General features: G+C 35.8%; 10 protein-coding genes and 1 pseudogene across 15 annotated transcripts; 5 read left to right on the top strand and 6 right to left on the bottom strand.

The window, feature by feature from the left end:
- Positions 1 to 27,084: 27,084 nt before the first annotated feature.
- LOC149391144 (protein NRT1/ PTR FAMILY 5.10-like) lies at positions 27,085 to 31,157 on the bottom strand (annotated as a pseudogene).
- Positions 31,158 to 35,036: 3,879 nt separating this feature from the next.
- Positions 35,037 to 35,831, top strand: LOC149391143 (uncharacterized). Its single transcript, XM_089619937.1, has one exon. It carries the CDS (start codon positions 35,037 to 35,039, stop codon positions 35,829 to 35,831), a length of 795 nt encoding a protein of 264 aa, XP_089476063.1.
- Positions 35,832 to 40,790: 4,959 nt separating this feature from the next.
- On the bottom strand, positions 40,791 to 42,189 carry LOC149391142 (Late embryogenesis abundant protein (LEA) family protein). Its single transcript, XM_089620796.1, has 2 exons — positions 41,320 to 42,189; positions 40,791 to 41,249 (listed from the first exon to the last, which is right to left on the bottom strand). Exons 1-2 carry the CDS (start codon positions 42,157 to 42,159, stop codon positions 41,004 to 41,006), a joined length of 1,086 nt encoding a protein of 361 aa, XP_089476922.1. The 5' UTR covers positions 42,160 to 42,189; the 3' UTR covers positions 40,791 to 41,003.
- A 2,699-nt stretch (positions 42,190 to 44,888) lies between these two features.
- Positions 44,889 to 49,817, bottom strand: LOC149391141 (filament-like plant protein). Of its 5 annotated transcripts, none has more exons than XM_089619489.1 (7): positions 49,662 to 49,817; positions 49,510 to 49,579; positions 48,684 to 48,844; positions 48,394 to 48,548; positions 47,493 to 47,718; positions 45,577 to 47,399; positions 44,889 to 45,484 (listed from the first exon to the last, which is right to left on the bottom strand). In XM_089619489.1, the coding sequence occupies exons 4-7, from the start codon at positions 48,502 to 48,504 to the stop codon at positions 45,077 to 45,079; spliced, it is 2,568 nt and encodes an 855-aa protein (XP_089475615.1). In that variant the 5' UTR covers positions 48,505 to 48,548; positions 48,684 to 48,844; positions 49,510 to 49,579; positions 49,662 to 49,817; the 3' UTR covers positions 44,889 to 45,076. The 5 variants fall into 5 exon arrangements, with proteins under 5 accessions (XP_089475615.1, XP_089475619.1, XP_089475617.1 ...); XM_089619493.1 differs by having other exon boundaries at positions 47,493 to 47,715; XM_089619491.1 differs by lacking the exon at positions 49,662 to 49,817 and having other exon boundaries at positions 49,510 to 49,614.
- Positions 49,818 to 58,313: 8,496 nt separating this feature from the next.
- On the top strand, positions 58,314 to 59,780 carry NPQ4 (Chlorophyll A-B binding family protein). Its single transcript, XM_089620642.1, has 4 exons — positions 58,314 to 58,689; positions 58,777 to 58,890; positions 58,975 to 59,209; positions 59,409 to 59,780. The coding sequence occupies exons 1-4, from the start codon at positions 58,471 to 58,473 to the stop codon at positions 59,651 to 59,653; spliced, it is 813 nt and encodes a 270-aa protein (XP_089476768.1). The 5' UTR covers positions 58,314 to 58,470; the 3' UTR covers positions 59,654 to 59,780.
- A 5,688-nt stretch (positions 59,781 to 65,468) lies between these two features.
- LOC149391139 (uncharacterized protein At4g08330, chloroplastic) lies at positions 65,469 to 67,642 on the top strand. The gene is made up of 2 exons (XM_089620444.1): positions 65,469 to 65,788; positions 66,960 to 67,642. The coding sequence occupies exons 1-2, from the start codon at positions 65,691 to 65,693 to the stop codon at positions 67,342 to 67,344; spliced, it is 483 nt and encodes a 160-aa protein (XP_089476570.1). The 5' UTR covers positions 65,469 to 65,690; the 3' UTR covers positions 67,345 to 67,642.
- Positions 67,643 to 68,021: 379 nt separating this feature from the next.
- LOC149391138 (esterase-like) lies at positions 68,022 to 69,935 on the top strand. Its single transcript, XM_089620443.1, has 5 exons — positions 68,022 to 68,374; positions 68,505 to 68,723; positions 68,808 to 68,947; positions 69,047 to 69,314; positions 69,395 to 69,935. Exons 1-5 carry the CDS (start codon positions 68,122 to 68,124, stop codon positions 69,655 to 69,657), a joined length of 1,143 nt encoding a protein of 380 aa, XP_089476569.1. The 5' UTR covers positions 68,022 to 68,121; the 3' UTR covers positions 69,658 to 69,935.
- Positions 69,936 to 85,539: 15,604 nt separating this feature from the next.
- On the bottom strand, positions 85,540 to 88,618 carry LOC149391137 (uncharacterized). Its single transcript, XM_089621467.1, has 2 exons — positions 88,179 to 88,618; positions 85,540 to 86,490 (listed from the first exon to the last, which is right to left on the bottom strand). Exons 1-2 carry the CDS (start codon positions 88,492 to 88,494, stop codon positions 86,144 to 86,146), a joined length of 663 nt encoding a protein of 220 aa, XP_089477593.1. The 5' UTR covers positions 88,495 to 88,618; the 3' UTR covers positions 85,540 to 86,143.
- A 4,213-nt stretch (positions 88,619 to 92,831) lies between these two features.
- On the bottom strand, positions 92,832 to 99,289 carry LACS9 (long chain acyl-CoA synthetase 9). Of its 2 annotated transcripts, none has more exons than XM_089619053.1 (12): positions 99,066 to 99,289; positions 97,613 to 98,117; positions 97,413 to 97,493; positions 96,897 to 97,154; positions 96,381 to 96,512; positions 96,075 to 96,248; positions 95,224 to 95,453; positions 94,812 to 94,929; positions 94,220 to 94,351; positions 93,988 to 94,122; positions 93,698 to 93,904; positions 92,832 to 93,525 (listed from the first exon to the last, which is right to left on the bottom strand). In XM_089619053.1, exons 2-12 carry the CDS (start codon positions 98,057 to 98,059, stop codon positions 93,364 to 93,366), a joined length of 2,076 nt encoding a protein of 691 aa, XP_089475179.1. In that variant the 5' UTR covers positions 98,060 to 98,117; positions 99,066 to 99,289; the 3' UTR covers positions 92,832 to 93,363. The 2 variants fall into 2 exon arrangements, with proteins under 2 accessions (XP_089475179.1, XP_089475178.1); XM_089619052.1 differs by having other exon boundaries at positions 99,176 to 99,289.
- An 18,425-nt stretch (positions 99,290 to 117,714) lies between these two features.
- TPR8 (Tetratricopeptide repeat (TPR)-like superfamily protein) lies at positions 117,715 to 122,187 on the bottom strand. Its single transcript, XM_089621277.1, has 10 exons — positions 121,954 to 122,187; positions 121,061 to 121,314; positions 120,347 to 120,380; positions 119,987 to 120,123; positions 119,620 to 119,686; positions 119,443 to 119,542; positions 118,857 to 119,020; positions 118,540 to 118,586; positions 118,397 to 118,447; positions 117,715 to 118,288 (listed from the first exon to the last, which is right to left on the bottom strand). The coding sequence occupies exons 1-10, from the start codon at positions 122,024 to 122,026 to the stop codon at positions 117,914 to 117,916; spliced, it is 1,302 nt and encodes a 433-aa protein (XP_089477403.1). The 5' UTR covers positions 122,027 to 122,187; the 3' UTR covers positions 117,715 to 117,913.
- Positions 122,188 to 132,224: 10,037 nt separating this feature from the next.
- LOC149391134 (uncharacterized) lies at positions 132,225 to 134,122 on the top strand. Its single transcript, XM_089620197.1, has one exon. The coding sequence runs from the start codon at positions 132,228 to 132,230 to the stop codon at positions 133,971 to 133,973; it is 1,746 nt and encodes a 581-aa protein (XP_089476323.1). The 5' UTR covers positions 132,225 to 132,227; the 3' UTR covers positions 133,974 to 134,122.
- The last annotated feature ends 1,274 nt before the right edge of the window (positions 134,123 to 135,396 follow it).

The following is a 135,396-nucleotide window of genomic DNA, read 5'->3' as shown; positions in this document are numbered from 1 at the left end:
CGATTTGGTCTCTGAGAGGTACAAGAGGGTCTAGGCAAAAACCCACCACTATTTCCATGACTACGACTAATATCAAAGCTATGATGCTCTTTCATCTTCCTTTGAAGAATTCAAAATTATGGCACAGAGCTTTAATGGTGGGTTTTAGGAAACATTGAATTCCCCTTGCAATGTCCAAATTGGACCGGGCCGCCTGTGGGTTAACTGGCCCGACCTTTTTCGGAAAAAGGTCGGGCCGAACCGGGCTTCATGAAGGGCTTTAGCTGGGCCTAGGGTATAGGCCCTCAAGCCCGGCCCGACTCAGGCCTTCATAAAAGCCTAACTCGTGTCCGGCCTGGATCCTAATTAGGCCAGGTTCGGGCTCAATCCTTTTTAAATAAAATAAATATTTTTTTTTCAAAATTATGTTTTTATGTACAAAAAGTAGTTTTGACACAATTTAATTTTATATTAATGATATAAATATTTATACTCACATTTTTGTTGTTTTGATTAAAATTGTATTTTTTAATTTAAAAACTATTTATGTATTATTCTTTATGATTATAGTTTGGACTTTTTGAGGCACATGCTTAGGCCCTTTTCAAGCCTGGGCACAAGCCCAAACCCTCGGCCTCGAGGGTCGAGGGTTTGGTCCTGGGTTGGGCCTAAGGTCCTATTCCTTAGGCCCGGCCCGGCCCGACCCTCCAATAAAAGGTTTTGGGTCGGGGTCGGAGTCGGGATCGGGTTCAGGCCTCTTTTGAGCTTGAAGAAAAAGGGCCGGCCCGGCCCTTTTGATAGCTTTAGGGCCAAATATGCCTTAATCTCCCTAATAATTCCACAGCTACCTCCTTCATCACCAATCTGGCGGATATCTGCTTATCCAGTCCAGCCACGGTCGCGCTCCACCATCATCTCCCCGCCGACCTCCGATCCTCCACCCTGATCAATTTTATTTTTTTACTTTTGATTTTTTTTTAGTTCTACTACTTTTTTAATGTTTTGATTTTTATTTAATGTTTTATTATTAGATATATCAATTAAATTCACAAGATTGCAAAACGTGAAATTCTGTCAAATATAACGGTTAAAGTAGTAACGGTAAATTAAAAATTAACATTAAGTATTTTATTTGTCGAAAATAAAAAGTAGTCAAGTGTATTTTATGTAACACTTTAAGTATTTTTGCCGTCATTTTCTCTATATGTACGTAACAAAAAAAAATTAAGTAAATGGAAACAACTACTACTTTTTTTATTCATGGGTATGAAATTATCAACTATAATATAAAAACTATGTTGGTTCCAATTGAATGGTTATTCGTAGAACAAAAATGAAGAAAGGAAAAGAATAAATCTGGAAACAATATTAAGTTGGGGAAATTTTCGTTGTATTACTTTCTAGAGGAAATACGATTCTATAATCAGCAGCCTATTTATAGTAAAACAAAAAAACAAAAATGTAACAACAATACATTAATATCTAAGAGAAAAACATAAGCAATAAAATTCCCGAATTGCAACTCTAAATCCTTGATTATATGTTCGAATTTGTGATTTTGATGACTATCAACTGTCGTTTTTTACCCATTTGCATCTTTTTGTGTTTTTCACGACTAAGAGTCTGTTGTTTATTTTTTAGTTTTTAAATAAATTACATATATGGCGTGAATGAATAAAGATAATTGGTGTTTATATATAAATATTATAGTCAACATTAATGAAAATTCAATAAAAAGAATATTCGTGGTGCTGTTGTCTATTTCAGGGTATAATTACGTCATTTTAGTTAAACAGATGGTATAATTTCGTCATTTTAGTTAAACAGAGGGTATGAACTCGACATTTTTGAAAACCAAAGGTTAAACTTGACATTTCACTAAAACACAGGGTATATTTGTGTCATTTTCCCTTTTAGTAATAAACTCGTTTTCGTTTCACATAAGTGTTTGATTTTCCAAATGGTTTCCAACTCATAGTTTTATTGGAACTACAAATTGTTCAAATGATGAGTTAAAGAAGAGAAATTTCTTTAAGTGGGCTTAAAAATTGATTAAATATCAAGATTAGACCCTAACCTTTTAAAATATCTAGAAATGGACTTTTGGACCCAAAACGGACAAATATACCCCTTAAACATTTTGAATAAGCTTTCCCTCCTCCTATCTCACTCGACATCTCTCTCTCTCTCTCTCTCTCTCTCTCTCTCTCTCTCTCTCTCTCTCAACAAAAAAAATCAAAAAAATTCCGGTACGATTCAGTACGACCGTGTACGACGTGATACCATCTGGTACGAGTGACTACGATGGCGTACGATGGACAAGGTTCGATCTCAGGCGGCGGTGGAGATCAGAATCCCGAGCTTCAAAACCAAGTAAAAAGGTAAGTTTTCATGTAATTTCTTATTAAACTTCATTGAAAATAGTTATAATAGGGTTTAGGACTTAGTTATTCTCTTATTTGAGTTGATTTGAGGTGATTTGGGTCGGATTTAGTATATTAGGGTTTGAAATTAGGGCCAGTGTACGATGAGGTTGATGCATCGTACGATGTCGTACGATGTTGTACGATGTTGTACGATGAAATTCATATAACTGTACGATGAAATTCATATAACTGTACGATGCGATACGATGCAATACGATGGTGTACGATGAGTTTAAGATTTTGCTTTAAAAAGTGTCGTACGATGCTGTACGATGTCGTACGATGCTGTACGATGCGATACGATGCTATACGATGGTTTTTAAAAAAAAAATTAATTTTTTGTTTTACGATGCGATACGATGTTGTACGATAGTTTGAAAAAAAATTGAAGTTTTGTTATACGATGTTATACGAGTCTGTACGATGCCATACGATGAATTGTGTTTCTGACCTAATTTTGTCGTTTTTTAGGACAATTTGAACTACATATACAACGTCTCATTCCCGGGGCGTATCACCTACGGTGGGACGGGGATCTTGAAGATGGTACGGAGGAGATTCGATGAGCTCGGGATAAAAGAACGAATCATCGGGACTCCGTTCGAGCAATTTTTTACGGAGAGCGAGCTTGGTTTCTCATCGGTGCTCGTACATACTCTCCTTCAGAAGAAGATCGAGGCGACGGTACGGGGGGAGATACATTTTGGTATCGGAGGCAAACGAGTAAGATTTGGACGCCTCGAGTACGCACTCGTCTCGGGGATGAGCTATGAAGAAATGCGAGCTTACCAAGAACAACTGCGAGCATCCCAAGAACAAATGTTGTAGTCACAAGCGATAGTCTTACGTGCTCTTAGCACGACCGGCCGTAGAGTTGAGCGCATCAGGGATAACCAGGTTAGATCTAATTCAAGTTATCTTTAAATCAATTTAACGTTTTAGAGTTGAGTTTAAATTTAATTTAACGTTTTAAAGTTGAGTTGAAATTTAATTTAACGTTTTAGAGTTGAGTTTAAATTTAATTTAACGTTTTAAAGTTGAGTTTAAATTTAATTTAACGTTTTAGAGTTGAGTTTAAATTTAATTTTACTTTACTTTAATTTAACGTTGTAAAGTTAAGCTTAAATTTAATTTAACGTTTTAGAGTTGAGTTTAAATTTTATTTTAACGTTTTAGAGTTAAATTTAAATTTTTGTGACAAGTTTAAATTTTGTGACATATTTTATTACTTTGACTTTCAGCTTTCTATGTGGAAGAGGCTGAACATTTTGTTCGAGGACACAACGGGCTTGCCTGGGGGTGATATTCCCACGACCCAAGCTGATGGTCGTCCTAAACGACGGACCCCTCCTCCTCCTCCTCCTCCTCCGGCGGCTAGTCAAAAGCCGGCGTCTTCATCGCACGAGCCGTCTTCTTCGCATCGCGAGTCATCGAAGAAGTCGAAGAAGCCGTCTTCTACGCATCGCGAGTCGTCGAAGCGATTGAAGGTCAGCCCGGTGACTTCGCCCAGGTTGTCGACGTCTTCGTCGAGTCCTCGTAGAGAAGACGTCATTCCGGATAAGCAACGCTCGCTCACAACTCCGCTTAAAAGAAAAAGCCACACGGCACAGCTTACTCCGGCACGTCCAGATCGGTAAGTGCGACTGAAGACGTCGCGTTGGGCCGAATTCACTGATCCGACGAGGCCCAAGTATTTGGAAAAGCCGATCCCCAAGTTCAAGCCGTTGAAGGACGCGAAGCAAAAAGAGTTTGATAATTTCGTTAAGTGAGTGCGGACAAAAAAGTGAGACGGCAAGTTCATGGAGTCTGCACGACTAAAGAAGTGCGACGGAGACACGAATTTTTTCGACACGATATTGACAGAAACCAGATGGCTACATGATTCGGTACGTTATTATATAATTTCACTTTCCCTATCAATTTAAAATAACGCTATATGTTTGTAATGTCTCAGCATATTGATGCTATGATTCACATGATTCGGGCTCGCCAACGAGCTCTCGACGGATATCGGCAAGACGTCCAAATCATGGATTGTCGGTGGGTCCAGCACGTGTACGGCCGATTCACAACGGAAGAAGCGAACATCAAGAAGGCCATCGAGCTGGGAGCAGAGCCCGAACCCGTGGACTTTGACATGAGGGCAACTATTAGCCCGATGACTGGGTATAGGGACACCGATATTTTGCCTTGGGATGGTGCTCGCGAGATCCTGTTCGTCGTGAACTTCCAGAACCTTCATTGGTTCACATTTCGGATCGACATCGAGGCCTGGACCATTACCGTCCTCGACTGCCAAAAGGATCTCATGCAGTCGTCGAACAATCAAAAGGACTTCACTGAGCTGATGGACGTACGTAAAATGTTATGTTATTCACAATTATTACCTTAGAGCAACAATTAATGAAATTATAAGGGTTACTTAACATTGTTAAAATGTTTATTATTCAGACTTGGAGTCGAGCATTTGCTAGGATTGTGGCCATAGGTGGTTTCTTCAAGAACCATCCCTACTCTTACCGGGAGAATGGGCAAGGTGAAATTAAGTTCGCTAACCTGATGTGGCTCGTCGAGGACAACGTCCCACAATGTGCATACAGGTAAAAGTTATTTTAAAAAAGTTTTTTTACTAGTTAATTGAACTTTTTTTTGACAAGTTTTAAACAATTATGTTTTTATTGACAAGTTATTTTAGAAGTTTGTTTTTTTTTACAAGTTTTTTGACAAGTTTATTGAACTTTTTTTTGACAATTATGTTTTTATTGACAAGTTTTAAACAATTATGTTTTTATTGACAATTTATGTTTTTAAACAATTAGTTAATTGAACTTTTTTTTTCAAGTTATGTTTCAACTTTTTTTGACAATTTCTTTTACTTATTCTTGTGTTGTAGCGGTGATTGCGGGATGTTCGCACTGAAGTATGTCGAGCACCTAGTACTGAACGAATCATTTGACACTCTTCAAAGTGTCAATATGAGAACGTTCAGGAAGAAATGGTGCGTGGACTTATTCTACAACCACCTTATCCCGTGATTTTGTATTTTCGGATGTTTATTTTTTATCTTTTTGGTTTTCTATGTAATAGTACCTTATAAACATATTATCGAGATGGTTTGTTGACTGTTGATTGAATATGTTTTTTATTGTACCTTATAAACATGTAATTCAATGAAAGAGATTCACCAAAAAAAACATCAAAAATTCACACATTCACAAAGGGTTTAGAACTCGAGACATTTGTGGACGAAAACGAGTCTTGGGACAAAAGCGAGATGAGATCTTCGTCGTTCTCACAGACAAAAGCGAGATGACACTCCATTAAACAAAATAAAAAGGTCACTCAAATAAACGTTAAAGTTTTAAACTTAAAAATAAAAATAACACAAAGTCTAAAGTTTTAATCCCTCCAAGTGCATGTTTTTCTGTTATGTCCCCTACCACCACATTTCCCGCATTTTCGCTGGACGACAATCTTTTCGCCTTGAGATGGGTATCGATTAATTCTTCTTCTTCGTTGTTTACTTTTCTTCGGTCGACCGGCTTGCTTCTTTTCAACGGGTTCCGAAACTTTCATGTTTTTTATCTCATCCGGGACATCCCATTGATCTTCATTGCCAACCGGATATATGGCTTCCTTGTACATCTTAATCCACGTCTCCTTCAAATAAAAGTCACTGCATAACGAGTACACGTCCACGCTTCGATGTTGGGCTGCTGCGATAGAATGCTCGCACGGGATATTCAATTGTTGTGGTAGTCCGCAAGTGCATGTCTTCGCCATAAGGTCTACATCGAAATCACCTCTTACGTCTTTGACGTGACATTCATATAGACCAAGCCCGTACGCATTGACGAACTGTGCCTTATTATTTAGCTGTGCGAGATCATTTTGCCACGTTGGTGTCAATTTTGTGTTCAACTTGTTCGCTATCTCTTCTCGTTCAAAAAACCAAGTTTGGAGTGTGAATCGAATAAACTCGAGCAACGTCGTAATGGGAAACGTCCTCGGATTCCTTGTTTTGTTGTTGAAGCTTTCTGCGTTGTTGCTCGTCATTAGGTCGTACCTATATAAAACATACTTGATTTATATAATCAACGACATAAAAAATTCAGTACAAAAGAAGTTCTAGACTCTTACCGTTTTCCAGGAAAGAAAGCTCTGGCCCACCGATTGACACCAACTTCTTCGAGATACTTTGCCATCTCGACATCCTTACGTCTCAACTGTCTAAAATTAGCTTCGAATGCTGTTTTACTGAAGGCGTAAGCCGCATCGTAAAGTTCAAAGCGACAATGGTCTGTCTTGAACTTGTGTTGGACATTCAGTTGTAAATGATGGTAACATGCTCCGTGAGGGATACCAGGAAACACAACCTCGACACCATGTATGATGCTAACGTGGCGATCGGATATGAACACCAAATTAGGTACGTCTTCACCGATAGCTTCTCGCAATCTTCTCAAAAACCAAATTCAAGAAGCATGACACTCGCTATCTACAACTCCGAATGCAAGTTGATATAATTGTGAATTCGCATCCATTGCAATTGCGCAAAGCAACTGTCCCCCGTATTTTGTCTTCAGAAATGCACCGTCCAATGCTATGACCGGCCGACATGCTTTGAAGCCTCTACGACACGCCCCAATGGAAAAGAAAGCATACTTGAATTTGTCACCATCTTGCACAAAGTCTGTTAACGTCCCAGGATTCTTTTGCTTCAACATGTACAGCCAAGACGGTAACTTCTGGTACGATTGTTTCGGCGTACCCCGCACGTACCCAATAGCTTTCTCCCTGGATCTCCAAGCTTTCAAATACGATATGTTCACACCCTATCTTGTCTTCACTTCTTCCCTGACGTTATGCGCCAAATACTCCGCCATAGAGTTAATTGAGTACTTGTCTTTAAATACGTGACCGATGACCCATGGTGCCGCTCCTCGATGGCCCTCTGTTCGAACAACACGCCCACATGAGTGTTTACCCTCGTACGACGTAATCTCCCACATCTCAGACCACTGCACGACACCCCTCAACCTCCATGTGCATCCCTCGTCTTTGCATAGAACATACCATCTCTTTTTCGAAGAAGATTTCACTCTAAATTCGAAATTATGTTTCAACGCGTACAAGTGGATATGTTTCTTCAGTTCATGCTTGTTTTCAAATTGCTGCCCAATATATATTTCTTCTGAGCTACCTGTTAGTTTCAAAGGTTAGTTAAACAATAGGTGGTTTCATATTATACTTGAATCTCATTTGAATCCACTTAAATTACCTGTAGAAGAATGACTTGGATAATGACTCGGGTTTTCCTTCACAACATCATCGGCGCTGAACTCGGGTGCTTTCCATGAATAAGGAACGATAGGTGATCCGATCATCGGAGGCTCACGCTGACATTGACCCGATGGTTCACAATGACCCGTTGGTACCGTAAACGTTTCCACAAATTCTTCATATTCTTCGGGAATTGCGAATTCTTCAAATTCTTCACCTCTACCATTGTTATCTCCGTCATATCCATCAATATTCTCTTCATCACCTTCGTCACCTTCGTTTTCATCACCTTCGCCACCTTCGTTTTCATCACCATTGTGTCCATCATATTTGTCACTGTTGTGATTACAATCTCTATCACGCCTGTATACTTCGTCACCGTTTCCGGCACCCTTGTACTCGTTAAACAAGTCATCGTCACAGCCACCGTCTTTGTTTTCAATTATATGATCATTTTGTCGATCCTCAATAACAAGAGTATTCCGTCTCTTCTTCGGTTCATTGCGAGACACCATTCCAACTTCCACATCATTCCCTTTACATACTCCTCGATACGCAATAGGTGCAATGACCTCGATCTGTTTCGGTACCAAACTTACACAGAGTGGAAATCTATTACGATATTTGTGCTTCATAAAATGCGAAACATCACCATTGTCCTTCAATACGGCAGGACCTACCGGAATTGTACCGACTGCGTATGGGACTTCGAGTTTTAAGTCGAACGCGAATCTGTCTAACTCGAACTTCTCGTATAACAAATCTACTAACTCCGTGTACGTTACCTCTTTCGGAACTACGAATGCACGAAATTCTGCATTAGTGAAAACCCATTGGTGTCCTTCCTTCCCCCAAGTGCCGTTAATCATGACAAAAACTGCAAAAAACAGTCAAACTATGCAAAATAAGCTTCTATATCGTACATCATCGTACAGGATCGTACAACATCATATACCATCGTACACCATCGTACAGCATCGTACAGCATCGTACGGAATCGTACAGAATCGTACAGCATCGTACAGAACGCAATTTTTTTTTCTTAATTTCATCGTACAAAATTTAAATTGCATCGTACATCATCGTATACCATCGTACAAACAAGTTAAACCCAGATTTTGGACTTTGTTTTCAGATCTGATCGATTTTTTCTGCTACATTCTATCATATACAATCACAAACTTTGTAAAAATGATTAAGTTAGTAATCTTACCCATGATTCTTTTGAAAGCCGCTGAAGTAGAGAGGATTTGAGTGTGATTGAAATGTTAAAAATGAAGTGTGAGAGATGTATAGGGTTCAGAGGGGTAGTTTTGTCCGTTTTGGGTCCAAAAGTCCATTTTTAGATATTTTAAAAAGTTAGGGTCTAATCTTGATATTTAATCCATTTTTAAGTCTAATTAATGAAATTTCTCTTAAAGAACCCGTCGACCCCAATACCCGGAAATTTCTCTTAAATCATTGGTTGTAATATTTACACATAAGATGTGTAAATAAGGGTGGAGTGTATTTTTTATTCGTTCAATTTTTGGTTTTTAGGAGTATTGTGTTTGTACTATCAATTTGATAAAAATGACAAAATCTACCGTAAAATACATAAATATGTCACATATACTCATTTTGTTGACTTTTTCTTGACTTTTTAACTTTGATTTTTTTGGGCTACAATTCTGAATGTGTGGATTCTGTACCAATCTCTCTCTCTCTCTCTCTCTCTCTCTCTCTCTCTCTGTCTCAAAATAGAGGAGATTGAGTCAAGTTTAGATATTTAAACTTTATCCTAATTTTAATTTTAGCCTGCTTGGTTGATTTGACTAATACAGTTTTGGTTTACTTGAGATAAAAGTTAGACTTAGAACAACATCAACATCAAATCCCAAAAGAAACGAGATACCAGCAATAAAATATTTTTAAAAACGACTTTTTATAATGTATATAATAATGAATAAATAAAAACTTTAATAAAAATTATAATTGAAAATTACAAGTCCCATAAGAGTAACTATTTTCCTTATTACTTAAGTACGCGAGTAGGTACAACCCAGATTGATCTCTGACTCTTCATCCTAGAGAGAATACTTGCATCAATACTAAAATGACTTTCAATGTTACCAGTTTCGATGTCATATATACCCATGTCTTGAGTCAGCGGTGCATAATCGACGACCCTATGGACATCACAAAAAAAATGCACTTGAGTAAAGTACACGCAATTCCGTCTAATACCCGTAACATTGGAAGCATTAACACACACCGGTGAATTGTCACCCAAAAATAAAGCCATATTCCCAATACTCTTTAACGGAATCCATGCTCTTTTTTCAAAATCCAACCTAAGGATTTTGAAACTTTTTGTCTTGCGAACAACGCGATTATCATTGTCTCGGCTATACTCGGCGAATCTTTCCACACTCCAAAGGTTTCCGCGATTTGACTCGACTAGATATGTTGTAGCGTAGAAATATTTAGAAAAATGTATGTTTGAAAGTCTGGGTGCCATCAACTCTTGAGTCGATCCGCTCGGGTCATCAAGATCGATAGAAACTAAAGCACGATGACGTGTCGAGACATAAAGTCGATTCTTATGAACAATGACGCTCTCTAGAATAGGATAACCACCTTCTAATTCCACACCAACCATTTGATTCCATGAAGAGTCTTTGGTGAGCCTATAAAACACTAGTCCCATATGTGCAGTGTTCAAGAAGATAGTGCATTCCTTGGGATTTTCAATGGGATCTGATGTGATCAAAACTTTATCCACAAAATTACTATACCTTGGTTCCCCGGAAATATTCTCGTAATCAGAATCGCCTGGCTCTTGAAAAACACTTTCTAGGCTTGGAAGATGAATAGTATAATTGGTATCACCTTGTTTTGTCATTGAGAAGGGCTTGTAAAGTGTTACCCGCAAATCCTGAGAAACGGTCACAAGCCATCCATTGGAAGAGCCGCCAAAACGTTGCTTACACGGCAGCGATGGTTTCCAAGATAAGAATTTGTTGTTGACGACATTGTAGATCGCCGTCTCATCTTCGTCGGAGAATAGCAGCAACATCGGGACTTGAGGTATTTTCTGTTGATTGTCCTTGAATACCCAAAGCCATGTAATGCAAACTGCTCCAAAGTGTAAACAATCCTTTTTTGACTCCAACTTCTCGATTACCAACTCTAGTAAATGTTGTGGAATTATTTTTTTCCAACCTACGATCACAATTAAATATACAAAATTTAATCACACGCTGAAACAGGAGAACACTGCTAGAAATATAATTAGTTCATAGAAAATATAAGAAGAAGAATAATATGAATTAAAATTAAGAAGAAGATTAGCAAGCATACCTTGGGATTCAATTTGGCTAGCTCGTTCCATGTTTAAGTATAACCCTATTTGGATCTTTTTTTTTTTTTTTTAAAATAAAATACCAACAGCAATAATAGAGAAACGTTTTCTATCGATTTTATGAGCTTCGGAAAGAAACGTAATGAATTTTAGCAAGAGAGAGATTACTCTGTTTATATTTATACCGGAGAATGTGGAAAACTAATCCGACTCCTAATTTAAATTAGTATTTCTAATTTTAACCGAAAATGTATATTACCTGTTTTTTTTTTCTTTTACGGCAAAAAAAAAAATTGTATATTACCTCTTACCTAAATATAGAAGAATATATTTGAGATTCCCACGATATATTCTACCTGACACGTGGCCGTCCATGTTAGTAATGAACTAACGATCATGTTTTTATATTGTTTGATAGGAACCCTGAAAAAGGCAAAGAGTAACGAGAAGTTGTGGCATGGATATTCTTTGATGAAATCTCAATGGTCTTTTTCACTCTTATAACAACTCCACTGGAAATTCCCCTCTTTTTGAACTTCTGGGGTACTAAAATGAAAGAAATAAGCATCTCTGTATGTTGAGAATTATTATGAGATGTTACTATTTTTGCTTCTATCAAAGAAAGGTTTTGTGGGTTCAGGTCAAATTTTATTGTGGAAGGAAGCTGGAGTATGAAACAAGGCAGTGCAAGAAACACAAGAACGAGCGAGATTTCATCCCCGCTGTCGAGTTCTCTACCGAAACTCCTTACAGCAAAGCAATTCTGCTTGTCAACCTGAAATCTGGACTTCTTTGTTTTATAAAAAAATTAGCAAAATAGCCAACCTAAACGTTTGTTATTGTTAAATAGTCAACGTTTTGTAAATATTAGGTAAATAGCCACTAGTACGATGTGGACCTATCAGAATTTTTTTGCACTTTCCAGTTTGTGTCATTTCCTGTTTGAATGCTGAAATATTTTAAATTTTGAATTTTTTCAAGACTGCCGAAATATTCAAATTGAACAAAATCTGTAGGTTTAATTCAGATAATTTTTTTAGCAACTGATTAAATGCGTGGGTTTGTTTTGTTTCCTTATTTCTTTTCCATATATATCGGACGCTATTAATTTCAAAATTCCACGAGAAGATATTAGTTGTATTTCATAGTTTTTTTCAAGCGCTCAATTTTTTCATTCAAACGTCTGGAAATTGCAGCGTTTCACACGATGGTTTGATTTTCTTTGATGGAATCAGGTGTGGTTCTTTAATTTTTTAATATGTTTGACATTCTCGCACTGGTTTACATAAAATTACCCTTTTATTTACATATATTTATTGTCGTTGTTATGTTGCAGTTAATCTTTTTGAAGGACAATGGCTGAAAAATCATAATTCATTGTCAACCGATGAAAATATAGAATGTAATCAAAATGGAGGAGGCGACATGTGTACACCACCTCCGCATAAGCCATTGGAGGAGGCGAAGGGAAAATTGTCTCCGTCGGGTTACTAGGGGATTTCGAGGGCGAAGATCACGTTTGAGGACGGGGCTGAATGGCCATGGAATTGCTTCATGGTTTTGATTTATTTCTACTGATATATTTGTTGTTATGAACTCCTCCACAATCAATTGATGGTAATCAATGGCTTTGTAACTGCTCCATCAAATCAGGCTTAGACTCACAATCAGGTTCGAGGTTCTTCACGCCGAGCCGCTCCCGCATCTCCGCAAATTTTACTCATGCTAAAGCCTTGGTGAGAATATCCGCACGTTGTTCTCCGGTGCTTACGAACTCCACGACGATCTGTCGATTCTCGACACACACGCGAATAAAGTGGAAGCGAGTGTTGATATAATTGATGCGTCCATGAAACACCAGGTTCTTTATCAATGCAATTGCAGACTTGTTAACGACGTAGAGAGTTGCCGGCTTTGGCTTGCTTCCGGTCACCACGCTCAACAAAGTTCTCAGCCACAGTGCTTGGCACGATACCGCAGTGGCTGCCATGTAGGATGATAGAGCAGCGGTTCGCTGCTTCTGGGATGTGAACTCGCCACCTCGATCAGTTCGCTAGCTTGTGCTCAAACTTGTTCTCCACGAGCTTCTTGAACTTCTTGAATGCTTCAAAGGCTTCTCCTTTTTCTCTGAGCATGTACACCCACATCCAACGACTATAATCATCAACAAGTAAAAGAAAATACTTGTTATCGGCGCGTGATGTCGGGGTGATCGGACCACACAGATCCATGTGCACAAGTTGTAAGGGATGCTTGGCACGGAAGTTGGCTTAGGCAGGAAATGGCAGCCTTGTTTGCTTTGCGATCATGCAACTCTCACACACTTGGTTGGAGTGTGTGATCTTGGGCAGCCCCATGTTCATCTCTTTCTCCCGCATCATCTTGAGCGCATAAAAGTTTACGTGCCCAAGTCTCGCATGCCATAACAAAGCCGGATCTGCTAGCGATGCTAATAGAGAAATGGGTTGACTCGTCTCGAGGGAAATCTTGTACAACCAACTTGGCGATTTCTCCACTTTCATCAACAAGACGCCATTTCGGTCGAACATCTTCAGGAACGACCCGGCTAAGATGACCGTACTGCCTTCTTCTGTCATTTGACCGAGACTTATGATATTACTTTTAATTTTGGAATGTAATATACCTCGGTTATTAGTCGTTGATCACCATTCTTGCATTGACACAAGATGGATCCTCGGCCCTTGATCTCGACGAGTGAGCCGTCTCCGAACTTCACATTGTTAGGAATAATATTGCCCACTTGAAGATAATGAATAAATGATTACTAAATTCGATAATAAGATTACTCTATTAGCTTTATATGATTAGTGGGTTGAGTTCTAAACAATTAGAATCAATAACAACTATCTTCCATAGCATCCGTATTAAACTGAGTCATGTGCTGGGCACCTGAGTTCGAGCGGTGAGCTAAAACGAGGTCGATGACTGATATACGCCTGGAAAGCTATATCTAAAGTCATATATGTGGAACACATAGGTGAAGGCTGATCACTATGTGAGAGCATTCTACACTTGTGGTAAGTGTACGACTTGGACATGTCTTGGTGTAGATGTGTCGTTTAAGGACCGTTACGACACACTAACCGAGGTCACTATGATGGTCACAGTGAGACTTGATCTAAATCCTGAAGTGATCATGGACACTGGGTTATGTTACTGAGCTCTTTGACTCATTCGCTAAAAGGCTATTCATGCTAATCACAACTTATGTCTTGGGAGTTTTCTCAGAGCATAATTCGAGTGGGAAATGATTTACAGATACGGAATCCAGCCTTCCTGAAAGAAGGTTAATGTTCTCTCACCTAAGGGTTGATTCCAGAACCGATAGATTGCTAGCACTTTCGAAGTAAGTAACGTTCGAAAGAATCTTTCGCTGGGGAAGCAACAATGCTTAGGGCTGATATGTATCAAGAGAAGTATAACAGAAAAATTGACTTCTCTTGACACGGGTTGAACCTGGAAGATCTTGATCACGAACTGACTATATCAGTGGACACTCGTCACAATGAGTAAATATAATTCTAGTATAAAGGAGAGTTCGGTCTTAGCTTACAAAGTGGAGTATTTGACCAAGATTAGACGAATCGATGGAAAAAGAGAAATGACTATTTCGTCTTTTCCATCGGATTTGTTAAGCTTCTATTACTAGGTCCATAGTCCCCGATTCGGCTCTGATAAAGGCGGATAAGAACTTTCGTATAATAATGTTTATCATTATTAATCTCACTTGCTGCAATTGTGATTGACAGCATTAATTCTGGAAAACGGGTATTCGCGGAATTAAATAAATATTTATGGTAGAATTGTTTATTTATTGTTTGATCAAGTAAATAAACAATTATTAATTATTTGTTTATTGTTGGACCAAGTAAATAAATGATTAATTGAGTTTTAAGCAATTGGGCCTTGCACAAAATATGAAAATCGAATTAGGTTTTTTGGCACTAGGGTTTGCGCGAATTCCCCTTGGCCGTGTGCCTAAAATTCGACTTTTATAATAATGGTATTTACCAATATTTTCTCTTTAGTTGTTTAAATAAAGGAGAGAGAATAATATAAGATATTGTCCTATATTTTCTCCTTATTTAAAGGAAAGTATTTAGCAGAATATATGAGAATATATTTAAACGGAAATAATATATTCTCCTTTATTCTCTCACTAAATAAAAGATTCTCTATTTAAATAGAGAATAATATCCCATAGATATTGATCTGATGGATGAGAGAAAAAGTAGGATTCACTTGTTGAGATCCAAGAGCCTAGATTAAATCATCTAGTGTGAACACAATAAAAGGAAATAATATATTCTGGAAGATTCCATGAATATCTCATTTTACTACTATAAATAGGGGTTCATGAGAAAGAAAAAATCAAGGATTTTGACCTAGTAATTTCGTGGCTTTCTCTTGGCCGTGCGAAATTTTCTCTCTCTCCCCTCGGAAATTCGTTTCCATTCTTAGTAAAATAAGAGCGAGATCTCGAAACACCTAGTTTCGTGATCTAGTGAGATAAAGACTGTGCCCACTCATCTTTCTTATTCGTCTCGGAGATTACGTCTCGAGTCCTTCATCAAGACGACGCAAGGAGTGCGCGATTGGTTTAGGAGCGTTCTGTAGCTGAACCGAAAATCAATGTAAGTATTCGTTTTTCGTTCAAATCGGTTGCTTGATAAATATGCTCTCGTGAATTAAATTAATTAAACATAACTAGATCTTGTTAATTATAACCATAATTTAATTAGCTTTTGATCAGCGTAATTAATTATTTTTCCGCATTAATATGGTTATATGGTAGAATCATTTCAAACGAGTCGCATCAGAGCGATTGTTCGTGTCTGATGCGAGCTTGATTCACCAACAAGTGGTATCAGAGCTAGATGTTATGATTAATTAATCGATTCGTTCTTGTACTTAATTTAAATATGGTTTGAATGAAATTATATGTGGATGTGAATTTCATGCAATTCAATATATGATATGTGGATTGTGATTCGTGGTTTGATCGTAGAATATTTGATTCTCGCTTTTCTAGATTTTTTGTAAACCCGAAATTCAAAGGGTATAGGTTTTATGTAATTATTATTATTATTGTTGTAATCCGATGGTGCGACGTTCTTGATCACGAAGATCGGCGAGAGACGGACACACAACGAATAAGCATGAGGGACGAAGAAACCCTCCACGACTACGCCATAAGAAAACTTGTCACAAAATTTTTTGACAAGTCTCGGACGTCCTCTTCGTGCCGGGCCGCGCCCTCGTGGCGGCGGGGGTCCGGTGCAGCCTCAAGTCTAATCTTGACCTAGGTCAAGATTAGAGGATTCGTCCGGGCCTCAGCCCGGAAACCCTAGTGGGCCCACTCATTAAAAAAAAAATTTACCGAAAAAAAAAATTAAGTTTTTAAATGTTTTATTTAATTAATTGTATGGGCTGAGCCCTAATGATTTTTATTTAAAACATTACAAAATAAATGATTATGATATTGATTTATTTTAAATGGGACATTAGAATGGGCCCTTACTTAATTAATTTTTTTTTCGATAAAAAATTGATAATTTGATATTGATTTATTTTTTCTAAGGGACATAAGAATGGGCCCAATTGAATCCATGAGCCAATATGATTGGGCTCATCTTGATTTACTTTATAGAATCAAATAGGAAACGATCAATCCGAATCAAACCATTCTTGCATGCTCTTGCTTGTTTATTTAATTACTATGCCATGCTTGTATGCTATAACTTAGATCATGTATCGTATGTTAATGGTTGTCATGGGCTTTCATTCATTAAAATTGTCTAATTGGATTATGATAGTTAATTAATGAATGAGTTGAACGGATCGGAGAGCTCTGTCACCAAGCCGATAAGAGGCTAAGCTGAGAGGTACTTAAGAAGACCTAGTGTCTCACCTTCTCTACTGGGAGCTTTTCCGTGATGGAATACTTTTAGGATAATCAAGACTAGATGTCACGAATTCCTAATCACTAAGCTATATCGAAACATCTGTTTTTTAGGGTAGCTTAGAAACACTCGAGTTTTTAATATGACTTAGTTAACTCGAGTGGATCACCTAGATTAAAGTTAATGCTAGGAAAATTAAAATACTGAAAGTATATTGAGTCGTAGGTCTCCAACATTGACACAACACTGTGAGGATGAAAGATCCCCTCGTGATCGGCGGTTTTCTAAACATGGTGGTCAGTTCCATTCGGAAGGGCTTTTCTGATTCTAATACCAAGGTTGTGTCTCTGACGATAGGTGGGAGGGTTGATCTCTGCGTGTACTAGTTACGCTAGTGCGTATGAGTTAGATTTCTTTCACTGAAATGTTGGGTTGCCTAATGCATGAACCAATCGGTGGTTTCTCATGTGGCCAAAGATTCCTATAAAATTGGTAGTTAGTGAGCATAGTTATGAAGGTGCATGTACTATGATTGCTCACTAATCTGAGATGGTTCTCATTTTCACTAGGTGCACTCCGTTAAGTCACCAGAGTGAAACGGACTGTGGCTATTAGTCGAATTACCTATGAATATAAATACTGGGTTCTTTTGATTAGTATTTTATCCCGTGCATGTTTGCATTATAGTTTTTATTTCCTAAATTATATTGATGGTTGTTTCTTTTAATATTGTTAATAAATGTACTTTTATGTTTTTAGTAATCATGTCGAACCCTATTATGGCCATGTTGTCGAAAGACGTCCTGACTGGAGATAACTTCCCTAAGTGGAAGTCGAATCTCAACATTGTGCTTGTGAGTGAAAGCATTCGCTTTATCCTCACTGAAGACAGACCTCATCTTCCTGCTCATGGTGCCTCCAAGAACTTGAGGGAGAACTATGACAAGTGGACTACTGCCAATAACAAGGCGGTGGCCTACATGCTCGCAAGCATATCTGATGCGTTGCGAACTAAGATGGAAGGGAAGGAGACAGCTGTGGAGATCCTTGACTCGTTGCAACAAATGTTTGGGATGCAAAGCGAGCAAGCCCGCATTGAGCTCACCCGTAAGTGCACTAGCACTAGGATGACTGCGGGAACTCCGGTGAGGGATCATGTCATGAAGATGACTAACTACTTCACCGAAGCTGAACTCCACGGGGCACAGATGGATGGGGGTACTCGGGTGGGAATAATCTTGAATTCCCTTTCGAGTGACTTCATACAGTTTACGTCCAACTACATCATGAACAAGTTGACGTATGGACTGTCTCAGCTGTTGAATGAACTACAGACTTTCGAGTCTATCACTCGACATGGGAAGAACAAAGGGTCAGCTCTCTATGCTGACAAGAGTTCTTCGCCTAAAACCAAGAAGAAGTTGACTTCTGGTGCTGAGTCATCTAAGGCACATCCGAATACTTCAAAGGGGAAAGGTCCCGCTAAGAAGGAAAGGAAGAACTTCAAGAGAAGTGGAAACGGAAAAGAAAAGAAGCGAGAAAGCATTGGTAAATGTCACCACTGCAACACTGAAGGCCATTGGAAGAGGCATTGTCCTTTGTACTTGGCTGAGCTTGAGAAAAAAAAAGAAGAATGCTGGTATGGTACCTTAAAATTCATGATTAAAGATATCCTAAAAATGTTTTGAGGATAATTATTCATGAGCATACTTCTTTCCTTGTTGCAGAGCAGATCTGATAGAGCAGACGTGTGTAGACGAGCTTGCTGAACAATGTCAGATTCAAGCCCGAATTGTAGAGAATCTCATGCTCCGTTTGAAGATCTAATTTCCCGCTAGTTTTATTACTTTCATTTTTAGATTTATTTTTGAACATGGGATGTGTCATTTAATAATCCGAGGTTTTCTGGACTGTAGTCTTTATGGTTATTCCAGAAATGATGAATATTTCTTTCTTTATGTTTTATTACATTATTTATGAACACATGGTTGTGTCTTTAAATATTTCCTTCTATAATTGAATGCCTTGATTGCTTTTATGATATTTGAATATGCATGAATGCTTATGTCCTTATGAAAAAGATATAGAATATGAAGGTCACGTTTTTCTGTTCGTATGCTATATAGAAGCACAATAAATAATATAATATTTTCTAAATTATTATCTCTGTTAGAATTTAATTAGCTTTTATTGCTTCATTAAATTCTTATGTTGAATATGTTTTATTGTTTAAGAACTATTTAGAGCTTTGAAAGCGTCTAAATAATTATTACCATTATTCGACAATGACTTGTGCGAATAATAAGTAATAAAGGAGACACAACTAAGAGTTAGTGTTGATGGTGAATTAAATTAGTGGGAGCTTCCTTAATTGGAACCTAGTCACTAATATTCATATTGATTGAGTGGGAGCATCCTTGAATGGAACCTAGCCACTCTAGATTTATTGATTGAGTGGGAGCATCCTTAATTGGAACCTAGCCAGTCTAAAATTCAATAATCGCGTAGGAGCATCCTTAGCTGGAACCTAGCTACTCTTATTCATTGACTTAGTGGGAGCATCCATAAATGGAACCTAGCCACTAAATAACCAATATTATTGAGTGAGAGTATCCTTAATTGGATTCTAGTCACTATTGTTCAATAAAAGAGTGGGAGCTTTCTTTAATGAAATCTAGCCACTTGTTGTTCAATAAATAGCAACATCCTTCATAGGATTAAACCCATCATTGAAGATGGCATCCTTAACCTGAATGTATATGCTATTATTCAATAATTAAAGTGGAAGAGTAATCAATGATTACCTTGCCACATAAATCAATGAATTGAAAGGAAGGATAATTTTGAATTATCTTGTCGTTAAAATCAATAACCTAGTGGGAGCATCCTAGAATGGATCATTGTCACTCTCATCAGCAATAAACTTTCCTTAAATAGAAAGACATGATCTTGAGATATCACTCTCGATCATACTAACTTGTGTGAAAGTTATTAGCCCATATTTAATAGATCTACCTGTTAAGCTATTAGCTTAAAGGAATAGAGAGATCTATAAAAGGATTAATGAAATGGTTTAAGCTTTAATAAGCTATAAGGTAAGGGATTGAGCCCTTAAGGAGAGACATTATCATCAATGATACTCTTCTTTCTGATACCACGAACCACTTCATTAGGGATCTTCAAAATTGAAGATGAACTGTCATTTGCAGATGAAGTTCCAATAACATAAAGACATGGATCGAAGTAGTTATACTACTAAACCTTTTGAAATATTAAAGGTAAATCCTAAGTACTTAACAAACTAACCATGATTGTACATGGATGTTTGTTATAATCAATATTTTGATAATGATCGATAAGTGTAGCTCCTAAACAAGTGTCATGAATAAAGTCATTACTATTATAGTTCTAGACCTCATTATGACACAAGTAAATTGACTGAGCTAACTGTTTCTAAAATTAAATTCAGAAACGACATGCTCGTTCCATTATGTCTCAAACATACTTATTGACATAAGGTATGAGCTCAATGTTGAGGCTATTGACATTGTCTTTAAAAGGACTAATAATTAGACCTTAGACAATGTCGTATTTCCGAGAATAACTACATGTGTTGTAAACACTGTAATTTATGGAAATAGTGAGATACTTAGTTATTTAAATATAGTAGATCCTTAAAGTCCTGTGTATATATTGAATATGAACACGACAAACAAGGATGAACTATAAATAACCAAGTAATGGAAATAGGTCATTAAATTTTTATTTAAACACGTTCAATAAATCACACTACAGTAAGTGGTGATGAGACCAAACCATGCAATGGTGCAACCTGTTTTGGCACCAACGGGATGTACACCTTGATAGTGAGACTTGTTATCTTTAGATATAAAGTCTGGTGTATAATCTAAAGGTATGCGAAGTGTTAATTTGTTCTAAAGTAAATTTATTTACTATGAACAATTTGACTTGACCTTAAATGGTAAGTCAAAGATCACTTGCAAAAATGCATGAACCAGAATAATATGAAAATGGGACATATGTCAGATCGACATAAATGATAAATATAGATAAAAGTGGGAATCCATATGATGAGAATCTCAATCCTGGGTCAAGGTCTAAACCGTCTATAATGATGGCAAAGAATCAAATTGGCTGAAGGAAACTTATCTTCTCTGGTCAAAGTGGGAGATTGTTAGGAATAATATTGCCCACTTGAAGATAATGAATAAATGATTACTAAATTCGATAATAAGATTACTCTATTAGCTTTATATGATTAGTGGGTTGAGTTCTAAACAATTAGAATCAATAACAACTATCTTCCATAGCATCCGTATTAAACTGAGTCATGTGCTGGGCACCTGAGTTCGGGCGGTGAGCTAAAACGAGGTCGATGACTGATATACGCCTGGAAAGCTATATCTAAAGTCATATATGTGGAACACATAGGTGAAGGCTGATCACTATGTGAGAGCATTCTACACTTGTGGTAAGTGTACGACTTGGACATGTCTTGGTGTAGATGTGTCGTTTAAGGACCGTTACGACACACTAACCGAGGTCACTATGATGGTCACAGTGAGACTTGATCTAAATCCTGAAGTGATCATGGACACTGGGTTATGTTACTGAGCTCTTTGACTCATTCGCTAAAAGGCTATTCATGCTAATCACAACTTATGTCTTGGGAGTTTTCTCAGAGCATAATTCGAGTGGGAAATGATTTACAGATACGGAATCCAGCCTTCCTGAAAGAAGGTTAATGTTCTCTCACCTAAGGGTTGATTCCAGAACCGATAGATTGCTAGCACTTTCGAAGTAAGTAACGTTCGAAAGAATCTTTCGCTGGGGAAGCAACAATGCTTAGGGCTGATATGTATCAAGAGAAGTATAACAGAAAAATTGACTTCTCTGGTTGAACCTGGAGGATCTTGATCACGAACTGACTATATCAGTGGACACTCGTCGCAATGAGTAAATATAATTCTAGTATAAAGGAGAGTTCGGTCTTAGCTTACAAAGTGGAGTATTTGACCAAGATTAGACGAATCGATGGAAAAAGAGAAATGACTATTTCGTCTTTTCCATCGGATTTGTTAAGCTTCTATTACTAGGTCCATAGTCCCCGATTCGGCTCTGATAAATGCGGATAAGAACTTTCGTATAATAATGTTTATCATTATTAATCTCACTTGCTGTAATTGTGATTGACAGCATTAATTCTGGAAAACGGGTATTCGCAGAATTAAATAAATATTTATGGTAGAATTGTTTATTTATTGTTTGATAAAGTAAATAAACAATTATTAATTATTTGTTTATTGTTGGACCAAGTAAATAAATGATTAATTGAGTTTTAAGCAATTGGGCCATGCACAAAATATGAAAATCGAATTAGGTTTTTTGGCACTAGGGTTTGCGCAAATTCCCCTTGGCCGTGTGCCTAAAATTCGACTTTTATAATATTGGTATTTACCAATATTTTCTCTTTAGTTGTTTAAATAAAGGAGAGAGAATAATATAAGATATTGTCTTATATTTTCTCTTTATTTAAAGGAAAGTATTTAGGAGAATTATGAGAATATATTTAAAGGGAAATAATATATTCTCCTTTATTCTCTCACTAAATAAAATATTCTCTATTTAAATAGAGAATAATATCCCATAAATATTGATCTGATGGATGAGAGAAAAAGTATGATTCACTTGTTGAGATCCAAGGGCCTAGATTAAATCATCTAGTGTGAACACAATAAAAAGAAATAATATATTCTGGAAGATTCCATGAATATCTCATTTTACTACTATAAATAGGGGTTCATAAGAAAGCAAAAATCAAGGATTTTGACCTAGTAATTTCGTGGCTCTCTCTTGGCCGTGCGAAATTTTCTCTCCCTCCCCTCGGAAATTCGTTTCCATTCTTAGTGAAATAAGAGCGAGATCTCGAAACACCTAGTTTCGTGATCTAGTGAGATAAAGACTGTGTCCACTCATCTTTCTTATTCGTCTCGGAGATTACGTTTCGGAAGACTAAGGTGTCATCCTCGATTCCTTAATCAAGACGACGCAAGGAGTGCGCGATTGGTTTAGGAGCGTTCTGTAGCTGAACCGAAAATCAATGTAAGTATTCGTTTTCAAGGTACCGCACGTCGGTGTGATTATACTCCTCACCACTTGCGAAGAGGTTTGCCATGACTTTCTCTTCATTGAGCATCACAACCTCGGGTTCCTCCTTGGCCATTTTTGTGCGAGCTCATGGTCATCTTTATCTTCGAGGTGTTAAGAATTCTTGCCCACAAGAGATAATGAAGACATTATAAATGATTAATAAATAGAATAATGGTTTACTATCATATGATTAGTGGGTTGAGCTCTGAATATCAGAATTAATAGCAACTATCATCCGTAGCCTCCATATTAAACTGAGTCACGTGTTGGGCACCTGAGTTCAGTCGGTGAGCTAAAACATGGTCGATGACTGATACATGCTTGGATAGCTGTATCTAATCATATATGCGGAACACTAGTGAAGTTTGATCACGACGTGCGAGCATTCTACACTTGTGGTAAGTGCACGACCCAGACAGACTTTAGTTGTAGATGTGTCATTTGAGTACCGTTACGACACACTAATCGGGGTTGCTATGATGGTCACAATGAGGCTTGATCTAAATCCTGAAGTGATCCTGGACACTGGATCATGTTACCGCGCTTTTTGACTCATTCGCTAAAAGGCTACTATCATGCTAATCACAGCTTATGTCTTGGGAGTTTCGGAGCATGATTCGAGTGAGAAGTGGTTGACAGATACGGAATCCAGCCTTCCTGAAAGAAAGTCAATGTTCACTCACCTAAGGGTTGATTCCAGAACCGATAGATTGTCAGCACTTCTGAAGTATGTACGTTCGGAAGAATCTTTCACTGGGGAAGCAACATTCGGAAGAATCTTTTACGTTCGGAAGAATCTTTCACCTAACAGATTAATTGACTTTTCTCGATACGGGTTGAACCTGGAGGATCTTGATCACGAACTGACTAGATCAGTGGACATTCGTTACAATGAGTATATATAATTTTAGTATAAAGAAGAGTTCAGTCTTGGCATACCTAGGTGGAATCTGACCAAGATTAGACAGATCAATGTGGTAAAGAGAAATGATTTTTTTTTTCTTTTCATTGGATTTGTTAACCTTCTATTACTAGGTCCATAGTCCCCGATTCGTCTTCGATAAGATGAATAAAGAACATCTAATAATAATGTCTTTCATTATTATAGATCTCACAAGCTGTAATGGTGATTGATAGCATTAAATTCAAAAAACAGGTATTTGCTGAATTAATAAAGTATTTATAGTAGAATTGTTTATTTATTGTTTGATCAAGTAAATAATCAATTGTTATTTATTGTTTGATCAAGTAAATAATTAAACAATTAGTTATTTGTTTATTGTTGGACCAAGTAAATAAATAATTAATTGGGCTTTAAGCAATTGGGCCTTGCAATAAGTGGAAGCCGAATTTTAGGATTTGGCAACAAGGAGTCGGGCAAATCCCTTTGGCCGTGTGCCATGAAATTCGTCCACTATGTATTGGTACTTACCAATATTTTCTCTTTAGTTGTTTAAATAAATGAGAGAGAAAAATATTTAAAAGGAAATAAGATATTGTCATTTATTCTCTCTCATGAATATTTAGAGAGAATAATATTTAAAAGAAAATAAAATATTGTTCTTTATTCTCTCTCATGAATATTATGAGAGAATAATATTTAAGATGAAATAAGATATTATTCTTTATTCTTCCAATGAATATTACGATAGAATAATATTTAAAAGAATAATATTTAAAAGGAAATAAGATATATCATTTATTCTATCAGAATTAAATATTCTCTATTTAAACATAAAATAAAATCTCATAGATATTGATCTGATGGCTAAGAGAAAAAGTAGGATTCAAGAGATAAGATCCAAGGGCTAAGCTTTGATTCACTAGTGTGAACACAATAAAAAGAAATAATATATTTTGGAAACTACCAAGAATAAATCATTTGCACTACTATAAATGGGGATTCATGAAAAGAGAAAAATAAGCTTTTGGAAGTACAAAAATTCATCCAACATAAGAGTGTGGCCGATTCTCTCTCTCTCTCTCTACCGCTTGGAATTGCTCTATTCCTTTCTTAGAAAATAAGAGTGAGATCTTGAAACAACATTTGTTTCTTGAAAGAGTGTAGTTCAACACCGTATTTCTTTATTCGTCCGAAGATTACGTTTCGGAAGACTACGGTGTCATCAAGAGGAGTACGAGGATCTGAAAGCTTGAAGAATGAGATCAAGGCGTTCGAAGACGGATTGAGAAAGCTTGAAGTTTCTGTTCGTGGGCCAAATCCATAAGTTCTCTATGAACCTTGTTCTTTGTTCTTATTGGTTGCTTGACATGTTTGAATGTTTTCAATATTTAATTAATAAAGTAAATCTAGATCTTGTTAGATAACTATACATTTAATTAGCACTTGTTAGTGTAATTAATTTATTCCGCAACTTATATGGTTATCAAGGTGAGCACATAATTACAACAAGTGGTATTGAAGCGATTGTTCGTGTCCGATACCGCTCATGTTTCTCCAACAAGTGGTATCAGAGCGATTGTTCATGTCTGATATCCTACGTGCTTCGTCGACGAGTTGTATCGGAGAAATCATTTGTGTACGATACCCCCCCTCGTTTCCCAACAGGAGGTTCGTCTCCTCGTCTTCGGGCAAAGGATTCGCCAGTCCTCGGTGAACATCAAGCTGGCTCCTCGTCATGGAGGCTTGTGAGGTTTGCATCCTTGTCGGGCTTTTTGCTACGGCACTCGATCGCGTAGTGTCCGTACTTTTGACAAGCATAACACTTCACCGTGCTCTTGTCTTTGCGGGGTTTGGTGTCTTCTTGTCGAGCCAAGCTGTCACCACGACCTCGGCCTCGACCTCGCTCTCGTCCCCGACCTTTGCCACGACCTCGGCCATCTTCACCGTTGCCATTGCGACTCGATGAGCTGGAAGAAAAATTAGCGTCTCCGTTTTTCTTCATTCGCGACATCCATTCTGCATGCGTGGGCTAGAGCTGCTTCTCCTCCTCTCGGTCACCGTAACCACGAAGTCTCTCCTCGTGGACCTTATGGCGACCGACGACTCCTCAATGGTCATGTTTTTTAGGTCACCGAATTGCTCGATCGCAATGACGATCTGCATGTTTTTTTTGTGGCAAGGCTCGTAGGAACTTCTTGACGACGGAAATCTCCTCCACCTTATCTCCCAATGAGCGGATACCTGTCACAATGGATGTCAATTTCATGGCGAAACCGTCCACCAACTCTCCGCCTTTCATGCGGATTGCCTCGAAGTGAGTCCTCAAAGTTTTCACTTTCGCCTCCTTGACTTGCTCCATGCCAACGTGCATCGTCTTTACTGTCTCTCATACTTGCTTGGAGGAATCCTTCTCTGCCACCATGAGCAGAACGTCCTCCGGACGCGCTTGATAGATGGCAACGAGAGCCATTCTATCCTTGCGCTCTTCGACCTCGTCGAGCTCCATGGCGTCCCACACTCCTTGCTCCTGTAAGTTCACACGCATCTTCAACGCCCACACCGAGTAGTTACTCTTCGTGAGTAACAGATAATTGAGTGTCACGTTTCCTTCTCTTCGTTGCCACCATATCTCCTCTGATAGCTTTGCTCGGTGACAACGCGTCCTTCGGCATCTTGCTCTGATACCAAATGTTGGTACCAATTGAATGGATCTTTGTAGAACAAAAATGAAGAAAGGAAAAGAACAAATTTGAAAACAAAGTTGGGGAAATTTTCTTTGTATTACTTTGAAGAGAAAATACAATTCTGGTGGTGTTGAAATGTTTACAATCAGCAGCCTATTTATAGTAAAAACAAACAAAAATGTAACAACAATAACTTCAAATAACTCCTCCACAATCAATGGATGGTAATCAATGGCTTTGCTCCATCAAATCAGGCTTAGACTCACATACGCATCATATATAAAGCTTTTAACGTATGCATATGTTACAATCTAATGGACTGTTGTGAGGTAGAAGAAAATAAGATACAAGTGATTAGTACTAAAAACATTTATCTCCTATTATAAACGTAAGACCTTGCAAAATACAAAAGGAAAGAAAACCCAGTGCACTAAGCCCAGAAAGCAGCCAATAAAAATAGTCAAGATGACCTCTATTCAAATCATCAGCGAACCAGTTATTTGTCCCATCCCCATCCGTGAATTTATCAATGTCCGAAACGAGAGAGCTGCTCAAGAAATTCCCAACCCCAAGAACGCTGAGGTACAGCGCGAGGCCAACGCTTCTGAGCTCCGTCGGAACTTGGTCGTAGAAGAACTCTTGCAGACCCACCATCGTCAACACGTCAGCGACTCCGATCATGACGTACTACGGAACGAGCCACCACACGCTCATCGGCTCGGCGCTCCTGAGCCGCCGGGCCTCGACCAGAGTCGAGGCCGCCATCACGAACACGGAGATGAAGATTCCGGTCCCGATTCTCTGGAGCATCGTGATGCCGGATTGTCTTCCGGTGAACTTTCGGGCGAGAGGGACTAAGACGCGGTCGTAGATCGGGACAGTGGTGATGATGGAGAGGGCGAGGAAGCACTGGAGCGAGGCCGCCGGAATCTTGAACCTGGAGAAGAGGGTTCGGTTCATCGTCGCGCCTTGCTTTGTGAAGAACGTGGCTGACTGAGCAAACGTGACTCCGTAGATCAGGCACGTGGCCCAGATCGGGAGTACGGCTTTGGCTTCTTCTACCTCGGCTTTGGTGCAGACTCGATTGCTTTCCTTGGGTTCGTTTCCGGTGGTTACCGTCGCTTTGTTGAGGAATCTGCATGATCAGATATGCATGAGGATATATTAACGGATAGTATACTAGCTAGTTTGTAACTTTCTCTTGTTTTTTTTTTCTAAGTCTTTGAAAATTTATGTACATGTGAGATTTTCGTATGAGTTTTAGATGGAATTTTGAATAAGCGATCAGTATATGTGACCTTTTATAAAAGTATGCTTATGAAGACTCAAATTCGTTTACTGTAAATTTTGGAGATCACGGAAACAGTTTGGGAGAAAAAAAAATAGGATTCACTAGAAAACCACACGAAAATAATAATTTAGACAATCTATAATTAATAATTTGAAAACTTTTGCTGTCGTGTAAATTAGAATAGCTAAGAGTGAGTATTTTTTTTTCTTTATTGAAGTCGGAAAATAAAGCCATTGTTATCCGGAATTTATATACATTTTTAATTTATTTTGTGTTTTAGCAAAAGGCTAAATATCTAAATTGATTACAAGCATCCTTTGAATTTCCGAGGAGAAACTTCAAATGGACATTTTATATAGCAATTTATATTTAAAAAATAATAATTTTAGCTCATTTCACTAAAATATGAATTTTGAATGTGTTTATTACACATTTGGAAGAGATAAAATAAGATAAATAAAGAGATCGAGATTAAAATAAAGTTCATAATAATAAATCAATAAATAACTGAAGTTAATGGCATTTGGTTGAAAACACATCATCTCATTGGAAGTTACACTATCTCTTGGACGTTATAATATCTCATTGGAAGTTGCATTTTCATTTTCTCATGTTTGTATATTTCCTAGAATGTCTTAATTGTTCCAATGCACAAATATAATTGTTTATTCGTTTCCTCCTTATATAAAGAGAGGTTCTCCTCTCATATAATATAACAAGTAGAAAATATTTCTCCATTTTTTCCTCTCTATATTTCTACACATTTTATTCGAAATTCAAAGGAGGTAGCTGTATCGTGAAATTTCTCTTCTTTACAAGAAAGAAAAAAGAGGTGAGATACTAAGTTCCTTACTTGAATTGACAATAGCTTCGATTTTGAACGACCGGTGATGGCAAAGTAGCTCGTCGGTTCTTAAACGCCCCGACAAACACTCCACCAATCCGCACAAACGGACCCTTTTCATCTGTAGAAACGGAATACCTATAAGTCCTTGTTCCGAGCACAAAAACGATCAGCGCAAAAACCATGGCAACACATGGAAATTCCGAACCCGAGAGCCCAACTGAGATTCTCTTGGATGAAACTAGCAACGAAGGTGGTGACCAAACCTCCCACGCAAACACCAAAGTACCACCAATTAAAGGATGATCGTTTTTCCTTGGCCTCCATCGGGTGATTATTGTTGTCGAACTGATCGCCCTCAAAGGCCTGTGTGCATGGCTTGTGCGATCGCTACGAGATACAAGGAAGAGAAGAATATGACTATTTGGGAAATTGGAGGAGAGCAATGTGTTGTATTCTTCTTGTCATTTTTGCACCCCGAACCAGCCACCGATAGCCAAAGTGCCGATAGAGTTAACACACCTAGTGCCTAACATTTGAAAAAAAAAAAAAAATTAGAGTTATAGATCCAAGTAAGGTTTAAAATACGATTGATTAGAGTGTCCACGGAAATCTAATAATAAATCAAAAGTGCCAATTTAGAAATCTTGTCGAAATTTATGAAATTTTTAGTTTTCGTTGACATTTATGCTAAATTTTGTTATTTTAAAAACAGCCACTACTACAAATGTTGGATTATACAACTCACTTTCTACAACGCTTAACATAAGCGTTGTAGAAACTAGGGATTCTACAACGCTTAACATAAGCGTTGTAGAAACTTAGTGTTTCTACAACACTTATGACTAAGCGTTGTAGAATCCAAGTGTTTCTACAACGCTTTTGGATAAGCGTTGTAGAATCTGGGTGATTCTACAACGCTTTTGTAAAGCGTTGTAGAAGAACTTAAATTTCAGATTTCCCACAACGTTAACACTATCCGTTGTAGAACCATCGCCGCGGCACCATGTGATTTTCGCCGCGGCGAAAACTTTCTACAACGCAAGTTCAAAGCGTTGTAGAAGGATGGACCTCGCCGCGGCGAAGCATTCTACAATGCTTTTTATAAGCGTTGTAGAATACAGTCGCCGCGGCGATGGTCATCTCTCGCCGCGGCGAGATTATGTCGCCGCGGCTGGAAATATACTCCGCCGCGGCGAGAAGGATACCGTGGCCTAGCAGTTTTTTATGAATTCCCAGATGTTAGCACTATAAATTCCCAGATGTTTTTTATGGAAATTTATTTAAAAATTGATGAAAATTCGTAAGTTTAAATAAACAAAGTTTCGCCATATAGGGAGAGTGGTGTCAAATGAAAAGTGGGCAAATTAAATTTGGCGGCGTTTCACGGTGTTTTATCCGTTCATACAATAAAAAAAAAAATAACTTGGGTTAATTTCATTAATCAATAAATAGTATGGTGTAACAAGAGTCGAATGGTATATAAACATTCGATATGATATATACCATTGATAAGAGGAAAATAGAGTAAAACCGAAACCTCTCCACCACTGATATGATATATAAAGCTCATTTTGAGTCAATATATAGCTGTTTATATAAATATTAGAGTACAATCTAGATGGTGATTGTTTTTCCTTATATGTGTTGTTCTCTAATGATAATTTTGCTTAATTAAGAACAAATCCTCCCATGTAGAGCGTTGTCACATTTCCCAAAAACAAAACAAAACAAAACAAAAATAGTTTAAAAAAATAAAAGGAAGCAAGTGGGCCCATGATCATATCCTAAGAACCAAAAACCAAATAAAAGCGAAAAAGTCAACTCGTCTTTGTTCAGCAGAGTGGAATATTATTACCAGAATATAGAGGCCGGAGGCGGCGAGAATAGCCCGGTAGCGACCGAGAAAAGCGTCAGCGAGAAAAGCTCCGAGAAATGGAAGCAGCGACCCCGCGCCGGCCCACGCGTTGACGCTCGCCGCCGCCGACGCCGTGGATTGTCCAGCGGCCCCGTCAGATAACTTATCAGGCTCGATCCGATCCCAAAGTACGCAAACCTCTCCGCTATCTCAACGTCTATATGTGTGTGTATGTATATATATGAACACATCATTATTTATGGACGTAATGTAGTACATATAGCAACATTTATATGCATGCATGTAATTTTTACCGATTATGAAAGCTGCTGATCTCCAGCCGCCGGAGCCGAACCGCGACGCCGGACGGTTCTTGTGGTCAACGGATCCGTTGACCACTTCTGACTTCACCTGAGGAAGTTCGAGGCGGCCGTTATCAAGGGACTTCATATTTCGTAGGTTTGGAATTGGTCTCCGGTGCGGAAAAATATGGCTAATTTGCCATGTTTGTTCGTTTTTTCTTTCTTTTTTTCTTTTCTTTATGTACATATGATTAAGGAGTGTCATGCACATTTCACATTACACTTTGCTGTTGTATTTTGGTTCGTATCCCTTGGTGATATGGCGAATTTCTACTCGTGGCTTGCGTAATATATAATTAAATATCTATACATATTAGAGAAATTATTGAGAATCTCGGGTCAGTTATTGTGGATGACGTGTTTTAGATTTGATTGCCATTCATGAGCGAGTTTTGGACAGGTTGCTTTTTGAAATGTGTATCATGAAATTAATCCATAACATAGTTAATAAGAGACAATGCCTCTCTAACTTTTATCCTGGTGCCGCCACGTGGCGCCTCCAAGAGGTAACACGTGGATTTTTTTTTTTTTCAATTTTGAATTTTTTTTCCCTCCCAAATATCAATATATTTTGTATAATTTTTTTATGTATATTATAATCATAATTACCAATACTATATCAATAACATATATTATCATTTTTTTCCCGATCTTTAATTTTTTTCCCCTCTCTCATCAATATATTTTGTATATATTTTTATTTCAACTTGAATCCTGGTGCCGCCAGGCAACGACACGTGGAATCCATTTTTTTCCCTTCCGATTTTGATTTTTTTTTACTTCCGATTTTGATTTTTTTCTTTCCAATTTGATTTTTTTTTATATTTTTTATGTATATTATAATCATAATTATTAATAATATATTATACTATATCAATAACATATATTATCATTTATTTTTTTCCGAACTTGAATCTTGGTCCGCCAGGCAGCGACACGTTGAAGCCATTTTTTTTCCTTCCAATTTTGATTTTTTTTTTACTTCCGATTTTGATTTTTTTTTTTTGCTTTCCAATTTTGATTTTTTTTCCCTTCCAAACATCAATATATTTTGTATGTTTTTTTTATGTATATTATAATCATAATACTAATACTATATTATACTATATCAATAACATTTGTTATCGTTTATTTTTTTCCCGACCTTTAATTTTTTTCCTCTCTCTCATCAATATATTTTGTATATATTTTTATTTCAACTTGAATTCTGGTGCCGGTAGGCAGCGACACGTGGAACCATTTTTTTTTCCCTTCCGGTTTTGATTCTTTTTTTACTTCCGATTTTGAATTTTTTTTTCCTTCTTTCATAAATATATTTTGTATAATTTTTGTATGTATATTAATTTCTTTCCTCCCTCTGTTATCAATATATTTTGTATAATTTTTTTATGTATATTATATTTAATACAATTAAAAGTCTAAACTTACTTTATTTTACTTTTTTTTTTTTTTTTTAAATATTGCTGACTCGCGCGTAGCGCGTTTTTTCAACTAGTTTATCAAGAAGATGCATGACATCGGGATGATCAAGTCATGCATATACCAGCGTGAAAATAGTAGAAAAATAACCGTTTTCGTAACCTTTTTTTTCAATATTAGTCGCTGAATCTTCTAATTTTAATAAATTATTGTTTTCAATAACAATTAATCAGATTTCAATAATATTAACTATATTTCAATAACAGTTTATCAGATTTTAATAATTGTTGACCAGATTTCAATAACAGTACTAATCATATTTCAATAATTATAGACTATATTTCTGTGGGGTATAAAAATTCAAATATTTAAATATTATTTCGGACGGGCTTTGGCCCGACTAAAAGCCCATAATCCATTTAAAGACCGGCCCGCAAAATCTTTTATGGGCCTAGCTCGCTCTCGGTAGATCGGCCCAAGTCCAGCAAAACTTCCTGGCTCGACAAAGGATTCCAGCTCGACCACGTCTCCCTGGTTAGAAGGATCGGTCAGTCAAAGAGCAGACCACGCCGCGAAGACCGGATCTCGGACTATTTCAGCTTGGGCGAGAAATGTGGATCGAAGAACACGTGTCTTCGGCCAGAATGTTCCATCTCGTCTATAAATAGAGAAGGAGACGACAATTTTCGCACATGCAAGCTCTACACCTCAGTTTCCAATTAATTCAACTTTTAATTTTATATTCACGATCTCCAGCTCGCCTTGTTGAGCTCGTTACCTCGCCCCTCTTGTAACTCATTTCGATATTAATAGATTTACATTAATATTCTTAATTTATTACAATTTCAGCCTTATTATCGCTTCTTATACGACGTCCTTCGAAACCCACTGAAATATAATATCTTAGCAAATCCATTCTTTTATTTATTTTTTATTGTTGATCGTTGTAAAAATCGACATCAACAATTTGGCGCCGTCTGTGGGAAAGCTCATAAAGACCAACCTCGAAAGAAGCAGTTCGTAAAAGCAATCCTTTACCATGTCTTCCACTCCGACTCATTACGAATCTGGAGAGGAGATCCCTCCGGGAATCAGGGCAATCCTGGACATGCTGACCAAAAAAATAGACGAGCAAGCTGAGACCAACCGTGCTCTTAACGACCGGTTGAATACCCTCTCGACTCCTCAAAACACCCCGGATCCTCAAGTGGGATCCGGAGATATGACCGCCTCTGAGTCAGCTCGCCAAGCAACCTCGGTTGCGCAAACAAACCGAGCTATCCCTCCCGGAGTCCGTCTGGATTTCTCCGCGATACAGGTCACCTGAGGAACAGATCAGTCTCCCATCACAAGCTTTCAGCTTGGGGGGACTGCTGGCGAAGTCGCGACGGAAGTCACGATCGATCCCTCCGGACTCCCTCCGCCTCCGCTCGGGGGAGCACTGTCCGGATCTTTCCCAACTGATTCGGGACCTCGCCCTCCAGCGACCTATCAAACATTCATCCCTCAGCGTTTTGGCGGGAGGAATCAGACCCGTCATAGCCCGATAAGTGCAACAGCGGTCAATCCGGCACAAACGGGACCTCGTCTCTTTCGTGGTGGCGAACCTAGTATGACCGAGTTGGACAGGTTCAAGGAATCTATAACGGTCGAGCTGAGAGCTATCCGTTCAGAATTTCATTCTACGACCAGCTCGGCTCCCGAGATAGATCGTCTCGTTGAAGAAACAAGGCGAACTCCTTTCGTCAGAAATATCACTGAAGTGCAACTGGGAGATACCGGAAAGGTTTGCCTTCCACGATACAGTGGCACTTCAAGTCCGAAAGCTTTTATATTGTCCTTCAAAGTGGCAATGGGACGGGTTATGCTCGCTGAGAGAGAATTAGAGGCAAGATACTGCCAACTATTCGCTGAAAGCTTGTTCGGACCCGCCTTAGAGTGGTTCTCCAAACTCGAACCAAACTCCATTGATGGTTTCGATAAGCTATCGGCTGCATTCCTGAAACACTATTCGATATTCGTGGAGGACGATCTGACCATAGCAGACTTATGGGGGATCCAGCAGAGAGAGAACGAATTCTTAAAGGATTTCATGATCCGTTACAAGGACGTACTCTCGAAAATCTCTAACGTATGCCACAAATCTGCCATAACCTCTCTAAGGAACGATTTAAGGCACAACTCAAAGCTGAAATTGGAGATGACCGTTAACCGCCCCCTCACACTAAAGGATGCAATTCACAAAGCCGCGAATTACGCAAAGGCCGAAGAATAACTCACTTCCTACGAGAGGCAACGCGCGACAGAAAAGAAACCACCCTCCAATACTTGGGTGAGGCCCGCAAATGCTGGGAATAACCCTCGCAGGATTAATCCCCACGACGCCACACCTCACACCAAAAAGCAACACCTCCCTCCTAATTATACGTTCAATGTCGGTGATGACATTAAGGAGGGATGTCCCCAGGCAAAAATATGGACACGGGACCCCAATGCGTATTGCAGTTTCCACAAGGCTAACGGCCACGACACAGTTAATTGTGAGACCATGCGTAAGGCCTTAGCCGAGAAATATGCAAAGGGGGAACTAAAAGATGTTGATCTAGGACCCCCGCCAAAGAAGAAGGCCTTCAATAACAACAACAGGGGAATGGGCAACCCCTCCCCCAAGAGAGCGAGACCCGATGAGGAAGGGGAACCAAACTCCCCGCCGACTGTCGCAAAACACAGGGTTGACTTCATAATAGGCGGCTCAAAGTTTTGCAACGAAACGGTTAACTCTATCAAAACACATCAACGTCGGTTAAGTAACCAAACCACTAAAATCAGATTAGAACAAGATGTTCAAATATCGTTCTCCGAAAAAGAAGCAATAGGGACAACTGAACCGCATGACGACGCACTCGTAATCACGATCGACGTGTCTAACTGCGAGGTCGCGAGAGTTCTAATCGATGGAGGTAGCTCTGTAGATCTTATCTTCAAAGATACCCTGGCCAGGATGGGAATCAACGAAGACGAGATGGAAAGGGAACAAACCCATTTGACAGGCTTCAATGGGTCCACTACCCCGTCCTTAGGAACGATCAGGTTGCCCGTAAAAACACATGGAATCAATAAAATAGTAGAACTCCAAGTACTAGACTGTCTCTCCCCATACAATATTATCTTGGGAAGACCGTTGATACATAGGATGAGGGATGTGCCTTCAACCTTTCATCAATGTATTGGCTTCCCTACGTCTGAGGGGATAAAAGAGATCCGAGGTAATCAGGCGACCTCCCGCAGCTGCTATCTCACTAGCCACAAACATTGCGCTAAAACAAGTGAAGAAGAACAATAGCAATTAATGAACGTGGAGTCGGACGAGGGCGTCTCTACGCTAAAAGAACCCGACTCCCTTGATGCACCAAGTACCGAAATAACGATCCAAGTACAGCTCGATGGCTCCGATCCTTCCAAGTGCGTCGGAATCAGGACCAAGCTCAGTAGTAGTATCCGGCGAGAACTAATTTGCTTCTTAAAACGAAATAAATCCTCCTTCGCCTGGTCAACCGAAGATATGCCGGGAATAAGCATCGACATTACGTCTCACCAACTCAATGTTGACCTCAGCTTTAAACCGGTAAAACAAAAAAGATGAAAGCTCGGTCCCGACAGAGCACGGATGGTCAACGACGAGGTCGAAAGATTGCTCAGTGCAGATTCAATCCGCGAGGTGAAATACCCGGATTGGCTGGCAAACACCGTTGTCGTAAAGAAAAAAAATGGGAAATGGAGGGTATGCGTCGATTTCACCGATCTAAATAAAGCATGCCCTAAAGACATCTTCCCGCTGCCTCACATCGACCAGCTAGTCGAAGCGACCGCGGGGCATAAAATCCTTTCATTCATGGACGCATTCTCAGGATATAACCAAATCCTGATGCATCCGGACGACCAAGAAAAAACAGCTTTCATCACCGACCGAGGCACGTATTGCTATAAGGTCATGCCCTTTGGACTAAAGAACGCTGGCGCCATCTATCAAAGGTTAGTCAATGAAATGTTCAAAGAAAAGATAGGGAAAACGATGGAAGTGTATATCGGTCGATATGCTGGTTAAATCTCTAAGGAAGAACGACCACGTAGGACATTTGGAGGAATGTTTCGAGGTACTGAATAAGTATTAAATGAAACTCAATCCCACCAAATGTTCATTCGGAGTATCATCCGGTAAGTTCCTTGAGTATTTAGTTACCCAACGAGGAATTGAGGCTAACCCGGATCAATTACACACCTTGCGAGAAATGCCTTCACCCCGTAATAGGCGTGAAGTCCAAAGGTTGACAGGACGCATCACTGCCCTCAACCGCTTCATTTCTCGGTCCACAGATAAATGTCTTCCTTTCTACCGGCTCCTTAAAGGAAACAAGAAGCTCGAATGGGACGACAAATGCGAAGAGGCGTTCAAAAAATTGAAAAAGTATCTATTGACGCCCCCAATCTTGGCAAAATCCGTTGCGGGGGAGCCACTCTATCTATACGTCGCAGTGTCTCAAGCGGCAGTTAGTGGAGTACTCGTCAAAGAGGAGCAAGGGGACCAACGACCAATCTTTTATACAAGCAAGTCGTTAGTCGATGCTGAAACCCGATATCCTATTATGGAGAAGTTGGACTTGGTCGTCGTTTCCGTCGCGCGAAAACTTCGACCATACTTCCAATCTCACACCATAATAGTAATGACATCACATCCGCTCAGAAGTTTCCTACATAGCTCTAATCAATCAGGAAGATTAACTAAGTGGGCCGTGGAGCTGAGCGAATAGGATATTGAGTACCAAGTAAAGACATCCGCAAAATCGCAAGTTTTAGCGGATTTCATCATCGAACTCCCGAGGGAAAATCCCACTGTGACCGAAGTCGAAAACACCTGGACACTTAAAGTGGATGGGGCGTCATCGAAGCAAGGGGCAGGAGTGGGAATACACCTGACGTCCCCCTACGGTGAGACCATAGAACAATCGTTCAGGCTCGACTTCATCGCATCAAACAACGAAGCCGAATACGAAGCACTAATCACCGGACTTAGGTTAGCTACCGCAGTTGGATCAAAGAAAGTGGAAGCTTTCTGCGATTCTCAACTCGTGGAAAACCAATACTCCGGAGAATACGAGGCTAGGGACGAGCGAATGGAAGCTTACCTGAAAGTCGTAAAAGATCTCACGAAACAATTCGAAGAATTCTCCCTGACTAGGATTCCTCGGGGTGAGAATACTTCGGCCGACGCATTGACTGCCTTGGCATCTACCTCGGATCCGGACCTCAAAAGGATCATCCCAGTCGAAACAATCAAACTAACCTTCTTCAAAATCTTCTGAAAAAGCTGGGGGTTGAGGCCAAAGCTTGGCCGAGATGAACCTGTAAGAAGTAAAGTTTGATCACTCTACTTCGCCCTCCTGCAATATGGAAAGTTTCTCGGCGAACTCTGCTCCCTGAGATGGCGCCTTAATCTTTTCTAAAAAAAAAAACACATAACAGATAAATGTCAATTTATCTCACCTACCTACATAGTGAATATCAAAGAAAGAAAAAATATGATAAATTAATTTTCTGTGCATACTCGGCGAGCTCGCCCACTTCGAGGAAAAAGAACGAGCTCGATCCCCGAGTGAGTGCTCGTTCACGGCAAAGTAAAAGTATCGCCTTCCCCAATATTTATCCTTCGAAGGCAGGCCCGAGATCACACCCCTGCCTGCAGCCCTCGAGAGATAGAAACACTTCGGATCGTGTTTCGAATTCGCCTTAACGACACAAAGACGGACCAAGTCCATCAACGAGAGTTCGACTTTTTCCTCATGAGCCACAACAATCAGGCCCATCATCATCCTGACGAAGTTCAGACACATCTGGGGCAAGGTTAACCCTAGGGTCTGAACGAAGTCGAACAGGAGATGATGAATTGGAAATCTCAATCCGCATTTCTCTAGCCAGATCTCGTATATACAACAGAAACCCTCCACGACGGTGTCGGCGGTGGCCCCATGAGGAGGAAGAAGAATTCTTATTTCTGGGGGAATCTGATATTTTTCGCGGATTCTCCTAAGGTCAGTCGAGGTCACGGCAGAAGGTAACAGTATGTCTTCGTTCCCTAAAGGTTGAGACCCTGAGGGACGAAGTCCTGAGCTCGACATTCTAAAACTAAGGTTTTCAGGGGCGATGTGTTTAAAGTTATGAACTTAATTTCCTGAGTTCGCTCGTCGAACTAAGGATAAGAAGTGGTCGAAGTCTAAACAAAATCGAAGAACTTAGAGAGAGTTTAAGGGAGAGAGAGAGAAACTCATAAGAGAAAGTTACCTTTTAACCGCGGACGACGAGAATATAAGTAAGAAGAAATGACTCTTCGGCACGCTTATTTATATGTTTCTTGATTAACTAAAATCCCGAAAAAATCTAATGATTCCGGAGACAAATCTAATCAAAGATATTTCCTTGATATCTGCAAAGATATCAACAAACTCCCTGACTCTTCGACTTTGACCTTTGAAGTACGGTCATGTCACGCCACGTATGAAGACGTGTCCACGAATATCTGATTTCCCTCCATATACGTATTCGAGGCAGTTCGAATTCTCCGTGAAAAATATTTTAAAATATTCGAGATATTTTGAAAAGATTTGGGGGCTAATTGTGGGGGTATAAAAATTCAAATATTTAAATATTATTTCAGACGGGCTTTGGCCCGACTAAAAGCCCATAATCCATTTAAAGATCGGCCCGCAAAATCTTTTATGGGCCTAGCTCGCTCTCGGTAGATCGGCCCAAGTCCAGCAAAACTTCCTGGCTCGACAAAGGATTCCAGCTCGACCACGTCTCCCTGGTCAGAAGGATCAGTCAGTCAAAGAGCAGACCACGCCGCGAAGACCGGATCTCGGACGATTTCAGGTTGGGCGAGGAATGTGGATCGAAGAATACGTGTCTTCGGCCAGAAGGTTCCATCTCGTCTATAAATAGAGAAGGAGATGACAATTTTCGCACATGCAAGCTCTACACCTCAGTTTCCAATTAATTCAATTTTGTATTTTTATATTCACGATCTCCAGCTCGCCTTGTTGAGCTCGTTACCTCGCCCCTATTGTAACTCATTTCGAGATTAATAGATTTACATTAATATTCTTACATTATTACAATTTCAGCCTTATTATCGCTTCTTATACGACGTCCTTCGAAACCCACTGAAATATAATATCTTAGCAAATCCATTCTTTTATTTATTTTTTATTGTTGATCGTTGTAAAAATCGACATCAACAATTTCAATAACTATTAATCGGTTATTTCAATAACTATTAATCGGTTATTTCAATAACTTTCAGCCAGATTTTAATAGTTGATCACATTTCAATAATTGTTTATTAAATATCAATAATTGTTGACTAAATTTTTGAAACATGAGTATTTTTATCCGGGAAAAAAGATAAATGGTTATTAGTGAAATGTTTTGAAAATATTAGTAAAATATAAAAAGTGACGCATGTTTTAGATTAGTTATGAAATTTTCCCTACTATACTGGCCTGTGTATGACTTCAAAAAAAAATGTCATTTTAAGCTCCAAATTACCAACAGGAAAAAAAAATGTTGCCGAGTATATAAAATAGTATATAAATGAATTTCTTTTAATAATAGGTAGCTTAATTAAATACATATGCTACACCCAAATAAAACATACAAATACTAAACTAATGGGTTCTAAAGGTTTTTTTTTTTTTTTTTTTTTTTTTTGAGCAAATGGGTTCTAAAGTTAGAATACATATTACTACAGTGTTAATTAGAGAAAAATATCTTACATTCCAAAGGGTTCTATATAATTAAAAAAATCAAATTAATTCACTAATTAATGACTTTGGTCTAGTTATCGTTGTGAATATTGATTACTAAAGTTCAATAATACTTATTGTTTGATATAATTGACACCGAAATCATTGTTAGAGAAGGAGTAATTAATTTTTTTTACTATAATATAAACTCCACTGTTTATATTTGATATATTTCACATAAAAATAATTTTGATAGTTCTTTTAGAAAATACTAGCTCAAGGCTTTATACTAGGTATAAGGTATAGTGTAGCATCCAAGAGTACAAAGTATCATACATTTTCTACTGAGAGATCTCAGTAAGACACAATTGATTCAAGACTAAAATATGATGAAAGCATAGCGTGCACCACTACAAACTATGGCTTGGACGATACACGTGTAAAATTTTCAGCAAATTCTAAGGAACAATCATACTAAAAATTCAAGAAAAAAATTTGCTCTCAGGAAAGTGAAGAAAGAATCATTACATCACACATTAAGTTCATAGATATATATACACACATATAGTATCAACTCCAAAATTATAAACGCGGTTGGACCCATATTACAAAATATGTACACAACATAAACGCCCATGGGTACAACCTTCAGTTAAAAAAAAAAACACTTACAATGCAACCATAAAAATAAAAATATAGAAAAACAAAAACCGGATTGATTAAAAGGTGAGGTGAAGACGATCTGCGAGGTAATACACGTGCCATGAGAGGGACATGAGAGAGAGGATGTTAGCAAAAGCCGACCAAGTGTTGAGCTTCTTAAGCCTCTTGCTTAGTCCCCTAATCCGATTCCTAATCATCTCTTGCTCGTTGGCTCTCTCGGCCGACGTGACGGGTTGGGATTCCGAAGGCTCCTCTCTCCCTCCTCCCTCCTCTTTCTCCAACCTCATCTTCTCAAACATTACCTGCCAACAAACGACATGATTATTATTGTTAATTACGGTGCGAGACACACACGTCAGCAAATAAACGTACCTTACTGGCTCTGGGCTCCAAGAAGAGGGCGTTGAGGAGAACCAAGAGCAGAGACGCCGAGAGGTTGTAGACCTGAAGGCGCTCGGTGGCCCTCGAGATTCGGTGCGCCATGGCGTACCAGACGAGAGTGGTCCCCACCATCACTCCCATCCACCGGAAGTATACGGGGAAGATCTTGCTCTGCACCACAGCGAATTGCTGCACGGGAAGCGCGCGTGACAGCACGTGGCTCAGCACGAACGTGACCCACACTCCGCCGCCGTACGCGGCCGCGAAGGCCAAGAGGTAGATCGTGCCCGAGAGCGGGTTCAGGGCTTCCGACGAGACCATCTTCCCCAACGAAATCATGGCCGAGCTCCCCGCCGTGGCTCGCCGCAGCCCCGAGAAGAGCCCGGTCACATTCGTTGCCACGTCATCCAGCATCGTATCTCGAATCGCTTTCGCCTCCGTCGCCGTCTCTTTCACCTTCTCGTACGCCTCCTCCGCCTTTCCGGCCACCGCCTCCTCCGCCCGGTGAGACGCTCCGGCGACGGAGTCCTTGGTTTTGGCGACGGCGTCGGCCATCTTGTGGACGCATTTTCCGTAGGCGTCGCAGATGAGCTCCTTCGGGCCGCGTCGGTGCTGGGGCTCCTCGCCGGAGACGCCGCCACCGTCGTGGGTGGACTCCGGCTGGAAGGAGACTTTGGTCTTGGGCTGGCCTTCGGGGCTGTACTCGACGACCACGACGCGGTGGCCTTCTTTCACGATGAGGTTGTCGGCGTCCTTTTCGTTGTGGGAGGACCACAGTCCGGCGGCGAATATCGAGCTGGCTAAGAGGCACAGAGAAACAATGTTCATCATCGCAGTGTTCTCTAATGGAAATAAAAAGAAACAAAGAATGTATGGGTTTAGTCATATCACTTATATATGAAGTGTGAGTGACATATAAGTCTTGACGGTCAAGAGAGTCGACGTGGCGACAGAGCCGTTTTACACGTATGTAATCTTCCTCGGAATGACGCGTGCTCAATTTGCATGGATTGTATTCGTGGCAATCACCGTCGGTGCACCGCCACGTCCATGGTTTCTACTATATCACTCTGATACAGGACTGGACTATTGTTACTTGTACTTTGGTTCCACAATTATGTGTATGCCGGTTTGTAAACAAGGATTAAAATATGTTTTGATTTCACTTATATATCGAGAGTATCGAGGGATATATCGACCAGTATCTTATAACGATTTTAATACTGACTACCGATGTATCGATGATATATCGACTATCGATAAATATATCGATAAAATCATATAACAAATAGATACTATGTATTTGATACATATAACAATTATATTTTAAATATATATATATATATATATATATATATATATATATATATACTTAATGAATGAATATATAACATTTATTTGAATTTTAAACCACTTGATTTTAACTTGAAACAAATGAATGAAAAAAAAAAAAAAATTCTTTGATGCTATTTAGTTAACAAATAGAGTTCACCTACTATGAAACTAAAAAATTAAAAGAAAAAAAAAATCACTATATAAACTATGTAGTTTTATGAATTTTCAAAAGGAAAAATGGACCGTCAGCCCAAGAACTCAAGTTTAAATTTTGGGTCAGTTTAGAACCATAATTGTAAAAATTTTGGGTCAGTTTAGAACCATAATTGTAAGGTAGAAATTTCAATTAATATTACATATTAGTTTAAAATATAAAAATATATATTATTTGACAAAAATATCCTTGATCTCATTCTTCCCCTTATCTCTCTCTCTCTCTCTCTCTCTCTCTCTCTCTCTCTCTTAAACGACCAAGAAGCAAAAAATCCGAACCACTGCACAAATTTATCTAGCGGCCTTGTGTAGTCCTACATCACATCCGCGTGTTTAACAAATTCTAGGTTACTTAGGCCATCTCCAACCACACTCTAAAACACCAAATATACCGATTTTTTTCCTCCAACCACACTGCAAAACCAACACCAAATTTGCAGTGTTGTACAGTGCCGCGCCAAATTTGGCGCGGCACTGTTCACACGGCAATTTTTTTGGCGTGGCACTGTTCACACGGCAATTTTTTTTTTTTTTTTTTTTACATATATATATAACCTTACAAATATTTATAAAATACCAAAATTCATAAATTGACTACAAAAATACATTAAAACAAAATAACAATACATAAAAATTTAAACATAGATTACAAAGTTTAAATTAAACACACAAAATAAAATAAAAACTAAAACAATAACATAATTTTATTTATTTTAGTTTTTTTTTAATATTGGTAAGTAATAAATAATTTTAATCACTTAATTAAAAAATATAAATATTATAATTATTTATTAAACTATTTATTAATAAAGAGATTGTATAATTTTAATAATATAATAATGATGAATAGTATTTTTAGTGTGAAATTTGATGTTGTGATTGGAGTTGGAAAAAAATTTGGTGCTAAATCAACACAAAAGTTGTGTTGAAACAACACCAAATATAGAAATTGGGTTGGGGTTGCCCTTAGTTCATCAATTCTCGATTGATTTTAGACGTGAATATCTAAATTGCAATGGATATGTTTATTGAACCTGTTATATCAAACTTTATACATATTTCAAACTGTAATGTGATAAAAGAGTTTAGATTTAACATTTTTTTTTTTACTTTAGTCTTCTGTGATTCAGCCTGCGGCATAATGTGGTGAATTGCGGTGGTGTGTGGAAATTCGTGGTAATCTATGACAGACTTTGATTATATATTGTTAAACTGCGCACATTTACATGATGTTATTATTATGTTTGATCAGACTTAGAATCTTAAAAATGTAGCACTCATGTCATGAAAATTCGGAATATTATAAAGTTTTGTGATCTATTAGATAAGCTATGCAAAGTACTTAATGTGGATAAATTTCTTCTTTATATGACAATTGAAGTACATGGGTGAATAAGTACCTACACATGTTGGTAAATAGTTAATGTACAATATTTTATTACTAAAACTGGATGCTTCATTGTGTTCCGTAAACTCAGGGTGATAAGGATTCAATTTAGTCGAAAAAAAAATTGAATAATCATTCACGTAAAATAGAAAGCCTGCTTCTTCTCGCTTGAAGCTTATCGTCGCGATTCGCTCTATGTTTCAAGGCTCGAGCAATTAAAATTGTTATACCTACCAATTTTTCAGTTTAAAATAGATAGAAACTAGATTTACAACAATAAAAAACTACGTAGGAATGACTATATATTTTAAAAAAAAACGATTAATTATTGCTTTTTTAGTATAATTAAATATTATTTTAATTTATTCTATTCAGTAAAGTTTTATTTTAGTTGAATCATAAAATTTTTATTTTCAAACTTGTTACCCAACATTTTAGATTCAAATATGAAATTTTACTTGTAATAATCTGCACCCGTACCAAAGCCAAAGTGCTTGACCAAAAACACTTAACAGTCACGTTGCATTTCAGTGTACACTTTAGTTTAAAGTTTAAACTAAGCGCCAGGGCAGTTAAACATACCAACATCGTTTACAAAAATAAAATAAAAGGAAAATATATCCACTTTGCGCGTCACCGGGCTTTCAATTCAATACTCGTCACCGATGATATACTAGTTCAATCAAAAGACTGAATCCACCGCCAATTAAATGGGCAGTGCATGAACGGATTTCTAATCTGAATAGAGAAGAAACTCTAAAATCTTTGTTTCATTTACACCTACTAAAATAAAAAATAAAAAAACACCTCTCCCTAGATCTCTAACCTTATCCCGCTTTTAGTCCTAGAGAAGAACTTCGCAAACCCGTTCCGGTTCTTCTCCAACCCACCCGAGACCACCATGGCTGAAGTCGAAGAGCTTGACGAGGTCGACGAAGGCGGTGATGGCTCGTCGTGGCTTTTCACGATCAAATGAAGTGGAGACGTGTTTTGATCGCCCATCTTCGAAGGACCGAAATCTCTCTTCGGCGAAAACGTCTGGTTCGAGTGCAATCTCCAGTGTTCCCCGGTTCTCGGATTCAGATTCTGAGAGAACCCGGGTACATTTGTCGTATCGATAAGGAAATCCTCGAGTGTCGCCAGAGATTTAAGCTGATTCCCGAGAGACGCTATGGTTTTCTGACACTCGGCTAGTTTCCCCGCGGCCACAGCCAAATCCTCCTGCAAAAGAAAATTATAATAAATGAATAAATTTTGAAAATAATGGGCGTTCGCGAGTTAGCTTAGGAAGCAAGTAAAGTCGGGGAACGAACCTGTTTGATCTTTATCTCGGTGTTGGGGCCAGAATTTGCCCGGACTATGACTTCCTCTCTCTCCATGGACGACAACTCATCCTCTAGCTCTCGACACCTGGCGGCAATTTCCTTGGACAATTCCCTCTCTCTCCGGACCTCCTCTTCCAAGAGGCTCATCTTTGCCGAGACGGTCCGAGCTTCGGCCTCGACACTCACGAGCTGAGACTCGATCGTCTCCTTCGATTTTCTCGCGGTGCTCAGCTCTTTTCGCAGCTCTTCGATCTTCAGCTCGGCTTCCTCGAGCCGATGCTGCGACGCCTCTGCTCGCTCTCGGCTCTCTGCCAGAGCAGCCTCAATCTCGGCTTTTTCTGATTCCAATTTTTCCAATTCCTCTTCCAGCTCGGCTTTCTGATGAGTCATTGCGAGCTCGGCTCTCAGAACGCTTTCTCCGCGTTCGGACTCGTTAGCCTCGAGCTCGGCCTTTTCCGTTTCCAATTTCTCCAATTTATCCTCCAAATCCGATTTTTCCATTTCGAGATTCTCCAACTTTGATTCCAATTCAGCCCTTCCGCTTCTCAGCTCGTCCAATTTTTCTTCCAGCTCGGCCGTTCGTTGGTTCGCCGCTTCGAGCTCGGTTCTCAAGACGCTCTCTCTGCACTTGAGCTCGTCCTCCGATCCCTTCTTCTCGTTCGCCAACTTCTCTAGTTGACCTTCCAATTCCGTCGTCCTATGAATCATTGCCTCGAGTTTGCTTCTCAAACCGTTTTCTACAGTTTGAGATCCGTTCTCCACCTCGGCTTTCTCCGTTTCCAACTTCTCCAACATCTCTTGCAATTCATCTGCGTGCCGAATCGCCGCTTCGAGTTCCGTTCTCAGATCATTTTCTACATCCCTCGATCGATTCTCGAGCTCATCCTTCGATTTTTCTAATTTTTTCAACTTGTCTTCCAATTCGACCGTTCGGCATGTACTCGCTTCCAGTTCTTCTCTCAAGAAACGTGTTTCGTCTTTCGATTCGCGAGCCTCTAGTTCGGCCTTTTCCATCTCCAACTTCGCCAATTTCTGTTCCAGCTCAGCTGTACGACGAGTCATGGTATCGAGTTCAGCTCTCAAGACACTCACTCCGCTTTCGGATTCGGATTCAAGGGAATTGCTCTTAGTCTCGGTCGCTGCAAAGCGCTCCATCTCAAGGAAATCGTCCATCAGATTAATATCCACCGAAGAGTTCGGGATATTCTTTTTTCCACCACTTTTTTCATTCTTGAATTGCTCGAGCTCGGAAACCAAAGCCGATGCCCATGAATCCGAGCGTTTGATCGAATCCAAACTATTCATGTGATTACTCGAGGGTGATTTCGAAGCAGTCGCTCTCAATCTCCGACACTCGGCCTCGAGCTTCGCGACCTTCTTGATGCTTTCCAAGTGTTGCTTGCTCGCCGACTCGGCCGCTTGGGTGCTCAAATCCCTCTCGATCGTCCTCACTTCTAGCTCCTCCATCTGATCGTGGATCTCGAGCCTCAGAGACGAGTTCTCTTTCTCCAAAAACTCGAGCTTGAGGCGAATATCAGGGTCGACCCGGGAAGAAGATTCCGGTTGGTTTTGGAGCTCGAGAAGCTTGCTCTCGAGAATGCACTTTGTGGACTCCCATTCGAGGGTCTTCAAAGACAGAGCATCGTGAATTTTTTGCTCTTGCTCGTCTCTCGCCAGTCTCAGCTGCCTAACACATTCCTTGAGCGCTCCATCGAGATGGCTCACCCGATCTTCGAGTCCCAATTTCTGCTGCAACACGCTCTCGAGCTGTTGTTTTAAGATGGCCACTTCGTTTTCAGCTTTTTCCCAGCCTAAGAGAACACATGCACGTATATGGTATTTATAGAGCCTAATATATAACGAAAAAATGAATTTCACGAGATTTAGAGTCTTTCAATTTCTACCTGCAACAGCTTCTTCGGCAACTTTGGCATGTTGTTTGACCAAGTCTTCTTTCGCACTGACATTTACAAGCGCGGCCGATAGTCTTTCTGTGAGAATCTTCACAGTGTCGTTGGCGTCGTCTATTTTTGGAGAGCTTTCGTCGATAACTTCGGACCTCGCTACTGCTTTCGAGGACACTTCCGGTGACCGAGTATTGTGATCCGGAGACCCCTTAATTGCCTCCTGCTTCAATTATTCAAAAGAAAAAAAAAATGCATAAGGTTAGGTCTGCCAGCTCTTTTAGATCTAATTTTTTCTTTAATGTCTTAATGAAAATTACCATATTAGGAACTCTTAAATTCTTACAAAAGATTCAAACTTTTATATTTTTTCTTGAGCTAGCTCACCATGGATTCATGACTAAATCAGTTGATACTTTTTCAATTACAGTATTATACACCAAAATCAAATTAATATACACCCGTTTAGGAGCTAAATGTAAACAACGAATGTGTTATCGTATCTTAACAAATTTCACCGAGAACCAAAGTTATTCTCAGCTCTTAGATAGTTATCGTATCATGCCAAGTAAAGCTATCAGTACAGCTCTGTTCTTGAAAAAGAATATAAAAACAACTTCAGGACCCATAACTGGGACATCTAGAAAAAGGCGTGCAAAATTAACAGACGGTTTTTTCAACTAACACTTATCTTCAAAGCAAAGCTTAAAACAGAAATTAAGACCTTGTCTAGATCTTACATGAATGCCAAGCAAAACAAACCCAGAAAAAGAGAGACCACAAGCAGATGAAAAGAAGAAAAAAAAAAGTGAGATTTTGCTTCGAACCTTTTTGTTTTTATTTTTTTTATTATTATATATATTTTAATTCAATTTAGATGAGTGAGTGTTCACTTTCGTACCTGCTCATCGGAGTACCTCTCGGAGTGAGAAGATATGGATCCAGAACTTTCAGTCTCACCCGAACTCTTCTCCGACGACTTCCTCTTCCACAGCCAATTACGTTTCTCCATTGTCGAACACGCTAAGAGCCAGCGAATCAACGTCAACAATTCATCTGAAGACACGCAATCCATGAGAAGCCATGTGATACACAAAATACAATATTCATTTAAAATAAGTAACAATTAAAAGAAAAAAGATCTTCTCTGCTCTGAATAGATAGCTTAAGAAACCCAAATCAGTACATTACCTTTCGAAGGAATCGGCGTAACTCCACAATCCTATCGACAAAACCGTGAACAGTGATTTCTTATAACACCGCCAAAGCCGCGAAATCAACCGGAAATAATGACCAATTTTTTTACAATGTTTTCTTTATCTTCAACAATGTCGAATGAATGAAACAGTAGCCTGTAAGAATAAGAAAAAAGAACTAATTAAGCGACAGAATGTTTTTTGAAAAAGAAAATTAAAAAAAAAAAGATCCGGATACTAAAGACTCACCAAGGTTAAAAAATGAAATAATAAAAAAAGCGCTCTTAATTTTCGATGAGGACGATGAAGAAGAATGAGGAAAATGAATGATGATCTGAGATTGATGGTGATAATTATAAGATGCGCTTCGCTGAGTATAATATTCGAACCAGTAATACCTTTGACTGAGTATCGGAGACCAGTAACAGCAAATGGGTCTCATTCAAATCAAAACCAGTATTAAATGAAAAGAAATGGGTTTCAGGCATTAAAAAATATAATAAAAAATTACACAAACCATATTTAAGATTTGAACAGCAAAATAAATAATTATATTAATGAAAAAGCTTCCTTTCTTAAATAATAATAATAATAAATGAAAATCACTCTGGACAAATCCGTAGAATGTCAGTTTGGGTATTACAAGAATAACAATAATAATACCAACGAACAATTTCTTGGCTCTCACTTTACTTTACATAAATATTTATCGAATATCGCGATATTTTTCTTAAAAAAAAGCAATAGAGGGACTCAGAGCGCATGTGACAGACAGTGGTGGACTCGAAGTTGTGAAGTTCAAGCAAAAAATAAAACCCCACCTTTTTTTCTTTTTTTCCTCACAGCTTTTGATTTAGGCACGAACCAAAGAATATCGCCTGGTTTCTAATTCTGATTCAAATTAATGGGTATTCAGCATAAATATACTAAATATAATGATAGGAAATGGATGTTTTGAAACCGAGCGACTTACCCTTATTCCCGCCTATAAGTAAATAATTAAATAAATGAGCACTATAATAACTGCCTCACCAATAGCAGTGACATCTGAGATTTTATTATTATTAAATCATTTTTGAAATTGATATGGAGATGGACTGTGTGTGTGTGGGAAAAGAAGAGGAGCTGATTTTGAACTTTTGAGTGTTTGGACTTGGAATTGCAGACTTGCAGTTTGGTTCAGTGGTGGGTCCCACTTTACGGTATTTTTTTTATTATAATTTCAACGACGCTGTTGTATTTGTGTATTTGGCTAGTAGAAGGAATCTTTACTGTGTCGAGGCTCCAAGATCTCGTACAATACTTGCCTTAGTGCCTATCGGACGGTTCATAATGCATCATTGCCTACCAGAGTGAGTGAAAAAATTTTAAATTTTCTTTTTTTTTAACAATAAAAATTTAAAATTTTCTGTTGCCACTTTTCATTGTCTTGAGCCTCTTGGCTCTACTTGAGTCTTGACTATGGTAAACTTCATTTTTTTTTTTTTTTTTTTTGGCATTTTAATCCTCTTTTATGATTGTTTCACAAAATACAAATCTCTTTTTTTCGGTGAAACTTTTTTAAAATAGTTTTCAACTTCTATTTAAATTAGCTGATGATGAGATTTAATGCCTTAAATCAAATGTCTAACGGTTTCATTTCTTTTTTTTTTTCTAAATATATGTTTTAAGATATTTTGGGTGACACTATCTTTTTTGATTTGACAACGTGAGTTCAATCCATAAAAATAGCAAAAAAGAAAATAGTTAATTACACACGGTGTAAATGTATAAATGAAATATTGTCACGAGAAAAGGTTTATTAAAGCTAATAATTTATACAAAACTTATTAGGTGGGACATAATTGAAAATTCAATGTTAGAGATATTCGAGCTTAATAGAATTCTCACCTATCAGCTGGGAGAACGTAAGCAACTAAGAATATCTTATATTTTTATGACAAATTTATCATATGAAAAATTTCGTTGACACATGGATAGATAAATAAATAGAAAGATCAGTATATAATATATATATATATATATATATATATATATATATATATTAATTTGCATGGGTAAGGCTTGTGCAAGAAAACATATTAATTGTTGATATATAATAATTGTTACACATTTGAAAATAGATTAAATGGATTGATAAATACTACTTGCATCTTCTTTTCACGTCCATCACTTGAGAACTCAAATAAAATGTGTACATCCCTCGACTCCTTCGGCGTTGTGCACATCCCTCGAACTTGTAATATGGCGGCCCATCGGCTTACTAAATATGTTGTAACTTTTCAAGTCCACTGTATGTGGATTGACTTTGTTCCTCCCCCACTGTGGGATACAATTTTGGCTGATAAGCCTCTTATGAATTAGTCACAGCAGTGACTGCCTTTCAAAAAAAAAAATATGTAGGCTTCCTAGGAAACATATGCGTGGTAACAAACTAAGGCTCGTAACCATAGGTGACGATATCGGAAGGAATCATACTTCTCAGTCACGACCACCCAGAATGTCTACCGAAACTTTCATTGTAGTAGGCTTTTGTACCGGCAATTCCAACTCTTTGTTGGAACCGAAACCGGACGATACATATCGGAAGAACATTTCTGACCGCCTATAATTGCCTTCCAAAACTTCCATTCTAGTGGACTTCTGAACTGACAGTTCTGGTTCCTTGTTGGGAAGCGAAATAGGACAGTACAATCCAGAAGAACTTTCTTTTAGGATTGTACCGTTAAGGTTTTAATATTCTTTTTTTGCTTTTTTTTTTTAATTTTTCAAACTGAGTCGTAAGATTTATCTCCAACAGTCAATATTTATCTTCATGTTTCTACCATTCAATTTCTCAGCAACAATCGTGGAATTTCTCATCAACAATCACAACCATGGTCCATGACCACTAGGCTCAACAACCACAACCCTAAAGCCAATTTTTATTATATCTCGAAATAAAAAAATAAAAAAATTCGTTCCAGAAGGATGAAACTTCCGGTCCCTATTGATTGGAACATAGCGTTCTTGCTAGGATCGAGGTAGCAATTTGGCCAGAACCAACAGGGCAAATCCGACGAAATGCCCATAATTAATCATTCATGAATCAACAAATAGAAACATACATATACAAATACAGGGGCCTAAAATTGAAACATGATGAATTACTCTTGTAATATTTAGAATGAATTAAATAGAGAGCATCTATATAGATTTAACGCTACAAGTGAGGTCTTGCTATTTTTTTTTTTTTTATAATAGTAGCTCGAGGCTTTCTAATAGAATAAGGGCATAACACCCAAAAGTACAAACATCGTACATCTTTTGACAACAAATGACGATACCTCAAGATAGTTATGATTCAAGACTAGAATCATGTAAACGCACATCGTGTGTGGACTTCCCTCAAGCGGAAGATTTATCACACTGAATTTCAAGCAACTTAATAGCTCTTTCAACATTCCCTCAGAGGTTATTAGATGAACCAAAACGCTCGAGGACCACCGATTGTGGACAAAGACGTTCGAGAGTTCATACCACCAAAAAGCTAATAGAAAACTCGAACTCCTAACCCGCAAGGGGACTAAGACCTCTTCGTGACACAAAAACCACTCAACAATAGTCGACATAACAACAAAATCTAAATAAAACACAGGTTCAAAGTAAGCTAGTCTATTATTTCGTTCTTATTGCACTAGAAAATATATATCCAGAAAATATTTATTTTTGACTTGCAAATTAAAAAAAAAACGATAGCTAATTAAGCACAGTAATCCCTTCGTAAGAATCACGTATATTTTAATGAGGTAGCAGAGATGACGTGCACGTACTTTTGTTGGGAAAAAAAATCGACAAGAACAAAATAACGATGTCTTTAAGCACGTACAAGTTTGATTTATTTCCAAATTTCTACTAGTAGTCTATCACGGTTTTTTTTTTTTTTTTTTGTTGTTGCGAAATTATTCACATGAACAACAATTACAACAATTATATTATATATTTTTAAGTTTCGTTTGACGTTGTATTTACAACTATATCCATTATTGTCATAGATTGCTCCATATTTTCCCTCCTTTCTTGTTTAAACACACAACACAATATCTTCATCATCAAATCAGTTCCATGATCAAAATTTGTTCGTAGGCTGTATATATTATATACGACTCTGAGTTTGAGATGTTAGTACAATATAAATATATAATTGGGTGTGAATGCAATATTAACTGCTATTATTATTTGTACCAAGTTATAAAAGTAGACTATGAAATTATTGCCAAATACTGGCTGCTCTACTATACGTCACCACACCAACACAATAATTAAATGTTGCATCATATATATATATATATATATATATATATATATATATATATAAAATAAAATAATGGTACCAATTCAAAAGCATGGTGTATGTAATAGTAACGTGCCATGAAGACTTTAAAGCATCATGCCATCAAGGCTGTCATTTCGTTTTTATTTCAAGTCTCTTTCTGTAGGTTCTTTTTGGAGCGTGGGGTTAAGTTTTATAGATATGTATACACCTATAGATATATAGGATATGATGATATGATATGATATTATGAAGAATCGCTAGTGCACATAGTGCAGGAGGAGAGGATAAGGTATATATTGTACAAATAGTTTTTGAATGCGACTGGAATATGGATGGGTATAAATTTGAAAATATTTGAATGTGTTAGACGAACGCACTACAAGAAAATTGAGTAACTACAACTTTTTTAACAACATATAATAATGTTAGTTTAAAATCTCTTCTAACGACGACTTGATGGTATTATTTCTCTCTTTGAAAACACACGCACACACAAACCAACGAGAATTAAATTGCTTTATGAATCTAACATTGATGACAACTTTATTATACCGTTGTTAAAAATTAAATAAAAGTAAGAATTATATTACACGCATTAAATTCACACAAATCGTTTTTAGCAATGTTTTTAAATACACACATGATTCAGAAGCTCCACGGTGTCTTCAGCTATTTGTACTCATTATTCATTAACTACCTAAGAGTATAAATTGAATTTTTTTTTATTACTATCTATTAGCAGTATTTTTTTTCTTCATATATGACAAACATATTATAAGAAACTGTATTTAATGATTCATATGTCATACAGAAAAATATATATATAAATGTTGAAGAAATTTAATGGTCAAATTTTTGTAATGTCAGTTATTGAAGATATAAAAAAAATCGATCAAGCTTTCTTGATAAAAAGTTCATCATTTTCATATCCGTCGGTCTACATCAAGTTACCAACTTAATGATGTGTAAGAAATATATAATTAAATATTATTATTTTTATGATGTGTCAAAGTTGGGCAACTCTTAGTATTAGTATTGAAGTTGATCTAAGTTTATGGCGATATGTCAGACATAAGACAAGATTCTGAAAAAAAAATTAGATACCTAGAAGAAAATTTTGTAGCAAAAGCAGAAGAAATTGTTTGAAATATCTATCAATTAAAATTATATCATAAATATTTATTTATAAAAAAAAATAGTCCAGTTCATGTCTAGCTTTCTTATAGTACAACACATGCGTCTTGCCTTAATTTAAACTAATTTTGTAATTATCAGATAATTAAATTAGAATTTTGAAATCACAACGGAAATACATTGGAAATAACATATTGAAGTCACTCTGGGCTTTGGCTTGTGTGCCAACGTAGAGGCCCAGCTCCAACTACTTGCGACCTGGGCTGGCCTTCTATTTAGTGTTTGTTTGTCTCAGCCCTAATTGCTCTTCACTTAAGGGTTTTTTTTTTTTTTTTTTTTTTTTTTTTTTTTTTTTTTAATTTTTGGTTCACCTCATGTCAGTTTACTTTATTTCACGTAATATACTATAATACTATATATATCCCACAAGCATATTATTGTTGACGTCGCTACCACTACGTAACGTTGGTATATATATATGGCTTACATGGAACTCAAATTTGAAAAGGAATGAAAATGAAACAAATTAAGTCAAATAAAAGTAATATCCAACTAGTAAGAAATGAGGAAGTTTTGAATCCACTAAAATTTATAGTTTGCCACGTTTAGGAATTGGAATTTTGTGCGGCAAATGTATGTGGTTCCTATTTCCCGCTCCAGAAAGTTCATCAAGAGATTCTCCGGAAAGTTCCTTTGACAATGACTTGCAACGCCAAGATTGTTCGACATCAACCCAACACACCACCGAGTTGACTCGGATAGCGTTTCTCAGTGAAAATAGAATGAATTCATCATGATTTGCATAATTACCACACAATTATTCTTTTGACTTGGATTTATTTGCATGTGCTTTGTATTATGCGAAGACCAGAATTGGAACAATTATTATGATATTTTTATAAAAAAAAATTATAATGATCTCACATGAAAATTATCAATTGCAATTTAGTTAATATTTAAAATAGTTCACCAAATAGTTAATTTGATGACGTGACAAGTTAAGACAATTCTTTTACACTAAATTAATCGAATAATTAGATTGATCTTTTAATAAAATAAAATTCAAATTGATACATACAACTTTTAGAATCTAAGTAACATTAAAAATGACCTCTCTCTCTCTCTCTCTCTCTCTCTCTCTCTCTCTCTCTCTCTCTCTCTCTCTTTTAAGTGTTTACTAGTTTGGTTTTTGAATTTTTTTAAAATCATGTATAGTTAATAATCGGTCGTAATTACTAATAAATTATCAGTTAAATTTAATTTTCTAGATTTTTTTTTCAAATAGGTTATAACGTGTAAAATTGTTAATAAATTTTGGGTTTCTAGATTTTTGGGTTCTAAAGTTTTTGTACTAACGTTTGAGTTTTTTTTTTAATTGTGTATAATTATAAATCAGCAATAATTGTTAATAAATTTATTATTTTATGAGTTTATGAGTTTTTTTAGTAACATTTGAATTTTTTTTTTTTATTATTTTGAATACAATATAGGAGATTTGTGAATAAGTGATTTTTTGATAATGAGTAAGGAATATCCGTCTTTCTGTTAGAAATCGATATTAATTGTTAATCTTTTCAATATTTATATATATATATATATATATATATATTGTTAATTTTTAAATAAAAATCCTTCAAATGAATTTTTTTATCTTTTTTGGTCGGCTAATAGTTTGAGTGATTGGTTTCTAATTATAAACCATTTATTTAACAAAAGTACAATTTCACCACTTAAAAAAATTATTTAGTTAGAGTGCGATTTATTTGCTTATTGTTAGTCAGTTTTGAAAGGAAATTCATCGTATTTAACATTCGAATATGTTGGAATATTAGAGAGGATTTGGATAATAAAGAGTATTTATTATCAAATGATTTTAGGTAAAGATTTGAGTGGGGTTCACTCAACGGGATTTGATAGTTCCTTCGTATTATTATTCCTTGCGGAATGGGATATAATATCGATTATGAGTTTGCCAAAATCGGAGCTATAATGACTGAGAAATTGATGCTCAAAGTATGCATAAAAACACATTTATTGTGTATAAATGAAGTGAAAATCTAGAGTCTCATATTGCTTGGGAATGAACATATTGGTATGGTTTTATATACCATTAGAGTGGAAAAGGGTTTGGGTTCCCAAGGGTGACCCAGTTTTGTAGAGGGCCTGGGGCGCGTGCAATCTCAAGACCACCGCGTGCTCATGCTCGTGCCGGGCCGAGCTTGAGGTAATCCTTATCTTTTTATTTTATGATGAGAATTAATGATGTACCATGCATTGAATGGCACAATTATGGAATACAGATAAAACGCTTCTGAACGTTGTTATCAGTAGTATTAAAATGCATTAAGGCTGGGCGATTTTTTGCATTAAGGCTGAAGCATTGAGTTGGACAGTTTTTTGTATTAAGGTTGGAGAATTAAGACTAAACGGTTTTGATTCAAACCTTGTAACTGTAAGTGGGTTTGCCTATAAAAGGGAGGCTCTTTTTCTCATTCGAACATAGCTCAAATCCGTTTTCTCTCTTCTTTCCTCTCCTCCAGAAATTTGCTTTGTTTTCTTTGTAGTCTGTGGTTGGTTCTATCATAGGTTTAGTTCGCCGAAGAAGTTCTTTTGGTGCAAAACTCTTCTCATTCCGCCGTTGTAACCTGAGAGGTAAATTGCTCATCGATTTTCCAGCACTTGTGGGAGAGCAATATTACTTTAAGAAAACCGTCTAACGGTCCTCGGCGTTTTTCCTTCTTTTCTTTATTTCCGTCATTCTCTTCTTCTATTGTGTTGTTGTTGTGGTTGTTTACTATTTTTTTTAATCAATTTTTAGTATTTTATTTTATTATTTCTTCTACCAAGTTTGTATATTTTTCTGAAAAAATTAAATATTTTTACCCAATATTTCTAACAGAATAATCTAACTTTATATATGAATCTAAAGAGCCATTATCTTAGATACATGTTCAGATCCTATACGATATTTTTTTTATTAAGCATATAAATTTATGAAAAATTATATAAATCGGCCATTTCAAATGAATTGATTAATCAAATAGTCAAAGTTTCAAATTTTCAACAAAATAATCAAAGTTATTAGGTTATCAACAAAAAAATGACATTCTCATTAATTTTTTTGGCAATTTGTATGAACTATTTATCACTTTTAAAAAATTTAATCACATGGTAAAAAAAAATTATCAAAACTAGTACTTGTACATTTTGACTATTTCATTGATTGGCTATTTCCCAAATCTATTAATTTAAATTGACTATTTAGCTATAACTTATCTTGAGCGTCAGAACCGGAAGGGACCAAATTTTTTTGTTCTTACTCCCCATAAAGACTCATCGTAACTTCTATTTTGGTGGACGCTTAAAGCAGAACTTTCGTTGTATAAAAGAACCATCAGTGCACGGTACAATTCGGTTGCCTTTGCTTCCGGGTTTGAACCTATCAAATTTTTTATATTTTGTTTTTTTGTTTAATTGGACCATTGGATATATCTCCTACGGTTTTCTCAATAGCTCGTCGCAACAATAGTCCAATTCAACTGCGGCAAATGGTTCATAAATGATTTATAAACGTTTAATTTTTGGAGTAAAAAATTTATGATTTTAAACTTAAAATTTTCTCAACAAATTGCTGAAACTCCCGGTTCTAATTGGCCATAACGTTTCATTCCGGTCAAAGGACGTAAAACTGGAAGTGACGTTTGGTCGGAACATATATAAGTAGTTCCGACCAAACACCTAAATTTAACTATAACACCCTAAAATTATAGGTTACTCGTCACAGCATTTATTGATCTCAAATTGAGATTCTCAATAATGAAACTTGGTAGTAATTAATTCTTTTTTTTTTTTTTTTTTTTGCTGAGATCAACAAAACAAATGAGCATCGTCCAATTTATATATTAAAAAAAAAAGCAATTTAAATTTAAGGCAAGCTCGGATTGGACGAACAAGCAACACGTGTCCTCTTCAAACTCACTTCCGCTTGGACTAGCGTCACACAATTAATTAATGATATTATTTTTATTGAGGTTTTGGCTTCAACACAACATCGCAGAATGCAAGAAGAGACGTGGTCACTCTAATCGCCTTTCACTACCATTCGCACCATATCCACATCAATCGTACCACTTCACGAACACACACCTCTCATTCTTTACTTAAATAAACCAAAGATAATGTATTAAAAAAAAAATATACATGTAACACCCTTGCCTTAATTACAAAACACCAATCTCACTACTCCTCTCTACTTCTACTTCACACACGCCTCACAAGAAACGAAAGCATCACCAAAAGCTTGTGAGTGAGTATAGTGTTGTAGAATTGTAAAATGGCTCAAACCATGTTGATATCGTCTAGCTCTGTGTCTACAAGTGTGGATTTGAAGAGACAAGCTCTGCTTCAATGCCAAATCCAGAGGCTCAAACCCAACCCATTGTCTCAGCTTTTCTTCGCTCCTCTCTCTTCCAAATCGCCTTCGTCCTCTGCCTCGTCATCGCTTTCGGTTTTTGCCCTCTTCAAGTCCAAAACCAAAGCAGCCCCGAAGAAGGTAACCAAATATATACCATCCATATGTATACTCTTTTTTTTTTTTTTTTTTTTTAAATTATTTAATTTTGTTGGATGATGAATGTAGGTAGAGAAGACCAAAATCCAGGTCGAGGACGGTATCTTTGGGACCTCGGGAGGAATTGGTTTCACGAAGCAGAATGAGCTCTTCGTGGGTCGTGTTGCTATGATTGGATTTGCCGTAAGTAGATGAGTAATTATAGTTTCATTAACATGTCATATTCTTGTTACGTGGCTGACAAGGATCAATGAATGTGTGTGACAGGCATCGCTGTTGGGCGAGGCAATCACCGGGAAAGGAATTCTGTCTCAGCTGAACTTGGAGACGGGAGTTCCGATTTACGAAGCCGAGCCACTGCTTTTGTTCTTCATTCTGTTCACGCTTCTCGGAGCCATCGGAGCTTTGGGAGACCGTGGTCGCTTCATCGATGACCCCAACACCGGCGGTGTCATTCCTCCCGGGAAAGGCTTCAGATCTGCCTTGGGTCTCAAGGAAGGAGGTATGAAAAAAACACACTCATTTCCTATTATATATATATATATATATATATATATATATATATATATATATAAGGGTTCAGTATCGCGATGTTTCATCTCAAAATCAATTGATAATGAGAACGAATATCTTATAACCTAACAAAAAAAAAAAAAAAAAAAAATTGAGGTGTGATGTTGTATTTGTGTTGTTATATATAGGTCCTCTATTTGGATTCACGAAATCGAATGAGCTCTTTGTTGGAAGACTGGCACAATTAGGGTTTGCGTTCTCGTTGATCGGAGAGATCATCACAGGGAAAGGAGCCCTGGCTCAGTTGAACATCGAGACTGGCGTTCCGATCACCGAGATTGAGCCACTTGTTTTGTTGAACGTCGTGTTCTTCTTCATCGCCGCAGTGAACCCGGGAACGGGTAAATTCATCACCGACGACGGGGAAGACTGAGTTAGGATATGACATGAGTGTGTGTGTGTAGATTTTTTTTATGTCGTTTCTTGTTATCTAAGGAACTCTTTTTTTACCTTGTAATTTCGGGATTTGTTAAATAACGAAATGGTAAGAATTTCATCAATGATCAAACCTCAGATGGAAGTAAATGAAGAAGAACATTAAAATTTAATATCCATTAGCAAAATTAAACCGTAGTTGCTTATATCCACGACAATATGTTGTGATAGCTAAGCCAGGAATAAAGGGAAAATAAAAAACACAAGGATCTTTGATTTATTTACTTATTTGTGCGAATGAAAATTAAAGGTGTTCAAGCTTAATATTGCTTTGGTGTTAAATATGGTGGTGGTTTAGAGTGGCCGAGATGTGGCTTTGGAGGCCCTATACGTATGACATCGCAACTTACTGTGTTGATGAGTCATAATTTATTGATAACGACAAAACGTTTTCTCCGTCTCCAAGTAAAATATAGAGAGAAAATAGCTTGGCGAAAGAAAGAATGAAAATAGAGAGTCTACATTGTGATGGTTTGGTCGAGACGACCGTCCTAGAGGAGTGGAGCGACTCGTGAATGATTGTCTTGTAAGGCAGCCAAAGAATGGCGTCGGGGAAGATATGAGTTGGTGTGGCTTGTCTTGTCGAGGATTGGTTTGGCCCATCATGGTTGTGGCCTAGGCCGGCCCCTCATAGGCTCAACAACTAAGGGTTATTAGTACGATACGCTAAATAAGGCATAATCGACCCAACGGGAGTTGGAATACATAATGTGGGATGAGATTGACTGCAAGAACATGTGCAAAAGATTGGCCCTCGGACCACGAGGGTTGTTGGAAGAGGCCAAGCTACACACACTTCCAAACAAGGTCCGCTAAGGCATCAAGGTTCTGGCCACGTGGGGTATGTTAAACGAGCTAGAGCATGCTCGGGAGCTTGTGTTAGGTGTGGTCCCGAGCAGGGCCGGCCAAAACTCATTAGGAGCCCTAGGCGAATTAATATTTTGAGGCCTTTCGGTAATAATAAAACATACTATAATACTTGTAAATATGCTCAAATTCTATATCTGCTGAATTTTATAACTTCTCAAATTCTTTATTTTTCCTTTTCTTCAAATCTATTTTCCTTTGATTTGAAAATTTTGGAGTCCAGCCCAATCGAGGGCCCTAGACACCGGCCTTGTTTGCCTATAACAAGGGCTGGCACTGTTCCCGAGCTCTGTGTATGTGGGGCCTTCAAAATTGGACAATATTAGTAATGGCCTTTGGGATTTCTGATACAGATTTCACAAGAACAATATACTAGCATATTAACCAAATATAAAAATGACCTTATGCCGAGTTGAGATAATTAATTGATTTTACCGTATTCTCTAGTGCTTAGTTATTTAAAGGGAAAATGTCATATGTATTTCTATGGCATTATCAAAATATTGCAGTATACCTTTAGCATTTAGATATATTACGTTTATACTCTCGGTTTGTAGGTGGCACATGTATCCAGTGGCAGAGCCAGGATTTCAATCAAGGGGGGTAAATTTGGGAAATATTTTTTAGGAGGGGCATTATTGAAAAAAAAAACTTACAAATTTGGGTCAAAAACATAATTATTAGTAAAATTAGGGGTAAAATTATAAAAAAATATAAAAATTTGAGATTAAAAAAATAATTTTCAAAAATTGGGGGGGGGGGGGGGGGGGGGGGGGGGCATTGGCTCCCACCTGGCTCCGTCATTGCATGTATCCCCTATTTCGACTTCTTATTGACTTTTGGTTTGAATTTTTTTAAACATTGTTATTATTACTAAGTTAGTCCAATATTTTTTTAAACATCATTGGAACAGGCTTGGGTCATAAACCCGGGGACGGCACGACATGATCAAACGTTGACACAAAATTATCAAGAACAACTACTCTACATAGTTAGGGATCAACTTTGCCAAATACATTGAACTAAGCCCTAGTAATAAAGATTCAGTTTTTACAATTTTTATGTGTATATTGACTCAATAAAAATCGTGAGTGACACCTCAATGTCAGATTAAGGGTTAAAATTGTCGAGTGGGCTTAGAAGATTGAAGAAGTACTTCATGAGCAAGACAACAATTTATGAATAAACGAGTATCATATGTAAAAGAGTGAGAATTAACAACGTTTATATAGATCATGGGTTATTATTTGTTATCAATTAATTTGTACATGAAACCCATAATACTTTCACACACACACACACACACACATATATATATATATATATATATATATATATATATATATATTCCTCCAAATGCAATTTATAATTTTGTCATAATTTTCTTTCTAACCCGTGTAGATGTGGCTCCTATGGGTTATGTGCTGAGCCATTATTTTTCCAACGGTAAAGTCGTCCCATATAAAGTTATAAATAAGAATAGAATCCATAGTCTTGCAAGATAACTTCCGATCAAAAAAAGATAACCCTTAGGCTCCAAGTCATTATTAAAGAAAACAATATAAAAAGAAAAGGTAATTGACAGCCAAGCAAAGCAATATTTTGTTTGATTTGATATACGAAAAGAGAATTTCCGTATTGCTGCTTCTCAACCATATAGGTTCCCGCTTGTTTCTATGAGCTTTAAAGTTTAATAATAATAGTAATAATAAGCTCGTTTTTCATTAACTAAATAAATTTAATTACAACATCATATTCCATCCATCCATGATTACGTGTCATTATTGGTTCTTTCTAGGGGCTAATAAGCAACCCATTTCTTTAGCAAAAAAATAAAAATAAAAATAATTCTTTTAATCAGCTCTGTTATTTAAGGTATTTTTTTCTCTTCTTGCAATTTTTTACAAATTAATTTTATAAGCGAAATATTTTCATATATTTTTTTTGTGTATGTGAAGTTGTAAGAGGAAAAATATATAATTATATATAAAAAAAAATAGCCATATAAGCCACCGAAAGTCTAAGAATTGCTGGATAGCCAACTTTTTGTAATTTTTTTTGTAAATAGTCACCTCAACTTATTTATGGCACTCAAAAATACAAAAATATCCAAAAACATTCTCGCTTATTTTGGATTTTTTTTTGTCTTTTTGAATGCCGTAAAGAAGTTGAAGTGACTATTTACAGAAAATTAACAAAAAGTTGGCTATTATACAAAACACTATAAGTCAAATAACTATATAGCTAAGAGACCCTAATTATAAACTATATTAATATATAAATATATATATAGGGCGGGCTAAGTAAAGAGTCATAGCTCTTTTAAAAATTTAGCCCAACTAATAATTTATTTAAACAAATAGTCAATTTTACAATAACATCGATTACCCAACACAATCTCATCATTCACCAATGCCCCCTAACCTTAGGTTGGTCTCCCATATGACAAAATATTCCTGCACTCCAGAGCCGTTGTGCTGTTTCTTCTATGCTATCGTGGAGTCCTCTCAACTTCTGGTTGAGCCCGCAGCTGCGCCTGAGAAACAGCGTCGTAGATAAGCCACGACATACATCCAATATCCTCGTCGGCACCGGTGCCTGCTCCTGCACCGCAACACGTGTCCCTGAGCTTGGCTAGGAGGCTCTTGTTTTTGGGTCAAGATATGCCATAGCCGTGTGCTTCACGAGGTGATTCTTGATTAGAATCTCGTTCTAGTTCGACGACACGGCCGGAGAAGATGACGACACATTCATCGCCGGTGTTTCTGACGATGAAGAAAGTATGTCCCTCAGGCTCAAGCATCAATTTATCGAATAATAAATAACATTTGACATAATCTATACATCAGAATTTGACATGTTAACAAAAGAGTAAATAATATGTTAACATTCACAATTAATAATCTAACATTTAATTGTATTAATCTTATTAAAAACATAATTTAATCAATCAATCAAATAATAAATAATATTAATCTTAATGTTTAATGTTATTAACTGCCTGTCTACTAGATATTAACTATAAATCGGAATTTAACATGTTAACAAAAGAGTAAAATATTATATTAAAATTCACAATTAATAATCTTGTCAATTGATCAAATGGTAAATAATATTATAAACTGTTAATGTTAGTGTTAAGAGCAGGGAAATAATATTAACTTTAACGGTTAATGTTAGTAGCTGGTTGTCTAAAGCGAATCGAAAAATAAATCAGCTATGCAAAATTGAAAAAGAGATGAGCTTGAAGTAAAAGAAGACCTATAGCTAAAATTGAAATTTAGTTAGTTTCATTTTAGCCGCTCATATATATAAAAGGCAATATGAGAATGGGCTATTAGAATTGGCTAGGGATGACAACGGGTACGGGTAAAGTCGGGTACACCTATTCCCTTACCCGTATCCGCTATAATTTTATTACCCGTTTACCTGGATTTTGAGACGAGCCGGGTAACGGGGATACCCGCCGGGTAAGCGGGTTAAAAATATTGGATCCATTACCCGTTTACCCGGTTTAAAAAAAGGGTAGTGGATTGGGTAGACCCACTTACCCGTTTACCCGTTTATAAAATTAAAAATTCATCAACAATATAAAGTTTAAAAATAATAAAATTTAGATGAAAAATATCAAAGTGCTACTACAATATAAAAAAAAAAATTCAAAATAAATAAATAAAAAATACAAAAGAAGTCTTCATTGCAAATTGATCATCTTCATTGTAAATTTGGTCATCTTCATTGCAACGCTATCATCTTCATTGCAACATATAAAAATTTATTATCTTTTTAAATGTTTAAAAGTTAACGGGTCGGGTCCCGGGTAACCGGGTACGGGATGACTATTCCGTTACCCGTACCCGGACACGTTAAAACCTTAACGGGTATTACCCGTTTACCCAAAAAGAACGGGTATTACCCGATCCGAATAAATCGAGTAACGGGTCGGAACGCGGGTAACGGGTCAAATTGCCATCCCTATAATTGGCTATATATTTAAGTAAAATGATAATTTAGCTGAAATTTTAACTTATGATAATGGTGTCAAGAGAAAAATTGGGAAAGTGTAAACTGTGCCATCACGTAAAAAAATCCAATGATACAAAATTAAAATAATAATAATATTATTGTTAAAAACTAATTAATTATGCATAAACATTCATATTACACAGCTAATTTAACTAAAAATTCAAAAACACATTCAAATCGATACCATATTTTCGGATTTGACAAAAAAATTGAAAAATTTGGATATACAAACTCATAGTAATACCAATAATCAAATTAGAAACTAAGAAATTGAACTTAATTATAAAAAACTCACAAGAAATTTCATAAAAAAAATGCTTTATTCATCAAAGTGTGAAGTTCGTCGGGATTTGAACACTTACCCGTGTCCACGGTCGCTTTCCGTCGGGACGCAGTAAAGAGTCACCTTCAGACTGCTGGAAAAAGGAAAGAATCTCTGGGATTTGATGAAATAGAGTGGCAAATCTCATTCAGCCGAGCGAAAAAAATCCTGAAACTTCCCGACACTTTTTATTTTAAAAATTTTGATCCCGATTTCATTTTGAATATCATGGTTTTTTAGGGTAAAAAAAAAATCACTGAGCCAAACCGAATTTCACGAATCGAAAATCGGGCCGATTTTCATCGAGTTTACCACGATTTTCAGAAAAATATATGGTTTTGTACGAACTGGTATCGGAACTCTCCAAAACTCTGATTTCCTTCCGATTTTCACGGAATTTTGATCCATGGTTTGAACTTTGAATATGCTGAAAATTGTAAAATTATGTGTATCTTTTACGTTACGACAAAAATAGCCACAGAAGCAAAACACCCATAAGAAATATAAATACGAAATTAAATGAAGGAAACATGAAAAGACAAGAACCACCGGCTTTGTCAGTCTATTTAACTCTTTTTCAAGTTTCTCGTCTCCTCGGAGTTCTCTGAGCTTACTCTCTTCAAACCGCATCGATTTCGGCCTCTCTAATCTCAACCGTTGAACTTCACCTGAATCGGACGGATCTCGTTCGTCGCCTTGTTTTCGACTGTGCTCTCCAACTAAACAATTTACTCATAAAGAAGCTATTTCGAAGCCGATTATGGGAGATTTAACTTACGGCAACGATAACTACAACGCAGAAGCTTTTCATCGTCCTTCTCTAACTTCTTCTTCTTCTCATAGAGATGTTAGCTACAGGTTTAAATCCCTTTCTACCTCAACTTTCATGAATTTTTTAGTACTCTTTTCAAATTTTGTTCTGATCACTAGAGAATAGTTGAATTTTAGGCTGACACGAACGATCAACTCACTGGTTTCGTTAATTAATTAATTCTTGACCATAGTACTTTCAGCGATAGATATTTAAAAGAGAGGATGTTGTTTTTTTTTTTTTTTTTTAATTTTTTGTCATTTAATGTTTTTTTTTCAAATAACTCAAGCTTGAACTTCTCCGATCGGCCGATCGGATATCTATTTTTCCTGTTTCAATTCGCCAAATGGAAAACTGGTGTGAAGCGAAACGTTTTCCAGATATATACACCTTAATACATGTATTTTTAGAATGTTGTTGCTTTGCTTGTAATAGGCAATTACTTGCTGCAGTATTTTATAATAGATGTAATACTAATTGGATAGTGTATGAACCATTTTTTTTTTTTTAAAGGTCAATAATGAATTAGTCCATTTGAGTTAAGACAGGGTATATAAAGGACCTTGGATATTGTTAAAAAAAAATAAAAAATAAATTAGGACCGACACTCATACCTACTGATGTTGTGAATAAACAACAAAGATGTTCTAGTGATTCAATAAACAGTTATAGTGGTAAATATTACAAAGCCAGTGATAATTGGTGTTTTCTGTTTTTACCACTTCATCGTCATGATTCTTTTTTGGGCAATCATTTAGCTTCTAGTATTTGCAATGTTTATCTTTTCCCAATGGCGAGTGGTTAGAATTTTCATATCAACCTGGTTGTTGGGTGGGGAATCTCGTTCATGAAGTTGACTGAGAATCGAAGCTGTGGGCACAGAAATGATGGGTTATATACTCATTATGCCTTTTCCTCATTATGAGTCAGGGATAAAGAAACTAGCTAAGATTGTGGAGGAAAGTGTCTTTTAGACTCATTATTAGTAACCCCTTTTTCAATTGTTCTTTACCCGAAATTCAATCTAAAGTTTTTTGAAGTGATCTTTTTCCCCCCTCTGAGGTTTTCTCATCTCAAGTTTATTGCACAAGTTTCCTCTTGCAATAGAGCTCGAACAAGTGTCTCCCACATTTTAAAAAATATAGTTAATAAATAATCGATTTTGGTATTTTTTTTTCTTCGTGAATACTAAAAAATGTTGCTGTTTTCTTAATACAGCTGTGGCACGTGTGGTTACGCGCTGAACCTAAGCTCGTCAAACCGGAACATTTCGACGGTCGGTTCGAAATACGGAAAGTCGATAAAGCGAGGAATAATATCGTTCTTCTCGGTGGACGAGAGCCGGTTCACTCAGGTGGACGAGATTCAGTGTCTCCCACATTTCAGCAGACACTCGTGGGGCTTCTTCCGAAGGAGGATCAAGCTTCTGTGCAGAAAATGCGGTAACCGAATCGGAATCGCTGACGACGAATATAATCTGTCAAGCCCCGTGGCGCCGGAAGATTTGGACTCGTCCCGCGAGGCTTCGAAGAAAAGAAAGTATGATATCAGACTCCGGGCCTTGCAGCCTCTATCTTCTGAAGAATCGGGCCTCGTCGCGTAAATTTTTTTAAAGAGGTATTTGCCCGTGCGACGAAATTTTTTTACATGTTTTTATTTTCCCGCATGTTCTACTGTATTTTTGTATGTACTGTGTAAAAATATTGTTTGTACATAAAGGAATAAGTACTGAACGTAAATAGGCTGCTTGGGAGATTTCAGTTTTGAATTTTATTGAGGTTAGTTCATCAAACTTGCTTCTGGATGTATGCAATTTTTTTTGTTTTTTGTTTTTGTATTTTTGCTGATTCTGCTTAATGTTCTGTTTAATGTTCTGTATGTTATTATCACTGTAAGGGTTTTGGTAATTTATTAGTCCATAATTGTTCAAGTTTGACCTACTTAATCCTACCGGGTGTAACATTTTTGTGATGCGATTGACAGAGCGTGCTTTGTGTTTCTGTGTGCTGATGCATCGGAGGAACAGAAATTAATCAAAAGGTTTCTGCAAATCAGAGATGCATAAATTAAACTAGGATCAAGGACACTTAATCAAGTTATTTCCATATTTTACTTGTTTCCTTATTTCAACAAAATCAGACGAAGAAGAAGATGAAAATGCTGTCGTCTTGGCCTGGATCACTGTGGCCCAGCTCCCTAATTACTTGCTATCAATTCCTCATCCATTTTTCTCTCTTTCACACGAATCTACTAACCTACAATTGACTTCAAGCCCCTATAGATAGAAGTAGAAAAAAATATCTTCTTGAGAAATATTCTGAATCATAAATAAATAAAAACACACTTTTTTTCTGTGGTCTACAACTTCACAACTTCAACCATGGAGTCTCTTAAGACATTTCTTAAGCTCGTCGCACTCTCCGTGGCACTCTCTTCATTTGCCGAGCCGAACACTGTTTTGGCTCTAAAAGAGTGTTATTTCTCGGCAATCTTCAACTTTGGCGATTCGAACTCAGACACCGGAGGATTGAACTCGGCCTTTCCCGGGTTCCTGAGCCCGCCTTACGGTGAGACGTATTTTCGTGAGCCCGCTGGGAGGTTTTCGGATGGACGCCTCATCATCGATTTCATAGGTTCCTTTCATGTTTCTTTGATTATGATCTTTAGTTCCTTTCATGTTTCTTTGATTATGATCTTTAGTTCCTTTCACTCGCAACCAAATCCAAACGAAATATGGTTTGACCAATTGAATGTTTTCCACAGCGGAGAGTTTTAAGCTGCCGTATCTGAATGCATACCTGGATTCTCTGGGAAGCGCAGGACTCATCAACGGCTTGAATTTCGCCACGGCAGCGTCCACGATCAGACTGCCGAGCCGAATCATTCCCGGGGGCGGTTTTAGTCCCTTCTTTCTTGATGTCCAAGTCAACCAATTCGCTCGCCTCAAAGCCTCCTTTCACAAAAACACAGGAAACCATACGGGTAAAAAAACGCATAAATTAATTTATTCGTTTGTAATAGATTCAGAAAATCTATTTTGTGAATAAGATCATTTATTTTTTGCAGGTGAGCAATTCAAGAACGCTCTGTACACATTTGATATCGGTCAGAACGATCTCGGCGAAGGTTTCTTCACCAACAAGTCGTGGCAGGACGTCAACTCGTCTGTTCCAGATATCATCGACCATTTCTCGACAAACTTTAAGGTGAGAGAAAGAGACACAGGGTCTCTCTCATCTCAAATAGAAAAAAAATATATTCAATATAGATCGCCAACAAGACATTGACATCTCTTATATATTTAGAAACTGCACAAAATTTCGGGAGGCAAATCGTTTTGGATTCACAACACGGGGCCGTTGGGGTGTCTCCCGTACATTCTGGCAAATTTTCCGGCAGCCGAGAAAGACGAGGCTGGCTGTGCAAAGCCCTTCAATGACGTGGCAAAGCATTTCAACCACGTCCTGAAACAAGCTGTTTCCAAGCTCAGGAGCGATCTTCCTTCGGCTTCGATCACATATGTTGATCTCTACTCCGTCAAATACGCTTTGTTCGCTGACCCTCGGCGACACGGTATGAGCAAGAGTATATAATATACTTCTTTTCTTTTAGTTCTTTTCTAAGATCAGAAACTACAATTGATCTCCTTTCAGGGTTTGAGCTGCCATTGGTTGCTTGCTGTGGATATGGCGGGAAGTACAATCACAGCAATAGTGTCGGGTGCGGACAAACAATCACGGTCAATGGAAGCAGAGTGACCGTCGGATCGTGTGGACGAGATCGTGTTAGAGTGAATTGGGATGGGGTTCACTACACCGAGGCGGCTAATAAGTTCATGTTCGATCAGATATCGACCGGCGCTTTCTCTGATCCACCCGTTGCTTTGAAATCATCGTGTTACAAATCCTTGAACTGAATTTTTTGTTGCAGCAAAAATTAATATGTAGTTTCTATTTGTCGCTTTATTCTTGTAGTGATCTCTATATGGCGTTTTCTATCTTAATCTTGCTCTTGATCTCTATTATAAGTTTAGTAGATCAATCAGATAGAAACGCATACGCCCTTTTTTATTTTTATTTTTATTTTTTATCCTACAAGAACATAGCTAGAATGTGATTTTGAGCTGCTCTCAAAACATTACCTCTTTTGGTAAGCCTTTAAAGATATTGAACGATGCTATCTTTTTCTATTCTTTATTTATTTATTTTATTTTTATTTTAAAGCACACAAATACAATAGACTAAAACCAATATTTGTCTCTTACTATTTAAAAAGTTGGCTCGAATTCTTAAAATCTGAGAGGGATAAAATTGGATTTCGAGGGTTTAAATTAAAATGGGAAATTTATACAAATTGATTATTTTTCAAAAAACCTTGCCAAACAAGCACTAAACTAAGTCTTATTCTCTCAAAACAAAATCCCTCTCTTCAAACTTAATCCTCAAATATCTTTTTTTTTTTTTTTTTTACTTAATATATATATATATATATATATATATATATATATATATATATATATAGCTTTCATTTCTTAACTTGTTTACAATTTTATTTAGAATAAGGAAAACATCGTCTGAAAATAAAAAAATGAGTTATTTAAGGAATTATTACCTTAAAATAGAATAAAATATCTGTGGAAATTCCCCATTTATAATATTCTGATCACATTGGGATCGTTTGTGGGGCTGCCCGAATCAAATGTAGAATAAAAGCCCTTATACTTTCTTGGTTGATCACTTCATAAATAATGGAATTCTATGAAGAATAAAATTCATATGATAACATCCACCTTAGTAATTCTTTCCCATGTATATGCTGATGTAAAAATTTAGAGAGAAACAGGCACGGATCTAGGTGGGGGCCAGCGGGGGCACTGGCCCCCACTCAAAATATCGGGAAAAAAAATTAATATACGATTTTTAAAATAATTAATTAAAATCAAGTGTTTTTGTTTTAATTATATATAAACATTTCTCAATTCAGTGACGGAAACAGTTTAGGTGTGATGGTTCTGCATTGCGGGAGGACTGCTCCTGGTCTCGGGATCCATTCCCAATTAGCCCTTTTTCTTTTTCATAATCAATGCTCTATCTATCTGATGTTTGTTTTTTTGCTTATTTATTTTTCTTTGTTACGTATTCAGTATTTTCATTTTTCCTTTTTTTTTTTTTTTTTTTTCATAATCAGTACTTTAGGTCTCATGTTTGTTTTTTCTTATGTGTTTTGTCTAATTATAAAGGCAATACTCATATTTTTCCACAAATTCTAAACTTAAATACCCTTTGATTTAATTTTATAATTTAATTAAAAAGTAGTAGATTGTTTTATATAAATTTATGTTGTGAATTTAAGCATGATTCTTAATACTCATAATTTTACAATTTTGCTATAGTTTAATACTCAAATATGATTTAGTATTTTTTTTTTCTCATATTATGAAGCCAAAAATCAATACTACATTGCCATTTTACAATAATATGAAATATTTTGAAGTTTATAGTTTTAATCTATTTTGAGATTAAATGTAAAAGGAGTTATTAGTTTGAATGTTAAAAAGTTAATAATTAATTTTTATAAAAACTATTATATATCTAATAGATTTTAATATGATTAATTATAATTTATTTTGGATATTAAAATGATATTTTAACATAAAGTCTTATTTAAAAATTCTATTTTTCTTTCTTAGTTTTTAAAAATTTTAATCATATTTGTGCCCCCCCACTAAATCAAATTTCTGGATCCGTCACTGGAGAGAAACTATAATAGAGAGAATGAACAACATAAATTTCTACTACGTATCTTTAGATGATGTTACGGAGTTATGGAGCCTAATTTATCAGCATGATTATAAAGACTTTATGATAATTATTGATCAAATGGACATAACTTTTACATTGGTGAACCGCTATGAACTGTGTACTATTTATTCTTTGTGATTTTAATTATCTTCCTGATAGGTCAGATTTGGGGTTCAACTTATTACGTATATCAATTGAGATCTAGTTACACGAGATCTGGGGTAATAAATGTAACAGATAAGTAGTAATCAGGCCGGTCCAAACTAATACGTGACCTTAAACAAGAGTAAAAAAAATTAGGATTTTTTAAACATATATTAAAAAAATTTAGATATAATAGCTTATTTTCTAAAACATTCGAAGCTTTTTTTTCAAAAATTTGAGGCTTTTTTATTTTTATTTTTTCTCAAAAAATTTGGGGTCTTGAGCTTTTGCTTAAGTGCCCTACTATTAAGGCCGGCCCTGGTAGTAATAATAAATATAATACATAAGAACTAATGTATAATAAAATACAATATTAGTTTCAAGGTAGAGACTTGTTTCAAGCTAGTAAGTTGAGCTCTAAGCTCGGAGTGAACTAAGTTTTAAGCTCAGAAAATGAGAGGTGAGCTCAAAGCTGAGATGAGATTAGCTGAAGTTCAAATCGTACGAGCCCGAACTAGCCGTTTACACTTTGTGCTACATATGAACGGATAATATGAGTACAAAATAGTAAGAATACAGAACCAAGCATACACAATATTGTATTGAGACAGTACTCTTTTTTTTTTTTTTTTTTTTTTTTTTTTATGAAGTTTAGATTTATTTATCAATTTGTGATAAAGCGTTTGATGCATGGTTTTAAATCCCGGACGGGAACCGGTCCGGTTCCCTCTTTTTTGAACTCCCCGGCACCGGAACCATCAAAACCGGAAAATAAGAAACTAAAATCTAGGTAGATACACTCAAAGAGCCTATAACTTAAGGAAAGCATATTTCGTCACAAATTCATCCAACATGTGATCTAATACTTTTTTGTTTTGTTTTTGTTTTCATTCTCTCTCTCTCTCTCTCTCTCTCTCTCTCTCTCTCTCTCTCTCTCTCTCTCTCTCTCTCTCTCTCTCTCTCTCTCTCTCTCTCTCTCTCTCTCTCTCTCTCCATTGATGTCCTTAGAAAGAGAATTACATTTTCTTTATCAACTCGATAAATTTTAATGACTCTCTTGTTATATGCCACTAGAATCTAATGCATTTTATTTTTCTACTTTAATTAAAACTGAAAACATGGTACCTTGGTATATGTTATAACCATTAATTTAGACAATCCTAAATAGTCAAGATCTTTAAACTATGTTATTTTCACATATCATTATAGATTGAAAAAACCTACTTCCAGGGCTGGCCCAAACTCACCGGAGGCTCTAGGCGATTCAATATTTTGGGGTCCTATAATACTAATAAAAATTTAAATTTTCAAGGTAAAAAATGTAAATTTTTTAGAAAATAGGCCAAAAGTGTAAATTTTTAGGGTAAAAAATATAAATTTTCTTAAAAATAGGCAAAAAGTGTAAAATAATTTTTTTTGGGGCCCAAGGCAAGAGCCTTGCCCGCCTTAGGTCAGGGCCGGCCCTGCCTACTTCGATCCATGACGAGAGCGATAGCGGTGGCGGAATCACTAGAATTGATTTTTCTCTCTTGATCCTCTTTAAGTTTGAAAGCTTTCTGTCATCGCATAAGAAAGCTACGTAATGGGTTGAGGACCAATCCCTAAGTTTATAAACTCGCTATCAGGAAATTACATTTTTCATTCTAAACCAATAGGATTCAATATTATTATTAAACCATAATAGATAATACATTTTGGTCACATTATGGGCTTTTTGAAATATACGACAGTCTAATATCTATACACCTGCATATTTGAATATCAAATTATATACACTAGCAACATTTAATTGAAAAAGACGTAAGTTTTATTTAACAAAACTAAATTTTAGTTAAACTAGTTAGAATTAATTGAAAGATAATTTTAGATGGTTAAAAATAATTAAAATAAATAAACGGAAAATAAATATATAAAAGTAGAAAACACAATTAAAATAATTATAATGATCACTGTAAAAAAAAATCTACGCGGGAAGATTAATTATTAATGTCGCATACCACAATTCAAATGAAATATTTGAAGCTTTTGTTATTGTTCATTTTTTTTTCATCTAGCTCTAAGAGAATTACTCAAAACGCTAGCTAAAAACTCTCAATCAATTTTTTTTCAAATAATTGGCTACGTAGCCATCTTAAACACTAGCAATTTAGTTTTAGCCAACCTTTCGCTAATTTCCCGTAAATAATCATATTGCTTACGTGGCATCTTATTAATTGAATTAGTTTTTCATCTTTGCCCTTATTTATTACGCCCGCTAATTGAATTAGGCAGTTTTTTTTTATTTTGAATCTAACCGATTTGGAAAGATTGTTAACGTCTATTTGGAAATTTTCAGCGTTGACTTTAGCTAATTAGTTTCTATTTTCGTGGCAAAAATCTTTGAATTTTACAATTATTTTGTCTTTCATATAGTCATAATATTAGAACGTCCAAAATATTTCCAGAATTTTTTTTTCAGTTTATTTACACGAATATACTGTAAATATGCTTTGTATTTACAATTCATTTACGATGAAATAATTAGTATTAACTGTAAATCAACGTTGTATTTACAATATTGGATGGAATTGACCAAAAATAAAAAAAAGGGTCATTTCCTATTAGCATATATACTGAATATTTGTGCGAGTAGTTATAAACCAAAAATAAAAAAGTTGGCATCGGGTGCATTTTCCCAAGGATGCCCTAAAGTTCCTCCACCGAATTGTAGTACAGAATCATCTCCAAAGATCTCGGTCAAACCAGGCATATGCCAAACATGAATACCCCCTGAAGCCACGGGTAGAACTCTCGGTAGAGAGACCCAATCCCGAAACTCACAAAGAAAAAAGGAAGTGAGTTAGACAAAAAGAGAAGAAACTTGGACAAAAAGAAAGCAAGTGACTTAGACAAATCTTTTTTGTCGATAACCTCAGACCAATCAATCGCATATTGATTAATACGTGGTCGATCGAACACTACTTGAAAATGGCTCTTCTGCTCAGAAATGAAATGCTCCTGTAAATTCTTGCCATTTATGTGTATTTATTGAGTTTTAAATCCTCCCTTAATTTGTGCGAGTAGTTATGACCGATTATTTGTTTTCCATTTAAATTAATAGGCTGAAAATAATGGGCGGGAATTTGGCTGGGGTTATTTGAGGTCATTCACGTCTTTTAACATGCTGTAAAGAGATTATTATGGCTATTAACAGAAAATTAACAAAAGGCTGGCTAAAACTAAAACCTCTATAGCCGCGTGACTATATATACCTATATAACCCATTTTTTATAGCTTTATTTTTTATTTTAATTGTTAATGAGATATTACAATACAAATTAAATTTGTATACCTACACACGCCGGGGCTCGACTACAAAAGAGAAATTTCACTTTGTAGATTTAATAAGTAACAAAATATTAAGATCGGACTCGTTATTTACATTCTATCTAAAACTGGACTTTGTCACAATTTTTAATAAAAATATCCTTCCAAATAATTTTTATTGAAAACAATATTGAATTTCATCGCAAACCATCGCAAATAATAAAGGGTTATTAAGTTATATAACCACACGGATATAGTGGATTGAGATATAGCCCACCTTTGGTTAATTTCTTGTAAATAGCCAAGTAAACTTATTAACAAATTAATAAAAGCCTTATTTAACACAATCAAACATATATTTTAGGTAGTTAATAGGTTGCCACGTATGCAAGTTGGCTATTTACAAATTATTTACCAAAGGTTGGCTAATTTACAATTCTTATAGTTTAGGTGGCTTACGTAGCCAATTTTTTGAATAATAAATTTAATTGTAAATAAATTGGAGTTTTTGCAACAGCGACTTCTTTTACTACAATGACTACAAAACGAGTCGTTGTTGCTAAAAATTCCGATTTATTGCAATTTTTATGATTATTTTGTTATTTTTGCTATAATTTGTGATTATTTACGATGGTTTGCGATTATTTACGATGAAATTCAATATTTCTTCAATGAAAATTATTTGAAATGATATTTTTGTTTAAAAGTATGAGGAAGTTCAATTGTAAATAGAATGTACGTAACAAGTCTAGTCTTAATATTTTGTTACTTATGAAGTGTACAAAGTGAAATTTCTATTCCCAAACTAGCATATATATTATAAAAAAAAATAGTAAAATATTTTCACAAAAAATATCTCAAATCCCTGAAACTAGTACTACACGTCAAAAAGGTATATATTTAGTCAATTGCATATAGGGTTGTACAAAACCGAACCGAAAATCGGATAAACCGATATCCAAACCGAACTGAAACCGAAATTTGGAGCCACGTCAGCTAACCAAAATTCAGATTCGCATAACCGATCCGGTTTACAAAACTGGACCGGATATCGGATTTGATTTTGGGAAAATCTGGATATCGGTTATTTAACCGATTTTTTTAATTAAAAATAAATATATATTAAAAAAAAGACTTGACCTAATTTGAGACAGACCTAGCGTTTTAAATTTATGTTATTATTATTACAGATGATGGTCAAGTTGTCATAGAAGAACAAACTTCTCATATATCAACTCCTACTGCTACTACAACTTGATTATGTGATCTATAAGGGTAACATACAAATTCAATTGTTGTATGGTTTATTATGATCATTAATAGGGTTGTAATTTTAATTTTATATTATGATATTTACATGTGCAGGTAGTTGGTGACGAGTGTCCTTTTGAATTTTTTTTTACTCAGTTTTAGATTATGTATTGTCATTTTGGAGCTTTATAAGAGTCGTTTGTACTCGTTTTTTGAATTTTTACAAACCGGATTTGTATTTTAGAAACTGGATATCCATTTTATAAAACTGGATATTAAACTGGATCTGAAATTTTACAAACTGGATAACCGAATTTTAAAAAGGGAAAATATCTAGAGTACCCCTCGTGTTTAATCGAAATGCGAGATTTATCCCCTCTATTTCTAGAAATATCAGACATATCCCTTCAGTTTAATATAAATGACATATATATCCCCTAAAAAAATGTTATATTACAAATATCACCCTTTTCGTTTATTTTTTACAAAAAAATCATTTGAACTCCTCAAAATACCCTTAATAGAATAAATATTTATTTACTATTTTATTAAAAAAAAATCAAAATCTCTCTTTATAAAAAAAAAACCTTAACTTTTTATAAAGAAATTTTTTAATTTAATTTTTTTGTATATAGAATAGAAGATAAAAAATTATTTCATTAAGGGTATTTAGGGGATTTCAAATTATTTTTTTGTAAAAAATAAACGAAAAAGGGTGTTATTTGTAATATAACATTTTTTAGGGGATGTATTTGTCATTTATATTAAACTGGAGGGATATGTCTGATATTTCTAGAAATAGAAGGGATAAATCTCGCATTTCGATTAAACACAAGGGATACTCTTGATATTTTCCCTTTTAAAAATTGGATACTGGATTTAAGAAACCAGATAACCGAATATTTGGATAACCTAATTTCGGTTTTAGACTAAATTGGACCGGATACTGAACCGAGTTTTTAAAAACCGAAAATTCGGATTCGGATACTAAAAATGTCAAAAACCGAACCGAACCGATCCAGCTTCATCCAAACATAACCATCTATTAGATATTAGACTACCTCTTTATTAATCACCAAACTCGTAAATGATCATTTATTAGCTTTAGTATCCAGAATAGTAAATATATAATTTCTGTTACAATCATCCTATACGTTAATAATCTAAAAGTATACGAGCTTTAATCAACTTTTTTGTTCCACTGCTACAGATATAAGAGATATTAGCAAATTATAATTCTTGCACAAGTTTGAGCCATAAAGTCGTGCTCTTAGGCCTACCAAAGCCGAAGAGTTGACCTTCGTGGTTATTACCATGAATTCCAATCGGACCCATGTCTTTCTTTATTTCCAAGAATTCATTTGTCCATTTTGCGTATGATAATGCGATACATTGTTCGTTCCTACGACTGGTGGGATTTTTCCCGCCTAGTTTTTTTTTTCAGTATCTAGAAATTATACTAAACCTGGTTATTCTATAGTTAAGAAATAACTTCACGGCTTAAACAATAATTTTTTTAATCTATAACATTTAATAATTTTCTTTAAGAAAGTAGATATTTACATAATTAAGGATAAATTTGGCTTCCAAAAAATAGGATTTTGGATTGCTAAATAAGCCTTAAATACATATTTTTGTAAACAAATTTAAGGAAATATTAAAAAAAAAATCTTATTTTGAAAAACAAAATGCCCCCTTTAACGCGATGTAGCTACATGCCTATTTGACAGGTATTTCTTTTCGTCGTTTCACAATATATAACTTCATAACAAAAAAAAAGTTTCATAATATAACTGATCTTTTTAACAAACATATTATTATAAGAGTTTTATTGCATTCCACAATCTTGAGAGAGCGAAGAGAGTGAAAGAAGAGAGAGAGAGAAACTCGAAAATGATTCAGAAAGAATATTCTGATTTGATTGAATGAAAATTACCTAGAACTATTACATCAAAACAGGTATTTAAAGTATTACACGTCAGTGAAAGGATGAGCTAATGAAAAACTACAAGTTGTTTAACACAAATGACAAGAAAGAAAAGAAACCAAAACTTATAAAACACGCAACACACAATAATAAACTAAACATATATTTTAATACTCCCCATCAAGATGGCAAACAAATATTTTTGAGAGCCATCTTGCCCATCAAGTAAGAAGAGGAGAAGCCAAGGGCTTTGTGAAAATGTCTGCAAGCTGCATATTCGTGCGTACCGGAAGAAGCTTCAAATCCCCACGTTTCAGATGATCTCGAATGAAGTGACAGTCAACTTCAGTGTGCTTGGTTCTTTCATGAAACGCCGGATTAGTAGCAATGTGCATTGCTGCATTGTTGTCGCAGTAAAGCATTGTGTGAGCCTGTTGCTTGATCTTCAAGTCACGCAGAATTTGTTGGAGCCAAAGAAGCTCACTTGTTGCAGACCCCATTGCTCGATATTCAGATTCAGCAGAAGAGCGCGAGACTGTGAATTATTTCTTAGACTTCCAAGCTACCAATGAATCTCCTAGAAACACACAATAACCTGTAATGGAACGTCTAGTGTCAGGGCATGTGCTCCAATCCGCATCCGAGAAACCACGCAGCTGCATAGGGGAAACTGCTGAGTAGAAGAGCCCTAACGACGGCTGACTCTTCAAATATAGCAGGAGATGATTTGCAGCTTGTTGATGGAGACCACGAGGGGCTGAGATATAACGACTCAGCTGATGTACATCAAACGTTATGTCAGGTCTGGTTATGGTGAGATAAAGCAATCTCCCAACTAGCCTTCTATAACTCGCAACATCCTCAATCAAGTCACCATATGTCTCATTGAGAGTGACCCGTGGATCCATATGGGTTTTGCAGGCTTGGACTCCAAGAAACCCATGTCATTGAGGATATTCAGAGCATATTAGCGTTGACTGACCAATAACCCTGATTTGGACCTGGCAATCTCCAAACCCAAAAAATACTTGAGAGCTCCCAAGTCCTTGACTTTAAACTTGGTCTTCAGGTAACTTTTGACTCCTTCAATAACCTGTTGACTTGGACTGGCTATGACAATGTCATCCACGTATAGTACTATGGGCACAAAAGAGGGTCCAGAGCCACGTGTGAAGAGAGAATAATCAGCTTTGGATTGAGAAAAACCAAAAGCTAATAGAACCTCAGTGAATTTCAGGTTCCACTGTCTGGAAGCCTGTTTGAGCCCATATATGGACTTGTGTAAGTGACACAACAATCCGTTAGTGCTTGACTCCCCCTGAGTGAGAACACCTGGAGGCAGTCATGTATACTTCCTCATGGAGATCAACATTGAGGAAGGCATTGTTAACATCCATTTGAGCCAAGAACCAGTCCTTTGCCGCTGCAACAGGCAGAATCATTTTCACTGTGACCAGTTTAGCCACAGGTGAGAAAGTCTCTGTGTAATCCAACCCTTCTTGCTGTGTATATCCCTTTTTCCACCAGCCTAGCTTTTCTCCTTGGCAAGGTGCCATCTGCATGAAACTTGTTCTTGTATAGACATCTGCATTTAATAGGCTTCTTGCATGCTGTGAGATAGACAATGGACCACGTGTGGTTTGCGCTCATAGCATCCAATTCTTCTTTCATTGCTGCCCTCCAGTCCTCAGATTTGACTGCTTGGTGATAGAACTCTGGTTCAAACGTAGATGAAATTGCAAGGATAAAAGCTTTATATGATGCAGATAAGCCATAAATAGATAAAACATAACTAATGAGATGTGGAGAAGTGTAAGAAGCAGAGTGCTCAAGCATGGCTTGAGCCAGGTCACAGTGATAGTCCTGTAGGTAGGAGGGTGGTTTGGAAATCCTTGAGGACTTTCTTGGACTGCTAGAATCACGATGCTGATCTTGGGTGGTATGGTCAACCTGGTCATGCACATCCTGGTTATGAACATTCTTATCATAGTCATCTTGTGAGAGTGTATCACTTGCTTGATCTTCTCCATGTGAATTATGTAGAGGGATATCATGAGTGAGAGTATTATCATCACAAGAGACTGGATTGGTCACACGATGACTCATGTCGTTATGAATACTAACAGGTAATTCACCTAAGTTAGTGGTAGCAGGGAGAACAATATCATGTAAAAGATCAACATGTTTTGAATGTGGGGTAGATTTAGTAGCAGCATAGGGAAAGATATTTTCATGGAACACTACATCTCTAGAGATAAACACTTCTTGAGAGCTGAGGTCAAGAAGCATGTAACCTTTCACACCATAAGGGTACCCAATGAACACATATTTACGTGATTGTGGCTCAAACTTGGTCCTTTTGTTGTGCAGTGTGGAAGCAAACGCTAGACTGCCAAACACTCTCAAGTTACCATAGTCAACCTATTTGTTAAAAAGAACATCATAGGTTGTCTTGCCATGCAAGACATGAGAGGGACTCCTATTTATCAAATAGGCACTAGTCAAGATACAATAAGACCAAAACTCAATAGGTAGGTGGGATTGAAAAAGGAGAGCCCGACCAACATTCAAAAGATGTTGGTGTTTTTTCTCAACCATTGCATTTTACTGTGGTGTTTCAACGCAAGAAAAATGATGCATAATCCCTTTGGAAGCAAAGAAGTCAGTGAAAGTAAGCTCCTTGGTATTATCAGATCTAAAACATTTCACAGACTTTCCAAGTTGTTTCTTGATAAAAGTAATGAAAGTAGGAACAAACTTTAACACATCATATTTGCTTTTCAACAAATAGACCCATGTAAAACGACTAAGATCATCAACCAAAGTGAGAAAGAATCTATAACCATTGTGTGATACAGTGTGAAAGGGACCCCACACGTCACCATGAATCAGGTCTAAGACATTATTACTAGTATTGAGGGAATTTCCAAAAGGTAAGCGATGCTGTTTTGCCATAGGACATATATTACAAGGTTCAGAGGATTGAGTGAGAGAGCTGAACCGTAAAACATCCTTTAAGGAGTAAATCTTCTTGTAGAAAGGATGACCTAGCCTGTTGTGCCAAACTCTTGCTGAGACTGAGTTGATGAAGCTTGTGTTGTCTTCAGTCAGCATATAGAGGTCATCAACTTGGTCAGCCTTCCCAATCATCCTCTTCTTGGATGAATCCAGGATAACAAATCCTGAGTCAGTGAAGGTAATAGTTGCTTTGTTGTTTTTAGTGATAGCACTACCAGACAACAAATTGTACTTGAACACAGGAACATATAGGACTTCATGAAGAGTAAGTTCAGAATTTACTTTAATATCTCCAAAGAAATGGACAGAAATCACATTGTTGTTAGGTAAGGTGACACTCGATCTATAAATGGGATGCAAAGATATGAACATGGACTTCTGATTGCAGATGTGCTTAGAAGCACCGGAAACAAGAATCCAGGATTTACCAAAGCTATTTGTCGAATGCACAACCTTTACAGAACAACAAAAACCTGTTTGGCAAGATGCAAAGTTGGCATCAGCTATGGATTTGATTGAAGAGGATGTCGTGGACTTGAGCTTGTTGGAGAGGATCTCTATGAGTTAATGGCACTGATCGTCAGTGAGAGCGTTGATGGATGCACTTCGACAGTTCTCTTGCTGATTCTCCACATTGTTGCTCGCAGACTTTGATTTTGGTGTGTAGCCTAGAGGATAACCATGAATCTTGAAACATTTGTCTATGGTGTGGCCAAGAATCTTGCAGTGAGTGCAGTAAGGACGATCTTTCTTGTTGATCTTCCTTGTCGCCGAGTCATCTTTGGTCGTCATCGTCATGATGTTTGACTGATCTTGTGTGGCAGATTCCAATCCAACCGCTCTGTGTTTCTCTTCTTGAGCAATAAGAGAGAATACTTTGTTGATCGGCGGTATTGGATCAAGGAGTAGAATCTGACCTCGCGAGTTGGCGCACGAGTCATTCATTCCCATCAAGAAGATCATGACGTATACATTCTCGTTGAACGCTGCTAGGTCCTTCATCGCGCCACATTTGCAGCCTCCATACGAGCAGTTAGGCTTGAAATTCTGGAAATCTTCCCATAGAGACTTGATCCTGGTGAAATGCGCAGACACTGACCTGGAATCTTGAGTCAAATTGACTAGGTCTCTCAGGACTTGAAAGATCCTATGGTTGTTGCTCTGTTGGAAGCGTTATTGAAGATTCTTCCAAACAGCCTCAGCAGAGTCTCCAAACTGAATACTAGCCGCGATCATTGTTGTTTATTTTCCAAGAATTAAATCTCGGATTGTCCGGCTGAGGTTTGGTGATGGTTCCATCAACGAAACCCAATTTATTCTTCACAGACAGAGCAATGAGCATCGAACGACTCCACGATGCATAGTTATCACCATTGAGAAGCTGAGAGACGAGGATAGCTCCTGGATTGTCGCTGTGATGGAGATAGTACGGATTTTCCATCGGATCTTCGATTGGGAGCTTCTCAGGTGCGACGATAGGCTGTGAGTCTTTCAGATCCATTGTTGCGTGAGGAAAAAGGAAGAACAGATCAAAGATCTTGAATAGAGTGCTTGATTTCAGCGAGAATGAGCTCTGATACCATATTGCATCTCACAATCTTGAGAGAGCGAAGAAAGTGAAATAGGAGAGAGAGAGAGAGAGAGAGAGAGAGAGAGAGAAACTCGAAAATGATTCAGAAAGAATATTCTGATTTGATTGAATGAAAATTACCTAGAACTATTACATCAAAACAGGATTTAAAGTATTACACGTCAGTGAAAGGATGAGCTGACGAAAAACTACAAGTCGTTTAACACAAACAACAAACGATAAGAAGGAAAAGAAAACAAAACTTGTAAAACACGCAACACACAATAATAAACTAGACGGATATTTTAATAAATTTTTGCGTAAAGTTTTATCAAATTATGAACAAATATTTATCATGTAGGCAAATATTTTGATTAGCGTAATTATCATTAAGATTCTACCAAAGATCATGTTAGATAGCCTTTTTTTATATATATATATTATCATCTTAAATATCATAAAATATGTTATCGTGTTTGTAGCTAACAAATTAGCATGGATACTTGTTTCAATCTAGATGAATTTGATCACGTGTGTTGTTAGTTTATTTTCGGTGTAAAATTGCAATCCAAGCAAGAATTTGAATTGGGAAAATTTCAAAATTGAATTTCATTCTAACTCGTATCAAGACTCAAGTTTAAGTATCTATTATACCAAAATTCTCAGAATATGGATACGTAACTTCACATATCGACGACGTGTAAGGAGAGCTATTAGAATTTTAGTTTCTAGAAGAATTGTTTTATCTTATTTTGTGGAGATTCGATATAACCTACATACTAAACCATTTGAATAGGCTATTCACGATGTATAATTCTCTGTATACACGAACTGTAAAATTTAGCATATATAAACGACATATTAAACCATTCGAATAGGTGATTCACCATGTATAATCCTACAGCTTAACTCGAGATTTTTCTAGCACAAGTGTGGTTTGTTCATCATCAACTCTTATCGCTCTGATGGATCGTGATATTAATAGATACTTCTTAACTAAATTATGACTCAAAGTTATGTTTAATTTGTTGAAATAAAAGAAGTAGTAATTTATAGTGGTGATCGTATCACTAGTGATTAAATTATTTTCTTATAAAGATTCTTGACAACACAAAATAAGCATATAATTGACTATTATTTTTTTTATTATCTAATTCTAGCAACAAATAAGAAGATGAGTACTCTTTTAACGACATTTTTATACTCATTTTCGTTTTTATACCTAACGTTAAGTGTTATTTCAATGTTGATCGAGTTTACTCATCAAGTATAAAAATGTCGTTGAAAGAGTACTCATTATTGTTTGATTCTAATGTTGAGTGAATCTAACTTAAGATTAAATATATTTTTATGTTAAAGTTTTCTAAGGGCTATATTTAAGCTTAAATATATATATATATATATATATATATATATATATATATTAAGCTTAAATATATATATTAAGGTAAAATGTTTGCATGCGGAGATGCAATATAATATCACTTGAAAAAAAATGGCAACTTGAGAACCACTATTTATATCAATTTGGTCAAAAAGTGAATGATATAGATGATTGCCCGTGACGTCCCCTTCTTGGTATTTGTTTGTTTTCTTTCATGTTTTGGCATATGATAAAGTTTTAATTTGTATATTCTCTAATTATTACGAGTCTGATAATTGGTGTAGTTGACAGTAGTTGATGTCTCACTTCATCTAATTAATGACTCACTTATTCTCAAATGCTTGTATATATATACATATAAAAACATAAACCAAAATGCTCTTTCACATTAGAGAAAAGGGAAAGAAGAGCAAAATACCCCACAAGAGAGACTGCTTTGTAGCAGAGCCTTTAACTTGTTCACAAAGCCACCACAAAATTTCCACAATACTTTTATAGCATTTTCATCGACTTATTTTCAAAGAGGACATGATGTGAGGTGAGGTCGATGGAGAACTATTAAAAAATTTAAATAAAAAGAAAACTCTTCTTTTTTCCTTCTTTTATTTGAGAACACTGAAGATTCAATATCTTGTCAGTATCGTCAATTACATATACATGAACTTTTATAAAAGTCTACAGCGGTCCAATTACACCACAAATGGGCCCAATTGAAGAGCAAGAAAAGCCAGATTGGGCCAACTTGTTCCGATCAAGGGAACAACCACACAAATTAGGCCTTATCATCACTCTTCACACACTTGGGATGTTTTGCACGTGCATTCGGGTGAATTATTTGATCCCAAAAAATATATTTATCAACTCCGATCTTGTTATTCATTATGGGCTATGTCATTTTTAAAAGACGAAAAAAAAATGGATCAACAAAAATATCCAGCTAAGAGATGGTGACAATACGAATTAAATTTAGATACAACCATATAGGTGCATATGGGAGTGTTATATAATGAGAGAGAGAAAGGTATAATAATCTAATTGGAGATAGGGGATATAAAGGAAAAGAAAGAAATATGAAAAAATTATATAAAATAGTCATATAAAATTAATTAATTAATAAAATAGTTAAATTTTCAAGTTTTAAGTAACATAATTAAAGTTATATAGTAAAAAAAAATTGACACTGTTATTAAAAATTTTGACGAATTATATAAACAATTTATCACTTTCTGTATACACATGATCAAAATAAATATTGAAATTTGGTGTTTATACATTTTAAGTATAAACACTAATTACAAATAAATTTTAGCTATTTTACAAATTCATTGTTAATTTTAATTAGCTATATATATAAATAATAATAATAATAATAATAATAATAATAATAATAATAATAATAATAATAATAACAAGAGCAGAGAGATATATACAATTTCCAATTTGAAACATTTGGTTAGTGGGAAAAGGAAACAAGATATATTCCATGAGAAAGGACAACTATAAGACAATTTTCCAGCCCCATAACCATAACCATGGACCCCAAACATATATGCTCCATTGTTTTCCACTATATATGCAATAGGTGAGCCTAACATGGGTGTTTTGCCTAACAAAGTTTGCCATGTGAAAAAAGGAATAAATACTTACAATACAAGCTTATCTTATATTTATATACATATCACCCGAAGCCATAGCCATGCTTCAAGAATAATATTATCCGTTTACAGCCTGTGCTGTTTTATATATATTAAAAAGAAATTAACGAAGATAACACAAAGCAAAAAAGACCACAAAAGGACTCGATTTTTTTTCAATAGTGCTAAAGTACCAATTGACTCTACCACGTCTTTTTTTCTTTTTCAGTAATAATAATAATGCACGACTTTACAGTCACTCGCTTTGTTCCTTCCCACAAAGATTAAAACTATAGGAAATAATAAATTTTGAGAGGAAGAAAGAAAAAAAAAAGTGATCAAAGAAAGGAAGTCAATTTGGTGATCTCTATCTCTTTCTTGTGAAATTTCTTATCCATCCTTTCCTCACCTTCACGCCTTCTACTTTGTTGCTGACGTGGCAGGCGGTCCCTTTGGTGGACCTCTTCCACCTGACGACGTGGAAGAGGTGGCCAATGCGCTTTCGCCACCTCAGCGATGAGACACGTGGCTTCCCGTGCTCGATCACGGTTTTGGTCTCCTTGGGCTGCGATTGGGCCTTTCCAGTCCTACGTGGCACCATCGTGGGCTTCTCTTGTGGGACATTTGACACTTTGGTCATTTCATTGGTTGTGCTGTTTTTCTTCTCCCACGAGGCTGTTCCATTCTCTCCGAACTTTATTGATATGAACGAGTCTGTTGGAAATTAAAATTTTAGATTGAATGTTTTTTCTTTTTTTACTTAATTTTATGGTATATAAACAGCTTAATAATAAGGACTTCGGATCAAGAAATGTATATGTAGGCTACAGAAAATTAGCTATTTTTTAGAGATTGATTAATAAAATTGAAAATAATTCATCAATATGATATGTGTTTGGCTTAACTTAATAAAACTAATTTTAGCTTTTTTAAAATAACTAACCGTGTTTTAAAGTGTTTGATAAAAATAATTTTTAGTAAAAATTGAAAAATGCTTTTACAAAATATAGAAAAAAAAAATTGGAAAACAAAGGTTGTGTTTGGTAGTTAACTCAAAAAATTTTTGTTTTCTATTTTCTAATTTTTGTAGTTGTACTGAAAAATTATTTTGGAGTTGTTTTCAAAAAGCTGTTTGGTACAGTTTTCATTTTTGTTTTTGAGAAAGTGAAAAAACTGAAAAAAGTGTTTGGTACAGTTTTCAAAAGAGAAGATGAGGAGAAGGAGGAGATAAGAAATTTTTTTCCAAAAACACATTTTATTTGTTTTCAGTTTTCTTTACTTTTTTACAAAACAATTTCAAAATTTTTTGAAACAAACACATTTTCACTTTTTGTTTTCAAAATTTTCAACTCAAAAACTGTTTTTGAGATAAGAACCAAACATGCCCAAAATTTCGTAGTTTATGAGAAAAACAGTTTTTTTTTCAAGAATCTAAAAACACATTTTTTTTTAAACAAAGCTATGATAAACAGTGTCATAATCATAATATTTTATATCACACAGAATTTTTTTTTTGTTACAGTGTTCATTTACATTTTTTTTAATATAGTATTACATAGTTCAAAACGTTTTTTTGTAGGTATAAATCTTTACCCTTTCTTATTATTATAAGAAAATGCAGAAGCTAGCTAGGTTTGTAAAAAAAAAAAAGAAAGAATATTTTAACTATTTGTTCCCTTGCTATTTATATTTATCGAGCTAGTGTCTGGTTCACGTTTGATTTCACTCCTCAGTACATTTATTTATTGAAATTTGGAACGGGCATAAACATGATCATTAGTGCCACATTAATTACATGAGACTTCACATACACACAGACAACAAAAGAAGCATGTCCCAATAAAACACCTATGGAATTTATCACATTCGTACATGTCTAAAAGTTCAAAAAAAACAAAAAAAGGGGGTAAATGTAGCTAATAGGAAATGCAGCTTTTTCAACACATTTGACTAAGCCAGTCTTGACTCAAATGACTCTTACCCCTTATTTGACGGTATTTAATATTTATTTTGGTTCACCTATTTTACCCACTCTAGACTTTTTCTTTTGTTTTCTGATTTTTTTGTTGGTAGCAACTATTCAATTATATTCCAACAAATTTATACTATATCGTTAGGATTTCATGCAGCTATGACAATTGTATACAAAAATATATTAAAAAAATAATAATATATTAGCAAGCTTAGCTTTTTTCCTTTTTTTTTTTTTTTTTTTTGCTGCAAAGCTTGTCTTCTTCAGCACCTAACAAATGAAGCTTGTTGTTATTTTTTTAATTAATCAAAGTTAAAACTAGTTCCAAAATTTGTTTAAAAGTGTGTTTTTATTTTTATTTTTAATGCTCAAATGTCAAATATATTTATTTCTGCACTAAGAATTGAATGAAAAAAAAGAAGGTACTGACCTTCTTGACTAGTGGAAGCATCGTGATCGTTGAGATCATGAGCATCGGATTTCCATGGCCGGAACTCGAGGCGGTGAAGGAGCGAGCTGAAATGGAAGATCTTGTGAAACTTGATGGGCGTTTTCTTGAGATCGGAATTACACGTGGCTTTGTGAGCAGATCTGAGAGGCTTATGAGAAGAACGAAGGCCTTGCGTGGAAGCCAAGACTATGAGCCTCTCGTTGAGGCAAAGCGGACAAACTCCGACCACGACCTCTCTCGGGTGGAAATAGCAACACGGCTTGTCTTCTCTGAAACCATTGTTGTTGTGATTCATTTGAACAAGAAGAAGAAGAGAGATTAGTATATATATTGAGTTTGGATGAGAGGTATTCGTAAGAAGAAATGGGTCACTGAGTGTGTTGTGTGTATTTATATGGCGTGTGTCTGTGTGTGAGAGAGAGAGAGAGAGAAGAGGATTTAAAAGGGATTCTTTAGCTCTAAGTTTTTGTTAAATCGGTCAATAAACTCTGGCCCACCGGAACGCCAATTATTTTTTTCTTTTATATTTTTAGAAGAACCGGAACACCAATATTATTCACTTTGTTATTTGTTTTTGTGGAGGCTTCAACTACGAGAAAGATTCGTATTTGTTTTTTTTTTTATAAATAGTGTGACAACTACTCTCTTTTTTTTTCCTTTTTTTTTACACTAACTAAAAAAATTAGATGGTAAGAAAAATGAGATTTACGATCAGTAGATTCATTCATGAGATTAGCTAAATGTTAACTTTTTTTTTTTTTTTTTAGTTTTTCGATGTTATTATGTAAATGTTAATCAAATTTACTAAAATATGTCTACTTTTTTTTTTTGGTGGTATTCAAGAAACATACAAGGACAATAATTGAATTAAAAGAATGATTTTTATTTCTCGGAAAATTTTACATATTAAGTCACTTGAAACTGGATTTATAATCTAACATGAAGCGTTGGATATGATCATTAATCGGATAGCATTTTACATAATTGTCTATGATATTTTTATACGTTAATTTTAGTAAATAGTTAATTCACAAAAATAAACGAAACGTTAGCTACGGTATCTTTATTTTATGAAAATAGTTTAGTGGCCTATGACTTGATGGAAATTCTCAAAGTATCACGCTTTTGTATCGAGTTATTTAGTTGAAAATATGAAGAATAAGGAATAATTCAAAGATTGATGTGTTAATTTAAGCCACTCGTGATTTTATATTTAATCTCGAGAAATATAAGGTCAAACATTTATGTAGACTAAAACTAGAAAATCTTTGTACTTGAAATGTTTAATTGAACTTGAATATGTATGTGTAATAAAAGCGCGAGATTTTGATTATAAAGAGAAGGTGCTGAATATTTAAAAGTACGTGTATCTTTCCCCAGGAAAAAAATTGAACCTTTCTTACAGAAGTTTTTGTCGCTTTAGATTCTACACTCTTACTTAAACCTAAATCAGTTAAAAATATCATTATAATTCACATGTGACTTAATAATCACATCCCTATATAACACAAATAGTTAATGCATGTTATTGCTGCGATTCAGTTTTAGGATGTGTCGGACTAATTGCGATTATTATTATTATTGATATATATTTTTTTCGACTCTAGTTTATGGCCATTATTCTAGAACTTAAAATATTGAATAATGCAAATGGCGTGTTCCGTATATGTATGCTTATTGAAAAGTAGCACCTAATTTTACTAGCTCCAAGCTTTTCCATGGCTATTTTACAAAGTCAAAAAAGCAAATAAACAACATCACTTTAGATGCTCATGCAAAAGTTTCTTTTTCTTTTCTAAATGGTCTTTCCTTTTCTTTTCTTTTTTTTTTCTTTTTACAACTAATCAAGCTCCGAGAGACAAAAGCTTAAACATGCACCAACTAGCTTGGGAAATTGTAAATGTTTCCTCGAATATTGATCTGCTTAATTTTGCTACTTCAAACTTTTAATTTCTTATTATACTCCCTTACTCCAATATATAATTGACGGTTCTATACACCAATTCAGATGAAAAAACGTATCTCGAAACCCGGATTATCGTCTCAAGAACACCAATAAGAATAGAAAGTATATATATATATATATATATACATATATATATATATATATATATATTCAAATGTGACAGCAATTAATATAGTTGGACTTTGACATAAACCCAATTAGCTAAATGGTTATTAATACAAGTCCTCACGCGTACGGTCAATTTGGGACTCCAGTCTATCAACGTTACTTTCACTTACGTGGAATCATTAATTGCTCAAACTATCTGAGGGCTAAATCAAAGCCTGTTTGTTCGTAACATTTGGCATTTATATAGAATTAGTCACTTGTTCGTAAAATTTAGCGCTGGTCAAATTTTTTGACTCCCATATTGATGATTCCAATTACAGGAATCCTATACCACTCTGACCACAAAAAACGTGATGATACAGATCTAACATAAAAATTAAAAATAAACAGCTCCTATTAGTAGCTCCTGGGAAAATAAAGAGGGTATGGGCATTAGAGTTTAGAAGTCTTGGAACTTGTCATAAAAGTGGATTTTTTTACAATAGTTATCTACTGCAAGGAATATACATCATTGGACGTATTGTTAATTATTTTTCGTTAATTGAGTATTATTAATGAATCACACATTGGAAAGTATATTCGCGCCTACCTACATTTCCAACGAATGTCATTTCACTTTTTTTTAGTGACTCTAAACCTGGTGCTGGATGTTTAATTCCCTTAAATCTAGGAAAATGTTTCTTAGCTTTTAGGGTTATTGTCTCGTATAAGGTGCCGATCAATTAATTAGCTGAATTTTAGTGGAGTCTATTGAAGCATTTATATTTTTTTTCATTATTCTCCTATCGTGTTAGTTACGGTGTTTTTTTTTTTTTTTTTTTAGAAAAATACACTGAGATTTTATTAATAATAGGGTAAAACATTTTCAGATACAAGAGAATAACATCTTACAATGTGTATCATACACTCAAGTCGAAATGAATCTAACACTGAGTACAAATAATAACGCATCTTGTACTTGCTTCCGACCAAGCGAATAGCGCATTCAAAATCGAACACGCATATATAGCTGACTAATTTTCTATTTACGTCCATGAAGTCTCAACACCAATTTTGTAGTCACTACAAGTAGCCATACGATGAGTCTACACGATGAGTCTATACAACTAGCTAACATGTCATTGAAGGCACTACTTTGATCTTAGATTATTAGATATTTGTAACAAGATTGGCGTTCATATTGTACTGTACACAATCTTGACGAGTGATATTAATTAGTGGGAGTATTTATATTCATCTAATCTTCCTAACAAAGAGCCAAACACTTCTTCATAGTATTATATGTATATGTGCATCACTTCACATTGTCACCAATCTTCTTGGTGTTAAAAGGATTATTACTCAAAATATACTTTCTTCTTTTCACCATAACTACGTGATCAAGCTCACATTTAACTGAAGGCCAAAAACTCTCAACATTATAACAAAATTAGCAAAAGTGTCCATTGTGTACATTCTATGTTCAACTCTCGTTTGAATTTTGTTGTTCCTCGCAAGTTTTGCCGCTGGTCGGAGAAATACTCCTCCTTGGACACAATGTGGGTCTAGTTTCTAGATTTTATTTTGTTGTGTTGAATAAGTTTGAAAAAAGAAGAAGAATAGAAGTTCTATACCACATTAACTACTACGTGGAAGAAAGAAATGAGATCAAAACGCTTAGAAAAGCGACGGAAACAAACAAACTAAATGGTCACATGGGTAGACGGGAAAGTGGGGGCAATTTTATTGTTGGGTTGGCTTTAAAGTGAGGTACACATCATTGGACCAAAGTTGGATTACAAATCTCTTTTTTTCTTGTATACATATTAGTCACTTTGCTCGACCTCTCAACACCAAACTCCTCTATTTTTTTTCTTCCTCTTCTTTTTATGTAAATAATACACCAACTTATAAGCTTGATTTTCCATTTCCTCCCCTTCTACGTAAAATGATGGATATAGTACATCCAACTTTCAGTAATCGGTGGTTCTGAATAACCCAAGGGATGTTTCTATTTCATTCCATCAAGCTCACTCACACCACAAAGTGGGCCAACAACATATTGAAATCAGAATGTTGGTTTTTCTTTTAATGAGTCCCTTAAATTTCTCTAAGTTCTTGACTTCTGGTCTATCTAGTTCTCATAGTAATTTATGGGTCGTGACAATTCTGATCATTTTAGTAATACTAATTGTTAGAAGACAATTGACACGAGATATAGCCATAAAAATTAAATGAGAATAATAATAATAATAAAAAAAGACAAAATAACCGCTACTCAGTAGTCATGGCTCATGTGCTTATCATTTGATGATTCTCGTTTAAAATGTAATCTACTTAACCAAATAAAAAATAAAAATAAAATAAAATAAAAATTTAAGGGTCAAAGTGCAATCCATATAATTCAAGGACCACAGCTGTCAATTTGTCTTCCTAAACATTACTGTAAAAGTTGATTGATGGGATTAGGTCAAGGCTAGTAAAAAAAAATATTAAAATCCTAATACAATATGGGTTCAATATCAAAACATTTCCCAGCAGCCCAAAGTATAAAATAACCAAAAAGAATCGAATCGGAAAGTCATGAAAATATGGGAAAGTATCTCAAAGATATATTCCCGTTTCTGCCTTGAAAGAGTCCCACGTAAACCATTGATTAAGGTATGGCAAGTGAAGAAACACGTCCCAAATGTTGGTACAAATCATTTAAAAAAAATACCATACTGATTGAAACTTGAAAGTGACAATTACAGGAAACTAAATAACACCAAACTGATTTTTGCATTCCAACTTATTATACTTTTGAGTTCATTTATATGATTCACTTCTGATGCACAATGAAAAATTACCGAATACTTCTGAGCAAAAAAACAAAAACAAAAACAAAACTTACCGAATTCTTTCGCATAGAACATTCCATGGATTTTATAGTATAAATTGGAACGATTTCTGAACATTGCCCATTGAGTAGCTTAAAGGTCCAAAAATGTGTGCCTCCGATTTGCATAGCACGGTGTGAATCTGGAAATGTGAAAGCATTGAGACTCGGAGGCCGAAAAAGACTGAACTAAGCTGAAGACATAGTGGAGGAATGAACAATATCAATGGCGATTAGGATAGCCGAGAGAGATCATCAGCGAAAGCCTTCCTAATGACATCTCTCTTCAGCTTGAGGGCTGCGGTGACTAAGCCAGATTCAGGAGTCCATGGCTCATGAAGCAACTTGATTTTCGTCGGGATCTCAAATTTCTCAAGACGGGCCTTCTTTGCTTCCTGTGAATCATTTGCGAGTATTATAGTTAATTGTTGAAAAATATAGTATTGGCAGTTTTGTTCACTTATAGCTTTCTTAGTAGTCAAAATGAAACCCAAGTTTACATTTTAAATGGTCTGATATGGTACCAAAGGTTCTGAGTAATTGAAAGTAAGTTCAAAGAAATTGTACCTTTACAAGCGATGCCTGAACTTCCTTGACGGTTTCTTCATTCTTACAGAGATCCTCCAAGTCGGTGAAAGTTATTCCTTTTGTTGAAGCCCATTCTTGGATCGCGGTCTGAGAAACCACAACAAGAGCCACACAGTAGCTATGGAAAGGATCGGCATGAGCCATAATATTCTCGACATAGGGGCTCACAGACAGGACGGCCTCAACCTGTAGGGATATTTTTAATTTATTTTCTAAGGAGAAACAAACTTAGTTAAATAATTTCCGCTTACAGCCTCGTAAATTTGTACCTTTCCTAGTGAGACATACTCTCCGTGCTGAAGTTTGACAATGTCCTTTTTGCGGTCAATTATCTCAAGACAGCCATCGGAATGAAACCGCCCAACGTCGCCGGTGTAGAACCACCTCATTCCCGTCTCATCGACCTTTTCAGGACCAAAATAACGGTTTCAAATCATTAACTTCTTCACGAGTAGGCCGTTGATAAGTAACAAATGTATTGAGAGGTAGATATTGCTATACCTTGTATGATTCTCTAGTTTTCTCTTCGTTTTTGAAATACCCAAGAGTCACGCTTGGACCGCCAATTACAATTTCTCCACGAGGCATAGGGGAATCACTTGTTAGGTATCCGCCTTCAGACCAGTCAATTAGCTACGAGCAAAATAAAATTTGTTTATGTGTTAAGAGACCAGATTTCCAGCTGCATCTAATTAAAGCACAGGTAGAAAGAGAGTCATAGGGACCAATATGGCATAAAGGATAATTTGAGCCTGAAACGGCATCAAGAAACAGAGTTGTTGAATTTTTTATTTTTTTATTTTTTATCTGTACAAGTGCTCGTCTATCAACACACTAATGTATCAAATGCTTTTCTCTATCACTTTAAGCATCAAGTCTGTAATCATGATGCTCTACAACTCCTCTACTGTGATTGTACATTTAACACTATAGGAACGATTTAGTAGGAAAATGAACGAACGCTTCAGAAATGAGGGCAAGGGAAAAACAAAAAATCTAAGGAAAGAGAAAGTTCTTTATATAAATTAAAAAAAAAAAAAAAAAAAAAAAAAAAAAAAAAAACATTGTACCAAGACTTTTAGATATTGCTTACTTTAACATAAGCGCACGGAAGCGGAGCTCCAACACGACCAACAGATGTATCATCAAATTCAGAAAATGTCCCACCAGCACAGGTCTCTGTGAGACCGTACCCTTGTCCAATCGGGACACTGTATTAGTTGCCCAATCAAACTGTCACACAACCTCTTTACGAAAGAAGCAAACAATAGAAATAAACAATACTTGAATAGAAATAATTCAAAAGGAATCCTGCGTAATGGTGCCATGAAATGAATATTCTTTATGTTTTGGAATTGGAAGAGAATGGAGCAAAAAAGGCTCTGGTCCTTGGTCCCTTAAGTTTATTACTGGATAGTTTTTACAATTCAAACCAGCCAAAAGGTTTTCTTTGTCTCAATTGATATGCAAAAAGTCAGGAAAGAGGAGGGGTAGGGTTGACTAACCCAAGACAGACGTTGATGAATCTTTGAGTATCGCCTGAGAGAGGAGCACCGCCAGATAAAACAAAACGGACACGACCTCCCAAAATTGCGCGGACTTTTTTGAAGACGACAAGGTTCCAGAGAAGCCTTTCCAAGCCCCACGCCCCAAGCCAACTGCCATTCAGTGCTGAGAATCTCCGAGAATATGCCAAGTCAAACAGTCTCTTGGATAGCCCACCCTTTGCGTTCACCTGGAGTAATTTTGCACCAAGATAGTAAAAAATCGATTATGATATGAGAGTGAGGTAAATTCATTTATCTTCTTGGAAATAAGATTAATATTCCGTGATTTTACAAGGGTTTTTTTTTATAACTTTTATCCTACGCCAAATACTTAACACGTATTCGTGGATCAAATTGTTGATGGTTTTGTAGGCTTGTTATTTTTATTTTTATTTTACTTCTCTTTGTGTGGGTCCTTAAGCATCAATTTTTCACAATTATTAATATCTATATTTCCCTTCTTTTTATACCCACAGTCCACGCAGGGACGGAACCGGAGATGTAAAGTAGGAGACTACGCAAAAACAAGTTCTTTGTATACTTTTAAGGTAGAATAAAATGCGAAAATTAAAAAACAACCAATAAGTATAAAAAAAACATTGAGGAGAGGCTATAGACCCCTGGGCCTAGCAGTTCGACTGGGAGACCTCCCAGTGGCCCCAAGTTTTCGAGTTATGGTGGATTGAACCTAAGACTGTGCTTAACAACACATCTCTTCATTCATTCTTACACTGGACCAACTCCTTGGATTCATTTGTTAATATCGATACATATATAGGGGATAATTATTTGTGCATAGAAACACAAACCTTCTTGAGTACTCCCTCACGAACTCGATCGAGAATTGCAGGGACGGCTGTCAATAGTGTTGGCATCAGCATGGTAGAGTCCCCTTTAGTTCCCTTTTTGATCTTGTTCGATGTGTCGGTAAGTGTCAATGGTGATCCATATCCTATAGCTGCCCCCGCAGCAGCCATGACATTCTTCAACACGAATAGTTGATCGTAATTAAGATTAATAGAAGAAATATTAAAATGGAAGTACAATGGATGGAAATTTCCTCTGAAAGTAGACTTAAAGTTCGATAATTTAATTAACAAATATAGAATTCATACCTCAGCCGCCAGTTCAAGGATATGAGCAAGAGGAAGATACGCCAAATAGACATCATTTTTGTTTAGGTTAGGAACAATTGTCATCACAGCAGAAACTGTAGCCAGGAGATTAGCATGTGTCATCATCACACCCTGTAAAAATTAGAAGAAATAAGATGGAATGTTAATTCTGTACCACGGTAGATTGAAAAGAAGAAAAAAAAAAAAATCAATTGTGAACATTGTACTGGTTGTTTCTAAACTGGTCAACAGCAAGATTCAAGAAGGAAAATAATATTATCATGAACCTCAACGCATACCCGTATGAACAAGTGAAGACTAATCAAAATCCAAGAAAATAAATCAGAATTTAAAGTCCAGAAGTTTATCCTGATGAGGCAATTCTGTAGGAATTTTTTACTTCTGTCTTGTTAGATATGAAAATGGATTACAAAACAACCAACAAGCATAACAACTGTAATAATGATAAATAAAATAAAATAAAAACACCAACTTAAAAAAATAAGAATGTGATACCTTGGGAAGCCCTGTACTCCCGCTAGTATACATAATGACAGCAACATCAGCAGGAAGAGGTAAGTCCTCTTCAATTGGATTTTCTCGACCAAGTCTCTCAACATCAGCAAACATATTTATACTCCAAACATTGTTCTGCTCAGTTGATGAGATTTCATCATCCATACAAATTATGCGTTTCACTGAATCAAGTTGTTTGCTTAAGTCCAATAGTTTCTTTAGTTCCTTATGCCCGCAGATCACAGTCGTGGCCTCTGTCTGGAGAGAGGAAAATATCATACAATATTCAGAGGATGTAAGATGCCAAAACCAGAACCTAGGTACTAAAGTTGAACAAATTGGAAGCAAGAAGCTTAGATGGAAAGATCGGTGACAGTGTATTAGATTTGTAGCACCAGTGACAAGAAAGACTCCGAGCAATGGATGAGGCCAACTTGGTAATGTACCAAAAGAAAGATATACAGATGGGTAAATGCGGAGAGAGAGAGAGAGAGAGAGAGAGAGAGAGAGAGAGACCTCATTTAACAAGTGACAGATAGCTTCGTCGCCCAGAGATGCATACATGGTGACGACAGTGACATTGCGTCTAAAGCAACCCTGAGAAGAGAACACCGTTCAAACATATTACATATCCTGCAACTCTACACTTCATACAAAATCACGGTCCTATAATGTGTTGAACGAGAAAGAATAAGAATCAATGGAAGAAGTAGCACCTGCAATGCGATGAACCACTCTTCTCTTGTGTCAGAAAAGATTGCTACTCGTTCGTCCTTTCCGTGCCCAAGTTGAGCTAAGCCAGAAGCAAATGCGCACACAGATTCAAATGCTTTCCCATAGCTAAGCCATTGGTACTCTCCCAAATGAAGCTTCTCAAAGGACTTCCCTTCACTTGTGACCTCGATCTCCCTCGATATCAGCTTCCGGGTCCCAAGGAAGCACTTTTCTTGGTACTTTTTGCACGATTGCTCAAAAAGCTCTGCAAGAGTTGTTATGCCTTCCCATGCAGTTTCTACCGTGTAAGTGAAGCGCCGGTTTCTGATTGCATGTCCAGGCTCCCCACCAACATCGACAGGAAGCCCTCGTTTCTTTTCACTCTTTGAATTGCAAAAAACGAGACTCACCACAAGAGGAACAATGAGACCAACAATATATGGAGTCATCTTTCAACCACTAGATACCTAACTTCCAACAGAATATTCAACCTTAACCCTTTGAACCCTGCTATTTTGGTAGTGATGTCAGACACAAATATATATACATCATTTTAGAATCATAATTTATCAACCAAAATATGAAATACCCAATAGATAGCTGAAACAGAACGATCCAATAAGAAAAGGTGTTGCAAATTGCAACCATACACGATCAAATTAAAGTCCATTTTTATTGCGGATGTAAATTCAGAAACATCACAGTTAAAACATAATGGAGATGGCAATTAAATGGAAAAACTCAATACACTTTTTTCCGATATTAAATTATTCTCTATGGAAAAAATATATTATATATATAATCTGGATCCAACAAAACATTTTAGCTGAACATAAGACAAAATTCTGTGTCAGTCCAGAGTTTATTTGAGTGACATAGGATTGAAATCATGCGGATGTAAGCCTTAGAAGTGAAATAAAAGCCATGAGAAATAAGTTCTCTGACCTACTACAACCTAGTCCTTGAGTAAATCAGACCAAATCTCCTCTTACGGCAGATTTAATTTTATCAGCTTTACCAACAACTGACAAGTTTTGACATAAAGAAAATTATACCTATTTCCATGTACTTAACGACGTGAAAATGAAGCTCTGACTGAAAATAAACAATCAAGTATTCAGAATCGCATTTATAACTAATTTGCAGACACAGACCAAACAAACACAAACACAAACACAGATACACACGACTATTTCGCTTCGGTTCTAGTATTACCTAAACAAGCAAAAACCAGCAATAAAAAATCTTCTCATTTCCTATGAATTCGTTTGACCATAGCATCTCCACGTTCAACATAAATTCAACATTCGACACAGAACGAAGGAACAGTCCAAACTCATCGAGCTACATTTCACGCGAAAAACTTAACATAGAAATTCAAATCGCCGAAGACAATCGATGATTCTCTGAATCGAGTATCGAAAGGAAAAACAGAGCGGTGATTCGGAGAAGTACCTCGAAGGAAAAGCCAGAGCGAAGAAAAACTCAGACAGTAACCGATTTCTGAGAATCGAGAGCTCTTAGGGAGATTTGCGGAAGATCAAAGAAGAGAGAGAAATACATACCTGAATATATATTGGCGGAGAGATCGAGAAGAAGAAGGTTTGGAGTTTCTTTCAGGAGGAGCAAGAAATATAGGCCGTGCTTTCCATTTCATTCATACGTTCTTCCTTTCTTTTATTTGTATTTTTTTCCTTTTTGTCTTTGTTCTAATTCAGTAAAAATAATGTGGGCCCATTATAAAAAGTAATAATGACTGACTGAACACAGAAGAAAATACAAATACTGAGCACCTCTCGAGTTATGTATGTGTTGCAGCGAAATATTACTAGAGAACGAATCAACGATCAATAAATCCTTTACTAAATTATTGTGTTTATAAATTTAGGAGATATTATGTGAAAAATGCTTAGTACGATTTTACAATTATAACAATACTAGTAGTGAATGCATGATGTGTCAATATATGTTCTTTTATAATGTATCGAAATTAAAAACTAAAAGATTATTCAATGTGGAGAATGTAGCTATTGTGAACTCAACCAGAAATTTAATTACAATAAATGTAATTAATTTAGGTTTAAAAGTCCTCAGTTCTTTTATATCAAAATTTTTATAACATTGGAGAAAATCGCAGAGAGATTTTTTTTTTTTTTTTTTTTTTTTTGCTATAAAGGAGCGTGGAGATCTAAAGCGTGCCTTGATGTGGGTTTTTTTTTTTTTTTTTTTTTTTAACGTGCCTTGATGTGGTTGTGTGATGAACGAGGTCCACAGCTACACTGGATCCTATTGGTTGGTATAATTTATCTCATGCAATATAACGTTTGTTTCATTTATATATTTTGTGATAAAAATTTCGTGACAAAAAAATCAATACGGAGTAAATAGATGTTTCATTTAAGTAAGGCCTTAATGGTCGTATTAAAATCCCCTGTAAAAAAAAAATGTGTCTCCGTTAATGTAAAGTTATAAGTGACAAGCCTAGACGGAGCCAGATGGGGTCAGGGTGGGCCAATGCCCCCTTCAATTTTTGAAAATTATTTTTTTAATCCTAAATTTTTATATTTTTTATAATTTTACCCATAAATTTTATTAATAATTATGTTTTTGACCCAAATTTGGTCAATGCCCCCCCCCCCCCCCTCTCAATTTTTGAAAATTATTTTTTGATCCCAAATTTTTATATTTTTTTATAATTTTACGCCTAAATTTTACTAATAATTATGTTTTTAACCCAAATTTGTAAGTTTTTTTCAATAATGCCCCTCATAAAAAATATTTCTCAAATTTGCCCCCCTTGATTGAAATCATGGCTCCATAGTAATTTTATTTTTATTTTTGTGAGCCCCCAAGTATAATTGAGTTATCTAATGTTTTAGGTAGCTATACATTTACTAGAATTGCACAAAGTTTCTAAATGTCGGGCAAAGTTTTCAAGATAGGTAATTTATATTTTTATATGAATAATATGTCTTATCTTATATTTTTATTTTTTTATTATTGTGAAATTTTTCGTGCTTTAGTAAAAATTTTAGTTTTCTCGAATTATTTTTCTCCTAGCCAGTTAAATATCAACCATGTTAATCACTTTCATCTAACAAAATAATATGAACCGGTGTTCAAATTTAATTTATGCTTTTCTTGTTAGTTTATACTTTAACATATTGGTCATACTTTTTAGAATTAATCCCATTTATACTCCATGGACTCGTACCTCGGTTACATTTCACCCCATGTATTCGGAAATGTTGCAGAACTAATCTCAGAACTTAGACACGTGTTACAACTTGCCACTTCCGTCAGTATTTGGACGTTAAATTATAACGGTTTGATGATGTGGCATGATTTTAAAGGCTTTATTGGTGAAATTATGATTTTACCCCTGACTTAGTTTATTTGAAGTGAAAAAGAAATTGAAAACTAAAATCTAAATGAAATAAGCTGGAATAATAAATAGAAGAAGGAACTAAATCACGAATAATAAATAGAAGCTGGAATAATAAATAGAAAATCCCAAATCAAAAATAAATCGCGATTTCGGCTGAACCCTAGATCGCAAAAAAAAAAACCTTATTCCCGAAACAAAACCCTAATCCAATCTGTTGTTCGTCAATGGCGTCGTCTTCCACGAGTAATTTCTCTGATGGAGTCGACGATGGGCATTCCGATGACAAGCAGAGGCCGCGGTGTCGATGCAAGATGGCGTGTGTTCTGCGGACGGCGTGGAAAGGTGATCATCCTGGTCGGCGTTTTTATGGGTGTTCAAGATACAAGGTAATTGATATTTCCCCTATTCTCGTCTTTGTTGTTGTTTTGGGTTACTGATTTCGTATCCTTGTTTTATAGCAGAGTCCCGACGATAGAGGTTGTGGTATATTGATTTGGGTTGATCCTGAGATGTGTAAAAGGTCAGTTCAAATAATTCCTGGTTTACTTAAAAGGATTAACAATCTTGAAGCTGCTTTGAAACAAGTTGAAGTGTCAAAGAATTATGGTTATGCCGGAGATGAAGACGAGCTGAATAGACCGAGGGAGAAGATAGCTACAGAAGCGCAAAAGATCAAGTTTTATATGGTTCTCATCATGCTTGCTCTTGTTTATGTCATCTGTTTCAAATAAGTAAATGTTTTGAATTGATTGTGGTTGTATGTAATTGTCAAATTATGCTGTAATGTTTTGGGGATTATGATAGTTGAAGTTTGGTCTAAACTTCGTAATTGGTATTTTGTAATGTAAATTGGTATTTTGTAATGGAATGCTGAATTTTCTAGCTTGGGATCTGAAGTTTGGTTTTAGTTTGGCATTGACAAAAGATCTGATACCTTAGTAATGAATAAAAAGCCATTAAAATTGTCAAAGCCACAAATCTAATACATTGTCAATAAAAAGCCATAACAACTTGTCAATAAAAGCCACAAATCTGAAACATTGTCAATACAGAAAGAAATAATTTTGATACACATAATTCATAGATTTTCCACCAAGTTTTGTGAACTTGTCACCCAAAAAAAGTACTCAGTTTTGTGAATTTGTCACCCAAAAAAAAGCAAGTACATGATCTAAAAAGAAAAAGGCATTTCATTGTCTTTACATCCAATCTCCAAATAAAGTTCTTGGTAGAAGGCCGAAACGCCTGGTCGGGACCCGGTTAATTCGAGGACTCCGCTGCAATAAAAAAGTTTATGAGTAATGACCACATACAAATAACAGAATTGGGGTTAAGAGTTGTTGAGTTTACCCTTATCGGTGCTTGTTGGGCCGGTTGTTGAGTTGATTGCCTCGTACTAGTTGCTTTTTGTGTGTGTTGTTGAGTTGATTGGCTTGATCCTCCACCACGTCCACGTCCCCTTCCACGTTCTTCATCTTCAGCATCTCTAGCCTGTTGATGTGCATCCCTAGCTTGACGTTGTTCTTGTCTCTGCAATATCAAGAAATGTAACCACATTTATAGACATTTATAATCTGCCAACAGAGTTACCAAAATGTGTACAATCTTACCAAATTTTCTTGTTGTCTTCTAAAACATGTAGTGAGGTTGTGGCCATACTTTCCACAGCCAGAACATTTGACTGTGACATGTTTCCTGGTCATTCTAGTCCCACGTGGTGGCACAACCTCATCGTGCTCGAGTCGTCTTAGTTTTTTTGGCCTTCCTGGTCCTACTCTGTTGGGAGGCATACCCATAGGTGTCTTTCCAGGCTCTCCCTCTTCAACTTCTTCAGGCTCTTCCACTTCACAGTCTTGAACTTCTTCTTCTTCTTCAGCTTCAAACTCTTCAACTCCAGGCACTGGGGGCAATAGTCCAGGCTCTTGTACAACAGATGCATCTTGTAGGGGGTGATCAAGATACAAATTCAGTTCTCCAGACTCCTCATACAGCTTTGACACTGCTATAAACAGGCTCAGATCACAGTCCAGGGAAAAGAACTCCCCATAAGGTTCCAAATAGTACATGGGAATCGCTGAGTATCCAAGAGTTTTCTCTACAATCTTGTCTAGCTCCAACAACGACAGTCTTTCCACGTCTACGTGGTCTACGTAGTCAATCCGACCACCAACATAGGTCAAACGCTCATTCACCACTTCCACTCTACCCCCATGGTGAACTTTGAACGTGAACATACCAGACCCTTTAACTGAAACAATAATCAAACAATTTTTAATTAAAATCAACCAAAGTAGTATTAAAATACGACTACTAAACAAATTCAAAAGGACTAAAAATCAATAACAGACAACCACCACCACTGGTCCCCCCATTATTTTGTTTTAAAGATTCTAACGCAAAAAACTAAGGAAACAACAAAACAATAGTGGTCCCTACTCAGATTCTTTACGAAATCGAAACATAACTCCAACCAAAACCAGACAATGCGGTCCCTACACTTTTCAAACCCTGAAAACAGATCCAAACATACATAAAAAGGGTTTCTCACCATATACTGGTCTATTATTCCCCGGCACGCTCTCTGATGAATTTGTCTCTTGACCAGCTCTTCTTTTCGTCGGAGACTTGGGGTTTTTTTCTCCGAGCCTGTGATTTTTTCATCGAGTACGCCGTCGGAGACTTCGCTGGCACGGTTTTTTTCTTTTTCTGTGCCAGAGACTTCATTCTGAAACCTTCTCTAGTGCTGCTAGGGTTCGATTTCGCCGGAGATTTGGATGTCGAAGGTTTCACCATTTTCGCGATGATAGAGCAATCCCTAGATTTGTGTACGCGGGATTTGTTCTTTCATTTTTTTAAAAAGTATTTATATTTTTGAAACAATTGTAATATTTAATAATTAGAATTTCTAATAATTAATATATCTGATTTTAAACAATAAAAGTATTCATAATATGCAAAAATACACTTATACCCTTTCAGACCAGTACACGTGTTAAACACGTGACCACTTAACGTCCAAATACTGACGGAAGTGGCAAGTTGTAACACGTGTCTAACATCTGAGATTAGTTCTGCAACATTTCCGAATCCAGGGGGTGAAATGTAACCGAGGTACGAGTCCATGGGGTATAAATGGGATTAATTCTACTTTTTATTACTCTTCGTGTCTCAAGTCAACCACAAAAAAAAAAACGAGAGAACGGTTAAATTTCATCTTAAAACCAATTGGTATCAAGTAGAGAAGTCCAACCGATATATAAACACATGTCCATTCACACACACAACCGTGATCAGGCCGAGTAACAATCCCCCTCACGCTTCGCGTGGGCCAGGCCAAATTCAAGTTGTGTGAATGTATAAGACTCTGATACCATGTTGAATTCCATCTTAAAACCAATTTGTGTCAAGTGGAGAGGTCCAACCGATACATAAACACATGTCCTTTCACACAATTAATGTGGGACTATCCCACTTCAATAAGAACAACGGATCGATAAAAATTGTTGTTATTTTTATTTGTTTCTTTACGTGTCCTTTAATACATCTTATGGTGTAAATGACATGATAGGAATAAGATTTTGTGTAATTAAGAGCAAGCAAATTAGGCTGCTGTTTAGGTACGAGAGGTCATTTACTTAAACAAGATTGTTCCCTAATTTTTCTGAATTTATCTTGGGGGCTTTGATATAGCCTTCAAAAAAAAAAAATTGGCATTTGGACACATCTATTAGCCATGTCAATGTTTCTTACGACGGTGACGGAACCTTAGGATTTTGGAGGTCGACGGTGGCGGAATTGATGACTTTATCGATGAAATTGAGGTGATCTTTGAAGTTCTGCCATTGGAGGGTAAAGCTAGCGACGGCGGAGGCATGGATATTGATGAGGTTGAAGACCTTGCGAATTCGTTGGCGGTTTTCATCGGAGCTTTTCTATGGCGGTTGATGGCGCAGAGAGGGAAGAAAGATATATTTTGTGGTTCAATTATTTTTTATATCAATAATAGTGAGAAATAATAAGGGTTATTTGATAATTTCATCTAATTTAGAGTCACACGATAAGCACATGATTCATTTAACCGATTTTTTTACGGAAAATTTGACAGAATGATTAAACTTGAAATGCACTTAAATAAAAAGGAGAGAATGCAATTTTAAAATTTTTGGGAGTTACTTGTTAAAGACGCTTAGTTCATAGGGCAAAAATGTAGTTAATCTTTTCAAAAATAGCCAACTAATCTCATGTGGCCATTTTGATGTGATGGATATTTACGTTCTTAACCTTTATAAACACATTGGCCAAAAAAATACTTAGTCGCCAAGATTTCAAATTTTTTAAATATTGATTAATACAAAGGTTTTGATTTTTTAAATAATCAATATACATCATTGACTTTTTTGTTTTAAGAAATTGATACGTGGATTTTATTGTTGAATTAATCCCTTTAGGGGCTACTTTATTTTTATTAAAATTTATCTAAGTTTAAAGTTCTATTAGTTTCAATATATTTCTTTAAAAAAAAACTTTGAATTAATATGATTTTATTTTAAATTGAATTAAATGTGCTTAAAATGGTTTGTAAGTCTAATGAGTTTAGTTTAAGTATAATTACAAAATTGGAAAAATAACCATTTAAACACATTTTTAAATTATTAATATATATATATATATATATATATATATATATATATCATACTAATCATAAAAATATAGTTGGTCCATTTATTTAAATTAAAATTAACCATTAGTGTCGTGCCAAACATGTTGTTTGACTCCCTACTAAATATAGAAATATTTATACTTATTACAAAATTTAAAATTTCTAACTTTATTTAGTTATAGAATAAGTGGGTATTATCCAGAAATTTAAACTTAGCTTAATCATTATTTTTACTTATTGTTAATTTGAAACTGATTTTCTTAAGAAAAACTTAAAAATACAGAAGAAAAAAAAAATAAGTTCAACTAATTTCTGATACAATTAGAAACAAATTTTACTTTTTCTGATTTCTACTCATTTAAATATAATTTCTTTTTATATTGGCAATTAAGTCAGTAGCCCAATAACTCACTTTCTTTTTGAAAAATAGTCAAAATTTTTATTTTATTAAGAAAATAGTTCACCAAGCCCCTAGTAAATTAATTTACTAACCCTGGATTCGTACCTCGATTTCATTTCACCCCCTGGACTCGGGATTGTTGCAGAACTAATCTCAAAACTTAGACACATGTTACAACTTGCCACTTCCGTCAGTATTTGGACGTTAAGTTTAACTTTTTGACGGCGTGTCAATATTTTAAAGGGTATAATACTATTTTCTATTATTTTAAATACTTTGTTAAAATATATAATTTTAAACGAGTTATCCTCCGTGATATGCAATATCAAACGAGTTCCTACTTTCAATCAACTCATAATTAAACATAAATTTCATCTTTCGTCTGAAGGATCTATTCCAAAGGCTAGTGACGTGACAGCTACAATGAGACATTGTCAATAACACCAATAGAGTAAGGTTCGACTTCCCGGGGGTTCCGATCGGGTTCCGGCCGGGATCCCTTGAACCGGAGGGAACCGGGACAGGAGTTGCAAAAACCGGTCCCGTGAACCAAACCCGGTCGAATCCCGGTCGGACCGGACCGGATCCCCCGGACCGGGTCCCGTTTTTTTATTTAAAAGAGTTGGTCCTCATTCCGGGAAACCCTACTCTCCCGAGGAAGAAATTTTCGCAAACCCTCCCGACCGGATCCCGTTGCTGCTCGTCGTCGTTTGCTCAAATCCCAGTCAAATCCCGCGAATTCCTTCACTCCCGGTCTGCGTCCCGCCGGATCCCGCACAGCCGCCCCCGATTTTGTCCAGATCCCGGGGAACCCGAGAGGTATCATCCGAGCTTTTCATTTTTTAGGTTTTTTTTTCAATTTTTTCTTATGAATTGATGACTATTGTGATGATATTGTTGAATTTTAATTAATTTCGAGATTAGTTGATTATTGTCATGATGAAGTTGAATTAAAATGTTGATTATAATTAATTTGATGATTATTGGTATGGTTATGTTGATTTTGGTGATATGAATTGATGATTATTGTGATGATATTGTAGAATTTTAATTAATTTCGATATTATTTGATTATTGTCATGATGATGGTCTTGAAATGTTGAATTAATCTTCATTAGATTATGAATTGATGATTATTGTTATGATTAAGTTGAATTACTTGAAGTGTTGATTAAAATGAATTTGATAATTATTGTGATGGTTATATTGAATTGAAATTAATTTGATGATTGTTATGGTGATTTGTGAATATGTGGAATTGAAATGATTATGATTATGAAGTATGGCGTCCGACCCGGCATACAAGTATTGCGAGCCCGTCGAAGGACGACCGAATGCAAGCAAATGCAAATTTTGCGGGTACATTATTAGCGGTGGTGGAATCACTCGTGTGAAAAATCACTTGGTGAACATAGAGAAGACAAAAAGTGTGAAGATGTGCGACCAGGTTCCTCATGAAGTACAGGAGGAAATGCAGAAGTTACTCTACGTACGCTCTCAAAAGAAGAAGGAACGTGAGAGTTTGTGTGAGTCGATGCGAGCAGACCTTCATTCTAGTGTGTTTTATCGTACGTGTTGTAATAATTTTATACTCTACTTATGGTATTTTTTGTTTAAGAACTCAGTTTCTGTTTGGTATGAACCTTTGTTTGAAGTATGAACTATGAACTATTTTTATTATTGTAAAATATTTGTCTGAATTCCCCTCGGGTTCCTACATTTTTTGTCGGGTTCCTCTCCGGTAAACGGGTTCCTACCGGTATCAGTTTCCTTTTTTTTTCCTGAATCCCTCTCGGGTTCCTCTTCGATAAGCGGTATCTCCCTAAAATTGGGATCCCGGTACGATAACGGTAACGGTACGGCGAACCTTGCAACAGACACCCTTGCAGACTGATAAAAAAATAAAATAAAATAAAACGGACCCTTGCAGATATTAGAAGTTGCAGAGTAAATAATTCAGGGCTACAAAGTATTCATTCATGACCCCACACCAACAAAGCATTTCACACTATTTGTCAGTCAGTATTAATCTTTCAAAACAAATCCATACATCTCTGCCTTGCTATAAAAGAACGTATAAAAGTGATGAAGTAAAACCCGTGATAACAAATTCTTTACTTTGCTTTTGTATTCATTCTATCTTATTTATCTGTTATTTACTGGAAGTGCCACGCATTTCTTCTCTCCTCCTCTCTCAACATAATACATGGTGGTGATCTCTGTTTTCTTTATGTATATTATTTATTCTTTATGTCATTATCTACTTGAGTTTTCTCTATTTTATATGAAATATTTGATATCTCATCTCACCCACACCAATGAGCTCCTAAAATATAAGGGACATAATGCAATAAAATAAGACTTTGGTCATCAAATAAATATGGTGAGAGATCAGAATTTTCCTATAAAGTTTTTTTTTATCAGTAATCTAACACATTGCATGTGTATAATAAAGCATTGTCATTTTTTTTTTAAGTATGGTCATTAATGACCAGTAGTTATCTAGCTATATGAAACGTTAGAAATTTTGAAATAGCTCACGTTTCGTTAATTTTTTGTAAATAGTCACATAAATCTATTTACGCTATCAAAATAATAAAAAACGCAAAGTAAATTTCTAGTAAATAGGACTATTTACGAAATATTTACAATAATTTTTTGCTATTTACGAAAAATTTACAAAACTTTGGCTAAAACGCAAACGTTTATGTTTATATGACTTATATCGCTCATTTTTTTTTATATAATATTGTGTTGGTCATTTGATATATTATCATCTTCGCTAAACCATTTCTATATTGCAGTTATTTATAATATTGTGTTGGTAATTCGTTATATTATTATCTTCGCTAAAATATTTTTACATTGCAGTTATTTAATTGTATTGAGAATACCATGCCTCCTAATCATTAATTTTTCTGTCTTATTCATAAAGTATAACACTAGTAGGGGAGACCAAAGATAAACACTCCATCAAGCCCAAAAAAATTAGGCCCTTTGCAGGCTCAGTCCTAGGTCCAACCCGACCCAAAGATGAAAGGGCCCGAACCCAACCTAAAATAGAGAACCATCAGGATCAGTCCGGGCCCAAGTACAAGGCCCTCTGAGTCACGGGTCGGGCCTGGTCCTGGGCTGGGTCTGGGCTTTGGTCTTGGACCGGGTCTGGGCTTGGTTCGAGCTTGGTCTTGGGCCTTGTTTGGGGGTTTAATTTGAGCATACTTTGGGCTTTTTTTAAGGGTCCTGTTCTAGGCTCTTTATTTTTTGATTGTTTTGGCTGCTTAAAGGCCTATATTTTGAGATTGGGATTGATTTGTATTTCTTTTGTATATAAAATATTGATAGCTTGTAACCCAAAAAAAAAACAAAAAAAAAATTTCCCAAAAAAAAATTTATTTGATAAATATAAAAAGAATCACAATACTTAACCGCCTTCATTAAAAATATTTTTAAGTAAAATCCGGGGGATCGGGATAAAAACTTTGTGAAGGAAAATAGTAGTTTTGAATAAATAAATAAATAAAAAATTACATGCGGTTACTTAAAGAAGCAGATGCTTCATTTTCTAATAATGTAAATTACGTCGCAATCGAATCTTCATCACTGTCTTGTTTTCGCCTTTTTGCATCCTCCCAATCCTTCAAACACATTAGGCCTTCTAGAATATCTGGACTCATTGTTGATCTTTTGTCGTCAAGAACACGGTTGCTTGCACTAAATGCATAGTGATATGAGATTCTATTTGTCTTAAACCAGCCTGAACAAACCAAATTTATTATATGAGAAGCACAATGTTGATGAATAAGATCGCCATCTAAAATCATTGATTGATTTTCCTTAAAAAATGAGATGGCGGACACATTAGCGGATGCATTATCTAAAGTGATTGTCAAAACTTTATTTTGAATTACATAAAATTTATAAACTTCGAAAATAGTACTAAAGATGGCTTGTGCATTGTGTGGATAAGACATTAAACAAAAACTAATAATGCGTTTTTGTAAGACCCAATCTTTATCAACAATGCGACAACGGCATAGTAGCCTAATTTATTACTACCTTCCCATAAGCAATGTTTTAAATGCCGTTTTCATTGCCGTTTCGAGCCTCTTGATTTACGGAAAATCGATACGTCGATGGAAAATCGAACGGAAAAAATGCGGAAAATGGCAACTGATATGTCGTTTTCGATGGAAAACCGAACGGAAAAATATGGCATAATATATTAAATATATATCTTCAATTTTAAATTTGTAAAATATATTGTACTTATATTATAATATATATATGATATTTATTTTAAAAGTTTATGACAATGTATATATTATATTTTTAAGAGTTTAATTATATGTATGTCTAATATATTTATTTTTTGACACAATGTATATATTCCTTTGCTCATTATATATATATATATATATATATATATATATATATATATATATGTATGTGTATATACCAAGGTTTTAAATCCCGGGGGACCGGTTCCCCCTTTTTTGAGCTCCCCTGCACCGGAACCACCAAAACCGGAAGTTTCCGGTGGTTCCGGGGGAACCGGACCGGGATCCGGGTAGGAACCCGGTTCCCACTTCCCGGTCCGGGTCAGCGCGGCTCAGAGAAACCAGGTGAGAGGGCGAGAGGGAGCGGTGGCGGCAGCGGCTGGTCGCGCGAACCAGCGGAGGCGCGCGCGCGGTCGGTGCTCGGCACTCGCGCGGTCGGGGCTCTCGGCACTCACTCAGTCCCGCTCGTGGCGCTCGCGCGGTCGGCTCTCATTGCTTACGCGGCTGGGCTCTCGGTGTCCGCGCGGTTGGCTCTCGGCGCTCGCACAGGAGAGGAGAAGAGAGGGATCGGCGAGAGAGAAAGAAAAGAGGGAGTGGGTGGTGGTTGCTGGTCGGCGAGATCGGGCTCGGAGGGACGCGAGCAAAGTAGAGGAAGAGAGGCGGTGATTGAGGGTGAACGATAGAGAGTGAGAGAGACGGTGAGGAAGTCTGGAGAAGAAGGAGTTTTCAAACTCATATAAACCCAAATTCCCTTTTAACATTACGCTTTTGGCCCAAAAGTGAAAACCTACTTCATCCAGGTCCTCCAACTTTTATTACAATTAAGTCATTTTTCACATAATTATATAATTAAGTCCGACAATTTTTCTCTTTCATTCTTGATTAATTTAAATATATTTCTTGTATGTTTTTTTGTATATTTCTTTTCTGAATTCCCCTCGGTAAATACGGTATTTGACGGTATTCCTCTACGGTAACGGTAAGTTCAACGGTACCGGTTTCCTTTTTTTTTTCCTGCTTCCCCCGGTATTCTTTTACGGTACGGGGGGTTACCAGTAAATTCGAAAGCTCGGAACGGTACGATAACGGTATTTCGATCCTTGGTATATACATGTATTTAAGAGAAATGTTTAAAAAAATACTTGACTATCCTTTATATATATATATATATATTTATAGCTATGTGTGTGTGTATATATATAATGAAAAAAATAATTGAAGATACACGTTAATATATAGGATTGATCCATCAACATATTGTATATAATTATGTCCATGTATAATATAATTTATTTATAATGACAGTTTATATTTAATAGATAATATTTTCTTCCAACAAAGACAAATTCTTTGATAACGTGTATTGAAAAAACTATTGGACATAGGCAGGTACTAGGGGCACTTGCTTTTACCTCGAGGCATGTGAACATTGAATTGAAAAAAAAGATAATATGCGTCTCTCTCTCTCTCTCTCTCTCTCTCCTGTAGCTTCGATTTTTTCGACATCAAAGCTTTCTCCCATGTGAACATTGAATTGAAAAAAAAGATAATCTCTCTCTCTCTCTCTCTCTCTCCTGTAGCTTCGATTTTTTCGACATCAAAGCTTTCTCCTGCCGTTGGCTGTCCGAAAACGGCTTTGCCGGCGATTGTCGGAGAAAATCGCCGGCATTTAAATCCTTGCCCATAAGTCATATGTTGTAGAAATATATAGTGTCTTTGAATTCTTTGAAATCAGTAACAAATGATTGTCTCGTAGCTATAAAAAATTTCATGATACTACAAGTCGTATTTCGACTCACCCTTTTTATATTGTGGACATTATGCTACCTGAATAAACTCCTCCCATGCATCATCATCGGAAAAAGATATTGGCAGTTCAGAGGAAGCAATGAACCTTGCTAGTGCATCACGGCATCGTTGGGCGTCGTAGCTCCAATTTTGCATCCCTCCATGACTTGTGAGCGAGATTGTTTGTTGTCGCGCATCTCCATCTCCTTGATCCTTTTTATGTTTGGGGAGACATGTCTCTAGGTGTCGGTTTAGTGTACCCAGACTGCCTCCCTTTTCTCGAGTAATTATTTTTGCAAAGCTGACAAACAGCTCGCATTTCCATCTCAGTGGGGCTGGGCTTGTTTTGCTCGACATCATCACTTCTTTAAAGTATTTCCAAGCTTTGGATTTTTTTGGATGCTTTGACGCTCGATCGGACTCGCTCACATTTGGGATAGATTTTTGGGGTGGAATAGCATTTGTGGGGTTTAAGAAAATTTCATCTTCGGTAAGAGATTCATCACCGAGGTCGGGAATCACATTTGAGCTAGCCATGGATAGAAATAATAGCTAAATGTGTGAATTTTACAATGAAACAAAACCATTATTTATAGCAAAAAAAATAAAAAAAAAATTGGCTACATAAGCCACCTAAACTATAGGAATTGTAAATTAGCCAACCTTTGGTAAATACTTTGTAAATAGTCAATTTGCATATGTGTCAGCCTATTAACTACCTAAAATATATGTTTGACTGTGTTAAATAAATCTTTTATTAATCTGTTAATAAGTTTATTTGGCTATTTACAAGAAATTAACTAAAGGTGGGCTATATCTCAATCCACTATATCCGTGTGGCTATATAGCTTAATAACCCAAAAAAATAACCGCCAAATCACCAACGTTCATAATATAATTAATATTGCAACGTCCATAATGTGTTACAAGTTTACAACGTTCATATTACTTAAAGCCATTTTATTTTGAAATCATCTGTATAGTTATACTTATAGCAAGTTAATATATTGGCATTTAACGTGGATTGTGTGTGTTATTTGACTAAATTCTATATTGGCATTTAACATGGATTAAAGTTTGTGTATTATGTCGTTACACAATGCACATCAAAATATTTGGATTTAAAATAAAGAATATTGCATACACGAATAAATCACGCACGTCCAATAAAGGAGAATATTAATAGAATTTGGGATTTAATTTGAGAATATTAATATTTTAAACAAGTGTAATTTTCATAGATAATATTTTATATATATATAATACATATATTTAGAGAATAAAAAAATGGGCCTCAAACGAGCTTGTGCTTGGACTGTGCCGGTTCTGTGCCTGGGTCATGCTGGTTCTGTGCTTTTCAAGGGCTTTGGGCCGGGCTCGACTTTTGGGCCTAGAACAAAGGCCCAAACCATAACCAATTTAAAAATCGGGCCGGCCCAACTCTTCTTTTATCCGGACTGGGTCAGCCCAAAACCAATTAAAATAAGGGCTGAGCCGAATGGCTCGCGGGCAGCCCAGTCTAATTGACAGCTCTACTCCATCGAATGTTTTTAAAAAAAACTATCGTACTTTCGATCTATTTTGAACATTTCTGTTATTAAGTTTGTAACAAAATTATTTTATTTTTATTTTAATATTTTTATCTTTACATATTTTTGTATCATATTATCACTATTTATCTATATAAGCATATAATTATAATTAAATCTATCGCTCCGTATTATTATTTCAATTAAATAAATTTAGTTTATAATGTTAAATCATTACAAATTTAAATTTTATAATTTAAAAAATAATACGAATTCTTAACATTTGTCACAATGGGTGAATCACAACTATAACACTACTTGTTTCCCATATATATTTTTTTTAATCAAGATATATTTTAATTTACAAATAACTATATTCCATATATAGATAATAAGGAGCAAAGACAATTCTTACATTCATCCAGAGACCGTCACGTGGTTTCTTCAGATGTCGACACGTGGCAGATTCTAGTGATTTTTTTTAGTATTTTTTTTTTCTTTTTTTAGGTTTTTCATTCTAACTTTTCTTGAATTATCTCTCTCTCTTAGACGTTGGCAGCTCAAAAGCCAACTTGCTTTTTTTTTTCTTTTTTTTTTCTTTTAATGTTTTACATATTTATCCGTCATTTACAAGATTCTATTTAAAGTTCATCTTATTTTTTTTTATCAAGTATTTGTTGCAATTAGCCTATTCTTTACATTCTTTTAGGATTTAGCTCAAGTTTCATTTTATTAGAAAAATAATTCACTAGGCCGAATTAAATTAATTAACTTAACCAGATTAATTAATTTACTTTGGTCCGGAAGACTATTTTCCGAAGTAAATTAAATTAACTTAACTTGTTAATTAATTTACTTCTGCCTGATGGACTATTTTTTAATAAAATGAAACTTTGACTATTTTTTAAAAGTAAGATGTGTTATTGGGCTATTGAGCTAATTGCCCATTTTTTTTATTCCAATAACACTATGGAGAAAAATGAAAATTATATATTGTTGATAAAAAAAAATAGAAAACATAGAGGTCAAATAATAATAAAAAATTTGTGAATACTTTCCCGCTTTGATTTTATTTTATTGTGTGTAATGATATAGCTTACTTAGTAGCACATTTTTATCTCCAAAGAGACTATAACGGAAAAATAAAATATACATATCCCAAATTTAATTTTTAACTCTATAATTTTTATATTTCAAACATATCTCAATGTATAATTTATATTATTTTAAGGGCATTGTAGTTTAATAAATAACAAAAATATTCATGTTTTGGAAATAGCCAAAGTTTGCAAACTTTTGGAAAAATAGTCAAACAGCCTAGGTGTCATAAGCGATAGCTAATAAAAATTACTTTTATGACATTAACTTTTTAAATTCGTCACTTTCTCTCTCTTGGTTTTGAATTCGTCACTTTCTCTCTCTTACTTTCTTTCTTACATTTTTTTTATAAAAACTTTAAAAATCCATATCTATCTCATATGAACTTGAAATTGATTGATTCCAAATCCTACGGATTCGTGGTGCCGAGATCTTCAAAAATAGATTCATTGTGTTTGATGAAAAATGATATTTAATACGTCATGTTTACGTGTGTTTGTAATGACTTTTCCGGAAATATTCAATAAATTTCCATTTATTTCCATATGATTTCCGAAAATTTTCAGTTATTTCCATATTTAAGGTAGTAACGTGATTTTTCTACATCTATGGCTCTAAAATTATTTTTCATCCAACACAATTGGTCTATTTTTGAAGATCTCGGCGTCACGAATCCGTAGAATTTGAAATCACTCAATTTCGAGTTCATATGAGATAGATATGGATTTTTGAAGTTTTGATGAAAAAAAAATGTTTGAAAAAAAGTATGAGACAGAAAGTGACGATTCAAAACCAAAAGAGAGAGAAAGTGACGAGTTTAGAAGAAAAAAACTCTAAATTGATTTAATGACACTTTAGGAATTTTAATTTATTACCCCAACTGCCACCTCTTACATTTGACTATTTTCCTATAACTTTCTAACCGTAGGCTAAATTCCAAACGTTAAGATTAAGATGACTTAATTAGTTACATATTTCTTATTTTAAACACCCAAGTTTTACAAAAGAATTATTAGGATAAAATATTACAGAGTAAATATAATTTTAATGATCTATAATAGGATTTTGATGATATTTCAAGAGACGGTGTAACTTTATTCAACGTAGACTTTTTCAATTAAGTTCTTAAAATATAAGTCTAAGAGAGATATTGATATCATAATTAATACCAATGTCTCTAACTTCTTAATTATTTCATCTATTATTTATCATATTTTTCTTACTTTTATGAAATTTCATTATGTTTAGAATGAATTTCTTATTTTTAACCTTTTAAGTTTAAAAAAACAAGAATTTAAAAGTATGAATAAACGTATTTTCAAAAAAAGTTATATTTATTTTACAATTATTAAATAGTATCATCATCAACATATATTAATAGCATATCTCGAAACATTTTTATTTTAGTATCATCATCAACATCTATTAATAGTATATCTCGAAACATATTAAATTGTTATTTAAAAAAACAAAAACATATTAAATTGTTAACTTTTAATCAAATAAGTTATACTTTAACTATTTCACATTAAAATATGTGATTTTATAACGAGAACCTCTCTCTACGTTTTTTTGACGAAGCCTTAAAGAAAGCTCCAGATCCAGATCTAGTTTTCTCCGCCGCCCCTCTGGGTTCGGACGCGTCTCTGGGCAACCCAGCGACTCGGCTCCGTCCCGGGGGGGGGAGGGCGTCTCACCGCTGGGAATCCGGCGACCCTTCTTTCCTCCGTTCATCTGTCCTTCTGCCCTGCCTATGCCGCCATGCTCGCGCGCCTTCACCACTTCCAGATCTGCCACGTGGTTCACCTCTATCTCATTCCTTTGGTCTCTTGCCCGCACGGGCCTCTGCGTCCACCCCCGCAAAGCTCCGGCGAGAAGTTTAGACCGAGGTGCTTTTCGTTGACGATGGTGGTGCATCGTTTCATGTTGGGGACGGTGGAGCGTCGCTGCACGTTGGCGGCGGAGGAGCGGCGTGTCTCCCCGGAGTCAGAGCGGCGACAATCCTCGGTGTCGAAGCTGTGGCGAGCCTCCCGGGAGCCTGCGACTGTGCGGCGCGGTTCCTCCTCGACGGCTTCTGTGCGGCGATGGGCCTCCTCGGAGGGGGTAGAACGCGTGTTCCACTGGCTTCTGAGACTGTGCGGCGTGGCTCATCGGCTACAACGTTGTGGTGTGGCTCCTCGGCGACGAGGTTCCTGCGGCGTGGTCCCGACGATGCAGTGACGTGGCTCCTCGGCGACGGAGATGATGAAGTTTGGTTCTTCGGTGTAGGCTATCAATATCTGGTAGCGGGTTTAAATTTTATTTTGATTTTTTTCGTTTTAAAAGTATTTGGGACTCGTTTGTTTTGTTACAACGTTTTGTTTGGTTTGGTTTGTTTTGGACGCGGATTAGCCGTCGTCCACTATCCCGTTGTGGATTTCCTGTTAGGTTTTGATCTATGCTGGTTGAAGAGACATCTTCTTCGTGGTCAACGGACGGAGGTTGAGTGGATCTTTTCATCAACCACCATTGGTTTTTCTGAAAGAACTTTATGTGTGCTCGATTCATACTGTGCTCGTCGATCTTCTTATTGTTAGAAGTATGCACAAATCGTACGATTATCGAAACTTAGTGTTAGTTTCACTTCGACTTAGGTTTGAAGTGTGTCATGTACTAAGGTGTTATTCTCCTGTATTGATGGGTTTTGTTACCCAATTTTAATGGAAAATCTGTGAAATTTCATAAAAAAAAAATGTGATCTTATATATTTGAACAATTATTAAATTCACTATATCACTCGCGCGTGATATAAACCAATACATTAAAGAAAAATGACCGTTTTACGCTATTTATTGTTGACGGCATAGTTCACAAGTAGTAAAAGCTATGTGGTCTATGTATCATGGACCACAACAAATGTCATGGTTTCTAAATGCCCAACAATGAAAAAAAAAAAAAAAAAAAAAAAGGTTGTACAAGAATCCAAACTTGGAATTTGGTTAGTGAGATAGTATATTTGATAGACAGAAAACAAAAGTATGAACACCTTACTCACCTTTTGGTCCTAGGCGTTTTTCAAAATGCTCAAGGCTCTCTATTCTCCACATAAGTATATAATTAGATGACCAAAAAAAAAAAAGCACAATAGTACAAAAATACAGCTTTTTATCACAAGCTCCGGATTTTAGCTCGGCGGAGCAGATTGAGAATTTCCACCTTGAGGTGGTGATGGGCCGGAGAACATCTCCATGACGGAGCGCAGAGCCCCGGAAATTTCTCCGGGCATTTGACCACCGAAGTCAAAGTTGACATTCGTGCCTGTTTGGACTCCCGGGTCGCCAGCTGGACCGTCGGATTCGCGGCTATCGGCTTGCCGGTTTTGAGAGCTGTTGTCGTGTCCCTGGGAATTCGTGGCCATGTTCATGAACATGTTTGCGAAATTAGCAGGAAGACCTGACGCGTTGAACGGCATTGGCCCGAACGGAAGTGGAGGAGCTGTGTGGCCTCTTGAAGTGTGGGTGTGGTGTACCGATTCAGTATTGCTTGACGAACTTTCACTCTGATTTCAAGTGGCGGAGAAGATAATGAATGGAGTTTCGAAAGCAATATAAATGAACTGAGTCGAAGTGAAAGATAAGAGGGTGTGAAAATGGGTTCATTTTCTTACCCAACCACGCTCAGCTCGTTGTTGATCCTCTCTCAGTTTTCGCTCTGCCATCTATGTTTAAGAAGACAGTACTGTCAGTGGGAATGAAAATGGGTAAAAAAAAAAAGTAATTCAAAATGCAAAGTAGTCAGTGAAGAACCAACCCGAATGTTCTCCTTCACAACTTCATTGCTTGGATCCAACTGCAAGGCTGAAAATACAAAATCTCAGACTAGGGAAAGGAAAAAAAAACATTTGAGGATCATTCTATCAATATAAGAGTCTGCTTATGTTGTATGTTTTTGTTTTCTTTATCAACTACCAGCATTTCAGGTTAGATATTTGTTCGAACTAGACTACCGTTGATAACTATTTCATATTATGTTACTATACAGAAATGCCATGATCATTTCAAAGCCAAAGTTCAACTGTGAATTAGAGATACGAGTATAGGTACTTTACGTACGAGATTAAGACCCACCTTTCTTAAATCCTAATTCAAGAGCGGCACTATAATTTCCTTGCGCAAAATAAGCAGTCCCAAGTCGACTATATGCCTTGCTATAGTTTGGGTCTATTTTAATGGATTTCATGCAATCTCTGGTTGCATCAATGTATTTGCGGAGTTGAGTATAAGCAGCTGCCCTGATACATCATAAGTTCATAATACACCATACAAGTAGATCAAACTAATCAATACAAGAATTAAGGATTCAATGACGATAGAGTAGAACAAATAGCTACAAACTGCAATAGAATTTCTTATACTGTTCTGTAAAAATAATGGATACCATAAACTTATAAAGCTAAATCGTATTTGTTCACCAACTTCTACTCATTTCGGATGATAGAATATTTCCAAAAATACTTACTCGAGCACACAAGAACGGGTCGAGAATGCCAAATATTCCCAGTGCCTTTTATTGTAATTGGAACGTTACGGCAAAAATTTTAACTATCGGAACGGAAATGAAAAGTACTTCAGGAACAAAATGAGTAGTTTATTAAGCATTTAGTAACACGCTACCATAAATGATATACTTGGGTGGAAAGTGACTTGCACAAACCTGTTGCAATAGTAAACAGCGCTGTTTTCACAAAGCGCAATAGCACAGCTATAAAACTCGATCGCATCAGGAAAGTGCTTTGACTGCATAGCTCTGTTACCTAACAAAATAGAAACAGTTTATTATGAGGAAGACAACTGAAAGACAATAAAGTACCACAGTTTGAACTTTTGCTACCTTGTGATTTTAATATCTCGGCAAGGTTCCTCGTATTATATTCCTCGCATCCGGATTTTTCCATCTCCTGAAAAGAGATGTGATAGTTATTCGAGAGAAGAAGAGTTTACCAATTATAAAGATCAAGCAACAAATATTTAAATCAGAGCTTCTATTAATTAGTGTTTCAAATGAGGAAATCTGTATACTATATTTGTGTTAGTTTCTTTCAATAATAATATTTTATAACGGGCTAACTTCATCAAAAAATTTGTCATCTGAACTAAGGTTTCAAGTAATCAACTTAAAAAGCATAATCAAGAAACAATTACATGTGCTATTTAACATGTGAGAGAGAAGAGAAAGATGCAGAGAAAGAGAGAGATACAGTTATAGCATCATGAAATAATTGAGTTGCTTTCTCTACTCCGATTGCATCATCACTACCATCAGGCATCATCCTAAAAAAACGAATTTTCTCAAGTGCTGCAAAGAATTGGCCAAAAAGTTCGTCCTTGGATGCCCCTGATAATACACAGCCAAACAAATATTGATATGGACAGAAGAGAATAATAATAATAATAATTAAATAAACTATTTTGAGTTATTGGGCTTGTCCGGATAATCAGGATGTCCAGGACCAGACATAGGGTTAAGTGAAACTGAAAGTATTTTTTATGGAGTTACTATTATCATTACTATTATTATTAAGAATATAAATAATTCTGCAGTAAAAGCATAAACATACCATTTGCGTGAGCCTTACTCGTTGAATCCTCAGCCTGATTAAAACATGGAAGAGTAAAAAACCAGTATTCAAGCATCAGTCAATATAGTACTTCACCACTGTTGCCAAAATGCATATTCTTTTTTTGCTGGAGACAAAATTAATATTCAAGACAATTTATCAATGATATAAAAGACAGGGAAAGCAAAAGAAATGCAAAAAGGTGGATCATCCGGGATGACAGTACATTATTATGTGCTTAACTCTAAGAAAAACCATGAATGAGACCGTCTAAAGCTAACAAGATAAAAAATGGTCAAGAGCATCTACTTAAAAAACAAAAAACAAAAATACTAGGATTCAATTGTGACGTAATGATGGGTTCCTGAATCATCAAGAAGCAAGTTTGACCTCACTTTGGAATATGTAGAGTCACTTCCAAAGTTTCTGTATCATATACCCTTTATCTTGTGCTAAAAACATACAAACCTTAACTTTCCATATACATAAACCTAACTCACATAGGTCCAAAACCAACACTGTAACAATATGGCTCCCCAATAAGAACAGTTATCATCACATTCATATGAATAAAACAAACCCTATAATTCTATTGTTGAGGTATACTGCTTGCAGATATCTGTTTACTGTAATTCTATTGTATTTTTATCAAATCACCATCCAAATGAATCTAATCAGACCCATATTCGGCATATAAGTCCATCGAAATAGTACCTGAGGTTTTGCTTTCTTTGCATCAGAATTGCTTTGAGAAATAGATGAACTCGGAACATCCACTGAACTCGATTCGTGATGAAGCTGTGGTTTACTCTCCAGAACACTGCTTGTTCCAAGTGAACCAAATATGTCTACCAGCGAGTCGGGTTTGGTTTGATCATCGTCAGTGAATGAGCCGAGCTTAAAAACCTGTTCTAAACATTCTCTAGCAACCTCAACACCTTCGAGATCAGTCCCGGGAGCGGGCTCAACTGCCAAACAGGTAAACAGCGCAACGACATTTCACAAGTAATTACACAACGAACAACATTTTGGTCAAGCATTTAAACCATTTCCAACCGATAACAGACAAGTAATCACACACACAGGGTAAACATACAGGAAAATTAAATTAGCACATCCGAACACTGCGAAAGTAAGAACTTGTAGAGCTACTTACAGTTAAATATAAGATTCCAAAATCGTCGACTTATAGATAACAACACATGCATGAAAAATTTGAATCTTACACTTTAATTAAATATAAAGAAAGAATAATGTTTTTTTACTTCAAAGATGGTCCTATACCACATATGACACTGAATTATTACACCAATGCTCCGTTATGAGGGCTTTTTAACCAGTAAATTGTGCATTCCACCTTTAGTGCCTTGGCGTTTGGCATTTTAAGATATCCGTACTTTGTAATTGCTTTGAATTCCATGAAATATGTGCACTTTAGTTGGTTGCCAGATGAATCGACCAAAAAAAAAAAATCGAAATCCGTATATCAAATCCACAATCATAATCGATCGATCAACCTGTTACGATACCAAACTATAAATGAATAAATGGAGAGAGAGAGAGAGAGAGAGAGAGAGAGAGAGAGAGAGAGAGAGAGAGAGAGAGACCAGAGTTAAGAAAATCCAAGAAGGCGCGAACGATTCGTCGAGAGGTTGGAGAGTCGGTTCTGAGGTTAGCCATGAGAGAGAAAAGAGGAGAAAGTCCGCGCTACGGCGGTTGAGTAGAACTTCAATGGCGGTCGCTATCTCTGCTTAGACTCAGTCTAGACTGAACGCCGACGATTTTCGCGTTCCGTGTTGATTCGGGTTTCTGGATTCTAAAAGCCCGGCTTTGTTTTGTTGAAGAAGTTTCGGGCCAAAGCCTTTTAGCTAAATACCCCTAACAAAATTAAATTTGTAAGGATTGCCTGTGACTTTTTGAAAAGTACAAAGCTATCCCTATTGATTAATAATGTTTGTTTACGTTTACTTTTCCATTGAATATTTTTAAGATTTTTTTTTAATTACATGTTAACTAATTGAAAATAGAGGGTCTATTCTAGATAAATAGTCATTAAAAACTAATTGAATATAAAAATAGCTAAATTTTGGTTAATATATTAACATAATAATTTATAACTTAATAAAATATGAAATTATGGCGGGTGTATAAATTTGATTACACAGGTTTAAAAGAAGAGATTCAATTAACTTAGGTTAACCTTTAACCGAAAATTTAGGTTAAAGGTTAACCGTTTAACCGATTTTTTTTAATTAGGTTAACCGAAATTAACCGAATTAACCGAATTATTTTAATATATTTTATTTAATATTTAAATTTATTTAAGAAATTAATGCCTTTAATTTCATTATAATTAAATTAATTAGTAAATTGATATAATTAATTTTTAAAAAATTATTATAAATTCGTATATAAATTTTAATAAATTTCAGTTTAACTAAATTAAATTTTGTTAATAGATATTATTAATTATAATTAAAGTTAAATTAATTAATTTAATTTGAAAAATAATATATTTTATTTTTTTTATTTAATAAGTCTTATAATCTAGGTTAACCTAGGTTAACCGAAAATTAACCGGTTAAAATTAACCGAACGGTTAATTTTAACCGAAATCGCGGTTAAAATTAACCGTTCGGTTAATTTTAACCGGTTAATTTAGGTTAAAAAATAAATAAAAAAGATTAGTTTAACCGAATTTGCATCTTTACACAGGTTTATAATTCATGTATAATAAATTATACGGATAGTGCCAAAGATATATGGATACAAATTAGATAAAATAATATCAATAATATAAAATATCGGGACAAAATTGAAAAATGAAATAACCCCAATGAGTTGTCTAGTGGTAAGGACGATTTTTGGGACTTTATACGTCAGAGGTTTGATTCCCATGGATGCAACAATTGGGGTCACTGAGGTAGTCTCCCGATCGATAATGTCAGGGCCTCGTGGATTTAGTCTAGTATACCCGGACACCACGGTTATAACAAAAAAAAATTGAAAAAATGAAACGCAAACAATTCATAAATTAATGAAGAAGAAAAAAAAATACAAGTTAAAAATGCATTTAACTACACTCAAATTTTCAAATCTAACTCATCAAATTTGAAAAGGAAATTTTATTAAATATGATGGATTATACACTTAAATTAGTTTATATCTATCAAAATTTTGGTTTAGTTAGTGTAGGTACAATAATAATCTTCAAACTAATGATAAAACATATTCCTAATCAATCTAAGTTTTGGCTAATTTTCATCGGAAATTTACCTTCACCAACATGGACTGCTCTCTAAAAATATCAACTAAATTCGTTGTTTCTCATCCACCGATTACATCTACCATAAGTTTACAAAAAAAAAAAATAAATAATCTCTTTGAGAGATTAGGTTAAGATTTTTTTATTTTTTTTATCATGGGTAAGTTAGTTTTTATGTTATTTTTCTACTTTACTACACAGTTTTAAAATTTTATGAGGAAGATCTATAGTTTTAAGTTTTTTTTTTTCAAATTTTTTGATAAAAAATGCAATTTTTACAGCTCATTGATACGTCGTCGAAGCAGGTTGTTGGCCACCGCATACTGTCCCGCAAATCCAACAAAATTTTTAATTGCAAATTCATCCCCATCAAAAAAATAATTTATAATTTTGACCCTATTCAAATAATTTATAAAAATAGACACATCAATAATTAAAAAAGGGTCCATTATACATTTATGTTTTGTCATTTAGCCAACCTATAGTAATTTTTTGGTAAATAGCCATGACCCATTATTTACACACGTAAATTGATTGAAATATCCTATTCCACTTCCCGAACAACATCATTATACATTGTTAATTAAAGTGGCTATTAATCGAGCAATTATAATGACTATTTACAGATACTTAATTTTTCTTGCATGTTAATAACTATTTACACCCATATAATGTTGGCTATTACCAAAAACTTATTAAATATTGGCTAGTTAGCAATGTTGGCTAGTTGGCTAATTATTTGTAATAAAAAAAGAGTAAATAAGATAACATCAATAAAATACGTAGCATTAATTAAACATAATACATACCAAATAAAATACACACCAATTATATTAATAATAATACAAATATAATCTCAATAAAAATTAAACTTACCACACACGACATAATATAAAATATAAAATACAAGTGCACGCATAATCAAATAAAAACACAAATTACTTAGCAAACTATTATTTAGTAGTCTAGTATATCTGAGTTGGGTGCTCTAATAAAACACAATACATACCAAATCAAAGATAAACGCTCACATAGCCCTTCGTAATACGTTAATTGATCATTTATGGGAAATGGTACCAAGTAGCGAGTATCAACATTTTTTGTGTGTTTTTTTTCATATGCATGTTTTTTTCTTTCTCTAATTTATTTTAAGTATTTAATTTACCTATGAAATGCAATGTTTATGTAATCTTTAACCTATGAAAATTATCTTAAAATATATTTGCTTTTTATAGGGTGATTGTTTATATATTAATTTTGTAGTACTAACATAATATTTACAAAAAATTGGCTAAGTAAGCCACCTAAATTATAAGAATTGTAAATTAGTCAATCTTTGGTAAATAATTTGTAAATAGCCAACTTGCATACGTGGCAGCCTATTAATTACCTAAAATATATGTTTGATTGTGCTAAATAAGGCTTTTATTAATCTGTTCATAAGTTTACTTGGCTATTTACAAGAAATTAACCAAAGGTGGGCTATATCTCAATCCACTATATCCGTGTGGCTATATAACTTAATAACCCTAATATTTAATATTACTATAAATTATTTTGATATTGTTGATATAGAAAAATAATATTTGATAAGATTATTATTGACATAACAAATTAATAGATGGGTTAATATGCAATTGATAGAAAGTAATATTGAAAAGTATAAAAAGAGAATATTATTTTTGGTGTAGGATTTGGTGTTGTGCGTTGGAGATGAAAACACTATTTGATGTGACAGTTACAGCAATTTAGTGCAAAATTTATACCAATTTGATGTTATGGATTGGAGATGAAGAATTTGCCGCAATGACTTACACATATATTCTTATTAGAAAAATAAATTTTTATTTCTTTTTTATTTATTTTTTTCTCCTGACCATCTATAACTACTTTTAAAAGCTTATTAATTAGAGAATTGTTATTAATTACACTAAACAATTTAAAATATGATTAAAGTCATTATTTGTCCTCTTCTCTTCCCTCTTTTATTTTCCTTCTATCTGAGACGTTTTATTTTTTTTCCCTCTTCTCATCTTTCTTTCAAACTCTACTCTCTCAAACTTTTCAACTGCCAGCGCCGGAGCCGTCCGTCGGAGCACCGAAAACAGCTCTTCCTTTTGTCCTCTTCTCTTCCCTCTTTTCCTTCTGTCGAGATTTTTATTTTTTTCCCCTCTTCTCATCTTTCTTTCAAACTCCACACTCTCAAACTTTCTCACTGCCATCGCCAGAGCCGTCCGCCGGAGCACCAAAAACATCTCTTCCTTTGGCGCGTCCGTCCCTAGGTATGTGTGTGTTTGAGGTGTTTGATTTTAATGATTTTGATTTAATTTGGGCTAGGGTTTGAATGTGATTACACTTTATTTTCTATTATTTGTTTTGTGATTATCCTTGCTGTGTTTGAAAGCCATTAATGTAACTTCAATGCCCAAATTAAATAAAATTCTGGGTAAGTATCAAGAAAAGCCACCCCTTCCCTTCGTTCCGGGCTCTGACTTATCCGGTGTCGTCGACGCTGTGGGACCCACCGTGAAGAACTTCAAAGTCGGCGACAAAGTTTGTCTCTTTGAGAGCCTCGGAACCTTCGCTCAGTTTATCGTCGTCCCCGAGACTCGTCTGTGAGTTTATCTTTTGTTGGTCACCCTCGAAATCAGCTTAATAAGTTTCTCATATCGTGATGTCAATTTAAAGACATGAGTTGGAGGCGAAACATTTTTTTGGACAAAGAGATGGTTGATTCAAAATTGAAAATGTATATGAATTTATGTGTGATATGGAATTTGGGAATGATTGTTTGATATTTGGGATATGATTAAACTTCCTGAATGATGTGATTTGGTTCAGGCCGGTGCGCTTCCCGTTTGGGACTTCACATATTGCTCTTGTTCACAGAGTAATCTGAAACCTGATCCGGTATGAATGAGTATCACCGTTCTTTTTATTTTATTCCGGTAGCCGAGTAAATCTCTATTTTATCGCCTTTTCTTTCTATGCCATCGACTAAGGATTTGAGGATCTATGCATTTGTTACGTCAATAATTCTGACCGCACAAAAACTAGCATGGATGACCGTGATTTTTCGGTAGTATTGTTGTAGCATTTCTTGGAAAAGGAATCAGTTTTAATAAAATGCGATTGGAAATTCACAATACGGCTGTTTTTTGGTGGACGATGAATAATTTTATCGTGTAAAACTGCCGGTATATTAACCATCAAGTTTTATTTGACTGATTTTTTCTTATTGACAGGTTGGAAATTACTAATTAGTAGCGATCATCGCATGCTCATGTGGGTATAGACTATAGCATAGCAGTACTTTACGTTGTTTTTTAGCCAAAAATAAAAAGGGCAAAAATGGAAATTTCAAGTATTACGGGTACTCGGTATACATGGAGAACATCGAGGAGACATCGTCAACATCTAGGCCTATGCCTCAACCTCAATCTCAACCTCCACCGCAACAAAATTTATCGTCGGAACAAATACGGGAACCGGTTAGTTTTAATTGTGGAATTTTCTATTAATTCTTACTTGGTTGAATCTTTATAATACTAAGAGGTGTTTTTATTATTAGGTGACCAAGACTATCTTCACGTCGAGTACTCCACAATTACCTCCATTTGTAACCACTAAAAAGTTCAGAATAAAGGTGGTTGTAAGATCACGGCTGAGTGTTGTAGCAAACATAAAAAATTGGGTAACACTTGATGAGCATGAAGTTTTTTCGTGGATATCCTCAGCTAGGTCGACTTTTAGATTTGCCAACAGATGGGAATTTCTTTGGGGTATTGGCTCACCAATTGTTATCGAGAAGAATAGTGTGTAAGAAGAAGCATGAAGTATGGTTAAAGAACAAATATTTCGACGGTGTGCCTGCTATGTCATTAAGCTTGAATCATGTAGCCAAAAAGTTAAGGAATTAAGCGACGCGAGAGGCAATACCGATGACAAGCTCAGACTTACGTTTGTGTATATGATTTGGGGGTTTCTACAATCCGGCGATCCCAGAAGGTCGATGGCTCCCTATCTCGAATACGCGACAAATATTGATCTTTTTTGCCAATCTGCTTGGGGAAAAGATTTTTTGATAGCACACTCGAGTATATGAAGACAGATTTAGAGAAAAAGGATGGGTTGATGTCGTATAATTTCTATGGTTGTCTGTGGATCTTCTAGGTATGTTTGAATATTTTTTTATATACGTGCCATATATAAATTATGAATATGTATTATGGTTTAACTTTGCTATTTTTCATATAGGCATAAGTTTTTGAGGTTATTCCAAAACTAGGCGAAATGATGACAACAAATAAGAACGAGAATACCAATCATGTACCTCTATTGCTTTGTTGGGAGATTATTAAGCTTCCTCATGGTGCGTCACTTGATCCATACATATCGGCAATGACGTCAAATATCATGTACCTCTATTGCTTTGTTGGGAGATTATTAAGCTTCCTCATGGTGCGTCACTTGATCCATACATATCGGCAATGACGTCAAATGAGGTGCGTATAAATTAATTTATATTGTGTCGTTGTGATTGACATCATAAAGATTAATTTTAAGAATTTTATTTTATTTTTTTTTATTGTCGTTAGTGTCATAAATAATTTGTTGATGATAAGATTTAGTATTTCCTTTGAGTTTGGATATCTTTATATAAATATCTCTTATTTTCAGCCGTGTTGGTCCACAACTAAGATGATCTTATTTTATCTTCATTTTTTCGTCTTTAGATTATAATGTGGCCCATCTTGGTTCCTACTCTAATCAAAAGCCAAGATGAGTTCTATCATCAAATGGAGAGACGAGAAGACCATGTAGATGATGTTATTGATCACATTACAACATTGTTTACGGGAGATGTAATCATGTCCAATGACTCTCCTAACATCGATATAGATGGATATAGATCAAGATCTACAACTTCATCGTCCACAACCACCCACGTTTCGAGGCATCGACACTCCCACGAGCGATACAAAAAATGTTTGATAAACAAGATGCCTCGATCCAGCAGATGTTTGATAAGCAAAAGTCATGGATACAAGAAATGCTTGATAGACAAGAGATATCGTTTTTGAGCTTAATCAAGATGACGCTAGAAGATGAGGTGGCTAAATATGCATCTTCTAAAAATATGTATTTTAGATATGGAGAAAGCAAGAGTTCAAAATTTCGTGAGGGTGGCAATGATGAGCGGGAGCACATTGTCGTGTAAGATGATGTTAGTGAGGGAAGCAATGAAAAGAATGAGCAGGAGTTTAAAGTTGTCAATTTGGCCCGGCCCGGCCCAAAAAAATGAGGCCCTTAGCAGGCCCGGTCCTAGGCCCAACCCGGCCAAATAATGAAGGGGCCCGGGTCGGCCCAACCCAAAGTAGATAACCATCAAGACCAGCCTGGGCATAGGCACAAGGCCCATCGTGGTTCCTACTCTCATCGAAAGCCAAGATGAGTTCTATCATCGAATGAAGAGACGAGAAGACCATGTAGATGATGTTATTGATCACATTACAACATTGTTTACGGGAGATGTAATCATGTGCAATGACTCTCCTAACATCGATATAGATGCATATAGATCAAGATCTACACCTTCATCGTCCACAACCACCCCACTTTCGAGGCATCGACACTCCCACGAGCGATACAAAAAATGTTTAATAAGCAAGATGCCTCGATCCAGCAGATATTTGATAAGCAAAAATCATGGATACAAGAGATGCTTGATAGATAAGAGATATCGTTTTTGAGCTTAATCAAGATGACGCTAGAAGATGAGGTGGCTAAATATGCATCTTCTAAAAATATGTGTTTTAGATGTGGAGAAAGCAAGAGTTCATAATTTCGTGAGGGTGACAATGATGAGCGGGAGCACATTGTCGTGCAAGATGATGTTAGTGAGGGTAGCGATGAAAAGAATGAGCAGGACTAAAGCTGTCAATTGGGTCGGGCCGGCCCGGCCTGGCCCCAAAAAATGAGGCCCTTAGCAGGCCCGAGCCTAGGCCCAACCCGACCAAATAATGAAGGGGCCCGGGTCGACCCAACCCAAAGTAGATAACCATCAGGACCAGCCCGGGCACAGGCACAAGGCCATTTGGGTCACGGGCCGGGCCTAGTCCTTGGCTTGGTTTGAGCTAGGTTTGGGCCTTGTTTGGGGTTTATTTTGGGCCTGTTTGAGCTGTTTTGGGCTTTTTTGTAAGGGTCTTATTTTGGGCTCTTTGTTTTTTAATTGTTTTGGCTTCTCAAATACCTATTTTGAGATTGAGATTGATTTGTATTTCTTCTGTATATAAATTATTGATAAATTGTAACAAAAAAAAAACAAAATTCCCCCAAAAAAAAGTTTATTTGATAAATATAAAAAGAATTATAATACTTAACCGCCTTCATTAAAAACCTTTCTAAGTAAAACCCGGTGAAACGGGATAAAAACTTAGTGAAGGAAAAGAATACGGTTTGAATAAATAAAAAATTACATGTGTAGAAGCTTCATTCTCTAATATTGTAAAGTATTCAATGATCGGTAGGGAGAAGGAATTTTGTAAGCAGTGGGTAAAATTTCAAAGATAGAAAAAGAAGTTTCCAAATGAATCTTTGAACCATCTCTACTTAAACCATTAATTTTCATTAGATAAAACTAGAAAAATTTGAAAAATTACCTTTAAACTCTAATATTATAAAATAAATTACATCATATATATAAATTACATCATATATATATGTAATAGTTGTTAGCTAAAATAAAGAAAACTATTTCTTAGATTAAGAGAAATGAATTGTAGTATGTATGGTAATTCTCCAAGATAAATTGTATAATAGGGTACGGATTTCTCAACGCATTACGAGTTTTCAATATAGGAAAAATGATATTTTTGGTCGCTCAACTTTGTCATCAGTAACAAATTAGTCCCTGAACAAAAAAAATGTGTAGTTTAACATCTTTTTTATTGTAATTGTATCATATTTGGTCCTTATATTACTTATATCCCCAAAATAAACAAAATTCGATCGAGTGTCTATCATGTTGGAAATAATAATAAAATATATCGGTAATAACGTGAATTCGCAAAATTCGAATCTATTTGACAGTGTTTCTGAGGCAGTTTGACTTTTATGAAGCCGTTGTCGCCACCATCGGTAAGTAACTAATCTATCTCGAAATAGGTATCTCTCGAATTAATCTCTACCTTTATAACCAATATAGCATTGCTTTTCAACACATGATAAACACACGATCGAATCTCGTTTATTTTGGCGATATAAGTAACATAAGGACCAAATATGATACAATTACAATGACGAATAGGTAAAACTGCATATTTTTTTGTTCAGGGACTAACTTGTTACTCGTGACAAAGTTGATAGGCCAAATATATCATTTTTCCTTCAATATATTGAAAAGTAAAACTCTGTTTGTTTCTTCATTTGAAAACTGATTTTTACTTTTCTAACGTGAACAGTTTTTTGAAAAAACTGAATTGACTGTTTGTTTGATCATTCTCATAATACAACTCAAAAAAATTTCAAACTGTTTTCTGTTTTAATAAAGAAAATCATAAAACAGTTTTTAGGTGTTTTCTAATTTTTTCACTCAACTTTTTTAACTTTTTTTTTAATATATCCTCTTGACATTTTCTTCTCTCCTATCAACATCATTTCATTTTCCTCACTTTTGATTATCGAATTTGTTTTCGTTCCCTGGAAGACTTAAGTTTTACAGTTATGGCAAATTTTAAACAATCGGAACTCCATTTTAGTCATGAGTTTTCACTAATTTTAGTCAACATTAGGTATCAAAATTTGATATTTGTTGTATTGACTACAAAGACAAACGGTGTGTTCCGATGAACTTGTGAACAATCATTATTACTAAAGGTACGACCATTATATTTGCAGCAAAGACTTTCAATTAGTATATACCTCGACGTCTAATTCTTATGTGAATTATTACACTACAATTACTAAAAACTGAATAAAAAAAAAACTGAAATCCTTATCAATCAGTTATTTGAAAACAACTGCAAAAAAAATTTAGACTACAACTATATGAAAACAAAAACAGAAAATAAAAACAGTTTAAGTGAACTACCAAAAATTCCCTAAAAAAAAAAAAAAAAAATCCTGAGACATTCGTTGTTTCTTCCCAAATCTTTACATGTTTATTCCTTGTGGCCTATTCCTTTTTTCTTTTCATCAACAAAGATGTGTGTCTAGTGACGGATTTACATAGGGCTCAGGGGGATACGTGACCCCCTCAATTTATTTATTTATTTATTTATTTTACATTTTTAGTCCATTTTTAAAAAAAATTAAAAAATTATCCTAAAAGTTTACAAATTAGCCCCACTTGAGATTATTTTTTTCAAATTAATCCCCTTGATTTTTTTTTTCAAATTTGCTCCCCGGGTAAGCTTTTCTAGATCCATCACTTCATGTGTGCACGTGAAATCAACATCTGATGTACACTTTAGACATCCGTTCATGTAGAATTGGCGTATAAACTTTTGCAGTTTTTTTTTTTTTTTTTTTTTTCCGTAAAAAGGACTAAAATTTTGCACTTATTTTTCATCGTTGATAGCATAAAATTTCACATCTAAATTATTTATGTATCTGATGAGCAAAACTCCCTTCCTCCTTCCTCTCTATTCGAGTCTCGTAGTTCGTTTCTCTACTCCTTGCGCTCGTGATTTTGTTGCCGATTTGGAGAATACGATCCGAATCCGATGCGAATCCAGAGACATCTCAGTGACTGAGGCTCTGGGTTTCTTCAATTCCATGGTGGACATGAGACCCATTCCCTCAGTTCGGAGCTTCAATCGACTGTTTGGGTCAATGTCGAAGATGAATCAGTTCTCCACTGTGGTCTCGATGTACTCGCATCTCCTCAGGTTTCGCTCTTCCCATTTTCATCCCAATGTCGTTACGCTCACCATTATCATCAAGTGCTTGTGTCGGTCTAACAATGCGAAATCGGGTCTGTGTGTTTTCGCAACGATGCTTAAAACCGGCATACGATACGATTGTCACACACTGAGCACTCTGCTAGATGGCCTTTGTAAGGCCGGAGAGGCACGGAATGCACACCAACTGTTCGAGAAAATGCTCGGAAACGGTGGGGTTAAGCCTAATGTCTACTGTTTCGCCGTGCTCATTGATGGCCTCTGCAAAGAGAACTTCATTGACGACGCGTTAGGCTTGTTCCGAGACATGATCGATTCTGGTCTTCCACCAGACGCCGTTTGTTATAATACTCTGATTCACGAGCTATGCAAGGTCGGTCGTCGACAAGAAGCCAAGAAGTTCTTGTCGGAGATGGTCGGTGGTGGGATTTCACCGGATCTTCAAACTTATAACATACTAATCGATTCACTTTGCAAGGAGGTGAAAATTGAGGAAGCTATTTCAGTATTTAACCTAATGGCTAACGAAGGAATCAAGCCTAGTGTTGTGACATTCAACTCTCTAATTTCTGCGATGTGCAAGTGCGGTCGATTTGATGAAGCGACTCGATTCCTGGAAGGCATGATTAGTAGCGGAACTTCCCCAGATATTGTCACATACAATGTTTTCTTGGATGGTCTCTGCAAAAGCGGAAAAAGTAAAGAGGCGCTCGGTCACATGGAAGAAATGATTAGCCGAGGCATAAAGCCTACGATTGTCACCTACAACTCGGTGATCTATGGCTTGTGTCGTTCGGGACATTGGAAGGAAACCACAGCCTTGTTGGAAAGAATGTCGAACGAAGGTATTTATCCAGATGTTATAACGTTTAGTATTTTAGTGGATGCCCATTCAAAGGCGGGAAGAATGGATGAAGCAATATCTATGTTTGATTTGATGAGTCAGCGAGGTCTAAGGCCTAACGTCGTCACCTATGCATCTCTGTTTGATGGATTGTGTTGTTCCGGTCTATTCGAAGAGGCCAAGAAAATCTTTGATCATATGCTGATTAGGAAAATAAAACCTGATTTGGTAACTATGAATTCCCTTTTGAACGGATATGTGGATAATGGTTTAATGGAAAGAGCTCGAACCTTATTTGACAAAATGATTTCACACAATGTGAGAGCTAATGAAGTTTCGTACACCATATTGATAAAGGGGTATTGTAAGGAAGAAGAAATGGACAAGGCACGGGAAATCTTTGAACAGATGATAGCGCAGGGAATTGTACCCGATGTTGTTTCGTATAACACTTTGGTAAAAGGGTACACAGAGGTCGAACGAATAGGCATCTCTCTCAAGCTTCTCAAAGACATGATCTTGAAAGGCCACATTCCCGATGATACATCACGATCCATTTTGAAGAAGATTCATGTTATTAAAGGTTGCAGTCAAGCTCAAGAAAATTCCCAGTAGTCATAAAGTTATTACACTAGCTATATTGTCATAGATTGTTAGTAGTCTGTATTGAATCCGTACCACTATTATATGTTGCCTATCATATATGCTTAGCAAAGTTGAGTTTTATTTGTTCATACAGTTATGAACGGCTTTGTTGTACTTTATCAGCAATCTTTTATGCTATTTTTAGTTATACTATTTGGCTATTTCATATTGTTTTTTCAATCTTTTTTAGTTATTTTTTGTTTGTATTTTCAACATACATTATACAATAATTATATTTATAAATTATGTTTTAAAAAAATATGATCGCATTTTATTACTAATTACTGTAAGTTTCTTCAAACACCATTATTTTGATAACTCGATTTGTTTACATGTATTCATTAATAAAATGTTTAAAAGTTTATCGAAACATTTCCTATCCCATTTTTTATTCTAATTTATTTTATGTTTATTTTAATTAGAATCCTTTTTCCACTTTATGTTTAAAATAATATAATTTTTATCGATGAACATAAAATTTCATTTGCTATGTCCTTAAAACCAATTTAGCTTTAAATGTTAAAGTTATTACTAATTTATATATTTAAAAAATAATTTTTTTAACTTATTTGAATTTGTCACACCTGTAGTAGTATCTTCTCGTATACTTTTTTAAAAAAAAAACGTTTCAAAACCTATTTCTTATGATACTTTATTAATAATAATTAAAGGATTTTATGTATGAACTAGCCATTTCAAACTTAGTGTTTATTAAAATGGCTAAGATTTCACAAGTTGACACATTTTAGCCACTTATAATGTAAAAGAACTAATATACCCTTAATTATTTTCACTATAATTAATCTAAGCTTTCAAAATTTTAATCCGGTACACTTCTGTATTAATCCACTCTTTTTTTTTTTTAATCGTATTAATCCACTCTTTGATAAACTAGAAGAAGAAAAAGAAGAAGATGTCAAAAACTTTAATCCTACTTTCCAAAAATTTAATCCACTATTCGATAAATAAGAGGAAGAAAAAAAGACGAAAATGATGTAAAAAAATTTTATCCACTGTTCGATAAACCAAAAGAAGAAATAGAAGAAGATGCCAAAAAATATAATCCCACTTTAAAAAAAATTAACTATTGTTCGATAAACAAAAAGAAGAAGAAGATGAAGTAGAAGAAGATGGTGGTGATGACGATCGACGGTGAAACCACCTTCCGATCGTCAATCGGAGCCTTACAAGCCGCTCTTCTCGTACTCAAATTTGTCTATCAAATCCGATCTTAATCAAACCCTAAGTCGATCCATCATTGAATCACCACCACCACTGACCGTCGCTCTCGCCGGAAGATTCGAGCAGCGCCGACAAATCTCCGGACGAGGCTTGACTCTCCATGGACACCTCCTATTTGAATCGGAACCCTAAAAAAAGCTTCAAGCAAGGA

This window comes from Urtica dioica, chromosome 7 (genome assembly GCF_054948205.1).
Source record: "Urtica dioica subsp. dioica isolate 48M chromosome 7, U.dioica_male_clone48M_v1_H2, whole genome shotgun sequence".
Lineage (NCBI taxonomy): Eukaryota > Viridiplantae > Streptophyta > Magnoliopsida > Rosales > Urticaceae > Urtica > Urtica dioica.
Note: the sequence above shows the minus strand (reverse complement) of the source record. Positions and strands in the feature narration are given on the sequence as shown.

What these genes read in the sequence shown, in the direction of transcription:
- LOC149391143 (XM_089619937.1), top strand. Translation starts at nt 35,037, where the DNA reads ATGCGTAAGGCCTTAGCCGAGAAATATGCAAAGGGGGAACTAAAAGAT.
- LOC149391142 (XM_089620796.1), bottom strand. Translation starts at nt 42,159, where the DNA reads ATGATGAACATTGTTTCTCTGTGCCTCTTAGCCAGCTCGATATTCGCC. An exon ending in TGGAGCCCAGAGCCAGTAAG is followed by an intron (nt 41,250 to 41,319) that starts GTACGTTTATTT and finishes GTTTGTTGGCAG; the next exon opens with GTAATGTTTGAGAAGATGAG.
- LOC149391141 (XM_089619489.1), bottom strand. Translation starts at nt 48,504, where the DNA reads ATGGAGAAACGTAATTGGCTGTGGAAGAGGAAGTCGTCGGAGAAGAGT. An exon ending in TGCCGAAGAAGCTGTTGCAG is followed by an intron (nt 47,400 to 47,492) that starts GTAGAAATTGAA and finishes GTGTTCTCTTAG; the next exon opens with GCTGGGAAAAAGCTGAAAAC. An exon ending in CCGAGATAAAGATCAAACAG is followed by an intron (nt 45,485 to 45,576) that starts GTTCGTTCCCCG and finishes TTTCTTTTGCAG; the next exon opens with GAGGATTTGGCTGTGGCCGC.
- NPQ4 (XM_089620642.1), top strand. Translation starts at nt 58,471, where the DNA reads ATGGCTCAAACCATGTTGATATCGTCTAGCTCTGTGTCTACAAGTGTG. An exon ending in TTGCTATGATTGGATTTGCC is followed by an intron (nt 58,891 to 58,974) that starts GTAAGTAGATGA and finishes TGTGTGTGACAG; the next exon opens with GCATCGCTGTTGGGCGAGGC. An exon ending in CTTGGGTCTCAAGGAAGGAG is followed by an intron (nt 59,210 to 59,408) that starts GTATGAAAAAAA and finishes TGTTATATATAG; the next exon opens with GTCCTCTATTTGGATTCACG.
- LOC149391139 (XM_089620444.1), top strand. Translation starts at nt 65,691, where the DNA reads ATGGGAGATTTAACTTACGGCAACGATAACTACAACGCAGAAGCTTTT. An exon ending in CATAGAGATGTTAGCTACAG is followed by an intron (nt 65,789 to 66,959) that starts GTTTAAATCCCT and finishes TTCTTAATACAG; the next exon opens with CTGTGGCACGTGTGGTTACG.
- LOC149391138 (XM_089620443.1), top strand. Translation starts at nt 68,122, where the DNA reads ATGGAGTCTCTTAAGACATTTCTTAAGCTCGTCGCACTCTCCGTGGCA. An exon ending in CCTCATCATCGATTTCATAG is followed by an intron (nt 68,375 to 68,504) that starts GTTCCTTTCATG and finishes TGTTTTCCACAG; the next exon opens with CGGAGAGTTTTAAGCTGCCG. An exon ending in AAACACAGGAAACCATACGG is followed by an intron (nt 68,724 to 68,807) that starts GTAAAAAAACGC and finishes TATTTTTTGCAG; the next exon opens with GTGAGCAATTCAAGAACGCT.
- LOC149391137 (XM_089621467.1), bottom strand. Translation starts at nt 88,494, where the DNA reads ATGAATCACAACAACAATGGTTTCAGAGAAGACAAGCCGTGTTGCTAT. An exon ending in TGCTTCCACTAGTCAAGAAG is followed by an intron (nt 86,491 to 88,178) that starts GTCAGTACCTTC and finishes AATTTCCAACAG; the next exon opens with ACTCGTTCATATCAATAAAG.
- LACS9 (XM_089619053.1), bottom strand. Translation starts at nt 98,059, where the DNA reads ATGACTCCATATATTGTTGGTCTCATTGTTCCTCTTGTGGTGAGTCTC. An exon ending in TCTGTCACTTGTTAAATGAG is followed by an intron (nt 97,155 to 97,412) that starts GTCTCTCTCTCT and finishes TCCTCTCTCCAG; the next exon opens with ACAGAGGCCACGACTGTGAT. An exon ending in TTCATCAACGTCTGTCTTGG is followed by an intron (nt 94,930 to 95,223) that starts GTTAGTCAACCC and finishes CAACTAATACAG; the next exon opens with TGTCCCGATTGGACAAGGGT.
- TPR8 (XM_089621277.1), bottom strand. Translation starts at nt 122,026, where the DNA reads ATGGCTAACCTCAGAACCGACTCTCCAACCTCTCGACGAATCGTTCGC. An exon ending in TATTTCATGATGCTATAACT is followed by an intron (nt 119,687 to 119,986) that starts GTATCTCTCTCT and finishes ATCTCTTTTCAG; the next exon opens with GAGATGGAAAAATCCGGATG. An exon ending in GCTGTTTACTATTGCAACAG is followed by an intron (nt 119,021 to 119,442) that starts GTTTGTGCAAGT and finishes ATGATGTATCAG; the next exon opens with GGCAGCTGCTTATACTCAAC.
- LOC149391134 (XM_089620197.1), top strand. Translation starts at nt 132,228, where the DNA reads ATGAGCAAAACTCCCTTCCTCCTTCCTCTCTATTCGAGTCTCGTAGTT.